At 39.6% G+C, this 119116-nt stretch overlaps 2 protein-coding genes across 2 annotated transcripts; one reads left to right on the top strand and one right to left on the bottom strand.

Moving 5' to 3' along the window:
- Positions 1-38657: 38657 nt before the first annotated feature.
- HACD1 (3-hydroxyacyl-CoA dehydratase 1) lies at positions 38658-56215 on the bottom strand. The gene is made up of 7 exons (XM_069859527.1): positions 56063-56215; positions 52103-52220; positions 51037-51055; positions 50867-50955; positions 48073-48194; positions 45672-45850; positions 38658-44175 (listed from the first exon to the last, which is right to left on the bottom strand). The coding sequence occupies exons 1-7, from the start codon at positions 56182-56184 to the stop codon at positions 44093-44095; spliced, it is 732 nt and encodes a 243-aa protein (XP_069715628.1). The 5' UTR covers positions 56185-56215; the 3' UTR covers positions 38658-44092.
- Positions 56216-67512: 11297 nt separating this feature from the next.
- On the top strand, positions 67513-101907 carry STAM (signal transducing adaptor molecule). The gene is made up of 14 exons (XM_069859550.1): positions 67513-67642; positions 79659-79743; positions 86447-86522; positions 86613-86708; positions 87288-87434; positions 87703-87793; positions 87903-88095; positions 88421-88515; positions 89689-89777; positions 91633-91720; positions 93315-93369; positions 93698-93851; positions 95808-95983; positions 96799-101907. The coding sequence occupies exons 1-14, from the start codon at positions 67603-67605 to the stop codon at positions 97046-97048; spliced, it is 1635 nt and encodes a 544-aa protein (XP_069715651.1). The 5' UTR covers positions 67513-67602; the 3' UTR covers positions 97049-101907.
- Positions 101908-119116: the final 17209 nt, after the last annotated feature.

Raw genomic sequence — 119116 nt, 5'->3', positions numbered from 1 at the left:
TTGCTGAGGTTTGTGTCTTTCTTTGTTTATTTCCACACCCCCCCCCCCCCTTTTCTTTACAAAACGCATTTACAGTGGTTTTGGTTAAAGAGCTATTTCTGTAGTAAGTTTGCATCTTTTTACCTAATCGTGCGCTCGGTGTTTTCAGCCATTGCTAGGAGTAATCTAGTAAAGGTGACATGGTGCCATTAATTAGGCACCCTTCATTAAGAGTGGGTCGTAGAGATGCTATACCTTGCGGCAGCCTGTCAGCCATGAGGCAGCGAACGCGCTGGTGTTGCAAATTCATCCCTATCCTTTCTGTTCTCTGTATCTGCAAGTGTTCCCTTAAGCCTCTTCTTGTGTTCCCAAACAATGGCTGGAAAGCCTCAAAATCGGAGCTGTGCTGCAGCTGTACAAATGCAGCAATAAGGGAGTTGGTGTTGTGACTGGGAAGCGCTTGGGTAGGACACTGAGGAGCAGTGTGGCTGTGGCCCATCAGAGGGGCCATGGTCCTTCAGAGGAGCAGCACAGCACCTGCTGTGATGGGGACACCAGGAAACACCTCGTTATTTCTTAGGGCATTTGTTAAGTCACAGGCAAGCCGTGCTGTGGGTGCTGGTGGGAGGGAGCTGGAAGCAGTTTGGGGCTGGTGTCGCTGTAGGGTAGCAGGTATCGGACTGGCTCAGTGCACAGTCCCAGAGTGAGTGTAGCTCGGTCGTCTTCTTGGCTTTGAAGTACGTGGCTGTAATACAGAAACAAAGCCAGCATCAAGACTTCTCAAGTCCTGAAGAAGTGTGCTGGTTTGACATTGTAATGAATCATAAATGTCTCAAACACGGAGGTGTTTCAACACCACTTCCAAAAAAAAACATACTTTGGCTTCAGGCCTGTCCTGTAAATCCAGTTGATGTGGTATATGAACATGTAGGGGCCAACAGTCAAGTTTTTCAAGGCATGTGTATGTTTGCCAGTTAGCAGATACTAGAAATTTCAGTCCCACTGTTAGGTCTGTAAAACTTGAAGGCTCTTGCTTACATTAGTGGATATTATCAATTATTTCACAGCTGATTTTATTGTTTTACTCTATGTAAAATAAATCTTTCATTTTAGAAAGTCTAGTAGTATTCTTACGCATTGCTGAATGAAAGAAGAGTAAGAATTACAATCTGGAAAACTTTGGGGATTTTCCCCTTGCTGTTATTTCCCTCTGCAATACAGTTTTCCCATGGGTCCTTAAGTGTCACTGTCAGCTAATCCATGGGAAATTTAGTGATGTCAGCAAGGACGTCGTATTTCAAGTTAGAGGCCCATTGCCAACACCAGTCTATAATACCAGTAGAGATTTTTTTCCCAGATCAGAAGGTTAATCTTTGTGTCATATTAAAGTTCTTGCAAAGAAAATGGGAAGATTATAAACCATATCTGTTTAAATTAGACTTGGCATTTGGTGCTTGTTGTTTACCAACAGCTTTGCAAACACTTATTGATTGATTGTCACAGTATCTCTAGGTGTTACCAGCCTTAATTTCCTGGCAGAGCTGCTTAGTAAAGAGGTTAAGTGACCTAAGTAAAAGCTGATATGAGAATCAATGGTGAATTGGGGTTGAAATTGAGGAATGCTGAATTAAAAGATGAAGTTCCTCTTGTATCATGTTGCTGTGTCAGAAGTGACATAATATGTCAGTTAACATAATTTACAGGGCCAAAATAATAAAAACACAGGTGCCAAAGGTGCTGCACAGAAAAAGACAAAGACTGAACAGCATACACAGAGACTGTGTCTCATCTCATCCTCCTCCTGACAGCTGGAAGCCGCTGCATCTTGGCAGCGTCCCCCAGCCTCTGATTCCCATTAGCTCCTGAAGTCAGTGGGAACTGATAATTGCTGGCTTGTGCAGAAGGAAGAGATCACTAATCAGCCAGGTGGTGTCATGATGACTTTGTTGCTAACTTCCTACAACCCTACTTAGCTGCTAATTTGGCAAAGTAAAATGTAGCCTTGGGTATCATCTGTGAACAGCTACTGCCCCCTAGGTCGATAGGACTGCATCCCTTGAAGGAGTCTGGTGGTGGTGCCTCCAGGGCTGTTGGTCACGTGGAGCTAGCTTAGCCTTCTTATTTCCAGCAGCTAAATCATATTAAGAAGAAATTAATGTTCATTAAATGCTTTCCTAATGCTTTCTTCTTTAAGCAATGGCTGTTATAGGGATATAATTTATTGCAAATAGGAGGGGAGATGGCTGGTACAATTACAAAGAAGAGAAAGGTACTAAAGATATTCAGTGAAACTGGGCTCCCACGTTGTGGCAAAGGACAGGAGTCCCCAAAGTGAGGTGTTGATGCGAGACTGCTATTTCAGTATTTTAAGTGTAGTCATCAATGTGAGATATGTTAGCAATAAATAAATAAATATCCAACACTCACAAACCTGAAACATATGTTTCAAACTGGGAGAAAGTCATGGGTTCATTTTGTTTCACAACTTATTCATTTATTTCCACCCACAGTTTTAGGCAACGTTTTTTAAATAATGATGAACAGCAAGAGCTGAAGTGCTGTCTGCCAACTCCAGGACATCAATTTGTTCAGATCATTTCACAAAAGAAAAATGGCAAAAGACCCTGTGTGTTCATACACATTTAAAAAAAAAAAAGCCAAACCAAAGAATTGCCTTGTGTGGCTATTGGTGCTATGTATGTATTTTCAGTCTTGCCATAATGTTTTTCACTGTTGTTTTAGGATGGGATTTTATGTCCTATACCTGACAAATATGGCTTCATTAAAATAATAATGTAATAAATATTCAGTCAGCAGACAGTCCATTGAGGTCTGCATAAAACTAGCTGAAGTTTTAGATGTTGAAAAGCAGTTACATGTACCCCAATTTTGAGATGTTCATCAGGTGTGCCAGCAATAACCCATCGTATAAGGCCCTGTTCGCTTTTCAGAGGAGGTCAGAATGAAAGAAGTCAGGGCACAAGAAAATGTCTTCAAGATGAAGAGCATCTGTTAAGGTGACACACTTGCAGTAGGACTTATGCACAAAATTAATAATTTTTGCTGTTGTAAACTGGCTATGATTTTTGTTTCTCAGAGTAATGTATTGTGTGTGCTTCACCAGATTCCTCTGTTTAGTTTAACTGAGTAATGAGCTTGTCTTTAGCAACCATGATCCTTCCCTGTGGCAGATAAGCATTCATTGCCAAAAATGCATCTTGTATAAGCAAACTTGAGGCCAGTAACTACTGAAAATTTGTGCTCTACTACCAACCACCGTGCAAGGCTTCACCCAGTTAAGGTCACTGTGGGCATTGAAGTGCCTAGGATTGTAGTGCAGTTCAGTGTTGATGCTCTTCCTAAGGAAGTTCATGGGAAGGAGCTGATGGGAAGGAAGAGGATGTGAATTCTAATTAGATTCAAAGGAGGATTTTAATGCAGAAATCCCCAAAAAATTGCAAGTTGTTAACCTAAAGTGAGATATTTTTTTATTTTCGTTCTCTCTTCTTCCTAAGTGCTCCCAGCATGACTTCTGAACCTGACACTGTGAGAAAGGCCATCTTGGGACAGACTAGAACAGTGTGTTCTTCAGGCAGTGCCCAGTGGCAGACTCCTAGGGAAGAGCAGTACAGTGACCCATCCCTAGGATCCTTATTCGGCTTCCAGCAATCAGTGGTTTGGGGACTTTCTGAATCAGAGCTATCTGCGTATTTAGTCTCCTTTCATGGATTTTTTTTTTCTTCGATAATTGTGTCTAATTGCTTTTTGAACATGTAAACTTTTGGCATCAACAGCAGTTTGTGTCAATGATTTCCATCCAAGCTGAAATTCTTCCCATTATGATTAGCCCTGGAACAATTTGCTAAGAAAGATCTCTGTTGTTATTTGGAAATTCTGATCTCCTGTGCTAAAGGACATAAAGTGGTAAGTATTGTTTTGCAAAGAATTTTACTACACATTGCACAAATCAGCACTGCTGTTAATACAGATTTCACAGCATCCTTTGATAGAATTCAGAGTGAGTTATTACTGAGCATACTGTGAATGCAAATTAAAATAATGCACAACACTAAACCAAATCCTAATGGACCAATGGCACAATGTCAAATACATCAGGAACAAAGATTTTTAATGCTATTATTAAAACACTGAGCAAACAAACAAAGCGAGTAAATCAGCACTGACAAAAACTGTTCAAGCTACACTTACTTATCATAGATCAGCATGCAGACTGGTGGTAAAGCTCCCAGAAGTTCTTAAAATGCCTGCACGGCTGAAGGGGGAATATGCCTTCAGGGATGTCACATAATGGAAGAGTTCTCATCAGGCATTGTGGTCAATGGTTGAGGTAATTATGTCAAGCTAAACATTTCTTTCCATCGGTGAGAATGGCAGAGGGTCCAGCTGCTTATCTGTAGAAAAATCCAATTTGGGATCATGTGTTTGTTGAAGCATGCATATGAAATACTCAGCAACAGAAATGAGGGGCCATAGATGAGTTCAGAGTCATCCTTAATTATACAAGTGATGAGCTTGGTGGTCAGTGGTGGTCAGTCATCATGATTTATGCTTATGGGAAATTGGAGCCACGCTTTAGGAAAACAAATACATGCATGATGTAAGCAAATAGCAGGTTTTACTTGGAAGATGAAAAAAAGGGGCGGCTGTGTGTGCCTCTTCTTGGGGTGGGAAGATTGTTGAGTTTGATACGGGATGGTGGTCTGACAGCTCAGCTTTAAACTGGTTTTGTGGAGTTACAGCACACCGAAGCATGAGCCTTTTTGGTTTTTTCTGGTATTCTTACATTTTCTTTGTTGAAATTCACACAGAGTACAGTAAATAATAAGATAAGGAATCATCATATACTGATGTCTGGGGATAGACTACTCTGTTGGTGCTGAAGAAAACAACAGAACTGATACAGTGCACCGTAAACTCATAGATTTGAGGGGTCTGGAGGAAGGGAGACAGGACCTATGTCTTTAAACTGAGGAAAAGCCATTAACCCCATTAAATAGCATTAAAAATGTAACTGCTCAGATTGCAGCTTAAACCTGTTCTTGCATGAGACTGATTCTCCTGGTCTCTTCTGCAGTAAAAGCTGTTGAATACTCCGTAGAAACATGTCTGCTGCAAACTCCTTGTTTTGTGTGTGCCATCATCAGGTCCTTCTTAAGTTGTTTGCAGCATTGTGAAATTAATGCTGGTGAGGCTGGGGCCCAAGGGAGGTGCCAGATGAGTGCAGGAGTACCACAATCCCACTGTGTGCAGTGGCCATGCCTGAGAGAGGGACATGGGGATCCATGGCAGGGGCAGCCCGATGGGGGCTTGTGACTGTCAGATCCCCAGCTTAGAAGAGAGCATCGCTTGAGGGAGAGCCCATAAACCAGAGGTCACGGAGCTGTGTAGGTAATGAATCATGAGGGTGAGGTAGCCAGCTCAGCTGGGTCCTTTAGCTCAAACACAGCTTTAAGCACATGAACATTTCTGTTAAATTGGGAATGATCTCATGATTCTGGTGAAGGACCTATCAAAGTCCTATGAAAGTTCCATGTGTCTCCACAGTGAAACATCAGTGTTTATGCGGGGTAGGTGAGAAATCTGTGCAGCGATGGGGCAAAGCAAGACAGGCACCAAAGCTTCAGCACACCTTGGAAAAAGAAATGGCGTAGGAAATAAGCCATGCAAAAAGATACCTCTAAGCATCAGGGTAGCCTTCTTGTCTTGGAAACCTTGGTGAAACCAAGGGGGAGGGGAGAAACTGGATGGTTCTTTATTTCTGTTTGTGTAATAGCACCTTGAGTCATCTATAAACCAGAATTGAAAACCTTTCCCTCCAAACAGAAATAAGTTTGGACTATTTCAAAAGCCAGCAAGATATATCGGCATTTTGGAAGGTTTATTGTGAACTCAGTTTGTCTCAAATGTCATTTTTTTTCCATTCTGAAGTAATTCTCTGTCTGAACGATACCAATTATAAACCAAAGTCCAAAATGGTCCAAACCACAGTGGGATTCACAGGAACATTGGAGAGAGCCAGCTCACCTGGTGCTAGAGCATCACTGTCCTGCTGGGAATGGGAAAGACATTAGTGGGATTGGGACTGGCCCTTGCAGTGGTGGGAAGCACAGCCCCTCTTCAGTGTCAGGAGCAGGCAAGAAGACTGTGCTATGTCCAGGGACTATGAAAGGCAGCCAGCAGAGGCCAAGGGAGGGAGCTGGGGCTTTTTCCCTTTCCCTGTAGTTGATCACTTGGGCTCGGGTCTCTGTCTCACTGTCCTCTAAGCATTCAGGGTTAGGTACAGTACTCCATCACTATAGTGAAATCCTTCGATATGTAAATATAACCTTGTCTGTGATTCACACATTAATTACAAATAATAATTCTTTTAAATGTTAGCTTCTCCACTTCAGTAAATACACTTATACCCTGTGCCTCGGTGATGGGCCTTGCTGATCATATTGCACTCCTGGCTCACTTTCATTAGGCTCTGCAAATATACTGCTATTCTCGCAAAATCTATGTGCTGGGTAAGGCAGAACCTTTTTTATGGTCCTCAGATAGGCACTTATGTATTTGTCTCCCTCTCAATTACTGTGCTTCCAGAGAAAGCATATTTTGGTTTATTATTATCCAGTGCTTTCAGTGGCCTAGCAGGAGAGAATTAAGGTCCATCAGAGGGGAAAACCAAATGTAACCTAGGAACAGTGAGTGTCATCTGAACAGAAGAAGTCAATAAATATTTAGCATTATTTACATATCAGGCGTTCAGTTCCTTGCTCCCAGGTGAGACTTTCGGCCACACATGCTCATTTTCTGCTTACAGATTGATCAACTTTAGTTTTAACCTTGAGGACTGTAACACCCATGGTACTCATTTAGCAACCCACTGTGTGAGGCACTGCTAGAAATGTCCCAAAATTAAAAAGTCTCATTAAACAGACTGAGCTTATAAATGTGTGGTTTATATGCAACTTTTCCAGGTCGTCTTTGTCCAACAGTCTTGGAAAAACATCAGATCTGGAGGAATCTAAAAATGTATCAGTGTTTGGGAGGACCCAAAGGAGAGAGCAGGAGCGAGGGAGGGAGGATGTGGGCCCTGGGGCAGCGAGAGGATGCGTGGGGAGCCCAGGGTCTCAGTGTGGGGGGCAGACCACTCGTACACGAGGGAGTGTGGAGTCCCAGGGGCAGAGGGGAGGGGAGATGAAGACATTTTCAGCAGAAGGAAAGCTGATGCTTAAAGTACCATTATCATATGCTGAGGAAACATGCATTTTAAATCTCACATTTAAAATCCTTTGCCTTTAATTTCAGGTTTGCATATTGCATGAGTATGCATTTGACCAAATAGCTGAGTGTGTGTAAAAGGCGATTCTAAAGCAAGGAATCATCACATGAAACCTGCAGCTGGAGAAAATGTATTCAGGCTTTCCAGATGTACTCAGGCACAGCATGGCTGTGCTTAAGAGCAAACTGAGTACTTAACAAGTAAGCAATATATGATTGTATTAATAACTGTTGGGTATGGTCAGGAAAAACTGAATCAATCCTGCTGACAGCCAACCAGAGGGTCACACAGCCAGCAGCAAGGCAACACAGCAGCATCTCTCTGACCTGCTCCAAACCACTCTCCCTGGTTCGCCCTTGGGGAGAGATGCTGCTTCAGACTCTGCACCAGTTACTACCTTCTTGTGTGACTCACATTTCAGTAATAGGTTTTTCTTTTTAAAAATGATAGATAGATAGATAGATAGATAGATAGATAGATAGATAGATAGATAGATAGATAGATAGATCGATCACCTTTTCACCAGGGATAAGATTGAGACCACAAATTCAGTCTGCACTGGAAGAGTTGTAACTCACTCCCTTTCTCAGCCCTGGTGAACCAAATTCTCTGCACTGAATTGCATGTTTTTAGTTCTGTGGCGCTTTAGTTTCTATCTAAGGACATCGTGGCAGGTATCTTTGGAAGAGCTGCTGTACGGGATATTTGCATGTAGTGTACTGAGCCATATGAAACAGGAACCTGTGGTCATCCTGGTGTCCATTTTGTGTCTGACCAGTGATGCACATCAAGATCTGAAGCAAGATGATCTCTGGAAATTAATAGGAGCTGAGTAATGAAAAATTGTGACATATTGATTTCTTTGTTCAGACACAGTATCATTTGTAAAGCTACAACAGCTCTATAACTCAATGTTTTGCTCTTTAACGATTGGTCAGTAGCCTAGTTATAAACACTGTTTTACCATTCACTGACATTTTGCATTTACTGAGCATGTATTTTATCTAGATTCATAAAGGCAGCTCAGGAAGTTGTTAATACACACAAAAAATATTTCAGGCTAAACAGAAGGAAGAACATGTGACTATGGGAGTACACTCCCCATGTGTGATAAGAAGCTGCTGCCAGATGTTTTGCAGGAAATCAGCGGAGGAGGCGCAAGCCAGGAAGCTGCGAATGGAGCATGGAGAAATGCACTGGTAGGGCACTGGTGCGAATCCGTGCCCTGGACACCAGCTGGCTGAGATCCTGAGCTTGCGAAATGAGTGACAGTGCTTTGAATTGCCCATTCATTTCCCCAACAGAAGGCATCATCCTAATCATGTCCCAGCAGCTGTCGGAGGGGACAGCAGAGAAGTGAGCCATGTCTTCCCCAGGTTCTGGGTGAAGAAGCACTGAATGAGCTGTAGGGTGAACACGTAAAGATCAGATCAGTCTTGGTTTTTTCTGGCTGTAACAAACCGGCGTTATTTTTTTTTTAGATCATAGCATCTGCACTCCCAGTTCAAGGTAACATAACAAAAAAGGGATAGAACTCCCACTTTGATTGTACTGATCTATTCTGTAATCATAAGGTTAACCCTGTGTAATATTTATTAGTTTTTCTTAGATTCCTGATTCCATATTTAGTCACTTATCTTTAAGTACAGAGAACATGTTTGGGAATCAAGTTATTAAATATATACTTAGGAAACTAACTTCCAATTCCCACTTTATTTTTTAAATAGCCTATGGTTACTGTGTGTTTCTAGGCAGGATGTAAAATGAATAAATTCTGTACAAATAAGCTGTTATTGCCAGTTACAGGTGAAAAAGCTTCTCAAGACCTCTGCTTTTAAAAGGAGGCTGAAATGATATATTTTTCATGCAAAACCTTAACCTCATTAGAGCTGGTTATTTAAAAGATCTTTAAAAATTAAAAACACAAAGTCTGCTTTTATGGAACACAACTGGGACACCACGGCTGGGTGTCATACAATCAGATACAGTAATTTAAAATATATACATCCACCTCTGACCCATTCACCCTGGCTGCATTTATATTTAAAGGAAAGATATTTACTTCTGTGCAAATATTTATCTCCTCCAAAAGTAAACATATTTAAACTCGGATTTCTTGTTGCACATATAAAGACATCCCAGAGAGTCTGGTTCAGCTAAAGGTGAGATAAAGCTCTCCTGCCTGACAATGAGAGTATTTGGGGAAATTAAAAGCATCTGAAAATGCATGTTGCTCCCTTTATTCAAATGCATTGTGCTATGAGATGGTGGCTAGCTTTTAAATGACTGTTTTCTATGTAGCGTGGTACACAATTTCTACTGAAGATGCAAGGTTGAATCAAGTCCCACTTTTAACACAGACTAGGCTTCATAATTCTATGCTTTAATTGCACACGCATATTTAATTATGTGAGACAAATAATTCAAAGACTTGGTGCAGTGCACGCACTCATATTCTTATTGATCTGAGTTACGCTATCAATGGACACCCTACTACATTCTTGTTGCCTACTTCAGTTTCCCTTAAAATGAGAGCCAAAATTTTTCTTTATCTTCTCTTCCCTCTTCATGTAGAAAATAGCTGCCACGCTCTCTCCCACATCAGCCTCCACCTTAGAGCAGGGTAGGATTTTACAAGCATTTACCACTGAAATCACAGGGAGTTTTACTATTCAATTCTTTAGACAGAGCAGAACTAATTGGTAGGAACTACTCAGGAAAATCCTGCCCCCCACTCCTCCATCCTCTGTGGAGGCACGGAACCATGCACCTGGACAGCACCAAAGCACAGAGCATCACCAGGCTTGTTGCTCAGGCAGGTTTATATTGAGACGATCACACAGTGTGTGCTCGCTTTGGCAATTCAGTGACCAAAAGCCCATTTTCCTCTAAGTTATCCTTCCTCCAGTTATTAGAGACTAGGAAAGAATACTGGGTTAAATTTTTATTTACATTTATGAGAAAAAGACAATGATTTAATGAAAGGCTCTGTGCTGTAATTTTCCAGAAAGCTGAGTGAAGAGCGAATCAGTGAACTCTTATTCTGTCAGGCTGAGCATGCTCCTTCAAGAAAACAAGCTGCCAGAGGTTTTATTGTACTGAGCCGTAAATGTGCAAGGTGATTATAGCAGATAAAGCCCACAAACAGAGATCACAGGCCAGGGCACAAAGAGAGCTGAGATCTGGAAAATGTGGTGAGTACAGCAGCCTGGCCACACAGGAGGACTTCCCATGTGGCATTGCAGCTGGAATGTCTTACTGAACAAAGAGGAGGTAAACTCCTTAAAAAGGGGGCTGGCAACAGTGTAAAAAACCACCTAAACTGCAAAAAAAAGATGAAATATTGCAGTTCCAGGAAAAGCAAAGCCTGGCCAGAAAGCTCTTTCTAAACCCTCTTGTGAACTTGTTTCAAGAAATTTTTTCTCTGTTGCGTTTGAATCATTGTATTCAGTTACAGAAGTGAAAGTGATAAAAAGATTTCCATCATGCAAAACATTCTAAGCTATTTTAATTTCATAAATTCCTCTTTAGAAGTTATGGGAAAGAGGAACTTGTAATTAATGTAAACAGTGCTATCTCACGAAACATTCTCAGCTTGGCTGCCCAAAGAGCTTGTTTCATGCTTCTCCAGCTTTTTCAAAAAATATTTATTCTGGAGCTCTGTTAGTTTGAAATAATGTTTTTCATAGGATTTCTTAAATGTACATGCTATTCTTAATTTGAACAAAACAGTAGCTGTCCTATATTCTAGTCTATGCTTTATGTAAATAAATTTTATGTTTATCCATGAGCTGAGAGTAATTTGCCCCGATATAGCAATGGATTATACTGCCATAGAATTAAAAAGCATGTAGTTTGGTCATGAGTTACCTTCATTGCAAGCCCTAAATTAAATTAATTTAGATTAGGAGTGATTGCCTTTTCCTTGCCAGGATTAAAATGTTAGCTGCTTTTGAGATCAGGAAAATATTCCCAGGACAAAATCTCAAGAAACTGAAGAATGCTTGTGATTTAATTATGCATCATGTGATATTTGTGGTTTTCCCACTGCTCAGTCACCAGAGTCATGAGACTCTGAGAGGCTGAGCTTTTTCTTTAAATACTAAATGGTCAGTCCTCTAAAACTGCTGAGAAAGAAAGGAAAAAGAAAAAAAAAAAAAAAGCTCCCTAATGTTAAAGAAAACAGAGAGAAAGCAGATGAAATATTTTGGAAGAACTGGTGTGTTCCTATGCAGGTTTTGAAAAGCTGTGTTTTATAATGTCAGCCATTTCTTCTTTCTTTAGCACCAGTAAGCAACTAATAATGAAAAGAGACTGTACAGTTCACAGGGATCATTTTTAAGCCATTTTACAACACTTGGTCCTTAGAGGAATCAAAACAATCAAAACGAGGCGCAAGAGCCACAGCCTCTGTTGGAGCAGAGCCCTCAGTCTCCATCCCCACTGTGAGCAGCACACGAGCCAGGTCAGAGTGATCTGGCACAGCTGGAGCTGGTGCCTCTTGGCAATGACCAATACCTACAGCACCAACTACTCAATGCCAGCTACCCATAATCAACAAGCAATATTCTCTTTTTTCCTACAGATTTTACAGCCATGCTCATAGTTCAGGACCAGATGTTTACAGCAAGCTGTCCTGAAAGCAGGAGCAGGCATGGGGAAGGGAGGACCCAGGGCTAGCACACAGACACACCGTCCCGAAGAGTGCTGGGTGGCACCAGCTCTTCACCTCCAGAGTGAAACCTAGGCAATTACTATGAGACATTTAAGATTCTAAAAGCATCATGTGGGCTTAGGGTAGTCCAAGAGGAAAAATGTAAGGAGAAGGGGTTACAGCCAGGAGACTTTCCCTTACTGTAACCCCTCAGCACTGTGAAATCTCCGAGTTACTGGTAATATCCAGACTGCCATGTTAAAAAAACTAAGGGATTTATCTTCCAGGAATTTTGCTAAACTCCTCTTGAACTCACTTGCTGCATGGAATTGAATCCCACACTAGCTGAGCATTGTGTGTGGGGGAAAAATAATTCTCTGTAACTTCACATGCATTAAATATCTGGTAATTTCACCAGATAATCCTTAGGGTGTGCAAACAGTGACTAATATTTTCTCATTTATCATCCTCCTACCAGTCATTGATTCAAATATCCTTGTCTTAATGCTTCTCATATGATGAGCTCTTTTCAATTTAGTTTCTTTTCACCTGGAAGCAACTCTCAAGAAGTTTGAAACAAGTTTAGAAACGTAGCTTATGAAAAATTCAGTTTTTCCAATATCTGTCTTTAGGACAATTTTTTTTATTGTCCTCAGTAATTAATTTGCCAATACTAGATGCCATGTTTCTAATAAGCTCTTTATTGCTCAAATTCAAAATACAACAACAAGGTGCTGACTATCTTTCACCTGTGGCTAAATAAAAGCATTGAAAAATAGCCAAAGAAAATGTCAGGATAAGTAAATCAGAATGACAAAAATAGTGTTTTATAAAGAAAATAATGTTATACAAGATTGTATCTTCTACCTGCAGTAGGAAGAAAAGCAAAGAAAAGCACTTCAAGGTTTTGTAAAAGAATCTAATTTGAAGGAACTATTTATAGGTGCTGCATATTATGTTAATTTGGCTTCTCCTGACATACAAAGGCTTCCTTTGAGAGCTTTTATAGTAAAAGAAAGAAGAAAGCAAGACAGCAAGGGGCTCTCACAAACAGTTATGATAAAAGCTGCTGTCATTATAACAGATCATCAGAAAGAGAGAAGGAAGTGGTGAGACAACATTCATCACTTTGAGAAATGCTCAGACACAGCTTCTGGTTAGGTAGGACTAGCTACAATATTTATGAAGAGGAATATGTTATCAGAAGAATGCAATTTTTCCTCTTTGCACGCTGTTTACAAACTCATCCTGATTTTTGCCAGTGTATTTGTTATTTGCAAGAATACATTGAAATATTTGACCCAAAACAGTAATAAAGAATTCATTTTTATTTGAGAATAAATTTCATTTCCTGAAATGTTGTTGGGATTTTTATTGTGTAATGGGAAGTAAAGTTTTTAAGCTTGTAGACTGTATGCAAACAGGTCATTTAAAGTGGGTTATTTTCATTGTATTGAGGTCATTGATCACACTGTTGTTTTTTTTTTAGTGCATTGCGGTATACATGAGAAACAAGCTTTCTCACATGGGAAAACAGACCAGAACTGATGAACTATTGACAAAGAATATAAATAATAGATAGCGAGCCGAAAGGATCTGTGCATTGTAGAATTTCAGGTTATGTTTTATTTTTGATAGTTTAAAGAACATAGCGGGACCCTGGCCACTTCACCGATTGCTCTACTCATAAAACTCCAATTTTTGCAGGAAGACAAAAAGAAAATTTTCACAAATTATTGTCAGCAAACAGCAAACAAGGTATGGAAAGAGAACAAATGTCATGTCAGCAATCATGTATTTATGGATGCTTCTTTGTGGCCAAGTTCTTTTCACTCTCACCACAGACAGCCATCAGAGTTAGCCCTTGGCGTGGTCAAACAGTCCCCTCACAATGCAGAGATCCTCTAAAAATGTGGTGCTGGAGTAGCTTTTTTAAAAAAAAATAATTAAAAATTAGTAGAAATTCATTTGAAGCTTATTAGGACTTCTTATTTGTGTCAAGCTGTTTCCACATTAGTCTGTGCTAGCGGCATTAGCCTGACACTCAAAATACCAAACAGAATGTCATATCCCAGTTATACAGCACAGCAGCGTTAGTGACCGTCCAGCTGCTCTGGCTGGGGCTAGAGGGTCAGGGGAGGGAGACAAGAGGTGGCTGGCTGGCACTCACCCACGTGTAAGTCCATCCACCATCTGCTGGAGGTGGCCTGGGAGTATCATGAAGGGTTTGGCTGGCATGAGCAGGCATGCAGCACTGCCCCAGGGAGAGCACAGACCACAGGGGTACTGACAAGGCTTTAAAAATTGTCTACACTCCCAAATCGTCAAGCATATCACAGTTTGTATATTACCCACACAGCATGGACACATAAGTTAAGAGCTGAGGCTTGGAAGAGGTGATGCTTGTGCAGGTGCTGCTGGCTGTGGTCGCTTTGTGAGCTTGCACAGGGATTTTCCTGTGATATGCGCTATCTGGTGTTGTCTCAACATCATCCCAGATCTATGAGCTGAATGAACTCGGACTGTCAGATTACATCTTGCGTCAAGAAATCTGTGTTTAGACCAGATGTAAGTATGTATTGAAAATTCGTCTCAGCATCCCTTTTAATTCTCCTAGCACTAGTCTGCAGTCAGGCTGGAGACTGGTAAAATCAGGGGCTTCATAATTTTCCAGATCAGGGATAGAAAGTAATCAGTAGCTGCCAGTTCATCAACATGCCTTGGAACAACATCATCACACTCATCTCGTTTGAGCTGGCAGCTGATACCAAGACTACATAGTCAAAATGAATCCATGTAGTCCACTTAGTCCAGCATATTTTCTTGCTTTATCACCCCATTCCCTCAAGGCCAGAGGCACAGAGCATCCTGATCTACTGCATCCAGTTGTTTCCATAAGTTCCAAGGACTGAAATAATCTTCTGCCTCATAAGTCATCATAAGGTCCCAGTGTCATCTGCAACTGGACAAGAGGAGAAGACAGCAAAAGAGCCCCATCTCCTGTGATAAAACATCCTTGTAACACAGATGCTGCTCCTAAGCTTTGTCCCATTCATTCGAGTTCATGAGTGACTCTGCCAGATTCTTCCTGTGACAGTCTCTCCCTCCAACACTAATACTAGAGGAAGGGTGGATTTTTCTATGTCATTCAGTTTAGGAGAGTTTCCATCCATCAGTCTCCATCATGTGTGTTTAAATCTTCTTAATGCCTAATAAAACATTTCTATGTCTAGGTATGATTGTAGCTTTTGTGTTATATATAATGACTTTTTTCCTTATTAAGACTTTAATTTAACTCATCTTAGAGATTTGTTTTATCTGTTTAGTAGTAGAATACTATCTAAAGAATATTCCTGCAAAATTTGAAATTAATATAAAGAGGCTGCAGGCTTTAATCCTGAGAGCTCAAGGAAGTGACTCAGATGCCAACTTCAATAAGTACTTTGGAACTGAAGATCACAATTCCCCCTCCCATTAAAACAGCTTTTCAAGATTTGAAAAATTACCCAAGGCTGGATTATGGGCTGAAAAGTAATCCAGATTTAAGAAGTGACACTTTCTTCCTGCAATAGGACCTGCCTTTAATTTCCATTCTAGCATTGTTCAGGGTGGGGGTTAGAATCATAGAATAACCAGGTTGGAAGAGACCCACCGGATCATCGAGTCCAGCCATTCCTATCAAACATTCCTATCCTACCATGCCCCTTAGCACCTCGTCCACCCGTGCCTTAAACACCTCCAGGGAAGGTGAATTAACCACCTCCCTGGGTAGCCTGTTCCAGTGCCCAATGAACCTTTCTGTGAAAACTTTTTTCCTAATGTCCAGCCTAAACTGGGAGAAGAGGCCAGCTCCCTCCTCTCTACAACCTCCATTCAGGTAGTTATAGAGAGCAATGAGGTCTCCCCTCAGCCTCCTCTTCTCCAGGCTAAACAACCCCAGCTCTCTCAGCCGTTCCTCATAAGGCCTGTTCTCCAGCCCCCTCACCAGCTTTGTTGCTCTTCTCTGGACTCGCTCCAGAGCCTCAACATCCTTCTTGTGGTGAGGGGCCCAGAACTGAACACAGGATTCGAGGAGCGGTCTCACCAGTGCCGAGTACAGAGGGAGAATAACCTCCCTGGACCTGCTGGTCACACCATTTCTGATACAAGCCAAGATGCCATTGGCCTTCTTGGCCACCTGGGCACACTGCTGGCTCATATTCAGTCGGCTGTCAACCAACTCCCCCAGGTCCCTCTCCTCCTGGCAGCTTTCTAGACAGACATCTCCTAGTCTGTAGCACTGCACAGGGTTGTTGTGCCCCAGGTGCAAGACCCGGCATTTGGCCTTGTTAAACCTCATGCCATTGGACTCAGCCCAGCAGTCCAGCCTGTTCAGATCCCTTTGCAGAGCCTCCTTACCCTCCAGCAGATCAACACTTCCACCCAGCTTAGTGTCGTCCGCAAACTTGCTAAGGGTGCACTCAATGCCTTCATCCAGGTCATTGATGAAGACATTGAACAGGGCTGGACCCAGCACTGAGCACCTGGGGAACCCCACTTGTAACTGGCCTCCAGCTGGATTTCACACCATTTACCACCACTTTCTGGGCCCGACCATTCAACCAGTTTTCCACCCAGGAGAGTGTGCGCCTGTCCAGGCCAGAGGCTGACAGTTTCTCAAGCAGAATGCTGTGAGAAACTGTGTCAAAGGCTTTACTGAAGTCCAGGAAGACCACATCCACAGCCTTTCCCTTGTCCAGCAGCCGAGTCACTTTGTCATAGAAGGTGATCAGGTTAGTTTGGCAAGACCTGCCTTTTGTGAACCCATGTTGAATGGGCCTTATCACCCGGTTCTCTTGCATGTGCTTCATGATAGCACTCAAGATCACCTGCTCCATGACTTTCCCTGGCACTGAGGTCAGACTCACAGGCCTGTAGTTTCCTGGGTCCTCCCTGCGACCCTTCTTGTAGATGGGCACAACATCAGCCAGCCTCCAGTCCAGTGGAACTTCCCCAGTCTTCCAGGACTGTTGGAAGATGATGGAAAGGGGTTTGGCCAGCACATCCGCCAGCTCCTTCAATACCCTTGGATGAATCCCATCCAGCCCCATAGACTTGTGGGTGTCTAGTTGGGCTAGCAAGGCTCTGACCACCTCCTCTTGGATCATGGGAGCCTCATTTTGCTCCTCTAGCTCCTGGGTTTGTACACAGACGGAACGACTTTCTTTACAATTAAAGACTGAGGCAAAGAAGGCATTAAGTACCTCAGCCTTCTCCTCATCCCCTGTCACTGTTGTTCCTTCTGCATCCAATAGGGACTGTATGGTCTCCCTAGTCCTCCTTTTATTATTTATATATTTGTAGAAAGATTTTTTGTTATCTTTCACTGACTTGGCCAATCCAATTTCTAGCTGAGCCTTAGCCCTTCTGATTTTTTCTCTACACAATCTCACTTCACTCCTGTAGTCCACCCAAGAGGCCTGTCCCTTCTTCCAGAGCCCATAAACATTTCTCTTCTTCTTGATATCACTCAACATCTCTCTGTTCAACCAAGCTGTTTTTTTTCCCTGCCGGCTCTTTTTCCGGAACACGGGGATGGCTTTCTCTTGAGCTGCTAGGATTTCCTTTTTGAAGAGCTCCCAGCCCTCATGGGCTCCCTTGCCCTTAAGTACTGTCTCCCATGAGACTTTGCCAACCAGCCTTCTGAAGAGTTCAAAGTCTGCCCTCTGGAAATTTAATGCTACTGTCCTACTAACCACCCTCTTCACTTCACCTAGAACAGAAAACCCTATCATCTCATGATCACTTTGTCCTAGGCGTCCACCTACTGCCACATCCCTCACAAGGCCTTCTCTGTTCACAAACAGCAGGTCCAGGAGGGCACCTTCCCTTGTTGGTTCATTCACCAGCTGTGCAAGGACGTTGTCTTCCACGCACTCCAGGAACCTCCTAGACTGCTTCCTTTCTGCTCTATTGTACTTCCAGCAGATATCAGGAAGATTGAAGTCCCCAACAAGAACAAGAGGCATTGATCTAGAGATTAACCCCAGCTGTTTATAGAAGAGCTCATCAGCTGCTTCTCCTTGGCTGGGTGGTCTGTAACAGACTTCCATCACAAAATCTACCTTCTGGTGGGCTCCTCTGATTTTAACCCACAGGCACTCAATCTCCTCATCACCACAATCCATCTCAACGGAGTCCATGTCCTCCCTTACAAAGAGGGCTAGCCCGCTACCCTTCCTATCCCGCCTGAAGAGTTTGTACCCCACCATAGCTGTACCCCAGCATAGCTGTACTCCAGTTATATGAGTCGTCCCACCACATTTCTGTGATGGCAATGACATCATAGGCTCCTTGCCCTACGACAGCTTCCAGCTCTTCCTTCTTATTCCCCATGCTGCGTGCATTGGTGTAAATGCACTTCAGCTGAGCTGCCAAGCTTTCAGCCCTCTTAGAGGGAACAGAGTTTGTTCCCAATTGCCTGGTAACTGGAGTAGCTAGCTCCAGAGTGCCTGTATCTCCCTTACCACCCCCAGGTGTGTTCTCCCCCACTTTCTGTGTGGTGAGGTACTGGTGGTCCTCACCAGCACACCCTCTCTGAATCTCCATTGCCCCATGTCCAGGCTCATTCCTATCTAGCCTGGCCTCAACCCCCTCCCCCTTCACATCTAGTTTAAAGCTCGATTTATGAGCTTAGCTACATTTTTAGCAAGGGCTTTAGTCCCACTAGGAGACACACGTGTCCCATCTTTAGTAACAAAGCCTGGGGGTGTGTGAGCCACCCCATGATCAAAGAAGCCAAAGCCCCTCTCCTCATACCAAGGCTCGGAGCCAGGCATTAATCAAATTCTTCTTCCTGACTTCCAGCTCCTCTCTATTTAGCCTTGGGATGGAACAGAATACTATTTGTGCCCCAAAGCCCTCCATCGTTTTCCCAATGGCCCTGAAGTCTTTCTTGATGGTTTTGGTCTTTTTGTTTACATCGTTACCAGTTTGGACTACTATCAGAGGATAGTAGTCTGTCTCGTGGACCAGGGAAGGAAGTTTTCTAGCTACCTCCTTCACTGATGCCCCCGGTAAGCAGCAGACCTCTCTGTGGAGCGGGTCCAGTCTGCAAATGGGTCCCTCCATTCCTTTTAGGAGGGAGTCCCCTACAACAATCACCCTCCTCTTCTTCTTAATGGAGGATGTTTTTATCTTTTTCTGAGGATGGTGCGGCCTAGGGAAAGATTCTAGGCTGTGGGAGCCATCATCCTCATCCTCAGGGTTAGATTCCACCTGCAGCACATGGTACTTGTTCACCAGGGGGATCTGGAGTATTGCTGTCTGGGTGAGGGGAGCAGGTTTCCTTCATCTGGCAGGAACTTGCTGCCATTCCCCATCTCTTGTTCCCCCCAACCTTGCAGTTTGCAGGTGGATGGTGTTTGGACACACCAGCTCCAGCAGGCTGCTGAGTTAGTGAGAGGGCACTGCTCCACTGGTCTATCTCCCCCTCACACTCCCTGATGGTCCTCAGCCTCTTTACCTCCTCCCTTAACTCCTCCAACATGTGAAGGAGTTCCCCCACTCGAGCGCAGCTTTCACAAGTGGGGCCAGTACCAGAGGCACGAGCTGGTGTGGGAGGGGGGCACTGCCTGCAGCCCAGGGTCTGGGTAGCTGCATGCACCCACTGTGGCTCTGTCTGAGTGACAGCATCCATCCTGCCTGCTGCAGCACATAGAGCAGCTTTAATCTCCTTCCAGGTGGCCACCATGGTCTTCGGTGTCTTCTGTCTAGTCTCTAGGTCCTCTCTGCACCCTGCCTTCTCACCCTGCCCGCTCAAACTGCCACTCAAACTGCCCCGCACCTCTTTGCCACGCTCCTCTTCGCCGTGCTCCAGGTCGCAGTGCTCCCAGGGGGACTGTTTAGTGCTAACAAGGTTAATTCTGCTAGGATAACAAATTCATTGATATTCTTCTACACAGCTATCTTTACCATACTTTGCCACTAAGCCACTCTGAATTTTCAGTTGATGCAACTAGACAGGATTGAATTGGAAAAAGATGACATTTCCAAATGAGTCCAAGTAGGAAATGAATCAGTGGTTCCAAGGAGCAGAGCCAACTGTGAAAGACCATTTGCAACATGATATATCTGGAACCCTAAGCCACCCTTTTGTTTTATGAGCTTTTAATCTTTCTATTTTAATGTGTGGTGCTTTCCTTTTCCATAGGAAGATGCTGATCACATGCTGGTTCCTTTCGCATCTGCTGGGAAGAAATTGCATTGCAACTTTCTAGGGAACTTGTCAGGAGGGCAGCCAGTGGTCCCTGCCCCCTGCAAACCCCACTGGAATCCAGCCAGCCCAGAACAAGCTAGCAAAACATGGCAGGGCATACATCTAAAGAAGCTAGTCAGTGACTGAGCCACTGTCATTTCAATGATTAGACTTTGACCTTGGCTTCAAAATATTAATTTGCATTTGTCACAGAAGTGGTCACTGAAATATGTGAGTCGTGCAGGCTCACTTTATAACAGCCTATTTTGCAGCATACTGAGGTATTGCATGCCCTGGGAGAACAATCAAAAGCTTGTTTTACCTAATAAGGAAACTGCTGAGACACATGAATAGCCATACTGTTTTCCAATACATTTCAAACTAATTAATTTTTCAGTTTTATGAAAGAAGCTGCGGTTATCATTGAGTCAGATTCAGTGAACCAGTGCTTGACTTTAAATAGAAAACTACTGATATTGCTGGGCAGATGTGCGTGGGCACTTGAAAGACTAGGGCTCCCACCAACACTGAATCACACTGTACTCTTTAATCTCCCTCTTATCCCTTTTGCTTGATTCTGGCTACTGAAATACCAATTTCGTTTATAAACAAATGATGGTACTTGTGTAATTTTCATTTAAGAACTTCTGCATCTGCTCTGTAGTAGTTCAAGTTTCATGCAAGAAAAATTAAGTCAAACTTCACTCTCCCAATTCCTTTTTTATAGAGTTTTCAGGTTTCTCTGGTAGTTTGTGGTATACAACCTGATGATGCATTTCACAGACTAACTGAAGGAACACCTGAGCTCTTTGCCCCTCAGATGGTTTTGTGTTGTGACTCTGTCCACGAAGAGTGCTTAATAAACAACCAACATTAATATTAAAACCTTAACCTTCTCTCTGACACTCTTGGCTTCTCTATTATCATTAAATAATCCCAATCTTCAGTCTGCCATCTAAATATTGCTAATGGCTTTTTCTTCTTCAAAATGATGCTGAATTGCCAAAAATATATCATTCTCCTTTTGCAGTTTGCCAGTAATTCAGAGGGGCACTGAGATATTAATTAATGGCCCATGCCTGAAGTAAAAAGCTCAGACTTTTATTTAAATTGTTTAGAAGCACTCCTGCTTTTGAACTGTACTTTACACTTAAATATTCAATTCCCTCTCTTTGATTCAGAGCTTTCCTTGCCAGCAGCCACAGCATCAGTCCTGGCTGTTTACAAAAAGACCTAGGAAGAGTGATATTTGTGCTTACTAGGAATCGTGTTTCTTTTTGACATAATGGAGCAATCTGTAGGCTCTTGAAGAGCCTATTCTTTCGCCCCTTGAACTCCCTTTCAGTAATTATAGCATTAGGGAAACTCAATCAGTACATGACCAGACTGACAAATTCAGGCAGGACATTCACACTTACATTCTACCTTATTTCTGATTACACCTAAAAAGCCATCCTTATTTATCAGGACCTTTGCAGTGCTACAGTAACAATTTCTGTAATGTCAGCATATCATATTTTACTGAGCAGGGACTAGTTAGTAGCAGTGTGAGAAAAATCACTGATAAATTCAGCAATGGCTACAGAAGATGATTCTGAAAATTGAGCTGCAGATATTTTTCCACCCAGCTTCTGAGTACAATTAGGATATACATTAGTGAGGAATTTAAATAACAAATAAAGCAAAGATCCTTTTGGACAGCACATCTGTGCTGTCCAAAAGGATCTTTGCTTTATTTGTTATTTAAATATTAAGTAAATATCCCAAAAATTAATATAATATTAATTAAATATATTAATTAAATTAATTAATAAATATATTAAATAATATTAATTAAATATCCCAAAAATTAAGTAAATATCCCAAAGATGTTATTAGAAAGTAACGGAGACTATATTATATAATATAAATAATAAACTCAGCGTCATCACTGACTTCCATTGCAATATCTCTTTCCTTTGTCTGATTATTTCTAGCGTTGCTATGCTTGGTTTGATGCATGTTAGTGGTGCTAGGCACCACATTCCTGAGAAAGTAATTCATGCTTCTAAGACACAGAGTCAAATCTTGCTTATTTTAGCCAGCAGGAACAGAATAAGCGTAAGGCTCATGTCACTTACCTTTTCATATTTAACTGCCTGCATCTCTGCAGTACCCAAGAGAGCACTGGTGTGCTTGAGGATGGAGCTGCCAGCACATTGCTGTTCAGAGGGATGAGGAGAGGTGCCTGTGGCATGGCTGCAGAACCCTCACCCAGGAACCTACACAGTCCCTTCCATTGCTGTTCCCTGCAGCATGGCCATAACTCTCTACCTAATACTGATGTATGGCAGCCAGGTCAGACAGCCACACAGAGATCCTTTTAACACCAGCAGCGAAGGGTGTTGAACCCTCTCACTGAGACCCCCTGATCTGTGCAGGTAGAAAGGCTCCGGCATCATATTGACAGCACAGCCAGCAGCCAAGGCTGGATTCCACGCATAGGTTTAAATGTTCTTAGCATGAAATGTGTCCTATAAGTGTCAGTCATCGTATTCCCTATTGGCAGAGGTTTGGGTGACTTATTTTATCGTCAAGGCTATTCCTAGAAAAAGAAAAACATAAGTGCCTTAGAAAGTGAGAAGGGCTCCCACTATGAGAAATCTTATAGTCTTTATAAGGGTGTCTTCGGTATCTCAATTAAGTACCGATGAAATCCTAAGTGATTAATGATCAGAGGAAATAGCAACGGGTTTATGTCACTAGTTGTGCAGTATCAGCTCAGGACCCAGCAGAGGGATCAGAGATCTGCGGTGCCAGAGACAAGAGACCAAAGACACAGGCAACCAAAGAAGTTTTCCAGACAGAGTTGTGAGCCTGTGGCATTTTACAAATCATTAAAAGCTGCATGAGAAAGACTTCAACATCCTAAACAGAGAACTCTGGAACAAATACTATTTTGTTTCCCGTGAGTACTAGTTCACCTGTTACCAATTTTTTTCCTGCCCATAGGAATGATTTCCACTCAGCTCTCATATATTCCTAAAGAAGATAAGAGAGGATGCATCTTCACTAGCATTTTACACTCAGAGAATATGGGTTTTAAGTCAGTCAACCTATCAACCCTATTTCTGGTTGCTTTGTGGAGGGGCCTCAGGGTGCACAAACTGGATTGTTTTCACATTAAATTAAACACGCTTGTGGACTGTCCCTAATGTGCTCCAATCACTAAGGGCATTAGCAACCTCCTCCATCCCCTCCCCACCCCTCTTCCAGCCCCAATAGTGTGGACATTGGATCCTCAGCGCCAACTGTTTCACTCCACAGAACTACTCCCATTGCAGGACACTACTTGCCAGTGTGGGTATCCATTCAAACGCTCCAGCCACACTGAGGCTGATTTATGCTTCTGCTGATCTGGTCAGCAATATGGGGTCTCTGCTGCTTCCGATTCAGTTGAAGCCAACACATCTCCAGCCTTGCAGATTGCAAACTTCAAATTCTGTAGACTAAACTCACAAATTGTATGTCAGACTGTCAACGCATTCCTCCTCATACAGCCCCCTCCAACTTCTAGCTCCTTCCTTCATGATTCCTCATAGCACCTCCTTATAATTTCTTTACACTTGTGAATGCAGTCAGCTGTATTCTTTCCTGAGATATAATTTGAAATCATGCAATATAGCAAAGCACAGAGAAGTTAAAACCCAATAAATTGGCAGGCTTAAGAGAGGCCATTTTTACAGCAAGAAGTGTCATGAATATTGCACAACAATTATTTCACCTATTTCAGTTACTCCAAATACAGCAGATGTGTCTCTATCTTCCCTGCATTTTATTTCTTCCCAGAATGAACAGGTTTGGGAGTAGAGAGCTTCTTGAAATCTGGGGATTGGCCAAAAGCCTATATTAAAAAATTGCTCTATTTCAGACAGAAAAAAAAGCCGTCCGAGTAATATATGGACTTGAAAACTCAGCTATAAGCACCTGTTCATCTCTTCATAGATGAAGTTCAGTTGCGTGCATCTTGCTTCTAAAATTGTCCTGACACTACTGGGAATGTTGGCTCAGAGTAAAGGAAATGAGTAAACCTAGCAGCTCTGCTAAACTCAGTGCTACAAACACTGAACATACTGGTAGCAGAGGGAAAGATTATTGTGCACCTCACAGTGACTGGCAGATTTGACTGTCAAATTTCATTTTCCATGAAATTATACTCATATAGAGGAGGGATGTATCAGAAGTAGTACTCAGTCTTCACCTCGGTCTTCACAGAGAGGGGCTATCAGTGATAGGAAGTCTTAATGAAGGGGTTTATATTTTTCACGAATGAGGGCAAGGCTTTCAGATGTGAGCAAGCTGTGGTCACAACAAGAAGGGAGTTTTGCTCTCAGGTCAGATCTACCAATTTCTTCGCTGCTACTGTCCTCAAAATGGTCTCCAGTAAAGGAGGTGCTAAAAAGGCAATGATATGAAGAGAAATATAAGTAATTCACTAAACAGGAACTACTTCTAGAGTCTGTTCGTTGAGTCAGAACAAAAATCCCTGACCTTGAGTACTAGGACCCAAGCTGCTTCTGAGACTGCCAGTAGCAGAAAACAAGACAAGAATCCATCCTTAGCTAAGAAAGCAGTTTGTTTAGGTGTTTTACAAGGCACTTAACAAATTTTTATTCCCCCTGACAAAACCCAGTTTTATAAACCAACCAACTAAACAAGTAGGAAAATACAATTGTGAAGTTGTTTATCCAAGGGGAGAGTTGGCTGCTTGCCTGAAGCTTAAGTCCCACATCCAGATCTGTTTGCAAAGTCTGTAAATTCAGTCATCACCGAAAGTTGTCACTAACTTCACAGAATTTTGGCTCCTGGTTTTCACTGAACTCTTAGCCTATTGAAAAAAAAATTTTTTGTTCCTCATATTCGAAAACTTTTTCCATTACGAAGTTTGCTTCTGCAGTGAGCAGCTGGAGACTCTCCAATGCAAATTGGTGCAACTTCATCAGCGTCAAGGGAAGATCTAACCCTCTGCTTCAGCGGGTTGGAGAACAGGACATGAGAAGATTCCCAACTGAAAAATGTAGCTTCACTAGAAAGCTGGTAAACAAAATCTGTTTGTTCAGGCTTTATTATACAGCACAGCTACATAAAAGATGCAACATGTCTTTGCTTTGTGCATTGATCTATCAGTTGAGAAAGGGTTCAGATGCGGCCAGGTGGAAGAGTACATTTGGGTTTTCTTTCAAAGTGCGGTTTAGCTTTTTTTGTCCCAATTCACTATTCTTAAAGCCAGTCAGGGCCCAGAGCCTTTTCAAGTCACTCTTCTTATTTACTGTCATTTGCTGATAATCCCAGCTCCTCCACTCTCATTCACTCTCAGGTGCCTCCTGCTGCTGCTGTTGTTGTCAGCTATTGGAAAAAGTAAAAAGCAGTGTCCTCCGAGACACGTTATCCTTCATGGTTCAACTCCTGCTGCCAGTTATGCCTGCAGAGCTTTAGGTAGGTCCCCATCTCTCCTCCTTAACATGGTACACTTTTCAAAATAGCTGTGATTCTTAACTGGGACAATAACAGTTTGTCTCTTTAATCCCTGTTGTCTCAAGGCTTTCAATAATCATCTTTCCAGTAGTTATTTACTGTAGCTAACAACACACTTAGTCACTACTCAGGTTCATCCTGCAAATGCAGAAGAGCACATTTGGGGAGCAGTTATTAGGGAAGTAGTGCAATTTTTCCTTCAGTTAATGTGAGTCATGGGGCTTAACTCTGTCTTGCACACATGTAGCCATCCTCCACCAGAATTTAAGCAGCATCAATCTCCAGAAGCACAGATTCCTTTCACAATCACCCATAGCTCAGTTCTACTACTTTTTGTTTCTTCCAGCTAATATTTTTGTAAACAACTGAATATTACCTTCTGATGAAGGTTTCATATTTTACAACTGTCATATTACTTGTCTAGGCAATAGCTGAAATAATTATCATAGAATCATAGAATAGTTTGGGTTGGAAGGGACCTTAAAGTCCATCCAGCTCCAAGCCCCCTACCATGGGCAGGGACACCTCCCACTAGATCAGGCTGCCCAAGGCCCCATCCAACCTGGCCTTGAACACCTCCAGGGATGGGGCAGCCACAGCTTCCCTGGGCAACCTGTTCCAGTGCCTCACCACTCTCATCATGAAGAAATTCTTCCTTATGTTCAGTCCAAATCTACCTCTCTCCAGTTTATAACCATTGCCCCTAGTCCTATCACTACAAGCCTTTGTAAAAAGTCCCTCTCCAGCTTTCCTGTAGCCCCTTCAGGTACTGGAAGCTTACTATAAGGTCTCCCTGGAGCCTTCTCTTCTCCAGACAGAACAAGCCCAACTCTCCAGCCTGTCCTCATATGGGCGGTGCTCCAGCCCTCTGATCATCCTTGTAGCCCTCCTCTGCACCCATTCCAACAGTTCCATCTCCATCTTATTTTGAGGATTCCAGAACTGGACACAGTACTCCAGATGAGGTCTTCCAAGAGTGGAATAGAGGGGCAGAATCACCTCTCATGACCTGCTGGCCACGCTTCTTTTGATGCAGTCCAGTATACAGCTGGCCTTCTGGGCTGTGAGCGCAATTATCTACACATTTTCTAGTACAAAGGGCTGTATTACCGTTCCTCAGTGTCCAGAATACTTCTTTAACATGTTTCTCACTTATCTGATCAAGTGAGTATTTTTCCCAGGTTATTAGGGACTGCGTGTGCCATGCACATTAGGACAAGGGGCCATGACATAGGTTGAAACAAGCTGGCTTGGAGCGATCCCTATCAATCAGAGTTAGTTGATGTGCAGGCAGGCTGAGAGTGGGCTATATGGGTTCCTCTCGCTCCCTTGTGTACCTTTTCTTCACATTGTTTTATTTTTACTTTTTGTTGCAGTAATGACTCATGCGCTTAGAAACTTTAACTATGAATTCTCAAAAAACTCACAAATTAAAGAATATTCCCTAATGCAAGGAGTAAGATAATAAACAACAGTAGATTCAAAACCAGAGAAAAGCTTTTAGAAAAAGAATTAGTGAACAAAGTATTTCATGGAGAGGCAGTTAAAAACTGCAAGAAAGGTGGTATTTTCTTGCAATGTATCGGTCAAGGGGAAAAAACTCAAGTGATCATTAAGTTTTCTGGGGAGGCTACAGGAAAGAAAGATAGCCCTGATGTGGATGTTTTTTTAAATAGCTTGCTAAGAGACAGGCGCTTGATTTTCATTCATTCAGGTTTGCATGGATAAGTGTCGGAGTGCTGAAGTCTGAGCCGATGGTCAGGCAGCATAAAAGATACTGAAGGGGGATATCACATCTGAGAGAAAGTACTCTGGAAAGGTGACAGCTTTAAAAGAGAAACCAATCAGAGGGGATAAACTTCTGAGCCATGTACAGCAGATCTGTTACTTAACTCAAAATATAGTATATACTGTTCTTTTCATCACTGTGCCAGAACAAATTTTAATGGGGATCAGATATCAAAATCATGGGGAAAAAAAAACAGTCAACAGTCCTAATTTAACCTATGACAAAGCAGAAATTATTTAGGATTTGTAAAACAGAATCAGATCTGATTGCAAGAGTTGGAAGGAACAGAAAACTATTACAGTACAGAGAGTAACCAAACCCTGTCACTGAAAGAGGAAAATTAAGGAATTCCAGGATTTTTGCAGGTCAAAGACTGAAAATCACAGTCAGAGTCAATGTATACCTGCACAATCTCAATGATCATGCAAGATGCACATTTTAAGCATCCAGACCTTGCCCAGAACTGTAAGGAAAACCATTTTGTAAAAGCTTGCAGAGCAGAATTTAATGTACCTGTCATTCATAATCATTCACAGTCTAGAGTAAAAAATACTTTTTTTCAAAAAGGAATGATAAGAGCAGAACATCATCCTGAATATTGGACTCCATGTCAAGGAAAGGTTTGTATCAGCTTGATACTGGCTTTTTGAGCTAATCTGAGATCTCACAGAGAAAACCTCATGCTGTTGAGCACAGATGTGCTGGGCACAGATAGAACAGCTGCCATGGTGGATTTTGAAGAGCTCCATGCAAAAGGGCAATAACACCTGGAAAAATCATTTCTATGGAATGGACTACAACATCTGTTCTAAGCTAGAAAACAGGTCAAATACCCAAGTTCATTTAAAAGTACAAGAAAAAGAGTCCATGAAGGCAGAAAGCAAAGAGAGCTAGAAAGAATGATGAAAAGAATAAAGATCTAGAAATAGCAAAAAAAAAGTTTAATTCTGTGCAAGCAGACAAAGGACAGAAATAAAATAACAAAAAAATATTGTTATCATTAAAAATGTAAAGAAAAGTCTCATGTTTTATGCATAGTGTTCAACGTAGCATGAAATGATTTTATTCATTCTAACTATATATACACTACATCTGGATTATTATTCCCACTACTTAATAATAGCACTGTGACAATGCAAGCCATAATCTCATATTTATCTATCGGCCTCCACATATGAGCTACACTAATGATAAATACTACAGTACCACATGATTACGATCATATGCTTTTCAAACTAATGTAAGGCACAATCTACAGCCTTCCTGAAAAACAGTAGTGAAATTGGACACTTGAAAAGACTAGTGGGTAAAGCCCTACCAGATTGCAGAGTAGTACTGGTGGAACTGGGACTGTGGCTGTGGCTACCTGTTTAACCAGCAGCCACTACCTCCTTAGCCAGTGTTCAAAGCAGGGCACTAAAAATCCTTAAAATACAATGAGAAAACAAGAGACCAAACAGAAAATGTATATGATAAAGCTCATATGACCCAACGCCCTTGTAGTCATTGGCCAATTAACTTATATGCAGACATAACAGTGAGTAACCTCTTGTGAAGCTGCTTCCTACCCCAGCATGGTGCTTTCTGAATAAGAGACGCACAAATAGAAAATGAAACTGGATTAGTTCGTTTCAGAGACAAAAAGGCAAAAAGAGATATGCACAAATCATGGAGACTGCAACAGAAGGTCCAATCAGTTGGTCAACAGGATGGCCAGAGAGTAAGGACTGAGCAGAGTAGCACAGGGAACGAAGACAGCATGTCAGTGACTAATGCCTGTGAGATGCTCTGAATACCCCCCGATGACTAGCTCAAAGACTGAGGAGGTTTAAATTACTAACCACAATATTGAAAGGCACATACTGATTTTAAGCAGTTGTTCAGGTTGATTATAAGCAGCCTGACAGTGAATCATAGAATCATAGAATAACCAGGTTGGAAGAGACCCACCGGATCATTGAGTCCAACCGTTCCTATCAAACACTAAACCATGCCCCTTAGCACCTCGTCCACCCGTGCCTTAAACACCTCCAGGGAAGGTGACTCAAACACCTCCCTGGGCAGCCTGTTCCAGTGCCCAATGACCCTTTGCTGTGAAAAATTTTTTCCTAATGTCCAGCCTAAACCTCCCCTGGCGGAGCTTGAGGCAATTCCCTCTTGTCCTGTCCCCAGTGAGGGGGGACTCTCCCTTTCCTAGGGCTGTTTCACCCTGGATGCTGAATGCCTTCCATAGTGAATTCATGTTGTTTGTCTCACAGAATTTCCAGCTTTGACTTTTCCATAGTTCCTGTGATAAACTGCTTGGAAGAACAGCCTTTTTGTATGGTTTTTTTCTCATTAAGATGTTTAAATAGAACCATTAAGTATAGCATCTGGACAATACCCAGGCAGCAGAGATGACCTCTTTTCTGTTAGCTAAACAGAAGTGCAGACAGAGTGCAATTTTCTTCAGACTTGTGTTTCAGGGGGATGCTAAGAGGATTTCACAGCAGGAAATGGGGCAGAGTAGAAAAAGATGCTGTAGGTAAAGGCAAGCCAACTGTTTGCTCTATGTTCTGAATGGTGCATCCATCTTAGTCTCCCAAATTCTTCCGGTCCTTCTTTGACTTTTAGAAGTTGATGGTACATTATGAGTGATTAGGAAGGACATGTGCTGAACAGTCAGCTTTAGCCTAGATTCCTATGGATTTTTTTATCCACTCATCAATTCACCATAGATCCAGCTATTCCCTTCTGCCTCAGCAGCCCCGGTTTCTGCTCTCATGTTCTCAAAATCCTTATTTTCTTTCATGTCCCTTAGGTACCAGTTAGAGAGAAGCAGCAGGGTGCAGTGGCTTGTCCAGAGCCCATCAGTGCTGGTAGGACAGCCAGTGCGTGCACCCCAGTTCAGCCAGTGGTGAGTCAAACGGTGAAGGCACCTGCCCAGCTGCTGCTGCTGCCGCCTCTTTTTTGTGGTGACATCCACTTGGCTCCTCCTTCTCTATTCAAGCACTAATTGAAAAAAAAAACCAAACCAAACCCCAAACAACCAATGTTTTAGGAATATGATGTCTCTGAGACATTAACACCTCTTTTTAATCTGGCTGAAATATGCATCGTTCCTTAGGAAGTCTCCAAGAGATGTAGTACTTTGAACCTTCTCATAGACAAAACCTTCAAAAACATGGGACTGATTTCGTATTTTGAGAGATCATCTGCAATGTTTTCCTGCATTTGTTCCAAGTGGTGCTCAGAAGTCCTGGAGAATGAATTGTTTTAGAGAGTTTCTCAAGGTAAAGGTGTTATGCAGCAGGGATGCAACCAGTCTCCTCCTGTTGGGGCAGCCTATGAACAGTGTGGCTGCAGGAGGCTTTTAGGAACACTGCAGAGCCAGGTACAGTTTGCCATCCTTACAGTCAAAGAGGCTAGAGCAGGATTCACCTCAACTCAAATTAGATGGCTGCAAAAGGTTAAATACACTGAGCCCTCCAAGTAACCATTTCTTTCCTGACTCTGAAGGGAAACTTGGGTACCTATCCTGGCTGCAAATATCTGCAGCATAAATATCTAAAGTTAGCTGAAAGAAATCTCACCTTAGCGTTGAGTCAATAACTTCCCTTTCATTTTACTTCCAAGTAACAATACTCTCTAACAGAAAAATACAGGTAAACATAAAGCAACATGGCAAGACATTTTTAAAGCTTAATCTTGCTGTAAAATGCATGGGTGCCAAATAAATCTGTCCTCTTGGTGACAAAGTTGTCAGTATTATCTTGACAGGATGCCATCATTCAGCTTGCAAATTCTGAAATTCCAGTGGAGTAAGAAGTGCACTTCATTGAAATCCATTTCTCAGTATAACCACTGCCAACACCATGAGCTGTCACTGCAATTAAGGAAATGTAAAATGATCCCCTGCAGAGAAGAGTACAGTAGCAATGAAGGGAACAGAGTCAACTCCAACCCTAAGCCAGCAAATAATTTTCTTTTTACAGCTTCCCAGAATGGACTTGGCAGGGGACATGAGCAGGCAACGGAGCACAGTAAATTGGTGAAGGCTTTATCATGAACCTACTTCTCTGCCATGCTGAAATGCATTTCACTAAACTGTACTCCACAAAAATAGATTCTATATTTATATATGAAAGTATGTACATATATATGAATATCACTATAAATGAACGTTATGTATTTCCTTCCAAAACCAGTACTTTCTAACTAGCTCGAAGCTTGCAGCACTCACTGCTGCCAAGAGTGACCGGGAGCATTACCAGCTAGTGAATGACACCACTTACCCTGGGAAAATCTGAAGTTCAGCTCCACAATGTGTTTTTCTGCTAGATTCTCATTATCACACATTCTGATCTGCCTCAGGCAGCTATTAAACCCCTTGTCAAGACACAGCTTAAATCCTGACTGTGACTCATATCTTCTTTTAGCCCAAATTACCTCTGCATTTCAATATTCTGAAATAGATACTGTGCAATTAAAGCATTTTTAAAAGCATTAATCGACACATATGGCAATAACTCATTTTGTTGATTTGTGTCAGAAGTGCTATTTGTCTGCAGTATCTGCAGACAAATAGCACTTCTGACACAAATCAACATTGTTTTTAGGGCCCCCTTTAGTTTTACGTCCAATAAACTTATAGCATCCATCCTTTGTGAAGACAGTATAATGTTCTCAGTGTCAGAAGGGACTCACGTGTAACAGAGAGGAAAAATTGTCTTCACCACAGCCTTAAAGCACACAAGGCCTAGGACAATGAAATGAGACAGCTGCTGCATCTTTTTCAGCTTTCCAAAGAAATGTAGCTTAAAAAACTTAAAGCAATACAAAAAAGAGAAATACACACGACATGTTTTATACACATAAAGGGCCACATACCAGTTGGTGTAACCCAGCAGCTTAACTTTCATGGCACTACACTAATTCCCACCAAATGACCACCTGGTCCACATCAAGTGTCAGAAACACCTGGGAAACACAGAAACCCTCTCAGTTTACCTCAGATATGCAAGATCAGCACTTATGGTTTGGAACTAGCTTGGTTTTACTGTGTACTATTGTTAAATCCCAGGTTCCTACTCTATAAACAGTTCTTGCTCTCACTTTATCCTTTGTTTTCTCAGTCAATTTCTTGTCTGTCACAACATCTAAGCCTCTTTCTAAGCTTTCAAGAACAGAATATGGTTCTTTCAGCCACTAACATTTTAGAGGTCATAGTGCTAAAAATTTAGATGGGTTAACTGTTAGAACAGGTATTATTTTAACTCCGTCTATGCTCCCAAACTGAAAGCAATGAACCACTGCAAGAGTACAGATAAGCGGCAGTGGCTGGGTTTCCTTTGAAGATCTGACCTGGTATCAGAATGGAACTGGAGGCTACCCAAGTCTGAAGCCAAATCCTCTTGGCTCCTCTCTCCTGCAGAACGAATCACCTCAGCAGAGGTGAATCTCAAATTGCTGGATTGGTAGAAAAACTGTATACTTCAGGGATTTCCAAACGCTTCAGGGAAATGGCTGTGTGGAGTTTCAGATGGACCCTAGAGAATTTTCTCACTAGAGCTGAGGAGAATCAGGTTCATCTCCTGTTGCCCAGAACAAACCAATTTGGAGGTATGCCGTACAAACACAGGCACAGCTACCCAGAGATGGAGGAGTTAGCTGGTTCCGTGTTCAAGTTCCATTGTTCTACAAATTCAAAGTTAAAAGTACCAGGAGAGAAAATGGATGCTGTGACATGTCCCATTGCTTATATTGGGAAGAAACAGATTAACTCAGGATAAAAGATTAAAAAAGATAAAAGAGAAAAGATTATACTGTGGAGTGGGATCTCACTGAGTGTGTCTGTATTTTTCTTAAGTCTGGGACCAATTAATCTTTCACCCCTTTCTCCGCCAGGAACATCACTTCATTTTTCTCAAGGATGGAAGACTCAGAAAATGCCTCCTCTAGATTTAACAACTATGCCTTACATTACTGAGGACTGTTCCCGTCTGTCTCTTGCTCCTTGTGGCCACTCCCTGCTTCACTGACTTGGCAGGCTCCACTCCATATTGCTCCTTGCACAGTTTCTTTCAGCTGGTATCTCTTAAAGCTTGGCCCTGGCAGCCACCTGTTTCTCCACCTACTGACCCCATTCTGCTGGGGCTGTGGTCCCATACAGCAGCTGCCTCGGCGCGGAGGCTCCACCGGCCACTCACAGCTGGGGGAGGCAACATGGCTTTTCATTCATGTTCCACCCTGCTCGCTATACCCACCATCCTCGGTCTCAGGACTTAGGACTGAGATAGACAGGAATTTCCTTGGAAAGTAACACATTTTTGACAGAAAATTGCATTTTAACAGTAGGAGAATATTCAGAGAAAGGTTTATTCTAGAACTGGTTCATAACAAAATCTCTCAATATTGCCAGCATTGTTTTTCTACAATTCTTGTTCTGAAAGGAATGCTGGTATTCCCAGCATTTGTCCAAATTAAAAAGAAATATATCACCATTTCCCATTAACTACATATTTGAATTTTGAACTGCTGTTCTTAGAAAAGCTCTTCAAGTTTGCATAAGTCAACATAATGTCATTGAGGCGTGGCAGCTGAGAATCTAGTCCCACAATTGATATCTCCAAACTTGAACTTCAAATCTACCCAGCTCTGACATTTTAAAACTCAATCCCTTAAAGGCTTCTCTAAATTGTCAGATTGCTCCTAGGCACTATCTTAAGAGGTTTTATTTGTAGCTGAAACCTCTTGGTGAATAGTACGCCTAAAGAATAACAGCTATGTAGGGCTCAGCGTACTTACACAGTAATTATTTCTCAGTTTCCCATGGAAGAGGAGTTGCAATGGTAAACCATATTGGTTAGTGTTCTGATGGCATTTGCTACCATCGTGAGACCACTAATTCTCTACCTGTTGTTTCTGAGAGAAATACTGAAATAACAGCTTGACTGCGGCTGGCCTAAAGCATGCCTAATTATCTCATTCAATATGCACTTGTCACAGGTCTCAGAGTTTCTAGTAAATAATGAAACAATTTAATCCCTTCCTCCAATTTCAGGTTTCCAGGTTTCATTGTCAACATAACAATTTTGAAACTAAGTATCTCTTCATCAAAAAACCTTCATGCTTACTGTCATCAAAACAAGGGCAATACCCTTTCTCAACCAGAGGAAATACTAGGTAATATTACCTGGGCGCTGTATATTTTTAAGTATAACAATCACAGCCTCTCAGTGTGTATGACATGAAATACAGACTGAAGAAAGATCATCACGGAAGGGATGCTAAAAGCCTGTAAGGTGAGTATAACTAAGTAACAGAGAGGTTAAAGCCCCACGAAAGGTAGAAATCTTAGTACTAGCACAAGGCACCTTGACGGTTTAAGCATCATCTCTAAAGTGAAGCACATGAAGTCACCTTAAAGCAAAAAGACCACCCCAACGTGCCCTGGGGAAAAAGAGCTTGTAGAAAAGGAGCTTATGACCTCAGGAAGTACTTAAAAAAAACCCCATCCCTGAGCAGATTCCCACTCACACTGTTTCACAGTCAGGAAGCTTTAAGACCAACAGTTTTGCTGTTTCTCAGAATTGTTGGTCTGACATTCCTCCCACAATTGCCAAGAAAGATTGCAGTAGGGAAGCATAGGTCCCATATTTTAAGCTTGCTGGCCCACCTGCATACTTCATATTTCTCTTTCATACATATTTTATTCTGTGTAATGAGATTTCATAGCCCAGAATGAATTAGACAGTAGAGGCTATGCTGAAAAAGACGACATCAGAAAGATGGGAGACAGGACTAAATTAGCTGCCAGAACTATTTACAGAGGGCACTCAAAACCCTGAATAGATTTACTTCGGCTGCTTGAAACATTCATGCTCTCAAGATGGAATCAGATGAGTCTAAGGTGCTATTTCTTCCAAGAAGTTCTTGACATCTCAGATTTAAACTACATTAAAACACTGAAGGAAGGTGTTAATTCTTCTAACATGTAGAAAGCAGCACCCGCAAACTGTGCAACTGCAGGCACATAGTGTGCCCAGAGATGAAAAACAAGAGCAGATATATAAATGGTACCACTCATCAGTGAAGCACGTCTCATGTGTCTTCCCAATACCGAGGGCTAAACAGCAAGCTTGTTCCAGTCACAAGCACAGCAGCCATCCAGTAGTGACTGACTCAGAAACACTCAGTCTCCTTCCCATCTCTAAACGCATACCCTACATACTAGCCTCACCACATGGCTAAAGCCACCCACTCTTCATCTAACAGAAAATACTAGCTTCGTTGTTCTCTGCTGGCTTTCTGTCTTCTGCACGCTCTGCCTGCTAATACTTTACAGACCAGAGGAAGGTGATGGAGTTATCTCCAACTTCATGCTGCTCAACAGCTCAAGGATTGTAGCAATTGTTCAAAGGAGTCGGGAGCGAAATGGGAACTGACAAAACCTGACATTATTTACCAGAGATCTTGTAACTGCTCCCTCTCCATCAGTAGCTTGCACAGTTGAGAAAGAAGCAAGACAAAAAGGGAATCATGCTTAAATATTGAATGCATTGAGAAAGATACCATGAAGTATAATGGTCACTTCAGACAGAAGGTGAAATCACTGTACCTTTCTCACAAACATTTGCAGAATTAAGTTGAAGCTATTGATCAAGGAAGTAGACTACAAACCTGCCATAAACTCAAGGTACTCATATATGACAAATACAAAAGCCCACTGGCTTCATGTTCTGTGGGTAAAGTTGTTATTAGTTTGCAAGTAACTACGTTCATGGAAAAAACAATCAACCACCCCCCCACCCCAACCTGTTCACACAACAGACATCACACAGTGCGTAATCACATCCATAAAAAATATGCCTTGAGTACTTTACTTTCATCCTGCAATTACTGGGAGAATAAAGTTATTTCTAAAGAACATAGCCATTGCATCAATTCAGGAATATCATAATGCAGTGTTCTTCTCTAAAAAGTACCTTCTTCATCTAAAAAGTACCTTAACTTTGGTTTCATGGCAAATGAGAAGTATCATGGCAACACTGTCTAATATGGCTCTTAAATAAGACAATCTTTCAATTTAAACACATTGAGGAATGGAGAAAATGTGCCCTCTTTTCTTTTTTTTCTGACCCGAGCTGCACATGACAGCAACACATTTCTATCAGTAACTACTTATATCTATTGATTTTTTTTTAAAAAAAAACTTCTGTATCAAGTGTGAGCACACTGAAATTTATACTACAATAGACAACAGCAGACACTGCGTAGGGATCAGAGCTGGACGGTTACACTCAAGATTTGAGCTACTTTTTCCATTTGAGAAGAGTTAGCTTGTGCCTCCACTTCCTGTTAACTCTAAGATATTATCAGCTTTTTAAAGATTCAGTACCAGCATGTTTAGTATCTGGACATTGTTCTCTAGATTTCAAACTCCTTTTTTAGCACTTTATTTTTGTAGTAAGCACAGAGAACAAAATAAATAAATAACCCTTTATATGATCTAATTTATAATTTCTCCTGAACAGATGAAAACATTCAAAAGTGTTCATATATCATGAAATCTTAGATAAATTTTGTTTTAGAACTGCTAGAAGAATTGTTTCCATGGTCTTGCTTTCTTGAGCGACAGAACCTTTTCTTAAGAGTTTGATGGATATGATATACAGATTGGAAAGTTAAATCAATTGAGTCCCAGTCAGAGATGATCACTGTAAAAGACTTCTTCTGGCAAAAAATCCAGATTTTTATTCTCAGTAATATCACCTCCCTTTGAATGAAAACAGGACTGATGTTAAATACTGCAAATGTTGGCTGCAAGATCCACAACTCTGTCTCTCTTTTGTCACTGACTGAATTGCAATCTTAATGGTATTCCCAGACTTATTTACACAATAAAATGTAATTTGCTGTCTTCAGTACTGAAATATGTTTCTCTCCTTTGTGAGCAGGAGGTTTAATTCTATCATACAACGCAACTTCATAGATGATAAATCAGAGGCATACTTAAGGGCAGGCAAAGTGTCATTTTATGAGAGTGGCATGAGCACAGACCACCAAGAGACTACACATGAAAATCAAAGTTGCTCAGTGATAGCAGCATTCCAAGCTAGGAATGTCCAAGCAGCTGTGAGGGCTGATCTATCCTGCCTATTTTTAATGGGATGTGTCATTGGGACTAGATTAATTTCAGAAATTAAAGATACTTCTGCAGACATGTGAAGGGGGTTTCAAGACTCTGCTGAATTCAGATTAACATAATGCAATAGCAGTGTAATACTGGAGATTTCCTGGTCTTCTGGCATGTTCCACAGGGAGCAGCAGTGGGTGCAGACACACGTTAAAGTTGGGAGGCATGCGAGCCACCATGCAATAGCTAATGCACAACAAACATATACTCTCTCCCAGACAGTGCTAGCAGGGAGGTTACAGCTTTCTTTTTTCCTGGTAAATCCAGAATTACACAGAAGAGAATACATGAATGCCTGTGTCCCATCACACTCCTGTTGAAATCGGCAGATATTCTTCCACTAGCTTCTATAGAAATCTCACTGGTTTAACACTGGTAGAGGGCCAGGACAAGTAAATCCTGCTCTGTAAATTTAGATCAGAAGACAACTTCTGCAACTTTCAGCTTCTGAGATCTACGTGCCCATTATAATACAATTGACTAACAGGATTTAGCCATGTATGCAGTTAAGCTCCTTGGGGTTACGAACACTTGATTCCTAATTCAAAAGAAGTAGGTGTGAATGCTCACATATTGCTTTATCATACTGTCATGGCAACAAAAGCCTCACAGCCGCAATGTCATTGTTAGTTATGTTGCAAAGGACAGCCAGAGGATGTTCACTGCCTCCACCCTCTTCAAAGGTTAACACCACTAAAAAGTCCTGTTCCAAAACAGGGAAACATCCACTATCCTAATACCTATTTGAGGACCACTGTAATGCAATTGTCTTCATACATGCTGACAGATGTTATACATTCTCATTAACATCCTGTATTTTTTCCTCTTGTTTGATAAACCAATATTGCCACTCAAACCTTCCTCTTTTTTAATGGAATATAATATAATAAATATAAAAAGGAAGGATCACAGATAAAAAAAATATAGTGTTTGTAAACAGATATCAGTCTGGTATAATATGCTGAACATTTGCATGAACTGACTTCTACATGCTACAAAAAAATAAAATCAAATAGAACATAGTTCGGAACATGTCTTTTAATTGATGATGAATTTCTACAGTGCTACAGTGTTAACAGTCTCTAAAACAAATATCTGAATCTACAGCTCAACAAATCATATAAACTTTGCAAATAAATAAGTTATTAAAAGTGTAATAGTGTGTTGTTTTCCTGTTGGTGTAAACTGCTAATGATAATGCATTTCAGAAAAAAATAACAACAATGAGCAGCTGCGATGCATTTATGTTATTAAGAATCTTTAAGTACAATTCAATACATTATATGCTTAGGTAAATATTCCTGTACTTACAGTTTTACAAAGCTATCAACTGAAAGGACATAAAATACATTCAAGAGTGAACAGAGAAGCAAGAGAGCTGCGAATAAAAAGACAATGTGTTTCAGTTGATACAACATGACACAGAAAGTGGCGCACATTTTAGAACTCGAAAGTCGCTACCATTTGCAGGCCTGAATTTGACAGCAAGTTCCTATGAGAGGGCTAGATTTACCCTACACCCAGGTTCTCCAGTTTATTTCAGTACAGCCCTAAGGTCTCTTGTCAGTCAGACTTACTCACTTTTGTGACCTAAGAGTTCACACAACGGGTCTTTTCCATCTGGCAATTCATAAGGATGAATCACTTACTGACATCTGTAGCCCCTTTCGGAGGACTCAAGACCCCTAGAATGGCATCAGTGGTGCACAGTACCACACGATGAACCAGAAGTACCACTCGCTATCAAGGTGCACCACCATCAAAGCAAGTTTAAGGAGCCATTCCTTGGCAAATATTAACTTGCCACTTCAACAGCCTTGCAAAGCTTAGTAGGCACTAACAATACTGCAACTCAATTCAGCAAGAGAACACAGAGCTTTGCAGAAACACGAGGTGTTTGTTTCTTAAACAGCCATTGTAACAAACACAGAATACAACATTTCAATAGGCTACAGTTAATAATCTATTATAAAGTGTATGCTCAGCACAATTTTAATTTTAAACAGGTAATAAATAATAGAATAGAATACAGTATCTATGAGCATATTTTAAAATATACATTATGAAATAAAATTTAATTTCCATAAAAGTTTCAACCTTTTTGTTCAGAAACATATTTAACCAATCCTTTATAAACAACTGCAGCCAGTTTGCCTGCCTGAAATTTTGATTTATGACACCCTCCTGCCTAGTGCAGAATGCTTATCTGTATTAACTTTTTTATTTCTATGGCAGATCAAGTAAGAGCTGAATTCACAAAAAATGTTCAGGTAGCAACTACCTTAAAGTATAAAATATTGTAATGATTGTAATTTTTTCATTCTAGCTTATTTAATAATCATGTAAATATCCAAATATCCACTAAAGTAAGCTACTGTGAAGACTGCAAGTTCCACAGTCAGAGCAGTAGCTAGACCTAGATTTAAAATGCACATATTTCTTTCTGGCTAAGAAGAAAACAGGTTCCCTCTGGTCACAGAAAAAGGTCTCCACACACCTCCCTGTTAACTAGTCATTCATTGCAATCTGTCCATTAACATGAACCTGGCTAGATGTTACATTCAATGGGAATGAGAAGGAGCGTGCTACACATTGCACCAGTTTTCCAAGGCTGTTAATTTTTACTATACTATTGAGATCAGTGTGGCAGAGCTATCTTGGCATATCAGTATTTCAAGAAATATAGGCTTATAGATAGCAATAAGACAGCTGAGCAGAGCAGAAAAGCCCTTTTAGTACAGAGATACTCCCAGATGATCTCATGAGCTGCCTACGCAGAAGGTATGAGAGCACACTGAGCTTCCTCTCTTCTCACGTCCTGCATAGTGGGAGGTGAGAGAAATTATGTCTATCAACTACTGTTCACAATGGCCTCAGTGACCCTCTTGGCAGCTAATGTGGAAGATGCAATTTCTCAGCATCATATTCCTTTGCACTGCCCATGCCCTGAGTCCAGAATGTGGCCTCTAGACATTCTGGGCAGAGCTGTGAAATGAAGTAATTCACCCAGTCTGTCCTGGAACAGCCTTTTGCAGTGGGAACATTACATGAGTCTTGAGGGAAACCTCAAGAAATCCAACTGCTTTCAGCTGGAGTTCATAAGAATGATGGTGTGTTTATGTTACTATAAATGGTAGGAAAACGTCACTTGACAAATAGGAATCTCCTTCCAAATGCCTGTTCCTATGTATTGTCATTAAAAAAGCTTCATAATGTCATAGTCTGTATTAATCCATTCCAGAAGGCATATATAGCATAGGTAAGGCAACATCTTTATATGAACAATTTGTTAAAGACTACATCAAAACATTAAAGACACTGATGTTTGAATAAATTCCTAATCTTTACGAACAGGAGGATTCCAACGCTTTAGAAAACTAGGCATATTGCAGAGGGGGAAGACAAAAAAGACAGGTGTCAAAAAGAAGTTAGAAAGTGAGCACCATATGAAAGTCATACTTAACTTTTTATGTCCATTTAACAAGCTAATTAAATGTTTCACAATGTTATACTTAAGTTGAAGTAAGCTACCCAGGATAAAATCCTGGCCCATCCAAAGTCAATGGTGAGAGGATTTTACCTGCAATTCTCACTACCTTTGAGAAGATATAAAACCAAGAAGATATACATTGAGGCCCCATGAAAGGCTTCTAACTAAAAAGAGGAGGAAGAACATATTGATTGTTTATTTTAAAGTACATGCAATGTAAAGTACCCTACATGGCAATCTCTCAGTTCTATGAGACACTGAATACAATACTGTAAATAATTTTAAGCTTTTTTTTTATTCATGTATCATTTAGCAGGACTCTTTCACAGCTGTAAATCACTTTTTAAAACTCCATCGTTTCCTTGTACACTGTTGCTTTATGAAAATGCAAATCTAAGATTTTAGCAAACAGCGCTGTATTTTTTTCATGTCACATGTACAAAAGGATATAAAGGCAACTCCTTAATTGATATACGATAATATCCTTAAGCCACAATGGAAACAAATATAATACAGTATTACAGCGCAGGTATTCCTTTTATTAAGGAATAGTATCTGTGGGATACACTCATCTGATTAAGTATTTCAAAATGACATCCTTACAGTATTCAAAGTATTTTCAATGACTTGATGGCTATGGTCTAGATGAGCTGCCCTGATGGTAAAAAAAAGATAGAGACAGAACTTAATCTCATCTTAGTTACACATATTTCATCATACTCTCCTGCTTGCTAATTGAGAAGTATTTGTAAAAATCGCCATGATGTTCCTCATGGATGAAAAAGCAAGTGAAGTTATAAAACAGTACTCAAAGAACAGTGGACAAATACCATTGCTAGTCTGAACGTGTGTAACAACTATTCTGTTATTCCATACTGTAAATGCATAGTTTATATTTAGATTTTTAATAATTCTAGCTGCATGTAAAACAGAGAAATGATAAGTTAAATTATAGCACCTTGCATGAAATTTGTTCTAAAACCCACAAAGATTACACCTTTTAAAACTGTAAGAAATACAACTATTCTACCTCAAAGTTCACTATGCACCTGTCACTTAAAGGGAAACTAATCTACGTGTAATGAAGACATGCATAAATATCACAAATGTAAGGTGCAAAATGGAATATGAAAGTTAAGGATGTAGTAAATCAATGCTTTTCCATCAAATTAGCTGACGTACCAGAAAAAGGTGTATCTACAATTTTTTTTAAAAAATGTATTATCATAGAAACATTCAAGCTAAAAATGGAAACTGCCTATTCAAGTATGTAGTACAAACTCTTACCAAAGGAAGATTATTTTCCTGTATTGTGCTACATCTAACTTGAAACCTTCCAAGAAATTGTATGCATTGATAAACACTGCTGTGTCATTCTACAACCTAACCGATCACATTGGTAGGATCTTTCTCCTGATATTCACTGGATATTTACCTTGTTTCAATTTTATATCATCAGTTCCAGTGACATCTTCATACCTAGAAAGGCTCCTCCTTTCCATGTATGTGTCACATAACGAAAAATTGTACATACTTTAATAACTCACTCTTTCCAACTTCTTTCTCGCTTCTATTGATTTTGTACAGTTCCCTGACTTTTCAGATGATCGACTCAATTTCTCACCTCTCAGGTACCCAAAATATAGAACTGTCCTCCAAAAATTGCCTTGGCAATCACAAGGATGATTCTGATTTCCATCTACCTGATGCAGCATATCTACGTATATACTCTTCTTTTGAATTTAGTGATGCCAGAAGCAACTTTGTTGCCTACATTATCAAGGCTTCTAACCATATCATGACATTTCAATCCTCTCTCTCTCACCAAGTTTCCTCAAATGCATTACCTTTTCTCTGAATCTCTTAGGCTGCATCTAGTTCTTGTCTACATTTAATCCATCTGTTGGACCTCTCCCACTCAGTTATCATATAGCGTAACACCATTTGTAACTTTTAACAATATACTGTAGATCCCTCTTGCATCCCTCACTGAAGACATTAAATAGAAATTAAGTCAACATAGTATAAACAATTAATGGGGAGGGAGCAGCTAAATTGTAAAACGGGATGATCCAATGCACAATTTATATTTTAAGACATTATTTCAAATATATTTTATCCTTGTTTATAGCCATTAATAAGAAGTTAAATATCTCACTCGCAGATTCTAAATGCAATACCATTATTTCTCTGCATACATAATTAAATGTAGCATAGGAAACATGCTGACAATCAGTCTTCCTCTGCAAACGAATCCTATTCCCGTCACTGAGGAGAGAAAGGTAGGCACATCAAGTCTACTCCTCACCACAAACTTTCAACCAGTTAATATTATATCAATTATTCTACCTATCTTCAAAATTACAAACGAAAATACAGAGGGATTTAAATTTCCACTGACAATCAAGAACTCGGCTCCTTTCAGAAGTTCTTCTGGAATTCTATAGTGTGATCCTGTAATTCAAAGAACATTGAACAACATGCTAACAGCACTTGTAACAGGAAAGGTACTATTTAATATAAAGCTTAAATAACATTTAAGTCACCTACTCCATGAAAAACATCCCCTAATTTAAGCTTTGTTTTCCAGAAGACTCACTTTCAGTACAACTTATCAACTGCCCTTCTGTTCTGGATGATGATTACAGGTCAGAAGAGGCCTTTCAGAACAGGAAGCACAGTAGCCAACTATTCTAATTTTTAAAGCTATTTGTCAATCTATTGAAATTAAGAAAATAATTTGTCTGAAGAAATGCACAATTAAAAATGAAAGTGAAACCAAGGATGAAAAGGTAAGTCTGAAGATATATTAACTGTAAAAATAATACAGTCCATGCTATTTTATACACAGTTGTTTATTCTTGTTCCATGTTTTAAAACTTGGACTCAGAAAAATCACAGGAAGTTTTGGGGTTTTACCCTCCTTTTGTTTTCCATTAAAAGCACCATAGTTACACGGCTTGATTCAATCGTCCTTTTCCACAATCACTTCTCCATAAAGCACCCTTCTTCTCTGCCGCAGCATGTGGAAGTAGAGTTGTGGAAATACTTGATCAAAACATAAAAGAAAGCAATTTAGATGAAAAAGTTCAACAGATCTCGTAATGGAAAAATACAGTTTTGCAGAATGATGAACTGAGGAAATATTATGGCATATAGTGCTGCAGTTGGTTAAGGTAAGTAATAGCAAGTCATGAACACTGCAGTGAATTACAAAACAATAATTACTCGGAACTCAGACAAGGCCCCCGTAATTTATACCCTCTGTTCAGTGCACTTCCCTCCAACACTTCCTTCATATAAACAGGACTTATCTGCTTCCTGGCAGTGCCTTAAGTCTTCAAATCTGTTCTAACGCAGGCATATTTGAATTAAGACCTTGAAGAGGATACAAATTTACCTTACTTCTTCAGTTTTGAAGTGAGGAGCTCCCTTTCTCCTAGCCTTCTGAGATCTTTTATATTACTGTCCTACTGATACATTTGATACTTACATGTAATGAACAGAAAATCAGATTTATTCATGAAGCATTAAGTTATATCAACAACTGTAAAATCATTACTAAGTTATGAAAACTTAGCACTTCTTTTATTCATATAAATCTTTCTCGTTGTCCTTCATGATTTCTTGTGACAAAAAATTCCACAGTGTGCGCACATACTGTGAAAGTCAATGTTTAAAGGCCAACTCCTTAAAGGAATACCTTTATAAGGAGTCTGCAGATCACAGACCCTTTTAACTTCGATTTTCCTACTTCTTAATGCCTCTCCCTAATCTTTTACCTTGTTTCTAGCCTCATTATCCAAACTATATAAAACATTGTTTGCCTAGCTTGGTCTAGCATCATTTGAGGTGCTGCATCTGAATCAGGTTGCTTTCTCCTTGTCTCAACTGCTTAGGCACCAGTGGAAATAACACTGGAAGTGAAAGATAGATAGTCACTCTACTCTCAGCTCTGGTTAGCCAATTGATCTGTCTTCTGCTATCCAGAAGTAGGACAATCAGATTAAACAAGGGACGGAAGTAGGTTCAGAGAGATTTGGAGGACGATTTCCGTGAAAATCAAATCTTGAGAATATTGCTTCAAGTTTTTCCCAAGCATACTCAAATGGCAATTTTCAGAGGTGGCATGTAACTGGATATTAGTGGCAATAAAAACAAGGCAAATCTGGCACAATGTGCAGGACAATTTTTAAGCCACTGCTTCAAAGTGACAGAGACACTAGAAATTCTCTATGACACAGTTGCAGATACTTCTGTGTGTAAGCAAAAAGTTTTTTTACTTCATTCAAGTCTTAAAAACGTTTTCAGCATTTTCAGTGACATTTTTAAGACAGCTTATGTTCTGAGGCAGATAATCAGGATGGAAAATTTCAATCTAACCAATTAAAGCACAGCAAAGCTCAGAACAGGCTCTTATAAAGGCTATAAAGCAGGCTTTTATAGTAGAAAGTGTTCAGCCAATTTAACTACAGGCAGTGTTTCCAACATTGCTGATAATTGATTATTATGCTATTAGCATTACTACAGTTAAGTATACTTACATGGCACATAGGAGAACATGACAATAATAAGGAAGTAATAGTAGTCAAAGGAGACATTGTATTTGTTGGGAAGTCTCAGTGAAAACATTCCTGTTTTCTTCACATACGGTAAAGCAGCATATATGGTTAGCAGTTCACCTGCAACTCCAGCAGGATACAAAATGATAAAAAAGTTGTATCTGCATTGAAAAAAAAACCCATGTGAGAAACACTCCATGAATTTAAAAGTTCCTCTTGCTATTATTAGTGGCACAGCAATATATTACAGTAGTTTCTGCACCAAAATCAATGACCAAATCCTGACTTGGCACAGAATATCAGCTTCAGTTACTTTGGAAAGAGTTACTTAGGTTTACAGAGAATGCATTCCTCAGTCCTTCTATTTAAAAAGGTGAAATATCAGAATGTGTGTATGTCTTTCTAATTCTAAAGAGTGAAAAAATCCACAAATTTATCGTCTCCAATAATGCCTTTTTTAAAATTTCCTGACCTTGCTCCTATTGTCACTGGCAAGATGCAGATCAGGACTGAATCCCAAACTGAGATGATCCTACACACCCTTGTCATAGCGTATGCAAACTGGGTCAACTCTATGTATTATAATTTCTTTGAAAATAATGTAAATGTTGAGAAACATCATAAGCCTGCTTTACCTACTGGCACATGGGAAATCGAAGAAATACTATGTTACCACTAATGGAATTAAAAAAACAAAAGAAAATGAGAGTTCCAGAAACTCATCAGATTCATTTTAAAATGGGAAGAAAATGTTCAAATACAAGGGGAAGGTATTCAGTTTAAATAAAATGTGGTTTGAACAGCATAGGCCACATAGGTGGGGACAAAATGTAATCAGTTGGGTTTGTGCTGTCATTACTCAGAGTGTGCCATGGAGATGCAGTTTCTCTGCTCTCATGTTCATGCACGGAACAGCAAATGAGAACTGTTGGACAGAGAGAAAGGTACACTGTGCACTCCATGACCAAAAGAGATCGAGATCCAAAACAGCAGTAATCCAGCCAGGCTGAGAGGACTCAGAGGTCAGCGAACAGATTAGGGGAGGTATAAGAAGGAACTGGCACTATATGATCCACACACTATTTGTATCTACACAGTGGGAAAAAAAAGAAAAAAAAAAAAAAGAAAAAAAAAAAAAAGAAAAAATTCTGAACTAAAATTTAAATCACACCTGTCCCGTTAGACAATGGGCAGGCAAATCTTTTATGAATGTAAGCTAAAGATACGAACTTTCCTGTTTGATTATCCATAGATCTTAGAGGTACATTTTGGACTCTATGAAAAGATAATACATTTTCAAATGTTTTGTTTATAGTATATTTCACAATATATCTCTGCTGTTGAATGTCAGTTTTCCCTACTGCATATGAGAAGGAAACAAAAACTCCATCATTCAAGATACACTAATGTGTACCTGCCAAGGTAGTACTTTCTGGATGTATTTCTCTTTCTGAAGCCCATATAAAAAATTATTCATGAAACCAGACCTGATTATTTTTAAGTTTACCATTTAGTGCCTCAACATGACCAAACCTACCACCCTAGGTATTAGAAAAAAACCCCAAACATGTATTAAGAGAACGGACAGAAATATCAGACAAAGAAATGCATTAGAAGCATCAGAACTGCATTATTTATAAAACAAAAATACAGGAAAATAGAGAAACACACTCTTTTAAGTAAGAGTTGCCTGTCCTGAATTTAAGAAGGATATTTTCCTTCTAGCAGTGTAAGTCTGTCTGTCTTACATGTATTTTTCAAATAACAACCCCTGAGAATACTTCTCTCCCAGTTACATCTCCTGATAAACATGCAGTCTCTGTAATAAATCTGATCCAGTGGTCAACATTAAGTACACTTCAAAATCAAAGCAGCTTTGATACAGAACACGCTTTTTACGTGGGCTAAACTAAGTCAATATTTAGCTTAACTATACAAATATAACCTTACAAAAGCTCCAATAAAGCATAACTTCTCATAAAGCAATAGTACACATAAGACTGAGTAACAACAAATCTCACATTTTCAAAGGCCTGGAATCCACAAAAAAACAGTGCAGGTGCTTAATTTTGGGCATTGTATTCAGAAGCATTTTAAGGAGTCATACTGTGAGTTAAAAGATGACTCCAAAGATAAAGGGGAAAAAAATTAAAGCAGAGCTCAAACTGTGACACACAAAAAGCAAAGAACAAATCACACTCGTCTAAGATATTTTTAACACTTTAAACCAAGTAACAATGATCCCAAGTACTGAAAGCAACTGACTTGCATTCAGCTGACACATAACCAAAGCTCAAACATCTGCTCTCCTGTGTGTTAGCTCAGCATGCGTGAAACTAACATGCACAGAACTATGAGAAACTGAAGTGCAAGATATCTCCACCTGGCCCATTTAATGAAGTATGGCAAATGGTTGAGCAGGTTGAATGTGTAGAAGGAATATCGAGTAATCTCTGTCACAGTCCATACGACCAGAAAAAGAATAACGCTCTCCTCATTCTGGATCTGCAGAAGTATAAAGAACCAAAACTTTCTTCATCCTTAAGCTTCTTTTCTGTGCAAACTGCAACAGACTTCTAGTTAAGATATATGAAACAGAACTAACATAAAGAAAGAAAATTTTGGCATAAAAGTGATATGCTGAAATCATTATCATATACAGTTCTTTATCATACATATTTGCTAACATACAGACATATTGCAAACTGAGCAATCTTCATCCATTATGCAAACATCAAAACATAACCCTCTATAATTAAGCTTATTCCGCTTCTTTATTCTCTGTCTGCATTTGCACTTTGCTGTCTCCCTCTTTTTATTTGTGATTTACTTTTTATTTTTTCACTCTTGAAAACAGCGAGAAGAAAATAACGCTACAGAGAATATGTTCCTTTTATAAGCAGTTTTTAGCAATTCTGCATTTCACTACTCTATCTCCTAGACTTTCTCTTCCTTTCTATCTTGCTTCTTCCTCACCATATAACACACATACCTATGAAACTTCAGACAAAAGAAAGGCATTTTTTAGTATAATCTGCTAACTGGAACTTGGCCGCAGATCAAATTTGGCAGACTTCAGGGAGCTGTAAGATAATTAAGGAGCTGGAACACAGATGGATCACTAAATGAAGAGTACTTGGTAGATGAGGAGCTTTGGGTAAACTCACTCAACAATCCCGTTTAAGATTTAAGTTCTGAGTCATTAAACTGCCTCATCGGTAGGTAGCACACCTCTCTGCTGTTTCAAAACAACGGTTCCTTTTCACTCTAAGTGAACAGATAAACAAAAGCCCCCAAATGCAAAGAAGGCACATGGGGACCTATCACAAACACTACCTTCTGAGGAGAAGAATTACACGCAAGTAATTTTCTTTTCTTTAAAAAGGGAGGAATTTTGTAATACACTTCCATGCCTGAAGGCTGAAAAGCTCCAGGGATGTCTGTGAAATAAAATAAAGTAACACAAGTTTTGTTAAAATTACAAAAAAGGGAAACATTTTTTTAAACAAAACACAACACGGTGACAAAGCTTAATACATCTCAAAGATGCTGAAAATGCAGAACTGTCAAAAGTCAAGAAAAATTTTAACTGCTCATCATCTCATAAAATCTCATCCTCGATGTGTCAGTCAAAGAAGATGTACTTTTAGTGAAAGGATCTCACCAACATCACAAAAGAAAATGAGATATAGAAGTACCACCAAACGCACAAACACATAGCAACAACTGAAGTGCAAAGACATTCAAACAAACAAGCAAAGGGAAAGACAGTACTAGGCTGTTCTTAGTTTCATGCGATTAGAGGCAAACATTGATAACACAAACTTGGACTCATGTCACAGTGCTAAATCCAAGCAGAAGAGCTTTAAATAAGTATGCAGAGAATTCCTATCTGTTGCCTTGCAAATCTCCAGTCAAGTAGGGAGCTATGGGTCTGGCTATTATCACTAACATGCCTCTCACCACCTAAAGTGACCCTGAACATTCATGCCTGCTAAGCAATAACAGCGTGAAGTACAATCAGACATACATTCAGATATATTTTTTTTTCTCAGACACAGCTTGACCTACTGTACTGAAGATAGAGGAAACAAAAGAAATGACTGGATGTGGCAAAGATTTAAGCCACTGCAGATAATAACAAAATGACAAAATTTAGTGCTGTGTTCTAGCACTCATATAAACATCCAACATTAAAAACTTGTTAATCTTTGAGACATTGTCCCTTAAGGGAAAAATGAAAACATTTAGCTTATAAAAAAAAAAAAAAAAGATGTATGAAAAGCCTATTCCTTGTTGAAAAAAGCAAAGGAAAGGAAAAGATGAAGCGTAGAAAATGAGTCTTCTGTGAACTGCAACGAAGGGATCTAAGAAGAGGAGGCAGATGTATGATAGCCCATTAGCAGAAAGGCACGTGCCATCTGCTGGTGAGACAGTTTAATGGCTCAGCTTTTTAAGTATAAAAAAATTCAGGAGCACAGACTCAAAAATCTGACAATTCTTACATGTCCCCCACAGAAAGCAGACCTCAGAAACTAAACTGAATGTCCTTATCTACAAGCTGTAAGCAATCAGCTTGCTTCATTGTGGTAACGAATCATTAGACTTAGAATAACCACCAGGCAAATAAACCTCTCGTATACATAGGATCTGAAGTGCCACTGTGGCGTGCAGGGTAACTTGATATATTTTTAATGAAAATAATGCAGTATGGATGCCACCAAATGTTAATATTACCATAACATTTTAAATGCTGAGAAAATTACTAAAATAAATTGCAAAATTACAACCATGTTCATCCAGGTAAATTCAATTTAAGACATATTTTCATTCAGATTAACTTGTTTAGTGCTAATTTAAGTTTTTGAAAAGGAACTGGTAACACTTTAGTAGATTTGCTGGTAAATAACAGCAGTAGTCACTAATTTCACTTAGGCAGATCACAGCCGGCACAATGCCAAAGACTGTGCTGATTCTCAGCTAAGACCTAGACCTAGTCTCCTGCGTAGAAGCACACAAATACCTTCCTGTAACCCCACCTTCCAAAATCACACTCAAGTATCTAAGTATTCTCTGGAGAAATGTCGTGAATTTTTTAATTGGTCTTCCGGGAAATGAGAACCGTACTAATAGCTTCTCCTAAAAAAAATCAAAACATAACTTGCTCACGCACATACCTGTTTTATGCTATGTGCAATGAACCACACCATGAAGATTCTTGAACTCACTTGGACCCCAGTCACAAGCACAGATGTGCGAACTATTCCTTAAAAAGAGAAACGCGTTATCTCTGTTGTGCAATTCACATTTTAATTAGTTACAGGAGAAACTAAAACAATGAACTCACCAACTGCACAGTGGACTACCTGTAAATAAAAATAAGTTAGAGGTTACTGATGTACAGTATGTTACTATCTTCACTATAAACATGGCCTTTTGAAAATAATACAATCCTAGGCTTAATTCTGAAGGAGAACTGATTTTCTGTCTCAAATTAACAGTCTTTAAGATAAACACACATTAGAGCCCTGGCAACAAATGCTGTGATGGGCCCAGAATCTGATCTGTGCAAACACATGAAAGATTTATTTTCCAAATTAATTGTATATATTACATATTTACACACTTACAAAGCATTTATTTTTTCAGCCAGTAAGCTTCCCTTCCATTATCTTATTCAAAGAGAAATTTTACAGGACAGCGTAGAGGTGGTCATAACAGATGCTAAATGCATTGCAATTTTAAAGTGCTCTGCATCGATTACAGATTAATAATGTTATTATAATTTTGCCAATGACAACTACGAAGCTTCAGACTTATTGTATGGTCACTAATGTTTAGGAAATAGAGCACCTTCCATTATTTTGGCAGATTTGAGTAGAATTACTTATTGCGAAAGCTTAATACTATAAAAGCCTGTATACAGATGGCCACACAATTTTAAGTTGCTTGAACTACGTGTTACAGACAGATTGAGAAAGAAAGTTAAAATGTACATAGGCACTCTTTGTTGTGCCTGGGAAAGAATGGTAAGTGCTCAATTCACCAAAAAGTTTCATTCTACAGATGTATCATAAACTGAGGCCATGACTGTGTATCAAGCACTGGAACAGGCTGCCCAGGGAAACAGTACAGTCACCATCACTATTTAAACAATGTGTAGGTGTGGTCCTTAGGGACATGGTTTGGTGGTAGACTTGGCAGTGTTAGGTTTATGGTTGGACTCGATGATCTTAAAGGTCTTTTATGACCTAAACAATTCTGTGATGTTGTGGGTATACACATTCATTAAATAATACAGCTAGGAAGACGTTAAGTACTAAGATAATATTTTGCTATTAAATTCAAGTTAATAATGCATTTTGACTATGATATGCAGCATCCAGTAAAGCAAACTAATGTTTAAAGTTTACCTCAAGCAAAGCAAATGTCTGGAAAAATTTAAGTGTCTTTTGAACACTTCTGAATAAGCCTCTATGTGTTCCTTTCTGTATATAAAACCGCACCATGGCAATACCTAATACCAGCCACCTACAAAAGAAAGAGAATGGATACATATCAAATTAGAACTCTAAAAATATCCATCCATCATAACTAAATTAGTAGAATACTTTCTTCACAGAATATCTCTGCTTCTTCAGTTGACAGTGTTCTCAGGAAATTATTAAAAATATTTTTAGACATAAATATTACATAAAGTTATGTAAACATTACACTTTACTTAAAAATTTCTTTACTGGGGAAAGGACAGAGAATGACTTGTTTATAATCAAAGGACTGTTATGAATTGAGGGGACCTTTCCCAAACCCATAACTTCATCAGACTTTTCACTAGCAGTGACTACATATTTTTACTATTAAATCCTCTTGCATCTTTACTACGAACTAGTTATTCAAAAACACACAATGAACTTGGCACTGAAGCCATCATTCTGAGTCACAAGTAAAGGGCTGGAACCTATCAACTACTTTTTTTGCGTGTTTTGTAGCCCTTCAACTGATAATTTTCAGAACTGACTAGTGATGTGAATATTTCTGTTTGTGGTTGTACAACTGTAGTCACCATTATGATTCAGTTTTCAAAAGTGTTGAAAGTGATCTTTGAAAATCAGACTGAAAATCAATGCTGAAAGATGGGTGCTCCACGTTCCTAGCTTCCAGAGACAGGTATATTTAACTTGCACATTTGATGGTGTTGGCTAATTTTTTTACTTTTTTTTTTAAGGAAACTGAACAATGCTACCAACTGATAAACCTTCCAATGTAAAAGAAAGAAAGTAACAGTATCTTTTAAATCAAACTTGATATAAAACTTAAATTGAAATCTTAAATGAAAATTGAAACTAAAAAAATAAACTTCTAAAGTGGGGCTGACTTGATGTCCACCACCCAGCACAGACCCAACACAATAATCTAAGGCGTGTGCAACTCCTTCCACACATTAGTCCATGTTTATATAATTAATACTTTCAAAATAGTGTACCATACGTTCCACGTCTAATACAGAGCTATACCACACTCTTACAAAGACCATACTAGCAAGATGCCTTGGAACTTCAGGTTTCAATCCACAGAGACTACAAAAGCACAAACATTCTTTAATGTAGACTTACAGGCATAACCAGAGCTACGGATGACTAGCTTGAGAGTGAAAAATACAAAAGTTACAATAACTTTAGCTTAACTTACTCAGTCCTTTCATTGTAGGTAAAGCCATAGCAAGCACATTACATGGCAACATGAGCTCTGGCTAAGGAAGGGGCCAAGTGACAAAGCAGAGAGATCTGAGAAATACTCAGAGGCAGATTCAGAGAGCACATAAACATTTAGAGAAATAGTTATAGAAACATTTGGATAAATGCTGAACACCTCTCCTACTCTTGCACTCTTCCCTTAGCATAAGGCACTGGCTAACGCTGGAAATGGCGTACCAGGAAACATTGATCTTCGGTCAGACTTGTTATGCTGTAATGGCATGAGATCCGCATGGTTCGTGACAGCTTTCTGTTCACCTCAGATGGCATGTACTTCACTATCAGCCCCTGCACAACTCTTAGACATAGTGCCTACTGCTACACAGTCACTTGGTGTGGCCTATTCCAGCACTTCACGATGCCATTTGAAACTCACATAGTTAGTGAGGCTTTCCCACACGGTAGGAATGATTCCAGAATTTGACTCCACAAATATTACTCAGATTTCATAACTCTGAGTGCATCAATTTAAGTTTGTCTGCCACCACTTTGGAAATGAGGAATTACTCACTTGTCATCCTTCACAGTAAAGCTTCCCTGTTTTATCACGAAGTGTTTGACAAGAGGAACATGACAGTGAGTTTACATCATCTGGCAGTATGAATGGTGACAGCAACAGCTCCGTCCCAGCCCTAGCCTGGGAAGTCATAATACATCTAATCTAACAAGACTTTTTCTGCACATCATTCTGTAACAGAAGGGCTGCAGAGAGGAGTAATCTTGGACTGCTCTCAGAAGCCAAGTTTGCAAATATGTTTTACATAAACAATTTTCCCGAATTTCTGCAGATCAATTTATTTAATTGCCAGCAGCATTGACTCTGGAACTCATGAAAGCCCTTGTAGTGAATATGGCAAATCACCAGGAAATGGAAAACACTTTCTGTAAGATTGGGTACTGATCTGTCATTTTCACGGCTTAAACTTTTGGTACAAAGATAAACCATAATTTTTTATTAGAATTATTATAATTTGCAATTATGTACTGGTTTATTAAAAGTCTAGAAACACTTTGCGATATCGCACTGTCTCAGCAAATGGAAAAACACACTGTTCCTGTTAAGTATTGCACCACTTCAAATGCTTATTTTTCTCCTAAACGGCACCTGTCAAAGACTATAAGAATTAGTTCCCATCTCTTATTTCTCTATTTCCACATAAAATACGCAATTTTGATGTCTTAATCCCTTTTGATATTAATGGAAGATGGGAAAGAATGAAGTGACAGATACTGAATCAGCACCTAAGGTCAAAACTAGCACGGTTCGATAATCTTCTGCAGACATAAAAGTCCGTGGCAAGAGTCAGTATTCATTAGCAAATTCACACATGGAGCATGAGGCTGGGAATTCAATGAGAGAACATTAACCCACCAGCTAGAAAGAAACGACATTGAGTAAAAGCACTTTTCAGAAGGTGCTGCTGCAATATATGAACATACTTGAACATGTGTTCAAGATTGACAAATGCTAATGAGAACAAAGCCATTATGATCACATTCGCAGCTTTGGGCATCAGTGCTTGAACTCCTGCTTCATCTGCAGGATATCAGTTTTGCTGTAAGGGATTCAAATGGCAGAGAGTTCAGCCACTGGTAACCAAAGTAAAACAGCTCTTATGATGAATGTCAGCCTGGAAGTTATGAAATAGCTCTTAGTTTTCTTTTAAGCATGTGGAAATTCATAGTTCTGTTTTTTTCCCCCCTCAAGAGTAGTGAACAGAACAAATCTTCAACAGCTGAAAATAAGTGCTTCAAGCACTAACAACATAAACCTGAATACTCTTATAATCTGTTATTCAACATACACACCCATCTCCCTCAAAGCAAAGCATCACTGTATGAGGCAGCAGCTCAAATAAGCCCTCTCCCCTCCACCTTCTCATCACTAAATGCCCACTGCTGCTCAGCACCACACTCTGCTTCAGAAATTCCTGCCTCACAGGGAGCTGGTGTGTGCTCTGCTTACTTGAAGCCAGGACCTGAGGAGCTGCCCACCCCGCACGGCAAAAGTGGAATATTTGATTTAAGCTAAAGTAAAGTTTTGTCTAAGTAATTGTATTTTTTAAAAGTTAGACAGACTGTCCATCTGATAACATGTTTTCTTTCAGTGTTTTTCCGGGCACCGTTCATGACAACGTCTTGTGTGAGGTATAATCTGTGCCGAACAGATGTGTTTTCTTCTATAATCACCTGTTTGCGGCTTTTTCCTATTTCAAAAGCAAAGGTCAGGCAGAGAGCTGGCTCCAGAGCTCCAAACGAGCAAGAACTTCGACTGTCACGAAGTTCATAACAACATCAGAATTAGTCCTTGGAAAGTAACAGAATGTGCATAATCCTCTTAATATTTCTACATCCGCACGCGAGCGGGAGATGCTTTCCGTGACCAGGTTTCGCCTCGCTGCACACGACGGACGAGGACCGTTCCCTCGCGCTGCCCACGCCCGAGGAAGGATGCTCGCTCCCGGAGCTCCCCGAGGAGGCTCGGCGGCTCCCGGGGCCGCGCCCGGCCTCCCCTGCGCCATTCCTGTCCCGGCTATACTTAACCTCCGCGGGGCGCGGCGCGGAGGCGCTGCGCCCTATTAGGCAATGCGCCGCGCCGCGTCCCCGCCGCCCGCTTACCCCGCCGTCATGGCCACGTTGTAGAAGATGAGCCAGGCCGTGGCCAGGGCGCCCGGCCTCCTCTTCTTGCCGTTCTCCTCCGCCGCGCCGCTGCCGCCCCCGTCCTCCTCGCTGGCCGCCATGGCTCGCGCGGGGCCCGCGGCACCCGCGGGGGGGCTGCAGCCGCGCCCCGGCCGCCCGCCCGTCACGTGACCCGCGCCCCGCCCCGGCCCCCCCGCCCCTGCCGTGGGCCCCAGGCGGGGTGGCCCTCGCGGGGTTCGCGGCGCGGTGCTGTCCACTGCAGAGCTTCAGCTTGGGGAATAGATTTACTTAAAGACCGCGAAACAAGCAAACAGTTTAATAATGAAAAACGTTCCTATTGCACATAAGGCTCGCTGGGAAACGGGCAGCTTCTCGCGGACCCGATTCGTTTCGCGTATTTCCAGCGGCTTCACTGAATCATAGAGTGGTTTGAGTTGGAAGGGACCTTAAAGTCCATCCAGTTCCAGCCCCTGCCATGGGCAGGGACACCTCCCACCCGACCAAGCTGCCCAACGCCCCATCCAACCTGGCCTTGAACACCTCCAGGGATGGGGCAGCCACAACTTTACTGCGCAACCTGTGCCAGTGCCTCACCACTCTCATTGTGAAGAAATTTCTCCTTATGTATAGGCTAAATCTGCCCCTCTCCAGTTTATACCCATTCCCCCTAGTCCTATCACTACAAGCCTTTGTGAACAATCCCTCTCCAGCTTTCTTGCAGCCCCCATCAGGTACCAGAAGGTCACTATAAGGTCTCCTAGGAGACTTCTCCAGGCTGAACAACCCCAACTCTCTCAGCCTGTCCTCATATGGGAGGTGCTCCAGCCCTCTGATCATCTTTGTAGCCTTTCTCTGGACCCGTTCCAACAGTTCCATATCCTTCTTATGTTGAGGACTGGACACAAACTGGACACAAACTCCAGATGAGGTCTCACAAGAGAGGAAAGAGGGGCGGAATCATCCCCCTCGACCTGCTGGCCATGCTTCTTTGGATGACACTGGAGAGTGTCTGCATTACTTCTGGGGTTTCCTTCTCAGTCTCTTTCCAATAAAGCTGCTCAAACTCCTTTCAGATCCTTGTCTATGCACTGCCTGAGGAGCAGCCTTTCCTAAATGCTTACTAGCCTTGTGCTGGATTCTGTCCCCACATTCAACTATTTCCCATTTGGATGCTGAGCAGCTTCTCAAGCAGCTTTGACTTTGGATCAAAGTCACCCACCGTCCCTGATCCTGCTGGTCCCCTTTCCCACGCTCCTTATTCCCATATCACTAGCTTTGCTGGTGACCCTCAGGCACCATCAGCAGATGTAGCCCACCCCAACAGAAAACATCACACTTCTTTACAAACACGGGAATGTGTGTCAGAGGTTGAACATCTGGGAGTTTGGTCAGGGACTGACTAGTGGGAATATGGCCAGGCCCCCACCTCAGAGGCCCAACAGCCACCTGCCAGGGTGATCATGGGGAAAGGACACCTTCCTATCTGGGAGGTCACAATAAATACCACCCTCAACACACAAAGACAACTAAGGCCCATCCCTGAGAAGGGAGGAAAACTCTTCCTAGGGCTTGAAATGGACCCAGGTGGCAGCCAGAAGGATGAGATTTGAATATTCATGTTGTCCTAAACTGTGAGTCTTCTCCCTGCACGATAGCACAGGGAAGCAAAGCCAGCATGGGATGTGATGCTGGGACTGACTCTGGAAGTGGTGACAGCCTCAGCCTGACTTATACTGGTGTGACATGGCACTTCAAAGGTTCAGGCGGCACCCAGCGCTCTGATGCCTGGCTCCAGCTGTGCCAGCCTGGACATGCCATTCAGGCAGCATACATGTAACCTTGGGCTTCTCTTTTCCACAACTAGGCATGGTGACCATGGCCACTTAGCCCAAACACAGGCATGTACAGACAGAAGGCCAACAGTATGCCCTGGCAGCCAAGAGGGCCAGCCGTGTCCCAGGGTGCACCATACACTGCATCGCTAGCCAGTCAAAGCACGAGATTGTCCTGCTCTACTCCACACTGGTATGGCCCCACCTTGTGTACTGGGTGCAGTTTTGGGCACTACAATATAAAAGTGATATAAAGCTACTGGAGAGTGTTCAGAGGAGGGCCACAAAGTTGGTGAGGGGTTTAGAGGGGAAGCTGCCTGAGGAGTGGCTAAAGTCGCTTACTCTGTTAAGCTTGGAGGAGTCTGAGAGAAGACCTCATTGCAGTCCACAGTTTCTTCACAAGGGAAGGTGGAGGAGCTGGCGCTGATCCCTTCTCTATGGCGACCAACGATAGGACTAGAGGGAATGGCAGGAAGATGTGCTGGGGGAGGTTTAGGTTGGATATTAGGAAAAGATTCTTCACTTAGAGGGTGGTGGAACACTAGAACAGGCTCCCCAGGGAAGCAGTCATGGCGCCAAGCCTGACAGTATTCGAGAAGCATCTGGACAACTCCCTCAGGCACGTGGTGTGAATTTTGGGGGTGTCCTACGCAGGCACAGGAGCTGAACTTGATGATCATTGTGAATCCCTTCCAACTCAGGACATTCTATGGTTCTATACGTTCCAAACGTGAGTTAGGATATATCTTTGAAATGCCGCTTTGGCAGTCCCCAAAGCTTTCAAGAGTCTGAGCCTACCTCCCTTAGGATGGGGTAGGTCATCCCAATATTTAAAACACCAAGGTGGTCTCCATGCCCAGGACATTCAGATAAAACATAGTATTTGCACCATACAAAAATTCAGTCCTCTCTCCCTCCTCACAAAAGTGCAAAAACAGATGTTCAGCTTTCAGACTCATAACTCATGCCCACTGGCAATAGCAACTGTGCATGCAAAATGAGTACTTGGCAAATAGCACCATGTAAACACTAGCGAGGTTATAGTTAAGTACTACTGTTGTATGTACACAGACACTTTTCTTGTTCAAGTAGTCATAAATATAACCCAGTTTGAGAATCCTATATTTAAAAGTAGAGACAGAAGAGTTTACACACCAAACTGAATTGACTAATTCAGAAGTCTTTGACATCTTATGCTTCAGAGGAAAGTGCAAGAAACCAGGTAGTGGGCAAATACATGGTAATCTGAGCCTAGATCTCACCTTAATGTAAGAGTTATAAGTTTGTTTAAACTCTGTAGATGTACAAAATATTTTTTATATTTACTATTTTAATTCTGAGTATTCCTGCTACCTTACTTCCACCTTTTTTCTACCCAAATTTCACTTCTCTCCTCAAACCTTCCTACCTGCTTGGCTTTACAAATTTGTGAAAAGTGGGTTTTGTCTCATTGGAATTTTCTAGCTTATGACTTCATTACCTGCTGAAAGGTTTCTGATTTTAAATTATGACACACAGAGGAAGGCATGACCTCATCCCAATTCTTAATATTAGGTTGTGATTTTTTAATACTTTCAGCTGTCATTCGTCATTTCTCTCTTGAGATTTTCCCAGAGCAGACTTGAGGGAATACATCCTATTAGCTTTCTAAAGTAAACATGTTCTATTTTTAAATCCCTCTATGGATGTTTTCCATGCTTTTGCAGAGAATCTTTTGGTATTTGATAAGCAATGTTTGATATATTCTCATTGGAATTGTGTATTATTTTCCTTCCCTTTATTTATGTGGTCAAATTTATTGATTTTGGATGCACAAATCACCTAAAATGGCGAGCAGGTCTGACTTGGTTTAGCCACTTAACAAGTTATTGAGGATAAGTAGCTTACTACTTTTGCTCTAATATTTTATTTTTTATTTATGAGCGTGCATTTTCTCCTGGCATCACACTACCAATCCACTCAACTGATAAGAAACGCTTGAACACCTTCATTATCCTTTCTGGATTTGAGTAAACTAAATATTTTGTATCATTTCAAGTTTTGCCATTCCACACTTGCCTGGGTTTGCTCTATCATTTATGAATGTATTAAACACCAAATTTATTACAGAACTATCATAAACATTCCCCTGATTACTTTTTGACATATTAAAGAAAATTTGCTGTTTGTTTCTGTTTCTCATAGTTGGATCCATGAAGATATTTTGTTCCTTACTTTGTAGCTACTTCATGTCCTTGATAGTTCCTGTATGACAACTTTTCAGCAGTGCTTTCAAAATGTGCTTTTGTGTTAATTATTTTCCTTTTTTTTTTTTTTTAATTTGACTGGTCCAGGAATTGCAATACATGATTTGAAGTGGAATTTGCTTTTCATAAGTTTTCTGTTGTTCTTTTTTATATCGTGATTTCTGTCACTTTATCATGCAAGTCTTTACAAGTCTTTATTTTCTGAATCACTACGAGATCCTTTATTTAAATCTGATAAACTGTCAGCTGTTCTCAAAGCATTAAAAACAGTATCTTTGCTTAATTACAAATACTATGCTTTTATAGTGGCAAGATTATTTCATCTAGAATTTCAACTTTGGCTAGCATCTTTTAGCCCCAAAAATCTCAAAATTGTTCATAAGACAGATTCTGTCTACATACAGAGATGTAATCAATGGAATTGAATACAATTACGCATTAATTGCATTATCTAAATCAACTTTTAAGATCAGTTATGACTGGCATATCAATTTAGCTCAACTTTGCTGTTATTCAAGCACAGACTGAAATCAAACTTCCCAATAAATGTGAAGATAGTCAGATCAAAGTATTTTGTATTGTAGGAGAGCCCATCAATATGTTTCATATTCACTCTCAGCCTTCACAGGTGGTTCTCTTTTATTCACTCTAGCTCCAAACCATGAACACTGCTATCCCGTTATTACAAAAATGAATTGATTTCCCCAGCCTTCTTCATTATTGATATTATTGACATACATTTATCTTCTAGGTTCCTATTGCACAAGGAGATATTCAATACCTTATAAATCTGAATGCGTTTTATTTCCAAACTGTTTCCAGAAATACAAGGTGAAGCTTTCATATGAATTATTTTCTTGTGCACTGTTCTATGATTTTTTTTTTGTTGTTACAAAATTACCTATCCAGTTTGGGAACATCTTTAGCAAATGAAAAGTAGTGCTTTGAAAATAATATAATGACTTATCTGTTACAGGGGAAAGTCCACTTCATCTACTGTGAAACGCTGCAAGAATTACTTAGTATTAGCCCTGCAGAATCATGAGATTACTTTTATGCTTCCAAACAGTTCAATGCCAGATGATAACTTAAAATTCTGCAGAAGGAGAATTTGTTAAAAAAAAATTAACAATTGAAATTCTGTTTGTCCTCTAGGGCAGAGGCACACTTAAAGTATCTTCCCAAAACACTTTGCAGGAACAAAGTGCGTAGACAACAGTCTTATATATAGTAGTTGCACACTATGTCAGATTATGTTATGTTGTAATCAGTGAGATATTCAAGGATACATGAAAATAAACAGAATTTAGCTACATCTAAATTGAACACCAGTGTTTAGATGCTTTTTTGAGCAGTCATCCAGGTGTGTATTATTTTATTTACTACTCTAGAAACAGGACAGAAAATGCTTTCAAAATATGTGGTGTAGAATGGGTTGCATAAATCTTGTGGGAAGAACTAGCAGATGTCTCTGTGGTTGGCACATCTGAAGCAGCTGGCATTTTGCACTGCTACTGCAAAATTAATGATTCATATTAAGCTTCTGACTGTAGTCAGTGAAGGATAACAGGTATCATGCACACAGGCTGAAGTGGAAGTTTATATTTCTGTTATAAAAATAAAAAAAAAAAAATCTGGTGTTATTATTTCAAAGTCTTTGCATGAAAGCTGTTGACTCTGTATCTGAAAAGAACTGCTGCATGTGCTTTCTGTTCTGAAAAGCACCAGTTTGAGATGCCCCAGTGCATTTTTTCTACTTAATCCTATCCAGAGCAAAACTATAACCCAAACTGCAGTGTTGAAGGACGCATGCATGTTAAAAGGAGGTGACTGTCCTGCTCATCTGAGTTTTGCTTTTATCCAAATTCAGTGCACTTTTTGCTATAATAGACTAATTATAATAATTATATTATATTATATAATTATAATAGACTAATTTTGCTATAATAGCCTAATGCACTAATTGCACTTATTTTGTTCACATAAGCAAAATAAAGTGCATGTTGAAAATTAACTGCTAGCATAAGTAATATATTCTTAAATTCCCCTCCCTATATTTTGCAATAAATGTAAGATTTTTCTTAAATAAAGAAGCTTTGCTACCTTGCCAACAGATGTCAGACAGTCTTTTTTACAGAGTTTCACAAAGCACTTCAAAAATATTAAAAGTACTTTCTTACTTTCTGATTTTCAGGATATTTTAATGGTAGCTTGCTTGTGTGAGCACTACAATCTCTGTAGAGGAGACTGCTTCTGTTATTAGTTTCAGAGCACACACAATCTGCTTATTATTTAGTTTTACTTTAAGGACTTAAGTTAAAAAAAGGCTCCTTATCAAGGGAATAACATTCTAATCTAACACACTTTATGGTCAGTGGAAATATTTATATTTTCCTTTTTGAAAGAGTGGTGGAGAACGAAAAGATTAATTTTAACCTGGTCATTGGTTGGAAGCTGGTCTGAGATATCAGTGAGGAAAAGTGACTATATTGGGTGTAGTCAGTTTAACCACATGGAGAACAGGTGTTCATGTCAAAAAAAGCACTAGGACAAGTGGTTCTTCATGCACATCAGGGAGCTGGCACAGAGCAATGCTCCTACCAGCATCTCCAGGGAAGTCCAGGCATACAGAGAACCCAGTAGCTCGCAGCTTGGCTGCTTCTTACAGCATTATCATAATACATCACTATCAGTTTACTGAAGCAAATAGTATACACATTTTACTGTCTGACTTACGTGAACTTGCAATCCAAAATAATTTAACAAAACTGCAGTGTAAACATACAAAATATTCCTTCATGTGAGCTGGTTTGCAAGTACTGCTTTGAACACAGAAAGATTCAGGTAGATAAAAACCCTTGTTTCTGGCAGCTAAATGTGCAAATTTAACTAGAAAGTTGCATGTTACAATTTTTAATGTGTTCAGGGCAAAGTGAGTTGTTTTATAAAGTTTATTATTTGAATACTTGACTAGTTCTACAGTTATATGGATTAGAGGGAACTCTGGCTATATGTTACATATAATCTTACTTGCATACTTCATAACTATTAAGGTCAAAAAAGACAGTTAAGTAATTTTAGCCTGAGACGTTGTATAACAGAGGACATAAGTCTTACTGCATTGACACTTTTCATATATCCTCTTTATATAAAGAAATAGATAAGAATTCCATAACTAAGTAACGCAACTTGGATACTTGCAAAATATTAAGATATGTACAATAAAATTATAGATGGGGATTAAGCCCCAGTAGTCCAGTACTTAGAACATTTGGATGTGGCCTGTGACTAGGATAAATTTTGTCTTAATCATATTGTTGTATTGTTATGTATTACAGCATCTTGCATGCCATCCAAACCATCTTGACATTTCCCTGTCAAAGAAAAAAGCTGTGATTAAATGGACTGCTGGTACTTTCTCTACTCTGAGCCTTCATCTTTTCCTTTGATTTTCCTTTCTGACTAACTTCCAGTTCTGAAAGGAATGTACGCAGTGGACAACAATGAAAATGCTGTTAAAATAGAGGTCAGTGTGACTGATCTATGAGACAACCATTGGTCTTCATATTCGTCTCCTTGCTAGAAGCATACTGGCCTGACTTTTTCCTGGAGTCCTTACAGTACAGCAGATAGTAAACTAATGTGCTGAAATAAATGGGGATGCCAAGTGTAATACTCCTCCAGTAAACTGAAATTGCAGTGGACTTCCCTTCCATGGCCATGAGGTTTTTGTCTTCCTCTAAAAAATACACTTGTCTAATGCAGACGTGTCAGCTTAGTGATTGTAAAAAATATAAAACTTTTCTAGCACGTTGTCACAGATTCACAGAATCACTAGGTTGGAAAAGACCCACAGGATCATCGACTCGAACCATTTCTATCAACCACTAAACCATGCCCCTCAGCACCTCATCCACCTGTCTTTTAAACACCTCCAGGGTAGGTGACTCAATCACCTCCCTGGACAGCCTGTTCCAGTGCCCAGTGACTCTTTCTGTGAAAAATTTTTTCCTGATGTCAAGCCTGAACCTCCCCTGACAGAGCTTGAGGCCATTCCCCCTTGTCCTGTACCCTGTCACTTGGGAGAAGAGGCCAGCTCCCTCCTCTCCACAACCAATAAGGTCTCCTCTCAGCCTCCTCTTCTCCAGGCTAAACAACCCCAGCCCTCTCAGCCACTCCTCGTAAGACCTGTTCTCCAGACCCTTCACCAGCTTTGTTGCTCTTCTCTGGACACACTCCAGAGCCTCAACATCCTTCTTGTGGTGTGGGGCCCAGAACTGAACAGTCATCTAAGACTGTTTACTTTGGACAAAATTAGCATATATTCTTAAAAAAAATCCTACCTAAAACTTGCTATAAGGCTATCTGCAGACAAGTCCTAAGTCAGAGAACTGCTAGAGAGATAATCTCTGTGAAATCAGAAGAGTCATATTGTTGCGGAAGCCATCACTGGTAGGAAATCTGAAATAGAACAGATGAATAAACCCCTGGACATGCCTGCTTTTCTTGACCCAGTCTGGCGAGTAGAGTTCCCAGACATGCCTTCCTACCTCCTTCCTTGCCTGGGATGAAACTGCAAGGTGGGTCAGATGAGTGATATGATTCTTTAGGGACCTTTCTGCAGTGAGGTAGTTTTTGGCTGGATCAGCTGATTGTGCAGCCACAAATTAATTGGATCAAATTCCAAATCTAATACAAGGAATGTGGTGGCAGCACATAGTTGTGGGCACAGGGAGTGCAGTGTCGCTACATTCTCTATCATCAGCTATAGTTACCCTGAAATTAGATGCAATTTGAGACTGTACCTTTGAACTAGATTCATTACTTTCAGACAGCCAGCTTAGGCAGCACAAGTCCCATTTCAATGCACTAGGAAACAGTACAAATATTTTGAACCACATCCAACAAAGAAAGCTTAACACATGTTTTTTGTAGCTTTTCTATAGCTTTTTTTAATAGCATATTCATTATACTACTCACACATAAAGTGGAAAACCTGGTTTCTGTAGCATCTGTGCCCTGTGCTTTGTGAAAGAGTGCTCTAACCATCACCCACTGCTGTGCCATGGAAGAATGCCAGAGCCATGGGACAGGGAAAAGAGAGATACAATATAATATGGAGTATTCAAAGGGCTCTCCTACTTCACATGCTGTTCAACAGAACAAAATTTTTACAGAAACAAAACAGGAGCCTTGACTACAGAGCCTTAAGATGCTCTCTGAGTATAGACTACCTTTTTCAAAATGTTGAGTAGGGTATTGTCTGGGAAGAAAAGTTGGGTTGGAATCCTTTCAGGCTGAGGACAGTCTAACACTCCGGTTCCCCACGTGTCTTGTGTTTGCTCTTTCTGGAGCACTACTGCATAAAAGCTCTGCCTGTTTTGAAAGGATTCCTACAATACATTTTGAAACCCATCAGAGGGAGGAGATGAAAAAAGAGGGGATAAAACAGGCTCCAAGAACATCTACCATATGCCTTTTGTGAACATAATGGGGGATGATGAATGGCAAGTAGGTAAAGCATCCTCTGAGAATATTTAGCAGATGTCACTGAATCAAGGCAGAATACAAAGAAAATATGCAATTCCTTAAATGTAGTCAGCCCTAAGGAGTGGATCAATGCTCACCTGCATCAGCTGCTAAAAACAGTTGCTGTGGACAGGGAAAAAAAGCAGAACTGGAAATCCTGGAAAAAAATTAGTAAAATGAAGAAGTGCCTTGGGACGATAAATCTCTGTGGGAAAAGGCTTAGTGTGCAGTTTTCATTTGATGTGTTAGAAGTCTGCCTAATGTGTGCAATCACATTCATTATTGAGCGTGGTTAGTGCTATTGATCGCATCTAGTATTTCTGCACTGCAAACAATAGTAGTATCTTTTGCATTCCTTGTTTCCAGTCTTGTTACGTGCCCATATTGCTCCTTTAGATGTCTCTGGCTCTTCCCTCAGATATGTGCATGTGCCTTTTTTTGCTTAATTTGCGATCCAACTTGTTCAGAGTAATTAAACAGTACTGAAAGTCCTCAAGGATAGTGACTTGAGTTTCATGTACCAGCAGGAACAGGCAGAACATGTAATAACCCACAAGTCAAATTGTTATCACGTGATACATCCCATCAAAGCCAGCAAGATACTCATAAAAAGTGAAGCAGCAAGATGCTACTATGCAACCAAAAGGCCTGGGAATATTCAGGGCCCTGTGAACAACTGATAGCTACGGACCTTAACAGGATCTAGCAGTGCAGAAATTGTCAGGCTCCCATTCCATGCTGTGAAAGACGCTATCATAATCCCACCCTGCACGTAAAGTGTTGGGCCACATCCTGCAGAAGCATGATGTTACTAACAATGAAAAAACTCAGCCAGGCAGATGTATAGGGAAGCACTGGCTATTTTTTATATGGAGTGAATGTGTCTGGGCACAAAACTGGCTCACATCCTAACCATAAAGGTACAAAAAAGCTCATCAGAACCTCAGTCAGGGCAATCCCAAGCACGATTACAGGCTGGACAGAGAATAGATTGAGAGTAGACCTTAAGAAAAGGAGTTGGGGGTGCTGATGGATGAGAAGATCAACATGAGCCAGCAATGTGTGCTCACAGCCTGGAAGGCCAACCGTATGCTGGGCTGCATCAGAAGAAGTGTGGGCAGTAGGTTGAGGGAGGTGATTCTGCCCCTCTATTCCTCTCTTGTGACACCCCAACTGCAGTACAGCATTCAGTTCTGGAGTCTTCAGCACAGGAAAAGACACAGGACGTGAAGATGATCAGAGGGCTGGAGCACCTTCCATTACAAGGGGAGGCTGAGAGAGTTGGGCTTGTTCAGCCTGGTAGAAGGCCCTGGCGAGAACTTACAGCATCCTTCCAGTAATTAAAGGGGCCTGCAGGAAAGCTGGGGAGGAGTTCTTTATCAGCGAGTGCAGTGATAGGACGAGGGGCAATGGTTTAAAGCTTAAAGAGGCGAGATTTAGATTAGACATTGCGAAGACTAGATTAGACTGGGGTTCTTTATCCTGGAGGAGGCTGAGGGGAGACCTCATTGCTCTCTACAACTACCTGAAAGGAGGTGGTAGAGAAGAGGGAGCTGGCCTCTTCTCCCAAGTGACAGGGGACAGGCCAAGACGGAACAGCCTCAAGCTCCGCCAGGGAGCAGAACTAAAGCAAACAACCCCGCTTCGGGCCCGGCACGGCGCGGGCCGCGGGTCACGGGCGGCTGCGGGGCGGGGCCTGGGTCAGGGGGCGGGGCCTGGTGCAAGGAGCGGGGCCGGTCGCTGGGCGCGGGGCCGGGCGGAGGGGCGGGGCCGGGGCGGTCCCGGCATGCTGCGCGCGGAGGGCGGGCGGCCCGGCCCTGGGAGGAGGTGGTGGGGGCGCCGCGGGCGGTAGGAGCAGGGGGCACCGCCGGGAGGGGCCGCGCCGCGCCGCGCCGCCGCCCCGCGCCCCGCCATGCCGCTCTTCGCCACCAACCCCTTCGACCAGGATGTGGGTGAGTGGCTGCCGCGGCCCCGCTCCCGCCCCCGGCCCTCTCGCCGGGAGCCTCGGTGGCGGGGAGCGGCCGGGCCGGGGCCGCGGGGCTGCGGCCTGGTCGGTGGCGGCGGGCCCTGCCCGGGGCCGCCGGCTCGGGGGAAGCGGCGTTGCGGAGAGTCATAGTGAGAGATGCTTGTGCGGGAGCGTCGCTGAAAGGATGGAAAGTAAAAAGCAGCTGCTTCGCAGGCAGGCGTGAGAGAATTGTCAGAGCGCTTCGTATTCCGTGCTTTCAAGTGAACTCCTCTGGGAGCTTTCTTTCTCCCTTTCAAGTGAAATTTGATGTGCTGTGCTCAGGTCACATCCTCACCTTGCTTGTTCCAAGGCCAAATGAGATAGAAGGGAAATGGCTGGCTTCTACGTGACAAAAATCATGGTTAAGGGTGATGTGGCCAAACTGAAGGTAAAATAACACATAGGTGGTTAAAAAATCGTTTTGCACGTCTGACTTGTCATTGTGCAATACTGTTTGTCTCCTGCCTGCTGCTGACGCCTGTTCTACTTTGAGTCATAAAAGCTTTGTCTGGGGAGCAGCATAATATGAAGAGACTTCTCCTATTTTGCCAAGTATCCCTCACACCCACCCTGAATTATTTTCTTACAGCACTATAACACTGTATATGTTTCTTGGAACAATTTTTTTAGTAGCCTTACACTTGCTGCATCTTCCTACTACAAATACATTGTTTCTTTCTTAATGTTTATCCAACTTTATAAATCAGGGCTCCTGTTTAATTCATAGAATCATGGAATGGTTTGGGTTGGAAGGGACCTTAAAGATTGTCTGGATCCAATCCCCTTGCCATGGACGTGGACACTTTCCACTGGATCTGGTGGCTCAAAGCCTCATCCAGCCTGGCCTTGGACACCTCCACGATTTGTCTGGGCTACGTGTTCCAGTGTCTCACCTCCACAATTTATCTGGGCTGCCTGTTCCAGTGTCTCACCACCATCACAGTAAAATATTTCTTCCCAATATTTAGTCTAAATCTACTGTCTTTCAGCTTAAAGCTGATACCGCTAATCTTATCACTGTACCCCTGATAAAGAACCCCTCCCCAGCTTTTCTGTAGGCCGCTTTAAGTACTGGAAGGATGCCATAAGGTCTCCCCAGGGCCTTCTCCAGGCTAAACAAGACCAACTCTCTCAGCCTGTCCTCATATGGGAGGTCTTCTAGCCCTTTGATTGTCCTCATGGCCCTCCTCTGGACTCGTTTTTGCAAGCTCTTCCAGCTCTTCAGAAAAACAACTCAAAACTGTTTGGAAAGTGCATGTCTTCTAGAGGGAAGTTTAGCGCGTAACCGAAGGACTGTTACACAGATTATCTGTGTGTGTTATCAGGAATTCATGGTCTGTTGCATCTTAAAAAAGTGTACTTTGTTTTTGAAGAGTTAAGAAGGAAGAAAGTCCTATTTTGAATCCCTTTTTGAAGAGTTAAGAATGAGGACTACCTCTCAATTTTTAATTTTCTTGGTGGCAAAGTTGACAACTCATTTTGAGTTTGTTTCACTGTCTTCTAGTGTAATTTGGCAATTGAAAGTGAGGAGAAATTGCACTGCTTGCCAATTTTCTGTAAGCCACTAGAGGATTGAAATGTTGGTAATATCTATGAGAATAACTTGAACTACTAAGATTAAAAAGTGGTAGGTGAGGTTCTAGTAATTGTTCACTTTTTTACTTCCTAAAGCTGGTGTCTGGCAGTGAAGATGAGGCCGCTCAAGTGGGTTTCTTGAGAGCCAAGTCTGACATGTGTTTGTCAGCGCTGTGAGTTTCGTAGTGTGGTAGCACCCAGCTATTACTTTGGGGGGTTATTTGCTGTTTTCTAGGTGCCAGTCCAATCACCAATCGACCTTTTTCAGAAGCATGAATCTGCAGACTGTATAGGCACAGGGAAATAACCACGCAATCCCAAGTTCTTCTTGGAAGAGCAGACAGCGAGAGTGAGTAGTGGGCTAATCCTTACTAGTAAATGCAGCCTCTTTCTGTTGTCGCTTTTCACAATGTCCTAAGGGAGATTGAAGGAGCAGCAGGCTGTTCAGTTGGTGGCAGCCTACTTTCAGGAGCCTGCTGCCTTTATCCATCAGTTAACTGGATTTGTGCCAGGGAGATGGGAATGATGAAGTCTCCCAGAAAGTGTCCCTGGGTACTTCTTCCCTGAGGCCCCTTGGGAATGTGCTATTATATGGATGAACTTCTTGGCAAGCTTCATAAGATAACGTCAGCTGTAAAGTAAGCTCTCCTGTTCTCGGGAAACTTCCAAAAGTTGTCAAGCAGTGGTGTTATTTTTCAGTTCTTTTCCCAGAATGAAAGTTAAGTGCTCTGCTGTTGTTCTTGCCCAGCAAGAAGATTTTCTTTTGAAAGTCAGATTCTTGAAGCAAGAAAGCAGTAAAAAGCTATTCTTAATTTGTATGAATTTGGACATTGATGTAGTTGATAGTATTGCCGAGAATTCTCATCTGCTGTGCAGCTAAATAGTACTGTGTAACAGTTGGAAATTATTTTGGAACAGTTTAAGGTGATTGCAGAAAACACATCTGGAGCTAAATTGTTTTCCATTGTTTTGACAAACTTAAGTATCTGTAAGTCCAGAAAGAGAAAATTCTCAGTTTGGCCATTAATCAGCACTTGACTAGCCCTGTTGGCATGCTCCTGCTGTGGAACCTGTTCATCTCTAATAGCTGACCATTTAGTGTCAACTTTGCACAGAGGTTTTTGGGGGTATATCTTCTTTAGGTGTGATTGGCAAAATAATGTTGTTTAAAAATACCATCAAACTAATAATATTAAAGAATGCTGTAAGCTGCCCAGACATTTGAGGAGGTAAGCCATTGTCATCCTCAAAGAGTCCAAACCTCTGGATGAATTCCAAATACTTTTTGTTTTCTGAACCTTCTTCTTACTGTATTTAGGAATATTTCAACAGAAAGGGATGCTAATCAGTAGTGAGACAAGTTGGTGTGGATTTTCATAGTGAAGGCTAGGAACTTTTGTCACTGTCTTCAGGTAAGGAACATAATATTGAAATTTAACAAAAGATAAAACCTTCATGACATTAGACTGCCAGGTTACAATTAGGAGACTCTAATCCTCTATTTAAGGAGTTAGAATTAATGATGTTCTTATTAGTTTGATGGAAAGTCTATTTATGCCATATTTCACAACCTTAATCATATAATTACTCCCAGGGAATTGTTCCTGGGAAATGCAGGTTTATCTGTAAGTTTGATGCAGGCAAAATAATGGTGAAATGTGGTTTAACAACCAAAAGACTCTCTGCTAATCTGTCATGGCAGCTAATTAGTAATGTAGCAGTGATTAGGCTATGTTTGATGAAGAACTTAGTGCTAAAGCAGTTCTGAAGTGTCATTTAGATGTTATCTCGAGAAAAATCTGACTCTGGACTCAATGTAGTGCATACTTTATTCTAACTTGATGTCAAGCATTGTAAAATTAATTTATGTTGTAAAAGAACTGGAAGAACTTCTTACACTCTGCTGTAAGCTTATTCTGAAATTTTATAAGCTGCAATAAACACAGGTTCTGGTGTGACTTGTCATAGAATCACATATATCAAGAGCAGGTGTTTAAAAAACATGGGATTTGTATGATTTTTCTTGCTTATGCACAATAAAGAATGAAGGCACTTCTTGGATTTGCTTTGGATGTTAGCTTAGTTCTAAATGTAGCTGGTATAATGGTTTATGGCCCCACAAGAGTGGGAGTAAAAGAAAGATTCAGGCTTACTATTTACAGTAATAGGAAATTAAACAAGTAGTTTAGTAATGTAGTAGAGCTGTCAACTTGATGTGACTTGCAATGATTTTTCCTACTTATTATTAACTATAGCAGTATTGATCAATTTATGCTCACAACTCTTTAGATATTTAATAATATATGTGAATTACACATGACTGTAGGTATGTAGGGATGTGGAGGTACCACAGCATATGGTTTGATGTATTAGATTCTGAGAAATGCTTTGACCATAGTTCCCATGGTGCAATTTCTTGTAATAAAATACTCACTATTCTTTAGATTTTTCTCCTTAGTTAGTCTCTCTGAACTGGGTTTTTCTCTGTTTTGGCCAGATTTGCCAAAAGGAGGGAAAATTTTTGCTGAGGAGATTCTTGACTCTAGATAAATATGGAGACTGCAGACTGTGAGTTAACTTCTGCCTGCAAAGATAGAAGAATTCCTAGGATTGGTTCAGCTTGTCATGAGGCTGGTACTTTTTTGCCCAAGCTGGCCTGCAGTTTTTCTCAGGTTTGTTTCAGGGAGAAGGGTATTAGCTGTGAGCAAACAGGGAGGCTGAGTACAAAATGTGTACGAAAAGGAGCTATAGCCACCCCGCCTTTTCATTTTTTTTCTAAATGTGTGTGAAAAACAAGAACTTCTCACTAAAGATACCTTCAGTGTATATTCACAATGAAAAAAGGCAGTGCTGATAGGATAAAAGTGAGTGAAGTACCCCTTCTGTATAGTAGCCAACAAGAAAATCTTTTTCAGTATACCTTTTTGAAAATAAATCACTAGACGTTGAATTCAGCTGGGCAATTTGAAGACAACATAGTTTGTTCCTTAGGCAGAGGAGTTTTTGAAGACTGTACTTTCATGGTAATTCTTTTTTTTTGTTTCTTAGGGAAGAGTTGTCATTTTAAGTGCTTCCCCTCATTTCAGCTGTGACAGTGTGCATTATAATATAAAAATTCAGAAGAATCAAAGTAGTTCTCCAACATATAAAATCTGTTCCTCTAGCTGATAAAAATAATGCTGCATGTTTGATGGGAAAAGTTAACTCTGTTGTTGATCTTCCTTCTGAAATGCTGCTTCTACCATGGCTTGGTTTGTGGGGCTCTGCAACTAGATCCTGGCACCATTTATTAGTATAACACCCCTGTGATACACCTTGTTTACAGACTAGCCATCATCGGTTTTGTATATCTATAATTTCCTCGCCTTCCTGCTCTCTTGACCTATTTCTGGGTGAAAGGAAGTTTGAGTTCCGTGGACTTTTTTAGAATTTGCTCTAAGATGTCTAAATGTCTAAATTATTTTTTCCCAGCATGTCTTACTGTTTTCAGCATTGTCTTATCAGCCTTGGATTAATTTGCAGGACTATCATAGTACACCTTGTACAAGTGCTTCCATAAGGACTTTTTAGGAATACTGTAAAGGGGGATGCAGTTAAACTGAAGAACTTAGTTAATGGCTTTACTAAAGTTAATGGTTCAAGAGGGGGTTATAGTTTCTTTCCATGGTGGTATTGTCCATTAGAGGTTATTTTCTGTCTTATGTAAATGGAACCTGGTTGGACTTATTCTGTGTTCTGAGCGTGCTAGTGAAATGCAGAATGATTAATAGGAAAGCAGTATTTTTTTTTTTTGTAGACTGGGCCAGCAAATGCATTTGTTCATTTTATTTGACAGACAAAAAGAAGAAAATTAATTACTTTTAACTTCAGTGATGTGGAGTAGTATGTAATCAGAAGTTCTTGATGAGTGACTGCTAAAAGAAAGAAAAATTTGCAGTTTCAGTATTTTGGGACTGTTTGAACTGTGTTGAAGAGATGAAGTAGTTGCATTTATGTTTCTACAATGCTTTGGAGTTTTAGTATTTGCATTTATTTAGAGCGGGAAAGTTATTTATCCTTGGGGAAAAAAAGGAGGAGGAGGGGACAGCAGGTGGAGGGGAGTGTTGATTTTTTTGTTAATTCTCTGCTCTTTATGTTGATATACTGGATTTTTGAAGGATTATTTATCATGCTAGATATGGTTGTTAATTTTAGTCTGCGAGTGAAGACTTTCTTTACCATTCTTTTGAAGACTTGCTGTAGCCATTCTTTTCTTTGTAACTGCAGTTACTGAGAACTTTGGTATTTCTTTTTAGAGCTGTGTAACTGAGGAAATGGAATTATGTCCATGAATAGAGTAAGAACAAATCCTAAGTAGAATAGTTAGAAACCTTAGTTCAGTAGAATATTTGGGTGTTTTTTACTCATATCTGATTTAACCACTTAAAATTATGTACATTTTAAGTGTTAGATTTGAGAGTGTTTTGATCTCTTTTTATTTTTTGAACTTCCAGGTAGTTTTAACATCTTTGAGATATTGTAGCAGAAAAATAGGTCAGTCCTAAGATTGAAGTTTTTAAAAAATAAACATCGGTAAAATCTAAAGCTTAAGAAGCTCATAACTTCCCTCTAAAAATATTGTTAGCAATGGGTAGTCTTTAAGTTTGTGGCCTTAAGAAATGCATCATGCTATTCACTGTAGTATCTCAATATTGATGTGCGTATTTACTCTTGCAAAATTCTACCAAGGCAATAAAATACTGTTGTTAAAATGCAGAACTCGGGCAGAGAATTCAAGTGACTAGCACACTTTTGCATGGAAAATCTGCAGCAGTATTCATGTTTTTCTTACCAACACTGAGACAGTCGACTAGTAACTTTGGCAGTAGTTTTTTTAACTATGTACTACATTTCTGCTGCCTAATAGTACTTTACAAATCTGATTATAAATTTCTTTTAGGACAATTATGAATTAAATAAAAATAATTATGTTTTTCTTCTGAGAAAAGTTTGCCTCTTCTGTCCTAAAATGATCAACTGCAGTTGTTATTTGTAGGTAGTAGAGAACTTCAAATAGAATCACAGTGCAAATATTTTTGTTTTGGTTATATTTTTTAAATAACGCACAAAACCAGAGAAGAAAGCAGAATTTTATCAATGCTCCAAACCTGTTCAGGTTTGTATAAGTTGGAGGGAAATGAGGCCTCAACAGAAATAATGAATGACCCAAGGAATGGCTGCTTTATTTAGGTGTCTGAAAAGGGCCCAGTACTTTCACTACAACCAAAGTATAAGTAAGGTAACTCATATTCAGATCACTTGGCCCTGGCTTCTGATCAGTAGGTGTAACACTTTTTTTTTTTGGTGCAATATTTGGGTGAGACAAGGCAGCATTTGTATAAGGAATGGTGTTTGCTTTAGAAGGCAGATGATGTTCAGGTTTGTTCAGAGGTTTGTGTAAAAAAAAACCTGATGATGGAAGATATGTTTGGAATTATGATTTCAGCATCTAGATATTGTATTTGAAGGAAATCATGTTCTAGAACTTCCTGAGAAATTTTGAAGATACAGACACAGCTGAAACCTCTGTCGGAGGAGATGCATTTTGCTTCAGAACACTTAATTGTTTTATACGTGATTTATGATTGTTTGTATTGTTGAAGCATCATTTCTGACTCAGGAATTATGAAGCTGTAAATTGTTGGTTGCTGAAAAGTATGTTGTAGGGAAGTACAGCTAATGCTTACCTTATCCTTTTTTTATATTTTCCTAGGTGTCTGCTCCTTTAGGTATAATACTTATTAGAAACTGAATGTTGGGCAAGATGAAATTGGCCTGGCTCAGTATGGTTAGTGTTAGGAATACAGAAGTAGTGTAAAGGAAGAAACTCTGTGCCTTGCCAAGTGGCCGAAAAATGTGATATGTTGGTTTTGTGTGTCTTGCTTTTATTTTAGGAAAATTAAATAAATTGTTAAAGTTAATTAGAAAGGCATACTGATGTTGTGCAGAATCATTGTTATTGTTGTCCAAAGAAAGCGTAGTTTGAAGTAATCTTTTCATCTGAAATGATGGTGCCTCCCACTTCGTGTTTCTGACTTTGTGGGATGAATTGTAAGAAAATTTTAAGTAACTTCTAGAAAAAGACAGGTGAAATTTGAAAATCTGCAATGAAAAAAATAAAAGAAAAAATTATAAAATTTAAAATCTACTAATTACAATCTAGGATGATGTAAGATGTTATAGTCTTGCAGTAGCTAAAGTTCCCGTATTAATTTGTAGGTCTTGCTTATGCCAGGACAACAATACCTGAAATTTGAGTGATACAGCTTTATGGGAGAGAGCTGTTTCATAGAAGTGGTGACTAAGTTCAGTTGTGTACACCTCTACTGGGTAGTTCTGTTTTCCTTTGTGTTTGATATAGCATTAATAAGTTTTAAAAACCACGGATTTCATGAAGGAACCAGAGCTGTCTTTAAAAGTTGTTCCAGTAAAGTCAGAAATGTTATTGGGTCCTAGCTGGGCATTCAGTTAGTTGAATAAGATTTTGTAGCAACGATGAGGTGGAGAGATAGTCTGAAGTAAATGTTAATATTGCTGCGGCAGAATAATTCTTGATAAGAGATCGAAGATGAAGAACATTTCTAGTTTAAGTTACTATCTACTTTACCTTACCCTAAGGCTTTAAATACAAATGTCATTTTTCCCCTTGCTGTTAAAGTCCATTTTGGTACTTGCATAGAGGCTGCTGTACCTGAAGGCTGGTAGGGTGCAACCTGTTTGTCAGGATAAGCATATACTGAAGGTATATAAAGGTTTTTTTGGATGCGAAAGTGTGCCTCATGTTAGAAGAGAGAGTGTTCATGGATTTTAAGCGACAATACTGTAAGTTATTTACCCTAAGTAGCTTTAAGTCATAATTTTGTCTATAAAACACTGATGCAACATAGGAATTTTGTCGAAGTGGTTTTGCTACTCCTGTTACCAGAGTGGTGAAAGGTGATAGTCACTTGCTAATGCTCTGACAGAGACAGTGGCCTTTTTTCTGGACAGTCAATGTTGGGTAGTACGGCTTATGTTCACAGTATGCTATGAACTTTTAACTGCCCTTGTTTGAGACAGCATTTAACTGAAACTCGAGGAGCAATTTTTTTTTTTTGTCTTAAAATTAATTTTGTTATCCAAGGGAATTAATGGATGCTTGTTACTACAGAAGACGAAGTACACTATGAACCTGGGTTTCTGTTCTCTGCAGTCTTGCAAGTGCTAAACCTCTATTTAGTAAAAACTGCATAGGGTTTTGTTGGTGGAGGAAATGTCCTGACTAACAAGGTAGAAGGTGTTAAAAGCAAATGGCATCAGAGGACAAAGTTCCACTTCCAAGGAGGAATCTAGCCATGACAGAAAATTTGTAATATACTTGTGGATAGACTTGGAAAACCATCTTACTGAGAATCAAAGTTAAGGTTGTGATTGGTGTGGTTGATATGGATCAGGGATTTCATCAGTTGTCATGGTATGTTTAGTTTTAGCCAAACTATTTAAATTAGCATAAAAGACAGTTTATTTTCAAACCTTAAGTGGGCATTATTTTACTTTTAAGTTTGTAAAAGACGTAACTGATTGCCCTGCTATTTCTCTCTGATGACATTGTGAGGAAAGAAGGATCAGTTGTTACCAAAAGTTCAGACAACTATTTGTTATGCAGAGTAATGGGAAAGGTCAAAGTTTCAGTTCCATGTGATACCTCAGCTCTGACTGCTGAAGGATGTGCTAACTGAAATACAGCATTAGGCATGAGTGAGTGGTGTGGGTTTACAAGGTTGCGTGTGAGCTCTGAGCCTGACGGGAACTTAAGGCTCTGGAGAGCACAGTGGAGACAAACTTTGGCTGGAGCTGGTCCAGCTCCAGCAGAACTGGCAGTGAACTGAAACACTAGAGTCCTGGAACTGAACCGCCTCCATGCGGTCTAGTTTGTGTGTCTCTGATCTGTGCATTTCAGGTGTTTTCAGTTTTGGGAATGCCCTGCAGGCACACTTTCAGCTGAGGTACAGCCCTGCTTAAGTTCTGTGTTTCAAAAAATTAGTTACGGTGCTTTGGAGTTGAGGCTGGCTGTGGTAGCAGTGCAACTGCTGCGCTTTTGTAGACTGTGATTACAGAAGGCTGTCTTGGCCTGTGATTGCTCTGTGCAAGGTGATCGGTTCAGGTGACTTTACCATATGTACACAAGTATCCTGCCTACAGGTGACTGAGAACTGGCTATATTAAAACAATACATAACAAGTGGGAAAAGCATAGTGCATGGTTTTGCTATAGGCTTTTTTCTCGCCTTTTTTTTTTTTCTCTCCTGTCTCATTTGTATTTAAAAGGTGTCCCCAACAAAAGAACTGAAATTCTGGAGCAATGAAACACTGTTAATTGATTTAAGCAAGGTATAGTTTCATTGCTCTGTTCTTATTTTTTGGCATTTTCAGTTGGCATGCTGAGTGGATTCTGCTATTGTGGTATACTTCTCAATATTTGCTTCACAGCCAACATCTGTCCTTTATGAACAAAAATCAAGAATTTCTCTCATTGTTAGCTTTACTAGGCATGGTTTGGAACAATAGGAGGTAGAAAAATAAAGTGGTTGATTGATCATCTGGAATAGAATCATAGAATGGTTTGGGTTGGAAGGGACCTTAGAGATCATCCTGTTCCAACCCCTCTGCCGTGGGCAGGGACACCTTCCACTGGATCAGGTTGCTCAAAATCTCATCCAACCTGGCCTTGGACACCTCCAGGAAGGGGGCATCCAAGACTTCTCTGGGCAACCTGTTCCGCTGCCTCACCACCCTCACAGTAAAAAATGTCTTCCAAATATTTAATCTAAATCAACCGTCTTTCAGCTTAAAATAATTACCACTCATGCTATCACTGCACTCCCTGAGAAATAGCCCCTTCTCAGCTTTCCTGTACGCCCCTTGTAGATATACAGGTACATCTTAGTGCTAGATACTAGCATGGTGTCTATCCAGAAATTTTCATATTTTTTAATTAAGATCATTTTTCTAATAAAAAAGATTTTCCAATTCAGTTTAGAGAGAAGAGGAGGTGCTTTTTACTTTATCTGAGAGAACATATAGAATTGTAATAGGATTTCCCTATACTGCTTTGCTATTTTCCTTGCCTCAGGCAGCACAACTGATGTGTTATCATTCTAGTTCTGTATGGCAGTGTTTAATTTTTCCACAGAAATACTTTGAGAGAACAGAATCATAGGGCTTTGCTTTTCTGCATTTTTGTTCTGAATTAAGGAAGTATTTAACTGTAAACTGACTTCAGTTTATAGGGCAGAGAAACTCATGCATAAAGACTAGCCGTCAACTTTGGGATGAATAATTCCTTGTAACGTTTAGAGATTAGAATTTTGCTTTGTCTTTCTCTTCTCTGCAGTCTTATAAGTGCTAATATGGATAATGAATCTTTCCTGGCAGATAAGTTTTCTACGAAATCTTTGCTTCCTTTCATAAAACTAAGTAGTTGGGGACAATCCCTGAGGGATGGTACTAATTTCTGAGGCATATTTTGTGTTTTGTAGTTTGAGGTGAATGTTAAATGAAGCACGGATAGGGAACAAAGTTTATGTGCTATTCTGTGCCCATTCTCCTTCTGTTTAGTGAATAATGGAAAGTGGTTTGGTTTTGTGTTTGTTTTTTTTTTTCATGAATGGAATCTATTTCTTCTCTACCTACCCCTCTGTGGGCAACAGAGTCAACAGGGACTCCTCTTGTCCTTTTCAAAACATTTGAAAAGGGAGAAAGAGTCCTGGTATCTTCTATCAAATTATCTTTGGTTTAGCGGTCTCTATAGCTGAAATATGATATATTCCAATACTGAAATATTTCATGCAAAGTTGAGATGAGAATGGGGGGATAAGAGTTTAATGATTATTAGTGAATTGTTGAATCCTTCTTGTTTACTTATAACACATGAAAGAAAATGCAAGACATAGCAGTTTAGTATCTCAGGAAGTGGTAAACGTGGTTGTGTCTGTCTCTACAAAGAATATACTAATGCTTTGGGTATCCGTATCCTATTAAACTCTATGGCTCCAAATGGCAAAAAAAAAAATAAAATCTGTTGGTAGCTATTCTACTTTTGTCATATTCTTCCAAACACCCCCATCCCCCAAAATATATAGTTGCTCATGAGTTTAAGTTCATGCCCATAAGTGAACATTCAAAAATTAAAATGAATTAGGTATAACAGTTTTAATATATGAATTGATTAAATATAGGGATTTGTCATATATTTAGCAATGTACAAAGAGTTAGTATTGTAACATCTCTGTTGACAGGTTTGTTAAATTCTCGTATCAGGATGTTTTTTTGTTTTTAAAATTTGTATTTTACTTATGCTTTATTCATCAGAGAAAGCAACCAGTGAAATGAACACTGCAGAGGACTGGGGCCTCATCTTGGACATCTGTGATAAAGTTGGGCAGTCACGCACAGGGTAAGTGATTTTAGAATTTGCTCCCCAAACTTCTTAAATTTTGTTACTTCAGTCTCATGCTTGTATGAAAGGAATGTTATTTTGTACAGACTTCTGCAACAGCTGAGTTTAAATTTATTACAAGTAAAAGGAATTTTTTTTTAATTTTTTACTTAAATATTTTGCAGTTCTTCCTTTGGAGATACAAGTTATCTGTTAAAATTAGGACATATGTACAGCAGCATTTTGCCACTGTAACAGAGTAAATAAACTGATATGTTTTAGCAGTGTCACTGTAAACCCAGGAGACTTCATTAGGGATTTTTCTTGCAGAATCTTAAGCTAGGTTGGAAGTGATCTCCAGAGGTCATGTAGTCCAACCACCCGGCTCGAAGCAGGTCTAATTGGATCAGGTTGCTCAGGACTGTGTTGAGTCTTGAATACCTCCAAGGTCAGAGTTTCCACAACTTCTATGGGCAATGTGTTTCAGTGTTTAACTACCCTTGCAATAAATGAGTAAATAAATACATAATCCTGCATTCTGATGACGATTTCTGCTGTTCTAACCTGCCTGTTGCATCATGTTTTGTTACTGTGCAGCTCTAAGAGTCTAGCTGCATCTTCTGTGTTTTCTAGTTGTAGAGATTAGATTAATTAGTTCTAGAAAGCAGCAAGATCCCCTTTTAGTTCCCTCTCTTCAAAACTGAAAGCAGCTCACCATCTCTCCTTGTATGTGACTCTCCCGACCATCTGGGCAGCTCTCCATTGGATGATGTACTGCAGTGCATCAATATCCTTCGTGCTCTGGGGAACCCCAAGCTGGACAAGTTCTCTAGATGCAATCTTGCATGTGCAGAATGGAGGGGAAGGATCACTTCTGTGGCTCTCCTGGCTGTGCTGACCACTTGTTTGACCCAGGATGCTGTTGGTTGTCTTTGCTGCTGGGCTGTGATGCTGACACCTGTTACCAATAGGACATGCAGATTCTTTCCTGTGGAGCGGATTTTCAGGTGGTCAGCTTGTGGCCTTATCTGGTGCAGACCATCTAAAATGCAACACCTTGCCCTTGCAGGACTTGAACTTGATGAAGTTCCAGTTTGTCCATTTCTCCCACCTGTTCAGGTCCCTCTGAATAGTAGCCCTGCCCTCCAGTATGTTTGTTGATTGTTCCTCCACACTTTTTTCGTTGTCAGTAAAGTTGCTGCCGTCATCCAGGTTATTAGTGAAGGCACTTAGCAGTGCTGGTCCCAGCAGAGATCTGTGAGGGACCCCGCTAGCTGGAATTGCACCACTGGTGATAACTGTGAGCTTAGGAGGCCAATCAGTTTTTACCCACCTTATCATCCCTTTATCCAGTCCATATTTCACCAGTTGTGCGATGAGGAGTCTATATGAGCTTCATGTCTGTGTCAAAGCTTTGCTTAAACCAAGGTGTAAAGCATCTGCTGCCCTTACCTTGTTCTTCCCACCAGGAAGCTGCAAGGTTCTGTATTTCTTCCTCTTGTTTTGGGAAGGTGTTCCCTGACATCAGGGCTTTGATAAATGTACGTTTCGCAAATGTGATAGTAAATTAACCTCATTTTAATGTAGGCTGCTGATGCTTCCATTACTGATTCTTTACTGAGCTCTCTCACAGAGTTTATGCATATACTTGTTTAATGGACATGAAAAGTTAAGGTGTGATTTGAGGTGTCAAATAAAAAGTACAGTCTGAAGACTTTATTTCAGTATAACTATAGTATTTTTATGCGGCATATTATTATGCTTTGAACATGTTTAAATACATGCTTTGAACATGTTTTAATACTTCTCCAAGTATTCCTTGTAACAGTTCAAGCAAGGAATAGCCTCCAAAAGAGTTTTGCTGTCGCTGCTGTCTAGTGCAGGTCTTTACTGAGTATGACTTGGATTGCCATGTAAAGCTGTGGGAAACAGTATGAGATGCTACAGAGCAAGTTCCCACCTGTGACTTTTGTTTCAAAGGGCAGGCTTGTGAATAAGCTTATTCCATGGGATTAAAGATGGTCTTTAGAGGAGTAGTTATAAACAGCATGGCATATTGAGACTTTGTGCTGTTGTGTATAGCTGTAGTAAAGATAATAGCTGGCAAGTTGTTGATAATGTTTCGTATTGGTCTGTAAATGTAAAAGTGCATTTTGGCTTATTGTGTGAGCCTTTAAAATTATAATACTGAAGGCTTCAATATTCTATTTAATCACTGAAAGTGTTTCCACAGGTAAGATTTAGTTTCATAGCAGCTTAGCCTGAACAGTGCTCACATGTATGTAGCTGCAAGAACCAGCTACTTGGGAGTACGGACAAAGCTAGAGATCTTTTAGTAAGGTGCAGCTGAATTTCTCCAGGACAGCTGGAATTTCTGTTTTGACTTGCGGGTTTTATTTGTTCATCTTTGGGGTGGGGGTTTTTGTGATTTTTTTCCCCCTCCCCATTATAAATAAAAAAAAAGGTTTTATCCTAAAATTTGAATGATTCAATAAGCAGAATAAAAGGGGTAATTAAAGGTCATATAGGGTATATTTTAGCATGAAGGACTTCCCCTTCCTCAGTCACTTCATTGCCAGCCAGTTTCTGAGTCTGATTTGGTTTGCATTTGGCTTTGATATGGTTGTACCTTTTGTATTAACTTAATGAGACATATTAGCCTTTGTTTGAAACTATTGCAACTTCAGATTTTCTCCAGAAGAGTTACTTTATTTTTTTTTTCAGCCATCGTTTTTATTGAGTCAGTGACTGGGAGAATTTTCTAATGGTTGAAAGAATACAAATGTTCATTGCAACACTCTGTTGGGAATGCATATTGAAAAATTGTCATTGAGAAATGATTTATCTATATTGCTGCTTGATTAACTTCGTCCTGATTCCTTAGGGATTAATCACTGCCTCAGTGAGTCAGTATTCTGGTTAGCTAATTCTTCTTTTGTTGTTTTTGAGCCTGTTCATACAAGTGAGAACAGTAATAATGCTCACTTGATAGTCTTACATACTACCTTCTATTTTTTTTTAACTTTGCTCAAGTTACCCAATCTCAGCAGTGTTTTACACAGCCATTGCAATGTATGTCCAACAGTCTGACCAGGAAGCATTTTGACTGGCTTGATTCTAATGAGCAAGAAGGAAAACTGGGTCAGTTGTGTAGTCTTGAGCCTTATGGTCAGTTACTTTAGACTGTAAATGAACTATAAATTCCTGAAAATATGTGAAATGTTTTGTGCAGAGTAGTACTTTAGAACCCAATTGCTGTTAATTTTGTCTTTGTTAAATAGAATATAATCAGATATGTTATTTTTTACTCTCTAAAACAACCTGAAGTTTGTGAATGTTTTCTGGATATATTAATACATAAGACCATAGCTTCTATTATACCTTACTCTGTTTTCCCTCTGCTGATTTGTTATTCACACTTACTGTGCTCCCTCTGAAATTTTGACTGTAGAATCATTGAAGTGGAACTGCTGCACAGTATTTGTATATCATGGTATGGAGGGATGCTTAATAAATAGGTAGAATTCTGTTCTTGCTGGATGTGTGCCTTACCTCTGATTTCTGCATAGCGCTTCTCAATTTATGAGATAAATTGTATATTTATTTAATATAAAGTAAAAATAGGTATTACCGTTCTGCCTAGGATAGGGATTTTTAGTCTGTGTGACTAAATATGAGTAAGTCTAGACTTTTGTTTGATTTAGATGGAATCAAAAGATATATTTGAAATGTTTGAGCATGTTAAAACATAATCATTCAAATATTGATAGTTTCTATCAAAAACATGAGCAAATTGATTTTTTGTTTTTTTACTTTTTTGTGTTACTGAGGGGTTTCCTGCTTGGTATTTTAACCTTTTCAAAATTGTATTTGACAAAGTAGAATATCATTTAGCTTTGAGGCTTTCTGGTTAATCTGTTGCTTTTTAATGAGGCTTTGGATTCATTACTAAAAAAAAATCTTTGGCTGACGGTTCTGTTCCTGAACTGCTAAGCTCTTAATCCTGCATCCTACATTTATAATGGACATGTACTTTTTTGTGCTCATACTCACGTCACGTTGCTAGTCCTCCTGATAACTTAATGGTTAAAAAAAGCAGTTATTTCTGAAAATTTTAGCATGTATTTTTTCAATTAAAGTGAATATATGAAGTCTTGGATAATTAATAGATAAAAGGTAGTGTCTTAGTGCTTATCTTATAGTCTTCATTTGTAATAATTGTTTATATGAAGGTATACAGAGTGATAGGTAGTCTTGTGTACCAGCATTTTCTATAATTAGTACTACTAAATATGAGGTGGACATTTCTGTAAAATGTAGACACTGCCAAATGTAGTATAGCCAAGCAGTGGTGTAACTTATACCTAAGTTTCATGTTAGTTCTTGAGTGTTAGTTCAATAGAGAAATAATTTTGCTTAAAAAAAAAGTTACTTCAGAAATACATAAAATCTTTTTTACCTTCATTTTTTCCTCTTTCCCTTATACTATTTTAGCAAATAATGCTTGGCCCACGCTAATTCCTACCCCAGCTTCACACAGTCATCTACCATCTTTGAAGACAGAACAGAGTAAGAGAAAGTCAGAGATTTTAATATGCTAAATTGTGTCAGAAACTCCTGTTCAAATTCTTTCTAAAATCATAGAATCATAGAATGGTTTGAGTTGGAGAGGACTCTAAAAAGTCATCTAGTCCAAACCCCCTGCAGTGAGCACAGACGTGTTCAACTGGATCAGGTTGCTCAGAGTCCCATCCAGCCTGCCCTTGAATGTAAGTAGCGATGGAGTTTTACTATCTTCATTGTAAAAAATGTCTTCCTTGTACTAGTGTAAATCTACTCTCTTTTAATTGAAAACCATTACCCCTTGGGGGCTAGGTCAGTAAGCCTTGTAAAAAGTTTGTCCCTACCATTCTTAAAAGCCCCCTTTAAGTACCGAAAGGCCACAAGAAGCTGAAGCTCTCCTTGGAGCCTTTTTTCTCCAGGCTGAACAGCCCCAGCTCTCTCAACCTTTCTTCATAGCAAAGGTGTTCCCATCCCTCTGATCATTTTTATGGCCCTCCTCTGGACCTGCTCCAACAGATCCATGTCTTTCCTGTGCTGAGGGTTCCAGAGCTGGACGCAATACTTCAGGTACAGTCTCAAAAGAGCAGAGTAGAGGGACAGGATTGCCTCCCTTGACCTGCTGGTCACACTTCTTTTGATGCAGTCCAGGATATAGTTGGCCTTCTGGATGGCAAGCACATGTTGCCAGCTCAGGTCCAGGGAGGTTATTCTCCCTCTGTACTCGGCACTGGTGAGACTGCTCCTCGAATACTGTGTTCCGTTCTGGGCCCCTCACCACAAGAAGGCTGTTGAGGCTCTGGAGCGAGTCCAGAGAAGAGCAACGAAGCTGGTGAAGGGGCTGGAGAACAGGCCTTATGAGGAACGGCTGAGAGAGCTGGGGTTGTTTAGCCTGGAGAAGAGGAGGCTGAGGGGAGACCTCATTGCTCCCTACAACTACCTGAAAGGAGGTTGTGGAGAGGAGGGAGCTGGTCTCTTCTCCCAAGTGACAGGGGACAGGACAAGAGGAAATGGCCTCAAGCTCTGCCAGGGGAGGTTTAGGCTGGATATTAGGAAAAAAATTTTCATGGAAAGGGTCATTGGTCCCTGGCAGAGGCTGCCCAGGGAGGTGGTTGAGTCCCCTTGCCTGGAGGTGTTTAAGGCACGGGTGGACGAGGTGCTAAGGGGCATGGTTTAGTGTTTGTTAGGAATGGTTGGACTCGATGATCCGGTGGGTCTCTTCCAACCTGGATATTCTATGATTCTCACATCTGTCTTTTGGCTTTTTATCCACCAGTACCTCCAAGTCCTTCTCAGGAGAGTTACTCTCAATCTGTTCATCCCACAGCCTGTATTGTCTTACATATATATGTTCAGGTCCCTCAAGTTGTTGCAAGCTGCAGTGTACCCAGCATATATCAGAGCAGCAGGCTAAGGGCCCCCAATACACCCTGCCCCTCCAGCCTCGGCATGTCATCCCACAGCTTGTCACAGGCAAGCCTGATATTATTCCCCTTCCCCACCATGTATAGGTTTAAAGCCCTGTCAATGAGCCCTGCTCATTTCTCTGTCACATTATTTCTATCTACCACAACACAGGTAAGACTTTAATTCTGTGTTTAATTGTTTTGAAACTGTGATTTAGAAGGTCTAACCATTTTTCTTTTTTTTGGTACTTGTTGGTTCATTGGTTATCTTCTTTATAAATGTTACTCTGTAGATTAAAAGAGACTCAGAGGAACGTAGTGGTGGTAATTTAAAAAAAAAGTAGCAAAAGGATGTTGGCAATCAATATGTAAGCAAAAGTTCTTGCTTGTGTATGAGAAATACAGAGGGGCAGGTGCATAGACAATAGAGCATTAGTTCTTTACTGTAAATCTTTACTATAAGCGATTTTATCCATTTTTAGAATATTTACAGTAATTCTCTCTCTAACTGCAAAAGGTTACAACTTTGCACTTCTGATAACTAGGAAAGCTAGCAATCCTGAAAATAGAAATGACTACAACCAACTGTTAATGGTGTTAGTTTTTGGTTTTGATGTTGCACTTATAAGCTACTAAATAATTTACTGGTGATGTTCAGGAGAGCTTGCTGTCCATTAGTGCTGTCATGCATTGTCATGTGTGCAATAGGAAATGTTCATTCCATTATTTTTTCAATTCTGTCTTGTGTTTTTTAGGCCTAAGGACTGTCTCCGTTCTGTTATGAAGAGAGTTAACCATAAAGATCCCCATGTTGCTATGCAAGCATTAACAGTAGGTTGTTTTTAATGTAGTGCTTTTACTTCCTGAAAGATTATATTGCAAAAAAGAAATCTGTGAGTTTTAAACTCTTTCTCTCTTCAGCTTCTAGGAGCGTGCGTATCAAACTGTGGTAAAATCTTTCATTTAGAAGTCTGTTCAAGAGATTTTGCCAGTGAAGTAAGCAGTGTGTTGAATAAGGTAATGTATTGCATGGATTTACACAATTGACTGGAAAACGAAATCAGAGAATTTAGGTAATCTTAAAGTGGAATGAAATCTGCTTTTGGAAGACTGGAAATTTGGTGGCAGTAGGCAGGATACAAGATTACTGAGAAGACTATGGTTGTGAGAAATTTCCTGCGTGCCACTTCATACAGCAGTTACTTGTGTATCATGTTTGGGGGAAGTGGGATGTGGTGTATTAGTGGGTGAATTTATTTGCACATTAAATAACAGCAGTGAAACACTGCATAGAGATGTGGTGAAATGGAGATAATTCAGGGCTTATATATAACTTTGCTTTACTTCATTTTGAGCCTAGTACATCTTGTCTGAGTACAAGCACAATGTTGGTATCCTGTTGTGCCCTTTTAATAAAGATACCCCTTAGTGATACACTTGACCTCAAAATATGTAGTTATTTTATAATGTTATTTTATATATGTAGTTTTATAAATGCTTATGTAGTTTATATTGACAGTAACATGAAATTATTTGAAAGAAGGGAATTAAGAACAGATCCCTACATTATTTAACTAGTTTTTACTGTTCTTGCAGGGTCATCCCAAAGTTTGTGAAAAGCTGAAAGCCCTTATGGTGGAATGGACTGATGAATTCAAGAATGACCCACAGCTTAGTTTGATTTCTGCCATGATAAAAAATCTTAAGGAGCAAGGAGTTACGTTCCCAGCTATTGGTTCTCAGGTATATTTAATTTTGTGATTGTTTTTATATTGTATCACAAATTCTTTTTGCCAGTCATTATGTATTTTACAGTTAGTAAAATAGTCTTGAATTTTGTAATTTGGCAAACAAAAGGAAATCTTTCGTCTTAATAAAACATTCCTTTGAGGGGTGAAATGCCCTGACTTACTTTAGGTTTTTATATTGCAGATGAATACAAATCAAAATGGTAAACAATAGGTTGTCAGTTTGTTGTTGAGTTCATTTTTTATCTTCCACTTTTGTGTAGGCAGCTGAACAGGCAAAAGCAAGTCCAGCTTTAGTTGCCAAAGATCCCGGTACAGTAGCCAACAAAAAGGAAGAGGAGGATTTAGCTAAAGGTGAGTGCATTTACTTGTTGATCCGATTGATATATTGGTAATTATATCAATCAATCGATTGATATCAAATAAAGAATACATTTTCATGTGAAGAACTCTTCTTTTGTAGCTATTGAACTGTCACTAAAAGAACAAAGGCAACAGCAAACAACACTTTCCACTTTGTATCCAAGCACCTCAAGCCTTTTAACAAATCACAAACATGAGGGCCGAAAGGTTCGTGCAATCTATGATTTTGAGGCTGCTGAAGACAACGAATTAACTTTTAAAGCTGGAGAACTTATAACTATCCTTGATGACAGGTAATTTTTATAGAATGCCTATTGGAATATGTTAGACTGGAAAAGTCAGTTTGAAATAATCATATCTTCTGTATAGGAGGATACGTGGAAATTCAGTTACAATAAAATATATTTACTTATTAAATACTTTATTTTGTTATCTCCTAACTTTTTTACATGCAAATGTCTTTGCATAAAGATTCTCATATAAAGATTTCTATGTATATAGAAACTGTGTATGTTTTCAAGTAATATCAATGCCTTGTACAGTACAGTTCTTAGGAAAATTTCATGTGAGTATGAGTTTTTTAATGCATGTGGTTTTAATTATTTTTTTTATCTTTAGTGATCCAAATTGGTGGAAAGGTGAAACTCATCAGGGTGTAGGATTGTTTCCATCTAATTTTGTAACAGCTGATCTTTCTGCTGAGCCAGAAATGAGTAAGTAACATTATATTTATCTGTTAAGGGATATTTCTGTAGTGGTTTACTTGTTTCCTTTCCCTTTTGATATCATGAGTTCAATTGCAAGTTAATGTGGTACTCATAAAACTGAGGAGCCCTTGCTGTGCTCTCACAAACAACAGTCATATCTTTGTGTCAGACCAAGGCTGCCCAAGCTGGCGTCTGCTCAAAAATACGATGCTGTCTGCTGCTGGATTTGTTGATAGCTTCCCTGAGACTCATTTAACAGCTCTACTGACGCATATATAAATGTAGGCAACAGCAAGTTTTTTCCAAATTGCCTTTTTGCCTGGTTGAAGTGGTATGTATCTGATCAAGGAAATACTGGCCAGATTCAAGAAACCTGTGTACTGTATGCATGCAGGGTTTTTTTTCCTGTTTACTGGTTATCTTCTTGTATCTATTTATATCAGTCTAACTTACTCTAAATATTTAATAAAGATATTAAATATTAAACCAGGTTTTAAGACGCTAGAACTAATTTCTTGAAATCTGATGCCTTTGCAAGATTGATCTTCTGTGATCTCAATATGAGTGTGCCAAAGCTGTAAGCAAGTCTGCAGAATTATGTGTTGTAAGAGTCATCTGTTCTATGTTAAGACTACCTGGTAAGAGTAGTATGATAAGAGTAGTATTTGGTAGCTTTTTAGCTATGAGCACTACTGCAGATGAACAAGATGCTTTTGCAGGTACTGTTTGGTGGAGAAAGAACAGCAAAATCTGTGAACTTCTGATTTTATATGTTGCTCTGGATAAAAGAAGACTCCAGCTTGTCATAGATGATTTCATCGGTTTTCTTTTAAACCTGACTTTATTAGCCTTCTTTCTTTCACTGTCTCTTAGTGTGTTATCCTGATGGCTTATTAATAGTATCTTATGTGCAGGAAGACTACAATAAAGGCAGTTACTTGCTAAAACTCATTTCTATTGACCTTGTGTGAACTGATGTTGTCTTTTATGCAATGTGCAGATTTAAGAAAGTTGATTAAGTCTATGGAAATTGTTTTAACCTTCAAGTGTCAACAAAATATTAATTTTTTTAATTTTCACAGTAGGTGTTTCAAGTGCAAAGAACTTAAGCAACATGCTAGCTCTGTAACATTGTTTTGTTTGTTTTTATAAAATAAAATCTGCCTTTTTATCTTACAGTGAAAGCTGAGAAGAAAACAGTGCAGTTCAGTGATGAAGTTCAAGTTGAGACAATAGAACCTGAGCCTGAACCAGTTTATATTGATGAAGTAAGCATGACAAAAGTACTAATTCTCAGCTGCTGGTACATTTGAATGTTGATGGTTAGCGCTTTCATCCTGTACTTCAAAACCAATTTGAAATATCAGGAGAACATAATCAAAAGAGATTGGGAAGGGAAAGTTGATTTAATTAAAAAAAACCCACAAAAACCAAACCTGCAGTGTTCCAATTTGCTCATGTGTCTTGAAGTTCTTAGGAGTTTCTGAAACTCATTTTGGAAACTGCATTCCATTTATCTGTTTGCCTCCAAACTAGACAATTGGTATCAAGTGATGCATTTGCTTTAGAGTTTTGCTTTAAATACCTTGGGATACCTCAGAGATACTGGTATCATCTTGATTGCTGCCTTAGATTTATTTCCACTAAAATCACCACTGTCTTCCCCCAGTCTGAAAGAACTCTTTCCTTCTCTGAAAAATGGGAGCTTTTTGTTGCTCTATAAGTAATATTTAGTAAAATTTGTACAGTCTCACCACAGAGATTCTGTAGGGTTCCCAGGAACTCTCAGCCCAGTATGTTTTCCCCTATCTTTCTTCCCCATCTCTTTTCTCTCCCTCCCAGGGGGCTTAGAATTGTTCTCTTTAAAACTTTTCTCTCTCACAACCTTCCATTTCTTTCTCAACAAAGGTTCTGTCATTGATTTTTGAAATAAAAAAATCATTTACTGTCTTCCTAAAGTCCTATTTAACTCCTCTCTCAAATGCTTTTCCTCCCAAGAGTTATTAGTTTGTAATCTGCCAAATTAGCTTATCTCAGGCCTGTCTTGAGGTGCCTTCCAGCTTTTGTCTTCTGTGATTCTATATTGGTTTATGCTTCAATGTCTTGTTTTATTTTTAAAATTACAATAGCATAATTTGTAAGGAAGCAGTTCAGTTGGATTCTTCCTGCCTTTCCTGCGTTTAAGAAGGGAAAAACATCGGTTTAGTTTCTGTTTTGATATGGCTCCGGCCTGTTAAAGGCTATTTATTTGATAGCACTTGGCTAAAAAGTGATTTTTAATAATTTGCATGTAATGCTTGGTTAAGCAATACAGTTCAGTCAAAGAGTTTATGCCTGTTAACTTTCTACCCTTTGTTATTTTATAAATGGGTTATACCTGAACTGCTTAATCAAGGATGACTGTTGGAACAGGCTGCTGAGGGAGGTGGTTAAGTCACTATCCCTGGAAATAAGATGTGTAGATGTGGTGCTTGGTGACATGGTTTAGTGGTGGACTTGGCAGTGCTAGGTTAAGGGCTGGACTTAATGATCTGAAAGATCTTTTCCAACCTAAGCATTTCTGTGACTTATTCTGAAGTCAAATGTGCAATCGCTCCATACATCATCTTTTAAAAAAACCTTTCTTGTGTATGTTATTCACATATATATTAGTAATGACATTGCTTATGTGCTGACAGGCCTCATACACTTAGAGAATGCAGGATAGTTTTTCAGTGAATTTAGTTTTAAGTACCCATTTTTTAAGTACTCTCTCAATGTACTCTGTCAAAACATTTCCGCTAATCCCACTAGGTGGTAGTATTGCATACTTGATAACTAGAATATAAAAATAGCAATTGCTCAAAAAATAATGTTTAGAAAGACTTTTAGGAATAAAGGCATATTCTGCACATTCCACTTGTTATTACTAATCATTTTTATTATTTGGCTTTTCTTTTTTCAGGCATCATCATTCCTGTAAAGTAGCACATATAATTTGTGTATTTTCTTAAAGTTAGTCTACATTATTTGCAAGTCCCAAGAAATCCAGATGGCTGTTGTAAATAGATGCTTTAACTTACTGTCCTGAAAGTGTTGGTTCTGCCCCCCACATATGCCCTAATTACGCCATTTGTCTTTTAGGATAAAATGGACCAACTCTTGCAGATGTTGCAAAGTGCAGATCCATCTGATGACCAGCCAGACCTCCCAGAATTGCTTCATCTGGAGGGTAAGAAAATTTCATGTTTTTTTTGTTTTGTTTTCCTCTCTAATAATTACCTATATCAAAAGAAATTGAAATAAAGTGGAAACTGCTTCAGCTTCATATGCACACCACCAGCATGCCTGGGGAAAATGCCTGAACCACAATTATCTTCTCACTTCTTGTTTCCCACATCTAAGAGGACAAAGTTTCACTTTAAAACAAGCCCACTCCTCTCTCCAGGAAACTATATTCCGTATTCTTTTCCTTTTCAAGACCTGGTAATACTTATTTCAATCTTATTCAGCCATTTTTTCCTTCATAGAGTAGCACAGAATGAGTTGCTAAAGGAGCTTAAGGAATGCTCTAGTTGGTTTTGGGCCCCTCACTAGAGGAAGATCAAGATGCTGGAGCCTGTCCAGAGAAGGGCAACAAAGATGGTGAGGAGTTTAGAGCACGAGTCTTATGAGGAGTGACTGAGGGAATTGGGGTTGTTTAGTCTGGAGAAAAGGAGACTGAGGGGAGATCTTATCACTCTCTACAACTACCTAAAAGGAGATTGTAGTGAGGTCGGGGGTTGGTCTCTTCTCCCTGGTAGCCAGTGGCAAGAAAAAGGGAAATGGCCTCAAGATACACCAGGAGAAATTTAGGTTGGATATTGGGAGGAATTTCTTTACTGGAAGGGTTGTCAGGCATTAAGATACACTGCCCAGGGAGATGATCGAGTCACCATCCCTAGAGGTGTTTAAAAGATGTCATACTTGGGGACATGGTCTAGTGGCAAACTTAGGAGGGCTGGATTGACCCTGGTAGGACCTGGTGATTTTAAAGGTCTTTTCCACCTGAAAACATTCTGTGTGATTCTGTGGAGGTTCCATGAGGGGAAGATGAAACACTTCTGAGGCTTAGACTAGGCCTCTGGGCATCCCACATACTTTTCACTTGCATGTACGTTTTTTTAGGACTTTAATACCTTACACAGTGCTACAAATTAGACTAGTCCTTTAGTCTCAAATTATGCAGACTGCCTCTTCGAAGAGGCATTACAGACCACTTTACCTGGGTTGATAGATGCAGCAAAATTTTTGGAAGGGAGCCTTGGAGAGGGAAATAAAGAAACTTACCTATTATGAGTCAGATCATTGGTGTCTTTGATATGCAGATGATTTGAATAATTTCAACTTGGTTTTCCTTTTATTGTTGTTATAAATAGTCTTTTTTTAGTAAAGTTGAGCATATTATCTAGGTTGCAGTGGCAGATTTTCTTTCTTGAAGAAGAGATCGCCTTTCAGATTTACCTGAACTATTTTATGCAAACTAATTTCAGCCTTACACTTCCTGGATGTTAAATGTGTTTTGGTTTTGCTTTATTTTTATTTTCTTGTTAAAAAGAACTTTTAGAACTGTACCACTGGTCAAAACTTCAGCTGGATCTCATTCTTAAATTGTTGATTACACTGCCTCTGTTACTGTAACTTTTTTGGCACACAGATTGTAGTAATTACAAAAAAAAAATCAGTCTGACATCTACCCATTTCTATGATAACTTTTTTAGATCTGCTTTCTGACTTGCATTATGGGAATGTTTACTCTGTTATATTTTAATATCCTCCTATTCCAGCAATGTGCCACCAAATGGGACCTCTCATAGATGAAAAGTTGGAAGATATAGACAGGTAAAAAAAGTCAAATATTTTGACTCAAATATAGATTAATTCTTAGAAATACTGGTGTTGTTACTTAATGTTATCTTAATAACTTCTATTAATTCTGGCAAAGAAAATAGGAGTATTTTTTAGTGACTTCTCACTTGGGAGGAAATCTGAAGGTTTCTTTCCTAGTGCTATAATATTTTATAGTATTGTACCATTCGGTATTCTGGCACTTGACAGTCAGTATGAGTATGTTGCTTATTATGCTTCATGAAAGTTTTCCTGTGCTGTCTGCTCTCTGTTTTCTGAAGTTACCTAAATTGTAGAGTAAGCTGTAAAATGTATTTTCTAGGAAACATTCAGAACTTTCAGAGCTCAATGTTAAAGCAATGGAGGCTCTTTCTTTATATAACAAACTGATGAATGAAGACCCAATGTATTCCATGTATGCAAAACTACAAAACCAACAGTATTATGTGCAGTCATCTGGTGTTTCTGGCTCTCAGGTATGTATGTAACCTTTAAAAGCTATTAATGTTATCAAGTACGTACTAAGCCATGGCTGAGTTTTTATAATTTATTAGTGATAAGTAGTTTTTCACTTGAGCTAATGATTTATAAAATGTGCTTGAATATTTTTTTACAGTATGCTTCTGTACACTACCAAAAGAAATAAATTCTGATATATAAAGTATGCAAGTTGCAAGTTATAATTAATTTCCTATTTCTGCCTTTCTGTTCCCACCCCACTGCCCCCTGAGTTGGAAACCTCTTTTTATGACATTTATTACCTTAATGCTAGGTTAAAATCATCTTGTTCCTTCAGAGGTAATCTCAAGTGAAAAAGCAATGCTTTCTCACAACACAGTATGTAAAAAAGAAAACAACAACCCAAAACAAAACCAAAAAACAAACAACCAACCACCTAACTTGTTTCAGCTGCACACTTTAGATAGTCTCCTTTTGCAGGTTTGAATGCTTTTATTTCTTTCTGTTCAGTTTTTTTTTTGGTCAAGGAAAAAGCCCATTCTGTGCTTCGTGTTGCACATAAAATTAAAAACTAAAGAGTTAGGCTTTTGCGTAGTGGGTTAAAGAAAGTAGAGAACTAAAGGAGTATAGTTCCTGTTTAAGATTATGCTCTGCCCCCCCTGAGAAGAATCTCTTCTTTTACTTTGCCTTTTATTTGAAAATATCAGAAGAGACCATTTAGCATTAATATAACTGAATTTAAAAATTATAATTCCTTCATGGCAGCATTTCCATGTAATTGACTTATCTCAGAGTAGATCTTTTGTCTTACTCATATACTATAGTACTTCTGAAAGGTCTTTTAAACATTTAAATGCTTTAATTCCATAATCTAATGCATACTCTCTGTATTATTTCCCTGTTTATAGGAATATGTAACATTTCAACTGTATTTAATAATTTACCTGCTTTTTGAGTGAGTTAAAAAATAATTCAGGCCAGCTTAATACCTACACCCTGTTCTATAAACTTGTGATAAACAATCATGTCATGATACTATCAAATAATTTTAATGTTTTGTAAATGGGAGTATTTCTGAGGGTACTTAAAGGAATTTGAGATCAAAATGTGCCAGTATAATGCTATGAAAAATTAGGAGGTCTCATGCCTTTGCTGCCTTCTAAAATTCTTTTGCGATATTGATTTGTCTTCCATAAATGTCATCCTAGGTTAATGATTCTTAAGACAGAAGAGCTGTATATCATCAAGTTTTGCATCAACGCAGCAGTTCATGAGACCTGATAATTTTCTCGACTAATTTGTGTTAAGCCAGATGATTCATGAGGGAACAAAAGCATGGGACTTAAAAGCTTAGTCTTGAAGTCTTGATTTAGAATAAAGCTGGCACCTCTACTAGCAAGCTTTCCCCCTAGTTAGTTGTAAAAAAACTGCCTTATTTTCATTTGAAGTTTTATTAAGACTTCTTTTTCCCTTCTGCCCCACTTAAACAATTTTACAACGGCAGTCTCAACAGTTACATGAAATGATAGGTTAACTAACGATACAAAAATAAAACAGTATTGGCTTTCCATTTTAGTGACTCTAGTTAGTGAAAGTTATCTAGGCATCAAAAAGAATTCTGCTGCAGACCGCTATTTATGTGATTTAAATCCTTCAGTATTTTCATTCAAAAGTAGCAGCTCTTAATTAGTTTGAGTGATAGTCATTAAAATGAAATTTGGAATACAAGTTTTCTAGTAAACTGTTTGACCTTTCTAGTATTGGAGCCCTCAGGTTAGAAGTGTAAACAGTGTCCTTTGAAAATCTGCTATTTCTTTTCGTGTTGCATCACTGGATAGAAGACAATCAGTTACATTCTATTAAAACATCTCTAATAAAAGGTTTGTGAGGATGTCTTTAAGTTCTAAAGTCGGATATTAAATTCCAAATTTGCTTGTATTCTATTTTTAATATTCCTTTATTTAACTTCCTAGGTTTACCCGGGGCAGCCTCAAAGTAATGCATATTTGGTGACAGGGAGCGCACAGATGGGCCATATTCAAGGCTATAATCTTCCTCCTGAACAGCTCTCTTCTCTCAGCCAAGGCACGGTTACTCCATCTGCCAGCTCAGTACTGCCTGGTCAGCCCGCACAGACGTCTTACACAAAGTAATATTAAATAGTTTCCTATTCAGGTTTAAATCAATTTAAATGTAAAGGACTACAGATAGTGTTTAAGGGTTTATTTTTTCTTAGAAGTATAATTTTAAACACAACTGAAAGTTAGTTTAGTGCAATTATTTCCAGTGTGCTTTTTATTGGTGTTGTGTATTTGGTAAAAATTCCTGACAAACCTCAAAATTTTCTGCTGTTTTTATAATTTTTCCTAGTTTTTAATTTTATCTTATATATGTTTCTTTTATATTAAAAAAATAGAGAAGATGTTGTAGACGTGACCTTTTTTTTTTCCTTTTAAATTAACTTTTAATATACAGCTATTATTGAAAATTATCTGCTGCTCTGGCTGGCTTTGCATAATTTCTAAGATAGCATGTACTAGGTTTTCTTTTATTTCAAATATCTTACTGTGGAAGGATAGGGTGAATTCTGCTGATTTGGGGAAAGAAATGAATGGGCTATGAATGCTTACTGAAGCTTATACAGATTCTCAATATAAAGGAACTACAAGTGGCTTTCTATTTTGGGTAGATACCATGGGGATTCCATGTTACACATTGAAATAACACAAAGTATAGATTCACAGTATAGTTATAAATCCATGGAAGGTTTGTTAGGTATGTTTAAATCTGAGGAATGTGATTGAATTTTAATTGGAATATTTGTTTGCCAGAGTTTTAAATGTGCAAGGTGTCCAGAGTTAGGAGATTTTAGTGTGTATATCTGGAACAGCTGAAAAAGCAATGAAGTGTTGTTGTTTTGTTGCTAAACTGTTTCATAATTCAACTTTAATTCTCTTTTTTCAGTGCAATGGTTGGCTCTGTTGCTGGGAATACTTACTCTAACCAGGCTTCCGTGTACAGTCCACCACCTGCTACTGTTGATGTTGCTGCTTATCAGAACGCTGGAACTAATATGTCCCAGGTGCCAAACTATAACTTAGCATCTACACCTCTTCCACAGACAGCAGGCAGCCAACAAGCACCTCCACAACCACCACAGCCTCCGCCACCTCAACAACCACAGCATAGTTACTCACAGAAGGCTCTACTATAGGATCCAGAACTTCTGATTCCTAATCTTCTTTAACCTCTGCTAAAGGCAGTTGGCAGTTCTATGAGTTTCTTCCTTTAATCTCTTAAAGTTTATCCTCAGCTTAATAAGAATCTATCTTGGTGAACAAGTTCAATTTGCACTGACTTTCTAGGATTTTTTTTTTTTTTTTAATTTTGCAGAAGAACGGATATACTTAGGACACTTAATTCCTTTTAAAATGCCTAAAAATTGGTACAAGATTATTTATGCCTGGTAAAATTGGCTAGTCTGTGAAAACAACACTTGCAAACTGTTGTGGCGTATGTTATGTACATATAGTGTGTGATTGCGATAGTGGCTATTTCGTATAGCTATTGTGATCATGTGAATATATTTAACACAATGTTTAAAAATAATTTACTATTTTATTTTAATCATGAACTGACAACCATGTCTCATAGTTTTGTCTAGTTTTATGACAGATGTGATGTCTTTTTCCAATGCAGGAGAAGCTGTAATTCTGCATATCATGGTTACACTTACAAGCTAAGGTCTATATATGAATTTACAAACTTAGGAGTTTCATTGCTTCTTGAATTGAATACAATTATATCATGACTACTAGATGGCTTATCTACCAAAGTAAACTAGGTAACTAGTAAGTGATTTGGGGGGATAACAGCAAATTATGATTCTGCTTCAGATATAATTAATAACTCAAAAACTAATATTCAGAGGCTGCTAAACATATCATGGGACCATGCAACAGGATCTTGCTTTTTATCGTAAGAAGCATTTAATTTATTTTTCCATGTTCTTTTTTACAATAAGAACCAGAACTGTATTTGGTGTGTGTTGGTAGAGATTACACCAAAGACAGGAATTCAGTTGGAGGAGAAACAATGGAATTTTAAACTGGAACACACATGATCAACACTACGTTACTCAAGTCTTCTTAATTAGAACACTGAGAATTACAGACATTTAAATCACTTTGCTGAACAAACCTTCAGGGCTTTATTTTATCTCTTGTGGCCTTGCTTAGCAATTTGTTCTGTTTACTGTTCTTACACAAACACTTCTGCCTTAAACATCTCTTTCAATTTCCAGTTGTACCATTTGACTTTTAGCCCTTCTATAGTCTGAATAGTATATGAGACATCTTGTTTTCATTTGCTTTCAGGTTAGTTTGAATTCTTTTCTGCAGCAATGTGCATTAGCCTTTGTTAAACCTTTGCGTTTCTCAGTAAATTTAGCCAGGTGGCTCTTTAAGGCATGATATTTTCTTTCTACAGCTTAGGGTGCTGCAAAAAGATGGTAATGGAAGACAACATTTTAGATATGCCTGATGAGAGCTTCTTGTACAAAGACTTTTGTTACTTTGCATTTATATTCAATCTGTTAATGCATCCTGGTTTCCTTGTATCTTTTCCAGTGACTCTAGCTCTAATTAGAGCAATACTTGATGACTTCAACATCAGATCTATGTTTTGAGTCTTGTTAGCGTGTATGTCAAATTGTTCACTTTTGTGTACTATATTTTGGTGTGATGCTTCTGGAATTAAATGTTGCAGTTGTACATTGTACTATAAGCTGACCTCAGCTATCCCATACACTCTCGCATCTCTTCACGGTTACCTAACATGCCTTTGTTTCACTATTTTAATAGATACTGATATTTTGCCTGTTAATGCTTTCCAGGGACTGATGTGCATAACTTCTAACTGGGGTTGTTAGAAAACATGCCCATAGCTGATGTGTTCCAGTTGGGCATGTTCTAACTAGCGGGCTGGGTTGATACTAGTATTTTCACGTATTGTTCTTGTCCAGAATTCTTTAGCACCTTCACAGACCGTCATTACTTCAGTACTTGATGTCATCGCAAAAGCCTAGGGAATTTGAAAGGAAACACGAAAAAAGAAATAAATCCTACAAATTGTGTAGTAATAGATAATTTTTGATAGATTGAAAAGGTGATTTTCTTTAGAAAGAGCATGAAGTATTTGTATAGCGTTCTCTATACCTCTCTCTAAGGTATGCTTTACATACCTTATTTCAAATCAGAGAGACAATATGTATAGGAATGTATAATTTCTACACAGCAGTGAAAGCAACTTTTTCCCCCATAGATTCAAGGAGAAGCTTGAAGCATCATAATGGTCCAGCCAACATGGACTACTTGTATTCTTAGGTTTTCACGTGTTGTTACATGTTGCCTAATACAGACCTATGGAACCTCTGTACCAAAATGGCTCAGCAAAAGTACTTTTTGTTACTAATTTGCCTTTGTTTTTAAAGTTTTTCGTGTCTTCTTTCCTTTACACGCAGGAGTGCATGTTACTGGTTTCTCTTTTGAACACTGAAAACGTATGTGTATCTTAAGTTTTTCTGCTTTCCAACTTACCTATTTGAGGTATTTATCCATCTTTAAGGAAACTGAAATGACCAGAAAACACTTTCTAAGATGTGGTGCCACTGTAAATTCAGTATAATAAAACTTGTGGAAAAAAAGATGGACACTTATTTTCCTTTACACATTTGTCTGTTAGTCACTGCTTTAAGGTATCTGCAGTAACGTATTGTGGATTTTAGTTGATTTAGCATCAGTTTTCGTTGTCCACAATTGCTGGGTGCAGTAGGTCACTGTGTATTTAGGTTCAGAGTCTTAGCGTTTCTGTTGCATACTACATTTTCCATTTCAGATGCAATTTTCAGCTGTGTTACTTCATGTTGATTTTTCTCATTTATCAGAAAAGATGATTTTGTCCTCTTGTTTGATTGTGTCCCATATAATAGATTCTCTGAAGTGAAACCCCCTGCCTTGCTAGATGCTGCCATTGCACAAAATCCCTCACTCATCTTCTTATATCCGTTCTAACTGATAATTTAGCAATTGTATTTCAATTCACTTCCTCTCTTCTGGTTTAGTATTGTGAACCTGGAGGTGCTGGGGCTTCTCTGCTGTGATTTATTTGGAGATTCCTCATTTATGCATTGTTTTTACCAAGTTTGTGTGTGTTCTGTCTTACTATGGTGTTGAACACTGAAATATGGACATGAACAGCTGCTGTATGAAAAGCTTTTAATCAAATGGATAAAATGTCAGAAAAATCAATCCATTGGAAAATTAAGAATCCCTGGAAATTGTTATTTATATTCAGATAGAAGATTTGAAATTTTTGAATGTCATGATTCTTTACGTGTAAATTGTCAATGAAAGGCTAAATTGTTTTCGTAACATTTTGTATAACCCTTTGTTGTTTAACTCTCATCAAGGAATAATACAAAAATGTTAATTAACTTCAGAAGGTGTATTTTAGTGGCTTGGTTATCATGAACTGGAGCAAACTTTGGAAAGTGCCTTCTGTGCATTTCTCTTCTATAATATAAACAAAGCTTGTTTACACTTGTGTATCATCTCAATTTATGTGGGCATAACAAAGATGTCAAGATTTATTGTAAAACATCCTGGGAAACATACTGAGGCAGTGTGTTAAAATTTGCTAAACTGATGTCACGGTAGCATGTTCCAGAGCGAGCAGCTCCAGGAATGGTTGCGCTGTATTTACCCGCCTCTGTTTCATGACTGGTACCCATGTAGGTCTATATTTAATGTTGTTGGCCAAAGTACAAATAGCAGTAAAACAGCAGTGAAAAGGAACAAAATGTAAGAATTACTCCATGCTTCCCAAGAGGTGTGAAGCAGCATATTGCCCTCATGGTGCAGTTACTGTTCATGGCTTTTGAGAGTGGGGACAGGGACAGATCTGAATTTGAGTAACCAGAACTTCAGAGTATTCTGCCAGGTTACAAATGCTAAGATGTAACAAAGGACATAAATTTGCTTTTAATAACATGTAAATATTCTGCAGATCAAATCTAGGCTGCCACTATAGTTCTCTGATTTCTTCTAGATGGCAGGAACATCAGATTTACAAAGGACAACCACTTAATACCTCATTCTTGCATTTTTTTTTTATTTTCTATAATATCACCTTATTTTTCACTCATATTTCAAAGCTATCTGTGCAGTCCTTACATATAAAGGCCTTACCTTATTCCTTAGCTGCTCGGTTTCACAAACAGAATGAAAATTAACATCTCTAATTACAAAAGCTACAATAACACTTTGAATTACAAAACTACAGCTTCCTTTGGAGAAGATGGTTGTATCTGTCTTGAAGAACAAGGGAGCATAATTTTTCCAGTCAAAAATTAGGAGATTTAAAGGAAGAGGTGAAGTAAAAGTTACAAAAACCTCCAATGCTAACAGCAGGCAGAATCATTTTTTACTCTGTTATTCAAAGCTAGTGAAGTTGACCAAGTTCACACTACACATACTCCTTTTTCATTTTCAGCTGCAGTAACAGCTATTTACCTTTATGTGTGTGCTATCCAGCACTGTAGTAAAACATGGAAAGGCCCTGGCATTTGAACTTTTTGCTTCAATACGTAAAAAACACTATGTACATTTTTGAAGCGTTGTTTCTTAAATTAGGGCATCTGCATTTACAAACATTCCATTTACTACTACTTAAAATTGCAGATCTCGAGTTCGTTTTTCATGCTGCTACCTTGGCAAAAAGGTGGTAGACCTTTCTGTTCTTCTATCCTGCATGTGCTTCTAGAAATCCAAATATTTTTTTGTCTTTGTCATGAAAAAGAAGCCTGCTGCAGTCTGCTTTGGTTTTAATAAAGTGTACACAGTAGCAAAGTGCATTTTTTGTTTTCTTTGTTTTGATGCTCCCTTTGATGTTGGCATATGTATATATTTAGATATACTGCACTGTTGTACAAGAACTGTTTTAGTAAATAGCACTTTGTAAAAACTGTTGGGTTTCGTATGAATGCAAAATATTAAAGTTGGAGTATTTAGTTCATTGTGTTGCAAAGTCAATTTATAAGTCGCATGGAAAAATAATCGGAAGAGAACTTCCTTTGCTGGAAGGACTTGGAGATAGTACATCTAACAGACCTTCCCTAGTCTGAGCTCAAATTTTCACCATCTTAGCAACTGCACTTTGGATCTTACTTGCAGAGGTGCTGAACATCCAGCAGAATCGTGTGGTGTGGTTGGTAAAGCCTGTCACCATCGAGATGCCATTCACTTGTAGAGACTCATTTGATGGGTCAGTGTCTCTAATTTACCACTTTTTGGCTATAGAAACACATATACCAAGAAGAGGATCCCTTCAATGTACCCATGCCTGGGCCACTTAATTTTGTGCATTTTATTCTATAGTGGGTTTCTAGATTTACTAATAAGCGAACAAATCACACTGGAATCTATTTCTGGCCAGTTGTGATTGTTTGCTGCTGTTGACTCATGCATCCTCAGGCATTTGTGGATCATGCAGATGTCTTTATTTTTGCAAACTATGTGTCAGACTGTCACAATTTACTGTACTTTACAAAGGGTGTGAACATTCAGTTCCCTTAGTTTTAATGTCTTTTAGACTTGTGACAATGTCCCCAAATTAGTCTTTTTCTTTGTTCCCCTGGTGACATACTCGTAGCTGCTGCTGAAGAATTGTGGCAGAGTTCATTTAGTTAAACCTTACAGCAAAAAACACATGGCCTGAGCAATATAGGTAATATAATTTACATTAAAATGTGTTTTAGCTAAGAATGAATGCAAGTCTCGGCTCAGCTGAGGACAGAAGTCATGTTTTTCTGGAACCATGCAAGAGCACAGGGTCAGTACCAACCATCTCACTGAAAATGCTACTGAAATGTTCAAATGTTTTTTTCATAAAAACCGTAGGTTGTTAAAAGACTCTTGTTAAGGGTGTGTACCTCCTGATACAGTGAAGGAAAATAAATACTGAAGAATTTTTTTGCTTTGACAGAGTCCCCGATCTCACTTTGTACAAATTTCTTGCAGCTTCCATGGAATCATGATTTATGTTCTCTGATTTTGTGAATAAGGACATTCAAGTAGGATTCAGCATTAGTACTTTTTAAAACTCCTCCTGCTCACTTAGCTATGAAGAAGGAAGGTAATTTTAATTTAGTAATTTATCTTACTAAGCAGACAAGCTTTTTACTCAAGCACATCTTATCTACTGGATATCAAGGCTTCCTATAAATGTCAGCTGTTCCTTCCAAGGTTGCGGAGTCCTACTGATCACTTAAGGGGGCAGTTATTTGCCGTGGTTGCTCAAACCAGTCTCTAATTTTGCGTCTTCCAAGAGCTAGACTCCTTTGAATTTGTCTGTCCATGAGGCTTAAATTGACACCAGATTTCTTGTTCAGATTTCTTTATTCAGGACGGATTGTAGGCAGCAAGCAATCCAGTGCATAGCTGCAAACAGCACTTGAGCTGAGCAGCATATTCAGGTGGGATCCTGTAGCTCGGCAGCGATAATACAAAGAATCCAAATCCCTGTTCTGTATATATGTTCAGTCAGCCCTGTATACTATGTGTTTCCTAATGGTTATCTCTTCCACTCATACTTTCATATGCTTTCTCATGCTTGGTACTTACAGTAAGCATGCAAATGACTACTAAGGGTTAGTAAATCATAAATTTAATTAATTTTATCAATTCATATATATTTCTTCATTTGGACATTTTCACTTTGCAGATTTTCCTTCCACAACAACACAGGTGCCTTGTGGAGCCTTTAAGTTGTTTCCTAATATGTAGATAGTCTGACTTTTTAATCTCCAAAGGACTGTCTTTTTCCCTCACCACTGATTCAATCACACAACTGCTATAATTGGGCTTTGTATTTTTCAAGTCTCTGTGATGTTGCTTTGGTCTGCAGCATGTTCTCAATATAGCACTTTGCCATTAACTTTGGATCATCACTTACTGATCCGCTTTATTTTTTGTTCATCAGTGGTACCGTTTCACAAGGGAGTTGACCAGATTTCAGCTCAGAAAAAGAGCACCTTTGTTCTTTGGGTCTGAAGTTTAGTTCCAAATGGTTTAATGATACAAGCTGATAGTTAAATAAAATTTGCTATTTTTATCCATTACAAGATTAAGAAAGGCAGTTACTTTAGTATGTGTGACAAGTCCATCATAAATTTTTATGAGTGATTCACCATACATTGTGCATTGCTTTTAAGAATTGGATTATGGTTATACAATCCCAGGGATGATTTCAGCTTTCATTCCAGCTAGACCATGCCTTAAACAGCTTTTGCAATCCTCTTTCTTTTTGCTAGAGCCTTTGTACATTCTTTGAACTCATTTGTCACAAAGGACTTCATATGAAGGGGGCATGTAGGAGAAAGTTGATTGTTAGTAGTGTAAGAGCAGGCTATTCTGACTCTGCATTTATCAAGGTTTATGTCTAGATTTTTCAGGTGTTAATTTATTATCTTCCAAAGTGAAAGCCTGTCCTTTGAGAGCATAGGCTGTCTACATCTGTGACAAATGGGGATGCACTACCAGAACACTATGGGTTGCTGTGGCAATAAAGTATTTTCTTTATTCTACCGTGCAATTTTTACGACACAGGGTGATGAAGACCCTAAGCTTCACCGAGAATAAGTCAAGACAGTCAGTGCTGCTGGGACTCTTCTCTTTGACATGTCCTGGCCTCATCTTTGAAAATGAACTGCTAGAAAAATATTCTGTTACAAGAACAGTTCTAAAGATAACAGCCAAAATCTCACAACCAGCTCTGCATTTCTTTTATACACTTTACTCAGGAGGAGGCTGTTCTAATTATTTCACTTGCACCATTTAGCTAGAGCAAATAGAATAGATTTGAGTGTTTAAAAGTAAATGCTTTCTTTTGGAAGTTGTTTTTAAAGTGTCATACTGTGCTGAACACAATTTTCTGACGGAAATATCTTTCTGCTTAATTAGCTGAACCTTTTAAGAAGTGGAATTTGTAATAGACCTTGTAAGAGTTTTCAGTTAAGCATAATCTAGCATGTTTGTGCATCTTTATCATGGTGTTTGTGTTAATTGTGTTATCTGTTCCTTCCTCATATTTTTCTAGTATTATTTGGGGTAACTTTAATGATTATTTTTTGTAATAGAGGTTACATAAAGGCAACTCCCAGCTACAAGACAATCAGAGTCTCTTGCATGGAGAGAATAACTATGGAGTCAGCTATGGGTCCAAGTGTAGCACATTTGCAATCATGTTGGGAGTGCGCATCCTACTCCACAAAATACTTTATTTAAAGGCCTCTTTCACCAACCCTTTTAAAAAAAATAATTTAGAATTAGGTGGGAAAAGTGCATCTTTTCCCTCTCCTATTCGTACTGACTCTTTTTAAAATAAATCAAGAAGTCTTGCACACAGAAACATGCTGATCTTTCTCTTAATTTCTGTCTTACCTTCTCCTTCCTATGTTTGCATTTTCCTTGCATTTTTATCCTGACAAACCTCAACAGTCCTGGTCTCAATGCCCAGCAAGTCTTCCAGGCTGCAGCCAGTTATGTGAAGCACAACTCTCCTCAGTATCTGGAAAAAATAGTTCATTATGGAAGATTTGCTGCCAAATCCTCCTGTGGCCTGCCAGGAATCTTGTTACCGCTGTTGCAAATTATGATCACTGGCTTTGTTCCTGGCTGGGGTTTTTTTGTTTTTTTTTTTTTTTTACTTAGTTTGATTTTTAAAATGCTTCAGAACACTAATGGGTACTTTGCAGTTCCCTCCTCTCCCAAGTTCAGAAAGAAGTGTCTTGCTTGAAGGGTTTGAGCATGTGTTGAATTGCAGTGGGTCATAGCAGTGATAATGTCCCCAGAATCTATTGGAATTTTGTATAATGATCTCAATTTAACCTCTTCTAGCCAGTCAGCCAGTGCTGACTGCATTCAATTTATGATCCTGGCACTCCTGCCTCTTTCGTTTCTGAAAGACATTTGAGTCAGAGATTTAGCCCAACAGGGAGCAGCTCTGATCAGAATTCCTTTCAGTTTGTATTTTTGATAAAAAGTAAGGTAAGTGCCACACATTCCCTGGATGTGTTCCGAGAAATCAAGATCGAAGTACCTGTGCTATCAGGGACCTCCATAACCTGTGGAACTGGTATACTAAGGGATGATGCCCAATGTATAACTCTACATCAGTATATCGGGAGTGCTCCAGACTGAATGCGGTGCTGCACATGTGCTCATCCTAAACAAGGGACTGGAAGGTCTTAGGTGCTGGACAATGGATGCCTCTGGAGTTAATTTTCTGTATCCTTACTAATAGAAAACCGTTGTTACTATGGCTGTAGTGCAGTTTACACATACAGGCAGCAGTAAGGAAAAATAGTGTTGACCTCCTACATATGCAATTTTATTTTTTGAAGGTTCCACTGTCCTATTAAGGAATATGACCTCCTGGTTCATTATCACCAGACTGGTTTTTGTCAGCAGCCCTGCTGCATGTTCCAAATCAGTACATCCTGTAGGCTTAAAAATCTTTCTTATAAACACAGTCTGCAAAAAAAAATCTCTTTCATGATTTCCTCCTAAGCCCTCGGATTCTACAGGACAGCTATAGCACCATCTACACACCGAAAGAATATTCAAGCCCACTCTATCCACTGTGTTTACTGGAATATCAAGATTGCCTGTTTTTTTCCACTTCCATAAAGGGCACAAAGTTTTAAATTGTCCTTTGGGGTTAAAAAAAAAACCAAAAAAAACCCCCAAAACTTGGTCACTGTGGTGTAATAATCTTGGGTTGATTTACTTTAAGAATAAAAAACAATCCACCATAAAAACAGTATTAGCATTGCAAACCTATAGATACAGTGTTCCATTTGAGAAGACTGATAAAGGAAGATATTTTTCTTTTTTGATAGGAAGATGCTGTACTCAGGTGTTGATAAAGATGTTACTTCTACATCTGCTTCACCTGTTTCCACAGATAGTAATTTTTGCTTCAGTGATTCTTTGATGTTTCATTAATTGTGGCTGCCAATGCAAAGCTGTAAACAACGTTGTCCCATAAAATAGATCTTGACTGCAGATCTAGCTTTTCATAATTGCCTAGAAATACTTATTTTCTCTGAATTCCTCAACTAAATCAGCCTTGTTATCCATAGCTCACAACAGGTATTTAGGCTATTTTAGTTTTTAGTTTTAATACTTGTTTTTCTTGCAGAACAGAAGGGGCAGCTGTAGAAAGTATCTCTGGTAAAACATGTAACATAGTAGTCAATATTATTGGTTAACTGTTGTGGTTTGAGTTAAAGTAGGATCAGTTTCTGACTTCTAACTCCATTGCTCTAAGTAACTTGTTCTCTGAAAGATAACTACATGGTTTTGGGACTGTGTTCTTCTCTAAAAGTGATAATGCAGGGCATTGGAGTGTAAAAAGGCCAACACTTATATTTATCCCTATAGCAACAAAGGCTGCCCTTGAGCACCTGTAAGAAGGGGCGAATAGGGCAGGTGACCCTAAACTGACCAACAGAGTATTCAATCCCATACATGTCATGCTCGGTATAAAATTGACAGAACACAAGGATCTAACCTTCTTCTGTGATGGCTGATGTCCAGTGAGGACCTCGTCTGGTTGCTCCTGATCCCTGATCTGTGTCTTCCTGAATCCAGTTCTTGAGTCCAGCTCCCTCTTAGCTGTGGACCTATTCCCTTGTGTCTGCTCTGCAGTATTTGTGGTGATGTATAGTCATTGAGGGGTGGGTTAGGGGTGTGATCTCATATATTTTTATATATTTTATTACCTTCTAATTATTTTCATCATCATCATTATCATTCTTTCATTAAAGTTGTAATCTTTATTTCCAACTCACAAGTCTTTTTCCTCTCATTTCCCTTTCCCCTTCCCCTAAGGGTGGGAGTAAGGGGTTTAGGAGCCAAACTACACAGTTTTAGCTGCCAAAATTTAGCTAGGCTTGGGCTAAACCATGACGGTGATGTACTTCAGAACAGCAACAAGTGAGAGACCACAATGAAATGGATTTAAGCTCTTTTCTTAGTACTTCACTGCCAAATTCGTCAAGTGTAATTGAGTATGATATGTGGGGTAGGGTCTCAAGGACCTACCTGGTGGAGAGAATGAAGGAAAAAAGCAAATTAGCACTTGAAGTGCATGATGCAATGAGGAGAGACAAAAAATAAAGAAGACTTTGTGCAAATAAATGAATCGTTTATGAAAGCTTTGTGTATAGAAAGATACAAACTTCAAATAGAGAGGATTCACCCTCAATTGTCTATAAACCAAGCAGTTTTTAAAGTCTATGTAAAAAATGAGCTCTTTTTGTTATAAAAGAATTACAGAATATTCTGTAATATCAAGAGACTTACAGAAGTTTCCTGCTTTGGGTGCAGTAGTTAAGTACCTCATGAAGGAGAATTATTAAAATGAAAAGAATTAAGGCCATATAGGCAAATATTTTTGGACAGTATTACAACTCCTATGGAATGCTGAGCACTTCAGTGTTCATCTTCAGTTGCTTACATTTGCACTGAGTAGTTTGTAAGGAAATCTGGTTCTATGTTTTATGAAGCACTTCAGCTTTCTTCCCTTCTACACCTATGCTTGCTGTTTGCCTCTTGGCTCTCAACTTAAGAGCGTAAAGGAAGCATGGGATGTATATATGGGGCATGGTTTACTATATCCTGTTTCTCTGCTTGTGTGACATTTGCTGATTTGGTTTCCTGTAAAAACTGATACATCAGCTCACTTCTGGTCATAGATAACAGGCAGGAAGAACTGCCAGGACTCCCAAGAAGAATACGTTGTATAAATCCTCCAGCACAGAGGTGAAGTGAGTATTTTTATTTTAGGAAGAAAATGCATATGTCGTGTTTTGATACTGCAGAAGGAAGCTGTTCTCAGAAAATTCAGATATTTTAGGTTGTTCATGATTTCAAACTCATTGCTGTACAGAATGCCTAGATGACAACATCAGTATGAAATGAAATAAGAGAGAAAAGAAGTTGTCATGTCATTGCTGGCTTGACTGCTTGGCAGGCTGCCGCATTGGGACTGCCTGAGCAGTTACACACTGTACTGGCTGAAATAACAAATGGCACAGTTACTGTTGTACCTCCAGAAACAGACTGAGAGGATCTCTTTTACTGAACTGAATGCTTCAGATGTCTAATTTCTAGTATTGCTAGTGAAGGTAATCTAATTTGGGTTTAAATGCAGATAACACACCCAATTATTGGTCCCTGAAAAATCTACAATTTATCTACAGACTCTCATAGTACTTCAGATGACGAAAGTGCTTTGAAATATTATGAAGTTTCTTTTTGAAACTCTTAAGATGAACATCATCTGTAAAATGGTGGAGATGGCAAAAACACTGGCCTTGACAAAAAGCGTCCAAAAAAATGAAAACCCTACCCTGTCACAAAACTATAACCTATCAGGGTAATTGTTTCCATTTGATTTTTTTCATCATTTAATGGCCACTTAATCAGTTTTCAGACTTCACATTTAGGATTAAACTAACAGTTAGGTTTCACATTTTCAAAGTAATTTTGATTTCTAACTGCCAATGAAATAAGACATTAAAATAATCCAGCCATAACTTTGGCCAAACCCTTGCTGTTTCGGGATTATTATGGCTTTATTCTAGGTGCTTTTTACATTATACTGTGCATTCTTTCCCATGTTCCAATGTGTGATTTAGTGTTTTTGTTTTGATTTTTTTTTTTAACTTTGTCTTACATAAGAAATTTCTTGTCCATCTATGGAAATATTTACGGAAGTTGAAATCCAGGTCACCCATAAACAACTTGTATCTATATGAAAAAAGAAGATGAAGGCTCTCCTGGTAACAGGTCCATTGCTGTTTGACCAAGGAGTAGGTACAGACTATTTCATAGGAGAGAAAGGGAGAGTGTACAAGACTCCTCAGCACTACAGTGCTGTCGATGTCAACATCTGTGAGAGCTGACTGCCACTACTGGTGAAAAAAAAGAGATAGCAGTTGCAGACAATAGTACAGTACTCTGAGGTGTTTTGTTGAGCAGGACATGTTTCAGCTAGGGTCCAGACTGGGTGCTGTTGCCTAATGTTTTGGTCTTTAACGTGGTTTTCAGAACCACGTTTGAATTTGTCTCCTTGCTGTTCTGAGAAAGCTTTCATGATTGTACTTTACTGCTCACTCTGCAAACTAGGAGAAACATTACAGTCTCCCCTGTGAGTGGTCATCATTTTATGAGTATTGATTGATCTACACATTATGCTACCTCAGCAGATCTTAACTGGTGAAATGTGGCACGCAGTGAGTGCTGTAAGCCACAAGCATGCAGAAAACCGGTAGTGGGGTTAAATTCCAGGCGCTCTGGATGCTAGTCCTGTTTGCCTATCATGAGAGTGCTGCTTCCCTGGATTCAAAATCTCTTGGCATAGCTCCCAGACTCTGGACTACTTCCCTTTCAGATTTTACAAAGTCAATATTCATAAATATTCTCAAGGAAATGCCTGTTGAGTCTGTTACACAGGGGTACAAGACATTTCACTTAAATCTCAACATTTTAAAGTGTTTATTTTAATGTGATACCAGTTGGACAAGTAACAGTGGAACTGGCTCTTTTCCTTACATATGCACCAGGTATGGTTTGTCTTTGAGGCAGTGTGAGATTTTCTTACTCCTCATAATGCTTCCCAGTAGGAGACAAAAACGTGATTTGGTCTTTCTACTTCTTCATGGCAGGGCATTTCTGTTGAAAATGTTGCCCAGTGAAGAACATTAGGGTGCTTCTCACCCTAGTCGGTCATTTCACTCCTGGTTCACTGAGCAGTTTTCGGACAGCAGGTTCTTCATAGAATCATAGAATAGTTTAGGTTGGAAGGGACCTTAAAGATCATCTAGTTTCAACCCCCCTATGATGGGCAGGGACACCTCCCAGAAGATTAGACTGCCCAAGGCTCCATCCAACCTGGCCTTGAACACCTCCAGGGATGGGGCAAATCATAACTTCCCTGGGCAACCTGTGCCAGTGCCTCACCACTCTCACCATGAAGAATTTCCTCCTTAATTCTAGTCTAAATCTGCCCCTCTCCAGTTTATACCCATTGCCCATATCACTACAAGCCTTTGTAAACAGTCCCTCCCCAGCTTTCTTGCAAGCCCCCTTCAGGTACTGGGGGGACAGCATAGTGCTGCTCATGTATTTAATATATAACTACATTTCTTAGTAAGTTGGGAGCTCTTGCCAGGCTTCTCAAAATTCAAAGTAAGGCTGTTGAATTTCCCAGAAATTTTGATTTACAGGCTTAGACTCAGCCCTCGTATGTCACCAAAACTTTCTAAGAGGAGGAGAGCAGTTTAAACTCTTGTCTTCACTTTATCTTTCTCCCAGGAGAACCCAGCACAGAAGGCACTGCATCAAGAGAATGTGGTAAGGTGTTTATCTCATGGAGCAGAGGAAAAAGTGAGAAGCCTTACTATTGCAACTCCAGCAGCTTCCTGAGATCCAGGTAAGGATTAAGCCCTTTTATTTAGATTAATCAAAATGACATTTTTGGGGATTTAACCAATGTCGAATTAAAACATCATTATCAATCTCGGTCATTCTCAGGAGAGACAAACCTAGTACATTTATGAGCAATACAGAGGGTGAGCTGTAGTGGGGCACAGGGCCACCTCATGGTTCTGGGGCTGGCCTGAAGGGAAGTCACTGGGAGGGAGGCTCCATCTGTTCTGGCATGGACAGAACTGAGGTTTTAGTTTGTTCTTGGTATTGGCTTACTGGCATACTGATCAAGAATACAGACTTTCATTTATAATGATAAAAATTGCAATATTGCTACACTACTACCCAACAGAATAGTTGCCAAAAGAATGATTTAAAGATTTTTCAGGTATCCTCTTAATAATAATAAGAATGCCATAGTATTCCTGTTCCACTGAGACAGGATCAAATTGGTAGATGGGGAGTATGGCCTGTGATTTCACCCAAAATTAAATTATTTGAAGTAAAGCTGAAACAAAGAAACCCCCAAACAACCCTCCTCTTTGCAAACAAAGCCAATCCAGACTCACTACCTTACACTTCCCTATTGATCGCACTACCTGCTCAGAAGTTTCTTCATAAATACTGTCTTCTACTGATTTATTTTTGTCCTAAAGGATGATAGCTCTTGAGCGACCTCTGACAGCTCATGTCTGTGGTTATATTTTCAGTTGATAGTGACAATGGATATGAAGACTGCTGTTTTTGAATTAAACTGGATTTTTTTTGTGCTTGTACCATGATATGGCAAATAGAAAGGGCTGACAAACCAGCTCTGTATCATTTATCCTTTTAGCTTTCTCTATCATATCTCAACATTTGCCTTTCATTTCTAAAAGTAACTGTTTCCTGATAAGAAAGTCTTTTCATCCTTTATTAAACACTGTTTTATCTATGAACTGCCAAATTTCTGCTGCATCTCTTTTTAATCATGATAAATAACTGGAACTGAGTGTACAGGCACCTGGATAAATGAGAAATGGCAGTCCAGAGCTTAGTAAATGCCTCCTGTGCAGTTAATAGCACTATGGGTCCCGCTGCTCTCATCGTATACAGTTCTTTGTCATGCAGGGAACTGTAACCAAAATAAAATTCCCCCAGTTATCACTTAGGAGCTCTTTGTTATTACAGAATGGGAGAGAAAACTGTATAGACTATGAAGAGTAACCAATGCCTACTACATCGGCATTCCCTTCTTGCCTCCTGGCTGGAGGCGATTTGTAGCATGGATTTCATGTTTGAAAGTGATTCTGTTCTGGGAGTGAACTAAGGTACTTTACCTCCTAAATCAGTGGTGAGCTATTTTCTTCCTGTGCAATTTTCTTCCCGTGCTACAGCTTGTAGGCAGATAGTAGAGAAATGAAATGAATCCCATTTGCTTTATGCTGGACAGCTGGAATGTAAAAAAGGTAATTAAAAAAAAGGTTTTTTTAAAAAAAGAGAAGTGTGTAGGGCTTCACAGTAAAGGCTTGAGGTGCTGCCTTGAGAAAAACAAAATGGTTAGTCAGATTTGCTCTCCTTAGCACAATGACGTATGTATGCTGTTCCGGAATACAGACTCAGGCTTAAGGTAGGTAAGACTGGACATCTGAGGTGTTCACAGAAGGGTACGAGATCCAAACTACTTCTCTCTTTCTCTTCACTGACAGCAAAGGGAAGTTCGGATGATTGTAGTGCTATCTTAGGAGTTGTGTAGGTAGGCTGGACACATTTGGGTATTCACATGGGATTTTTTTGTGGAACTCAACATAATTACAGAACAATGAATCGACTTCCTTGGCTGGGCTTTACTTTTTTCTTCTCCCCTCACCTGGAGGGAACTGTGAAATCAGTGCTGAACTGGATCTTACTTATACAGTATTTGTTCACTGCTCCTATTAGCTATCTCATTTCTATGTGCTTCCAGAAGTCAACAGGATGAACTTAAGCCTTTTACAGCAAGAGATGGAATGAAAAAGTGCTCAAAGTTTTCACAACCCTACTTTCTACTGGCTCCTCTATGGAGAAAAGATGCTTGATTCAGCCTTGGCCATATTTTAAATCAGTGACTGTTAGTCAGCATTCAGTTAGACTGTTAGTCACTAGACAGTAGACAGTTAGTCACTAGTTAGACTAGTGACTGTTAGTCAGCATTCATTGGTTTGTGTCTTGGCTCTTATAGTTCAAGTGTGAAAGTGCTATAATTTTTCCTGAATTTGATACTTACATGTAGTTTGTCTGTCACTGAAAATTCTGAGAGAAAATTCAAGATTTCTGTCCATTTCCTGCAGTTTTTCTCTCAGCTTTTTATCCTTTTGATCCCTGAAAGACTCTGGTTTAAATAAAGCTATATTCTCTGACTCCTGTATACTAATTGGAATGTATAGAATACTAAAGTTCTCAAAATTATCATAATAAATAGGCTGTCTGCTGTTGTTTAATTCCAGTTGTCAGCTAACCTCCACACAGGCTTTTACTCAGTCCCTTCCAGTGGGATGGGGGAGAGAATCAGTAGGGCAAGAGTGAGAAAAATTGTAAGACAGTCAGCTAAGCAAAGCAAAAAGCTGTATGAAAGGAATCCCTGCATTCCCAAGGAATACAAGGCCTCAAGAAGACAGATGCCATAGCCCCGAACGTCTCCCCTTCCTCCCCCTCCTTTCCCCAGCTTTTATTGCTGAGCATGACATCTCACAGAATCACAGAATCACTAGGTTGGAAAAAAACCCACAGGAACATCGAGTCCAACCATTCCTATCAAACACTAAACCACACCCCTCAGCACCTCGTCCACCCATGCCTTAAACACCTCCAGGGAAGGTGAATCAACCACCTCCCTGGGCAGCCTGTTCCAGTGCCCAATGACCCTTTCCGTGAAGATTTTTTTCCTAATGTCCAGCCGGAACCTCCCCGGCAGAGTTTGAGGACATTCCCTCTTGTCCTGTCCCCTGTCACTTGGGAGAAGAGACCAGCTCCCTCCTCTCCACAACCTCCCTTCAGGTAGTTGTAGAGAGCAATGAGGTCTCCCCTCAGCCTCCTCTTCTCCAGGCTAAACAACCCCAGCTCTCTCAGCTGCTCCTTGTAAGACTTGTTCTCCAGCCCTTTCACCAGCTTCGTTGCTCTTCTCTGGACTCTCTCCAGAGCCTCAACATCCTTCTTGTGGTGAGGGGCCCAGAACTGAACACAGTATTCGAGGAGCGGCCGAGTACAGTGGGAGGATAACCTCCCTGGACCTGCTGGTCACACCATTTGTGATACAGGCCAAGATGCCATTGGCCTTCTTGGACACCTGGGCACACTGCTGGCTCATGTTCAGTTGCTGTGAACTAACACCCCCAGGTCTTTCTCCTCCAGGCAGCTTTCTAGCCAGACTCCTCCTAGTCTGTAGCACTGCATAGGGTTGTTGTGCATTTGGCCTTGTTGAACCTCATGCCATTGGACTCTGCCCAGCAGTCCAGCCTGTCCAGATCTCTTTGCAGAGCCTCCCTACCCTCCAGCAGATCAACACTTCCACCCAGCTTAGTGTCATCTGCAAACTTGTTAAGGGTGCCCTCAATGCCTTCATCCAGGTCATTGATAAAGACACTGAACAGGGCTGGACCCAGCACTGAGCCCTGGGGAACCCCACTTGTCACTGGCCTCCAGCTGGATTTCACACCATTTCCCACCACTCTCTGGGCCCGGCCATCCAACCAGTTTTCCACCCAGGAGAGTGTGCGCCTGTCCAGTCCAGAGGCTGACAGTTTCCTAAGCAGAATGACATCTCACAATATGAGATAACCCTTTGGTCAGTTGGGATCAGCTGTTCTGGCTGTGTCCCCTCCTAGCTTCTTGTCCACCTGCAGGCCACTCACTGGTAGAATGGCATGAGAAGCAGAAAAGGCCCTGATGCTGCGTAAGCACTGCTCAGCAATATCTAAAACATCCCTGTGTTATCAACGCTGTTTTTTTGGTCACACATCCAGAACACAGCACCACCTGAGCTGCTATGAAGAAAACTAACTCCATCCCAGCCAAAATCAGCACAGTGTCTAACTTTAGTTAGCTCTTTAGAACAAGCTAACCCTCCAAAATCATTCAATAGTGTGAGAATAATGTTTAAATACTTTAGGACAACTAATTAAATGCTGCAATGTTTATAGGCTTCCATTATGGGTAAGCCATTGTAGCACCAAAAAAGCTGTGCTCAATTGCATATAAACTACTTCATTTTTCACAGAATAAGAGTGTAAGGTCTGTACAAGAGAGAAAGAATTTGCAACTTGATAAAGTTGGTAAGCTAGGGAGAAGTCATTAGCATCTTCCACTGCAGAACTTCCAAACATTGGTGTCTTAATGCTGAAAGGCTTCATGATGACCATGGCAGAAGTCTTTCCATAAAGTAATCTTTGATATCTTTGGATTCTGTTTAAGCCTGTTTAAACTAGGTGGGATTTCTTGATGTCTGGACAGAAAGTAGACCAGTCTATGGCTCCCTGTGGCTAAGCAGAATAACTTTGCTTTGCAGGCTATTCTCTGAAATGTATGTAACTTACAAAGTTTCTGGTCTTCACATAAAAAAAATCATGTGTATGATAAACTGGTGGCTTGTCTAAGGAGAAATCTTTTCATTAAAAGAAAGTAAGTCTCAGCTGCATTCAACAAATGGCCCCTAACATAATATGCCAATTCTAAGATGTGAAGACCTTATCACGAAGGTCCCCTTATCTGTATTTTATATGAAACAGTCCCCACCCCACCCCTCTCACTGTGGTGTGGAGTGGACAAGACAGGAAAAGGCCTTGACTCTGTAAAGAACCACTCAGGTCAATAACTGTAAGTCATGCCCTGTAATGTCAAGCATTTGTTTTCCATAGTAGAGTATCCAATCCATTGTTTGTTTTGGTTGGAATAGAGTTAAATTTCTTCATAGTAGCTGGTATGGGGCTATGGATTGGATTTATGCTGGAAAAAATGTTGACATTACAGGGATGATTCAGTTATTGCTGAGTGGTTCTTTACAGAGTCAAGGCCTTTTCTGCTTGTCACTCCACACCACCAGTGAGGAGGGGAGGGGAGGGGACATGTCTGGGACAGCTGACCCCAGCTGACCAAATGGATATCCCATATCCTATGATGCCATGCTCAGTGATAAAACATGAGGGAAGGTTGGTGTTGGGGGGTGCTACTTGGGGACTCAACGGGCATCAGTTGGTTGATGGTGAGCAATTGTTTTCATTGGCATTACCTGTCTTTCTTGGGTTTTACTTATCTCTCTTTTTTCCAATTCATTACAATTTATTATTAGTACAACAACAAAAATAATAATAATTCTAATTAATAAACTGTTTTTATCTCAACCCACCAGTTTTCTCACTTTTACCCTTTCCAATCCTCTTCCCCCTAGGGGGGTAGAGTGAGCAAGTGGCTGTGTGGTGCTCAGTTGCAGATGGATATTAAACCATGGCACCACTTGAGACTCCTCTGTGATGACAGAAAGCAGAAATCTACAACCCCTTTACCTGGCCTGAACATCTGAAAACTATTTACTGTGGCTCTTAACCACGCAGGTGACACTACTGTAAGCAACAAGAAATGCAAGGGCATGGACACCTCTTTATTTTCATAGATCAGGTCAGATCAAGCATAAACTGATCTTCAAGTGTTAGAAATCATGAGTATATACACACTCCCAATAGCCATGTGTAACTATGAAGCAATTACATTATATGCAAGGAAAAATTACATTCTTGGTTTGCAGTAAAGGCAGAACGTTGAAATTCTAAGTGTTTTTTAATATTTAAAGCACAGCTAGAAGATTGCGTTATTTAATTTAAAGTGAATATTATACATTATGTGAATGGTATTGCTAAAGGACTTTCACTATGGTGAAAGATATTAAAGCCTTGATTGTTCTCCTTCCTGAAACACATCTTTTTATCTTTTGTTTTTAGAAATCAGAAACCTCAAAATCAGTTTTTGAATAACATTTCAGGGAATCCGATTGGCATAAAAAGGAAATATTAACTTTGCCAATTTGTATTTTTTTTTCCTTGCTCAATGCGTCATTTATAAGCCTCTTAATACAGTATAGGTATTACTAATGATACACATTTTGCTTGTGAGTAAATGTTTACTGTATATGACCATGTAAACATTAGAAATATAGAAAACTACTGAATACCATCTGAGAGATACACATTCATACATGAAAACACCAAAAAACATCTTGGATGCAAATGTGAAAGAACAGATAATAATCCAGTTGTTTTGCTTCAATATAAACAAAATAGGCATATTATGTTTTAGGTCTCGATATGATTTCATTTAGACTGAATTTTCCATCTTCCTGTTGACTATCAATGTCAAGGGCCACTGTGACTTCAGGATTTCAGGGTATTTTCCAGGAACAGCCACCAGTTGCAAGTACTGGATGTACCAGAAGCAGAAAGGGTCTGACCTGTTTCAGAGGAATTTAGGCCTTTCTGTTCCAAATGTAAATGGCAGCTGGCTTGCTACCCACGGAGAGAGTTGAAAACATATGTCTATCTAGGGCATGTATCCTGTCATTAGTTATTTAGCAGATTGGACTTCTGGTAAGTATTTGCTTACAAATCACTGTAGCCTGAGACTTTGCTCTATCCTTTTGTTTCAAAAGATAGAATATCTTTCCCTTGGACTAAGTCTGATCAGAATATATGATTCATGCTTTTTGCACAATGATTCCCCCAAACCATGTTGGATCCAGACATAATTGTTGAGGAGCATGCTTCAGGTAAGACATGGAGGCTGCATGAATAAGCTCATAGAGAACTGATCTGCTCTAGGCAGGGTGTGTGTGTATGTATGTCTAAATATCTTTTCCACAGTAGAGATTTCCAGTATGCCAAAGTAAGTTCACACTCTGCAGCATTTGCAAACTACCACAGATTATGCAAATGTAAATCAAGAAGTAACATGTGAAGCCAGTGAAGTGCTACCACTGTTAAACACTAACGGAGTATGTGCATATAAATTATATATACACAGACCACACTCAAAATAACCTTGAAGCATCAGTATCTCCAGTATATGCCTGTATCTCATCGTCTCATAACAATGAGAAAAAGGCAGTTTTCAGATCAGGAAGGGAGCTAGTTTGGTGAGGTACAGATCCCAAGAAAGGTCAGAATACTTGTCTTGGAAGTAGCCCTTCTCATGTCTCATTTTGGTTAGAGGGCACCTCTGTAAGTCAGCCAGTATGACCCCCTCTCCAAATCAGGGCTACCTTGAAATTTAGATTAGGTTCCAAAGCTTGTTCAGTTCAGTTTTGAGGACCTCCAAGAATGGCCTAACACAGTTCCTTTTGTCACTTTAGAGCATAGTTCATTCCTAGTACAGCCACTGACTGCCAGACAGGTATAACTATTCATCTACTTCTATTTTTCTGCCTGTTTGTGTGACAAACATACACATTTAAGCGCAGCCCCCTTTGCTATTTGCATCATCTGGGTTTAATCTAAAGACTTCTGTGACAGTTATACATACTTACATTGAGACTGAACTTCGCACACTGTCTCCTTTCTCTGTTTATCTTAGTCCAAAAGAACACTATGAATTCCCAAACTTACGGTGACAGTCTTACAAATAACAGTAGTTATAACCGCTGCATTATTCTCCATCTTCTGACTTGTTCCTATTACCACTAGATGCTTTTTTGGGCTTCCAGGTGCTGCTAACTGGTAATAAAATAA

This window comes from Phaenicophaeus curvirostris, chromosome 6 (assembly GCF_032191515.1).
Source record: "Phaenicophaeus curvirostris isolate KB17595 chromosome 6, BPBGC_Pcur_1.0, whole genome shotgun sequence".
In the NCBI taxonomy this organism is placed as follows: Eukaryota; Metazoa; Chordata; class Aves; order Cuculiformes; family Cuculidae; genus Phaenicophaeus; species Phaenicophaeus curvirostris.
This window is presented reverse-complemented; position numbering and strand designations above follow the sequence as displayed.

Coding starts and splice junctions, on each gene's coding strand:
- STAM (XM_069859550.1), top strand. CDS start 67,603: ATGCCGCTCTTCGCCACCAACCCCTTCGACCAGGATGTGG. Junction 87,794..87,902: donor AGAGGAGGATTTAGCTAAAG/GTGAGTGCATTT, acceptor CTTCTTTTGTAG/CTATTGAACTGTCACTAAAA. Junction 88,096..88,420: donor ATAACTATCCTTGATGACAG/GTAATTTTTATA, acceptor TTTTATCTTTAG/TGATCCAAATTGGTGGAAAG.
- HACD1 (XM_069859527.1), bottom strand. CDS start 56,184: ATGGCGGCCAGCGAGGAGGACGGGGGCGGCAGCGGCGCGGCGGAGGAG. Junction 45,851..48,072: donor TACTTCATTAAATGGGCCAG/GTGGAGATATCT, acceptor TTTTCAATGCAG/ATACAACTTTTTTATCATTT. Junction 44,176..45,671: donor CATGTTCTCCTATGTGCCAT/GTAAGTATACTT, acceptor GTTTTGATCAAG/TATTTCCACAACTCTACTTC.